The 144,179-nt window shown below is 46.7% G+C and overlaps 1 pseudogene; it reads left to right on the top strand.

Annotated features, from left to right (window-relative positions):
* Window positions 1-96,116: 96,116 nt before the first annotated feature.
* LOC141243390 (uncharacterized) lies at window positions 96,117-138,639 on the top strand (annotated as a pseudogene).
* Window positions 138,640-144,179: the final 5,540 nt, after the last annotated feature.

Below are 144,179 nucleotides of genomic sequence, written 5' to 3'. Positions count from 1 at the left end.
CTTCTTAAGTAGTCTTGCCTTTCATTGGACACACCTGACAAACTAATTAGCACTGGTGTCTGCAATTGCTTACAGTGATATAAAGAGCCCTGACACACATCACCATCAATGAGTTTAACTGACAAACAAACAAATTCTTTCCTAAACACTTTTTGCATAATAATTTGGAACACAGTGTACATGTGCTTTTCCACAAAACACCAGTGGTTCACGTAGTGAATCTTACAGTTCTAACTTGCCAACCGTGGTCTGTATGGAGTTGTTCAATAAAGGGCCCAAAATTAAGATAACATAGATGGGAGAGGTCTCTATGAATAGGAATTCCTAAGTATTTGATACCCTGTGAGGGCCAGGCAAAGGGAAAGTTGGACTGGATGGAATCCTATATGGATTTGGGGAGGGAGACATCGAGGGCCTCAGACTTCGCTGCATTGATTTTAAAATTTGACCATGTAACAAAGTGATCTATTTCAGCCATAACAGCATGGATGGATATATGTGATTGAGTGATATATACTAGGACATCATCAGCAAATAGAGAGCACTTGTACTCGGTGCCTCCCACCTCAATCCACCTAATATTGGGGTTATGGCGAATTGATGAGAGCAGGTGCTCCGTCACTAGGATGTATAAGAGAGGGGACAGAGAACATCCCTGCCTTGTCCCATTGGTGATTGTGAAAGGTGATGAAAATGTTCTGACGCGCCCCCTGGGCCTTGGGACACCCGGAGCCGGACCCTTTTTGGTGGATGCTGGTGGTTGTAGTCTTCGTGGCGGCGATCCGGTTCCGTGGCTCAGGGCGGTCAAACCAGTGGCGGAACTATTTATGTGGTTTTGATGTTTAAATGTCCGACTACGCCACCCGTGGATTGCGGTCAGAGTGAACCGCCGCTACAGGGCAGACCGCTAAGGCTGGTGTTGTGGGTGCAGCAGAGCATAGCATAACTCCCCACGGGAGGAGTATAGCCTCAGGGCAGTGTATGCGGAGGATGGGGGTGATGGTGCAGGGCAGCAGCAGTAACGACACGGAGTCAGTGATGCAGTTCAGGGCCTTTACTCACAGTTCTTATTATCCAGACCACGTCTGCAGGTAACGGCTGCCCACATCGTACTGTGCTCACCAGGTGAGGGGCTCAGACAACTCCCAGATAACTTTGGAGCGCTTCACAGGACCCCCTTTGTGTGTCCTTTGTCTGGCCTTTCTTACCAACACTTCTGTCCGGCTGCCTCGGGCCTCCTCTTGGTAAACTTGGCGCCAGTTTCCCTGACCCTATGTGGTGCCTTCCTAGCGGGTGGAGCAAGGGGCTGCGCCACATAAAATGTCAGAGCCTCCGGTTTCTAGCTGAGGGTCGTTTCCTGCCTCCACTAGTTCGGGGACCGGTCTCCCCCTTTGGCCTGACCCCTCCACGCAGGTGGATTCGGGCGTGCGGTGGCGACTCGCCCGTCCGCACCCCTGGGATCCCTTCATTCCTCGTTCCTGGAGCCTTCTCCGCTCCTCTTCCTTCCTTCTCCCTCTTGCAGGCCTGGGCCTCTGTTACTAGGCCCGCCTCCGGAGCAGAGCTCATGCAGAGCCCCTGCTCCCTGCCACTTCTGCTCAGACTTCTCTGCACTGAACTAAGATGGTGCCCACCTTTTATACTCCCTTCTCAATGCACCCAGGAACTGCTTCCTCCCTGCTCCTGCACTGCAGGGTTCCCCTTCCTCAGTGTTCCCTCCCCCCACTCCAGCCAGGGACAGGGACTGTCGTGCCCATCTCAGGGGCATATTGGTCGCCCTGCCCCACGGCAATGTGGTGTAATGCATGCAGGTGTCGGGTCCTGATCCACACTCCATCCTTATCTGAGAGTGAGATATCACACCTCTGGGTGAGGTGCAATACGTCTGTAGCAACCGAGCCCTCGGTGCTACAGTTCCATTTATCTTCAGCCTAGGTGACGTATTGTGATTCAGGGCCGTGATTTTGGCTATAAAAGGGTCCCCTAGACCCCTACCCCAAGCTTTTTAAGAGAATCATATATGGCGTGCCAGGAGACTCTATGGAATGCTTTCTCAGCATCCAACGAGAGTATCTACTTACAAATTTTTAACTGCATCTAGCCCAGGAAATACTTTGTGCCTAGTAGCAGTGTCTGCTAGTCAGTGGATTATCCCGGCTGTTAAGCAAGCTACACCACCTGTAGTTTGGACACTTAATTTTTTCAAAGGAAATGCTTCGGGACCACGGGATACTTAGTGAAGAGCATCAGGAGGCACCCCAAGGCATAGGGGCTGGGACTGGCACTAGGATGCCTTGCGGTGGACAGCCGAGCTCGATCCTTATAAAAGCTTTTTAACTGCAGCAGCTTTAGTGGACGCTACTGGAGCTGGAATTACGCGGCTGCTGGCATGAGACTTGCCCTCCAATAGATCCTTGTAAATGGATTTAAAGTGTATTCATTCAAATTAGAGGGACAATTTAAATTAAAAAGCTTAGAGCTGCCTCCACCACAGGGGGGCTCTCTCGACCCACCAGCGGACAGGCACCAGTATTGGGAGAGGGGGGCTGGCCGTCAGGGTTCACCGCGGCTCTGGCACAAACCCGGCGACACGGAGGTGGCACGGGCAGGAGCGGACTGGCCGTCTCGGCTTCTCACTTTTTGGATTTTAGAAGGGCATGACATGCCTATATCTGTGTCTCCCCCTCCTTTTACTCCTCCACCTCTTTTCTTTTCGCATGACTATATGTACTTGTCACTTTTCCATGTGTTAGTTGTGTCTTCTGAGCAGTTTGTCAGCTTTTGGACACCTTTGAAGGTGTTTTCTATGTGTTTCTATGTGTTTTTGTTTGCCTGCCATTGGTTTTAACGGTGTTCGAAGGTGTTCGACGAACAGTTCGACGAACAGTTCGGCGAACACACGGGTGTTCGACGAACCGAACCGAGCTCGAACACTACGGGGGTGGCTCAACACTAATTATAAGTATTGGGTCTGTTTTTTTTTAATGCTTTTAAAATAATTGTAAATATTTTCAATCCCCTTTTGTTATAAGGATTTCCCAAAAATTAGCTAATCATAGGTTGTCCTGCATTCGTGACAGTGATTGACTGCGCGGTCACTTGAAAGTTTACATTGGCATCACTACAGGGCCGGTAAAGAAGGACTGTCAGGGACCCCCAGAGTGTGGTAAAATGCGCCAACTAATTCATAATTCATTAAATTCTCACACAATATACTAAGTTAGTGTAAGTCTACAAAAAAGCAACAAAACTTGGTGCTAAAAAAATTGAGCATAACTTTTTGAAAAATGAACCAGGTTATGCCAAATCTTACATATTTTGTGACTTTGTGATCAGTTATCAACACAAATATTTTACTCAAATTACCAGATCGATGGATAAGCATTGGGACTTTTCCCTAAATCTCTCCAAAACATCACCGCTTATAGAAGACCACCCTCATATCCAGATCAGATTTTCTGTGAGAGATGCCCAGATTCACAATATAGTATGCATACTGGCCATCTATGAGAAGTCCACCCCAATGGAAGTCCAGTTATTAAAGGAGATTTTACTGTTTATATAAGGGGCAGACAATGACAGTGAAGGGCCCTTAATCAGGACTTCTGATCTGGGCCCCCCACCCTCCATCAGGCACCACCTACATATATATTTCCATGTATATTTATATTAGGCACACATATAAAATTTGCACATGCTAATACTCTATACACATTTTAACGTATGCATATACATAGTGCACAGAAACATAAAATACGGACATACACATAAGATGCACATACACAGTATAGAGTCCCGGTAGTCCTCATAGTTTTAAGCATGGACCCTGGCAAATTGTAGACGGACTTTTATTGTTCATGGGCTTTAAGGGAGAGAGGCTTCCTTTGTGGAGGACACTCATGAATGCCATTCATTTGCAGTGTACACCGTGTCGTGTCATGGAAAACACTCACCCTAGTTTGGCTTTCTTCTTCTTCAGCTAATAGCAATGAATTTGCCTGTCGATTTTCTTCTCATCAGAAGATGCTTTTGTTTAGATGTTAACTTCCATCTGACTGATAAGAAAAGCTTTGCTGATCTTCTTGTAGACTTCACATTTTTTGTTAAGAAATGATTTTCTTTCTCAGAAATGTCTTGTGACATTTCTCTTCTATGTGGTGCCACTTACCCTTCTCATCAGAGGACGCTTTTGTTTAGGTGTTAACTTCCATAGTCGGCGTGGACGTCTCTGTAAGATGGTTGCACTTCCATCTTTGTTATAGTTTTGCATCACTTTTGCTACAGTATTCTGACTGATCAGTAAAGTTTTGCTGATCTTCTTGTAGACTTCACATTTATTGGAAAGAAATTATTTTCTTTCTCAGGTTTTGTGACATTTCCCTTCTATGTGGTGCCATTGCTGATAGCATGAAATGGGAAGGAGTTTTCTTTATTAAGTAACTTCCTTTTACAGACACCTGTCTGCTGGACATCTGTTTAATGAATAATTACACTTACCTGTGGTTCAGTTCTTGTTAATTAGAATTTTGTTGTCTAAACTTAGCTTTTCTCTTAAGACTGTTACTGGGATGTTCTCATTTTTGAAACATGATCTTGAATGAGTTTGTTAAGAAAATTACTTTTTTGGGGTCTGCAAAATACCAAATCTTGTTTGCATTCAATGGCTCAAATTTGTGAGAGTATTTTGTAGTATGGTATCCCATATAAAATGATGATTCTGAAAGGAAACTACAGGTTTGCTGACAAATCTATTTGGGTGTACTGATTTATGCTAAACACTGTATATATATATATATATATATATATATATATATATATATATATAACCTTATAAGTTTGGTATCACAGTAATCGTACTACTGACTCTGAATCATTTTGTCAGTTTGTTTTTACAACACAATACACACTGTAAAATGAAGGAACCCAAACCTGGCATTTTTTCTTATTTTTCAACACATTATATGATAAAATGAATGGTGTTGTTCAAAACTACAACACTAAGCGTCAGCACACTGTGATTTGCTGATCTGTAAGATGCGTTCTTTGTGCTGTGAAAATACACAGCTGTGATATCTCACCAAATATTCATAGTGGGAAATTAAAATTATGTTTTTCTGCCATGATTAAGGATGGTTTGGATGTATGAAACATGTTGTAGTAGTGCACTCCTGAGAGCTGGTGCAGCAGAGAAAATGTCTTGGACATGAGAGTGGGAGGTCCTCATTATGGAGGATGTTAATCTTAGCTCATTGGAGTGTAGATATGGTAGAGATGCAGGGCTGTGCAGCAGTGTGGAGAGGTTTGTGGATGAGTGTAATGAATGGTACAGGGTGGAGGCACCAGTGTAACTGCTGGACAGAAATATGAGACTGACTGCTGCATTAAGGATAATGAGAAATACATTTAGTGAGAAGAAGAGCAATTAGTGAGTTACAAGTATTTGTGAATTCAAGACAAAAAGGAATCAGAGCAACAGTAACAGATTTTACTTTTTTTTAATTAATAATGGGATGAATAAAATCGTGAACATTATCAATAGACTAAATCAAAGTCAGGAAGATAGCCGAGGTCAGATACCAGGTGATCAGTAAATGACAAGTCAGACGAGCAGTATGAATACCGCGGAGCCCGATGACAGAGGCGTTACTGAAACTTGTCCAGGTTGACCAGTCAGAAGGCCACAGGTAGATGGTGAAGGTCCTTCTATACAGCTCCAGCAGTGATGATGGATCTGCTGGACTTCAGGGCGTTGAATGCTTAGGTATCCCGTCTTTTAGATGGTTTTAGGGCAACAGTGACAGCATGCAAATGCGCGAGCAGCCCTGGATAATCCACGCCGGCAGGATGATAAGATCCGGCCAAGATGGAACCTATGACAAGAGAAATAAATATAATGTAAGTGATGGGACTCCATATTACATGATAATGCTGTGCAGTCACTGTGGCCGGACGGCAGAGGAATATTATCATACAGAGGTCAGGGGTCATTGTCAGCAATCATACATGTGACAATCCCATCACTGACAGATGACATCTACTCCACATGAATTATTCTCACTGACATCACACAACATGGAGTTGATTCTCACACTTACCTCGTCTCTTTTGCCCATTTTTTCCATTTTCTGAGTTTTGTTGCTCCATACTCAGATTTATTGCCGATTTTCTTTCTTCATGAGATGGAAATTCTGATGAAAAATTAAAAAAAATCAGTAACAATATATTCTTATAGGATCTGCTTTGTCATAATATGGATAACATAAGAGACCTATAGTATTGTATAAAACCATGTGGGAATATTTGAGCCTTGAAGTCAACATTCACATTGCTGGTGCTGTAGACATGTACATACCTGGCAATGGGGACGAGGGTGGCAAGATGGTAACAGCATTGTCTGTATTACATACAGGAACAGATACTTTCTGCCTGTTTGAAGAAGAAAAACATGTAAATCTCAAGTAAACTCCGTATAAAAGGGGTTGTCTCACTAGAAGAACACCGACTATAAGGCCTAGTAGGACATATGACTGTCATAGTGGGGAAGGTCTTCTGCTCAAGACTACCTTTTATAGAGAGCTGAGAGGAAAACAACTACCAAGAATGGCCGGCATTTCATACTACATCTCTCCTACAGTGAGGGCAGCACTAAAAGTGCATGACCGGCCACAATTATGGGCTGTTATCTCCAACAATTCCGAAAGCTGAAAGCACAATGACCCATAACCATGGGGCGGTGGATGCTGCATTTGATATTATGGTATTTATGTCCTATATTTGGTGTTGTGCACATATATCAGCCTGGAGCTCCCTGTAATGACCCCATAATCTACTCACATTTCTGAGATGTTTGTGTTGGATTCTGGTGTACACTCTGGAGGGGCCTTGGGATCCTCGTTGTTCACCATCCCGTTAGTGGTGGTAGAGTGCTAAATGTGGATAACAATAAGTTATTAAATATATATGCTTTTTAATTTTATAGATCCTTTTTTTGTACATATTTTGGATTTATCGATCACATACTTACTTTAGAAAGCCTCTCAGAAGATGATGATGCAAATATTCGGAAGATAAAGTTCTCATCGTCCTCACTTGTGCCCTCCTTATCCTCTGAGACCAGATGGTTGTTTTCATCAGAGTGATCTACAAGACATAGGTAAGGAAGGATTGTTAGAGGGTGTCAGTATAACACAGTCGCTATATCTCACTAGGTTACTAGATGATACAACGTAATATACAGAATACATGAAAAAAAACTCCTGTACAAAATTAGGGAAATAGGGATACAGTACGAACCCATGGTCAACATAGCTGAGATCCATGAAACATGGATAACATAGTAGACCAGAAAAACCATGTTGAAATATTTGAGCCTTGAAGTCAACATTCACATTGTTGGTGCTGTAGACATGTACATACCTGGCAATGGGGACGAGGGTGGCAAGATGGTAACAGCATCGTCTGTATTACATACAGGAACAGATTCTTTCTGCCTGTTTGAAGAAGAAAAACATGTAAATCGTAAGTAAACACAGTATAAAATGGGTTGTCTCACTATAAGAACACTGACTATAAGGCCTAATAGGACATATGACTGTCATAGTGGGGAAGGTTTTCTGCTCCAAACTACCTTCCATGGATCAGAACACAACTACAAGAATGTCTGGCAAGTAATACTACAGCTCTCCTACAGAGTAGGCAGTGCTAAAAATGCATGACATGCCACAATTATGTGCTGTTATCTTCTGCATTTTCTGAAGCCAAAAGTACAATGACCGTTAACCATGAAGCGGTGAATGCTGCATTTGATATTCTGTTATTTATGTCCTATATTTGGTGTTGTGTACATAGATCAGCCTGGAGCTCCCAGTAATGACCCTTTATAATCTACTCACATTTCTGAGATGTTTGTGTTGGTTTCTGGTGTATACTCTGGAGGGGCATTGGGATCCTCATTGTTCACCATCCTGGTAGCGATGATACAGAGCTAAATACGGATAAAAATAAGATATAAAATATTTTTTTTATGTACTTTTAGAGTTTTTTTAATTTTTTTTTACATATTTTGGATTTATTAATCAGATACTTACTTTACAAAGCTTTTCAGAAGATGACGTAAAATTTTGGAAGTCAAGGCTCTCATGGTTCTCACTTGTGCCTTCCTCATCCTTTGAGACCAGATGTTTGTTTATATCAGAATGATCTACAAGAAATAGGTAATAAGTCACAACGGTCACATATAAACTTCCTATATTCACAATGTATCGCACAAAAAGCTCCAGCTGAAGCAGCCCAGCTTCAAAGGAAGATACATAAACTAGTAAGTAAAAGAATAAACTTTATTTCCAAATTTTTTTTAAAACCAAAAATTAATTAAGAATAGTTAAAAAACAGAGACCTTCGGGTTCCATCCAACAACATGGTACATATAAAACAGGATACACTGGTTAAGAAACCCCAGACGGTGTCCCCAAAATAGATGCAAAATTAATTGTATAGCATAGCCCTATTAAATCATCTCATGACAGCCAAGAAATAACAAAGTAGATAAACCCAAAATTGGAGGCTAAATTGCTACGCTAGATTACTGCGCTATACTTAGTTACTTATCTCAAACATGAAAAGTGCAAAGTGCTTATATAAGGGAAGTCCCTTTGTTATGAGTTGAGACAGCTAGATGTAAGGCAATAGATGATAAGTGGTAAGAAGGACTCAATGATTTACATATGTACTCACATGAGGAGGGATGGAACCTACCCCGACGACACCGTTTCCCAAAAGTGCTTCTTCCAAGGGGGCGTGTGTGCATGTGCAAAGTGTCTTGTTTAAATCTGGTGGTAATCAGCTGTTTAGAAGGAGTGATTATGGAGTACCGCGGCGCGTGCGCTTACTACTAGGACTTCCGTTTCAAACCAAATTGACTTCCGGGGTATAGCGCTTGACACGCATGCGATGGAACGCATCAGTGTCTATCGCGCATAGCCGGAAGTCAGACGGGTCCATTCGTGCCCACGCGCACTCTCCATATTAAAATCCCCATATAGAGGTAACGTAGTTGGAGGGGGGCATGTCTATCAGGGCATTGCGGCTGTAACTGTTTTGTCTGAACGGGGGACACTAGAGAAGAAAGAAAGGCATGAACAATTAAAAAAAGATAAATAGCTAAAGCGAAGTAATGAAGTGAAACAGTGTCGAGTAAAGACAATATGTATAAAGATCATATATGGATGTTAATATACATGTGAAAACAGTGTTGAGTAAAGACAATATGTGTGAAAATCATAAATGAATGATAATATACAGACAATAATTCAATAATACTACAAAAATAGGAAAATAATAATAATGATAATAAGAAAAGGTGAAGGTGAAAAAAAATTAAATAATAAATAAAACAACAATTAATACAGTGCAAAATATATTACAGAAGGAAAATATTCATAATAAAAATGAGTTGCAAAGTCCAAGATAGATATTATTTCTTAAATTCATGTGTTTTCTTATTCTTTATCTTCCTATTATGAAAAAAACAAAAACCCAGGGCTGGGGAGAGACAACTTCAGACACCGCAGCAAATCTCCAGACATCAAATAGGGGATCCCCACAAGACTGAACCCACATAAAGATTCAGCAATGAGTACTGGAAAGTAAGTACTAAAGTTAAAACCATATAAAAACACAGAAGACATACACAATAAAATGGTACCTCACTAGAGGAAAAAGAGATGGTACGGGCAGTATAGCTTATTATAATGAGGTAATAAGTAATTGATAAATAAATAAAGTGATATAAAAGGGTGGTAGGAAAAACAGCAAGTATAAAAGTAAGAAATATAACTATAAGAAGGCAGAGAAACCAAATTGTTCTTTAGGCCTTGAGGTGAAACAGTACCCAATCTGAACATCCATTTGCTTTCGAGTCTAGCAAGGGCCTGACCCAAATCACCACCCCTACTTCCCATGTCAATCTGGTCGATCCCCTTTATTCTCAACCCTCTGGGATCACTATTGTGGAATATTTTAAAATGTCTGGGGAGAGTTCGTAGACCAGATATGTCATCCATATGAATCGACTTCTCGATGTCCAATATGTGTTCCCGAGTCCTTACCTTAAGCTCACGAGTGGTGAGACCGATGTAGACTTTTTTACACGGACACTCGACATAATAAATGACACCCTTAGAATCACAAGAGAGGGTTTTCCTAATTTCATAAATCCTACTATTGTCATAATTTGAAAATTCAGTACTGTTGGTCATGTTTCTACAGGCCTTACATCTACCACACTTGGTAAAGCCAAATTTTTTTCTCATGGATCCAGTAGCGCATTGATCCCTCTCATAGTAGCTATGTACCAAGGAGTCCTTAAGATTCCTCGATCGCCTAGCCACTGCTATAGGTTTGGGAGGTAAAATTTTCTGCAGAATTGGATCGGTCAGGAGTATGTTCCAGTGTTTCTTCAGGATGGACATAATCTCTGGCCATAGGACATTGTAGTCAGATATAAATCTGACTACTTGCTGGTCATTCTCCCTTCGGCTTTTAGTCCCAAATAGCAGTTGTTCTCTGTTAGAGCTAACTGCTTTTTGATATCCAGTTTTGATATTCCTATGGCTGTATCCGCGATCCTTAAAACGCCTAATGAGATCCTGAGAGTGTTGAAAAAAGGACGCTTTATCGAACATATCCTTCTTATTCTAAGAAATTGTCCTGTGGGTATCCCCCTAATTGTAGAGGGAAGATGGGAGGAAGAACTATGCAGCAAGGAATTGGTAGCGGTCTCTTTTCTGTAAACATCGGTTAAGATGTGACCATCACTAGAAGTCCATATGTGTAAGTCCAGAAAATTGACCTCTCTACCTAGTTGAAATGTAAGTTTAATATTCAGTTCATTCTGATTTAGCCTTCGCATAAATTTATCCAGCTGCGCAGAAGTGCCCTCCCAGATGAACCAGACGTCATCGATGAATCTCATCCACCCCTGTACGAGGTGGATGTCCTCGATGACGTCTCCCTGAAAGAGGCACCTTTCCCATGCTCCTAAAAACAAATTTGCATAAGATGGAGCACACGAAGCCCCCATAGCAGTCCCCTGTTTTTGTAAAAAAATTTGCTTGTTAAAAATTAAAACATTATGCTCAAGGACAAATCTCAAGAGTGTTAAGATCAGGTTAGTAGTAGGTTCATCAATACTGCTTTCTTTCAGAAAAAGTGCTACAGCCCCAAGACCATCCTCATGCCTGATGGAGGAGTATAGAGCCTCCACATCAGATGTAACCATCACTGATTCAGGTTCAATCTGTATTGAATTTAATCTTCTCAAAGCCTCGGTAGTGTCTTTAATAAAAGAGGGAAGATTACGAACCAGCGGCAGTGGATAAAAATCAATGATAGTACAGATATTTTCACAGAGATTCCCATTCCCAGAGATTATTGGTCTCCCAGGGGGGTCAAATTGATCTTTATGCACTTTAGGTAATAGATATAGAGCTGCCAATTTAGGTCGAGTTTTTTTCACTAAGTCAACTAATTTTTTAGGAATGATGTTGGCTTCAAAAGCTCTTTCAAGAATTGTAATCAACTCTGAAATTGGGTCAATGGATTATAGCTCAATCTTTGGTAACATCCCGGGTAGTTGAGAATTTTATGAGCCTGTTTCTCATAAAGGTGGGTGGGCCAAATGACCACATTCCCACCTTTATCAGCTGGCTTAATGACAACATTGGGTAAGTTTTTCAGCTGATCAAGGGCTAATTTTTCATCTCTATCGAGATTCAACCTGTTCCTAGGACTATGTGGAAGTTTTTCAACCTCAGAAGTGACAATCTTAGTAAAGATGTCAACTGCTGAGCAAGTGGATAAGGGGGGAAAAATTTTTGGTTTCTTTAGTAGATGCACAGGAAACCTACCTCTACTACTAAATGTGTTCTCAGCCTCCAGCTCCTCCAGATCCTTAAGAGCCCTCTTTTCCATATCAGTGGGAAAGAGGGAATCCAATTCAGGTTTGAAGTGAAGTTTCTGTAGTAGAATTTTTCTTGAAAACAGGTGTAGGTCCTTCACCACCGTGAATTGGTCTAGATGTGAAGAAGGTGAGAACGTTAAGCCCTTTTCCAGGACCCTAACCTGTGCATCTGAAAGTACAAAATTTGGCTTTACCAAGTGTGGTAGATGTAAGGCCTGTAGAAACATGACCAACAGTACTGAATTTTCAAATTATGACAATAGTAGGATTTATGAAATTAGGAAAACCCTCTCTTGTGATTCTAAGGGTGTCATTTATTATGTCGAGTGTCCGTGTAAAAAAGTCTACATCGGTCTCACCACTCGTGAGCTTAAGGTAAGGACTCGGGAACACATATTGGACATCGAGAAGTCGATTCATATGGATGACATATCTGGTCTACGAACTCTTCCCAGACATTTTAAAATATTCCACAATAGTGATCCCAGAGGGTTGAGAATAAAGGGGATCGACCAGATTGACATGGGAAGTAGGAGTGGTGATTTGGGTCAGGCCCTTGCTAGACTCGAAAGCAAATGGATTTTCAGATTGGGTACTGTTTCAACAATTTGGTTTCTCTGCCTTCTTATAGTTATATTTCTTACTTTTATACTTGCTGTTTTTCCTACCACCCTTTTATATCACTTTATTTATTTATCAATTACTTATTACCTCATTATAACAAGCTATACTGCCCGTACCATCTCTTTTTCCTCTAGTGAGGTACCATTTTATTGTGTATGTCTTCTGTGTTTTTATATGGTTTTAACTTTAGTACTTACTTTCCAGTACTCATTGCTGATTCTTTCTGTGGGTACAGTCTTGGAGTGGATCCCCTATTTGATGTCTGGAGATTTGCTGCGGTGTCTGAAGTTGTCTCTCCCCAGCCCTGGGTTTTTGTTTTTTTCATAATAGGAAGATAAAGAATAAGAAAACACATGAATTTAAGAAATAGTATTTATCTTGGACTTTGCAACTCATTTTTATTATGAATATTTTCCTTCTGTAATATATTTTGCACTGTATTAATTGTTGTTTTACTTATTATTTAATTTTTTTTCACCTTCACCTTTTCTTATTATCATTATTATTATTTTCCTATTTTTGTAGTATTATTGAATTATTGTTGACGCGCCCCCCTGGGCCATATTCTTTAGGGGAATACCCGGAGCCGGATCAGATGGGGGTTGTAGTCTCCGAGTGGCTGTGACCCGGTCCGTGCCCAGGGTGTCAAGCTCAGTGTGTGGCAGTCCTTACTGATGTTACTAAAGTTCTTTATGTCGACTACGCCACCCGTTGAATTGCGGTCACTACGGCCGCCGCTGCAGCAGGGTCCGCTGAGGCTGATGGTGTTGGTGCAGCTTAGGTAGTATAACCCCCAACGGGAGGGGTATAGCCTCAGGGGGTCAGGTGCAGAGGATGGTGGTTGTGGAAGTGCAGGGATGATGGTAATGAGAGTCAGAGTCGGGTTGTGCAGTTCAGGGTTCTTTACTTACTGCAGATGTTCCGGTCACTCCGGCCTTGAGTGACCACCCGAGCCGTGCTGCGTCCACCAGGTCCTGGACTCGGCCAACCCCCAAGTAGTTCTGGAGCGTGGTTCTGAGCTCCCGTTCTGTCCTGTCCTCGTCTCTGGCCTTCCCCACCAGGGATCCACCTATGTCCGGCTCCCTCGGGCCTTCTGTTGGCGAACCCTTGCCTCTGGGTTCCCTGACCCTATGCGTGGTCTGCCTTCTGGGTGGATATGGTGGGTGGCCGTGGCAGATGCTGCCCACGGCCTCCGGTCTCTGGCTGAGGTATGCTGTAGCCCCCACCAGTTTGGGATCCGGTACCCTGTTGCCAACTCTTCACCCTGTGATTGTATTTGGGGTCTCAGAGTTCCTTCTGTCTCCCCCTCTGGGTCTTTCTTGCTCTCCTCTCTCACTCTTGGGCTGGGGCTGCTCTGCTCTTCTGCTCTCTTCAGGTTACACTCTGACAGACTGACTGACCCTGATCTTAGATGGTGCCCACCTTAAATACTCCCTCTATGTGTGAGCTCAGGTGACCAGCACCCAATGAGCTCCTATCTTTACCCAGGCTGCTCCCCCTATCTGCCCCTACACTACTGGGATGGTCCACCCCCCTCCCACTCCAGCCAGGAACAGACTCGGTCGTACCTGCACATTTCTAAGTGGGAGTACCGTTGGTCTGCTCCTCGGAAATGGGATGTGTGTAGTGCATGCAGCTAACTGAGCTCAGTTCCACACTCCATCCTTACCCGGGAGTGGAATATCACACCTCTGGGTTGAGGTGCAATACCCCTGTAGCAGCCGAATCCTCAGGGTGCTACATTCCCCCCTGGTAAATCACAGCACGTCCTCGGGCTGTAAGAGATAAAAACACCAAACATACAATTTTTGCATAAACAACATAATAAAACATCATATAAAACTTTTCATAAAAACTTTCTTGTTTCTGGTACCTCCGGTCACGGTGCAACTTGTGACCGGGTAAAGTGCGACAGTCTCTTGAAGAAAAATCAGTTCTTCTATAAAACCAGTAGGGGGCGCTTTAGGAAGCGCAACTATATACAAAGGGATATGGCCGCTCTCAGTCCTCGGCCAGGTATTAGGAAAGGGATGACCGCTCTCAGTCCTCGGTCAGTGGGGTTAAGGGACACACAGGTTAACAGTTCAGTTCTCTGGTCCCAACGGGGACTATATTAGCAGCAATGGTTCACTGTGCCCCGACGGGCAACTATATACAGCTTCTACTTTGCTGTACTCAACGACGACGTCCTCCTGCTCTTTCTTTGTGATTCACTTTAGCTTCAGACCCGTCCGGGTCCTCTTGCTCCTCCTCACACCGCAGCTCCTCCTCCGTCAGGCGATGCACATTGAGGGCGTAGGGTCCTTTGGCACACTTGTGCCGGGTGAAGGTGACCTCGTCCCCTACATACAGGTCACGTCCTCTGTGTCCCTCCGGTAGGTGGGACTCAACGTCTCTTCTTGTCACGAAGACGTCGCCTGGGGTGCGGTGATCTCGGATGAAGCCCCACCCGTGCTGCATATTAAACTTGATCACAGTCCCGGTGGAAGGGGGACCATGAGCTGCACGGGGACTCCTCCTGGCCCGGCTCTTCTGCTCCGCGCTCTTTATTTGGGCTTGTTGTTCCCGGACCCGCCTCTCTCTCCGCTCCCTCTCAAAGACCTCGAGCTGCTGCCGGCAGCACTCTGCACGCTCCGCTGCGGCTGCCCGAGTCTCCTGAGTGAACCCCATGAGATCTTCTCCGGTGGGGTCCCACTCAAACTGTGCCTCCTCTAGCGGGGGCGAGGTCCTTTTTACGGGCTTTGGAACTGGAATCAGGGGCTCGTCTAGGGGTCTCTCTTTCCGGAGTCGGGGATGGTGAAACTCCGGTGGCCATATAAAGGGCTGCCCATCCGGGCACGTATGTTGGGCGAACAAATCTTCTCCCAGATGCGGCACTCTTGGTTTTATGGGCGCGGTGGTGGTAGCGGCGCCCGGGTTGCCCAGGCCTTGCGGCCAGGCCTGGGGCACCTGGAAAGTGAAGGGCACCGTAAGGACGGCGGCGCCCTGGGCTACTTGGCCCTGCGACCAGGCCGGGGGCTCCGCGGAGGTAGGGGGCGCTGTTGGTATTGCGGCGCCCGGGGGTACTAGGCCTTGCGACAAGGCTGGTGGTACTTCCTGCTTGGTCACGCTCGGGGTCGAGGCGTGTGACGTCACAGGGGTCGCGGCTGCGGCTTCCGGTTGAGGCCTAGTCTGTGGCGGTGACGTTGCGGTTACGGGCACGGCAGGGGGTACTTCGGGCTCTGCGACGGGGAGCTGGGGCAGGTACGCGGTTTCCCGGTTTGGGGTAGAGACGTCCCCTTTACCTGCCTCCTTTCGTTCGGCTCCCTTCTCGGCGCCGTCTCCGGCCTTCAGTCCTCCTGCGCCATCCTCAGAGGCGGTCTGTCTCCTCGTCTCGGGTGGCGTGCTCCGCTGACGAGTCTCGGTCCGCTGGGCCATCTCTCGGCTCCACTCCGCCAACGTCTCTCGCTGCACCCGGGCCATCCTCCGTGCGAGGCCCTCCAGCGCAGTCTGTGCACACTCCCGATCTCAGGGGAGCTGTGCCAGGACCTCCACTAAGCCTAGTGGGGTCGTTGCTTCTAGCAGGCTCCTGACCAACGGGTCGGTGCTGCTCTGCTCTCCTTCCGTTGTCTCCAGCAGGTCTTCTGGAGTGGCGACCGACAACAGGCTCCTGACCACTGGGTCGGTGCTGCCTGGAGTGGCGGCCCGCATCAGGCTCCTGACCACTGGGTCGGTGCTGCCTGGCTCTCCCTCCATCTCCGGGTAGGCTCTTTCTGGACTCTGCTCCAGGCTTCTTGTCTCCGGGTGCGCTCTCTCCAGACTGCTCCAGGCGACACCCATCTTTGCTCTCTTGTTCTCAGTCCTCCCACTTCGAGGGCGGTCCCGGGGCCACTTGGTGATTGTCAGCTCCAGGGGCAGTTCTTTCACGCTGACAGACACCTCTAGCATTACAGTCTCTGTTGGTGGGGGCGGTTTCCACTTTTGGCGCCATTTTCGGTCCTGGCCCACGATGGGAGGCGGCCTCTTACCACCCTCTGGCACGCCCATAATGGCGTCCGCTCTTCCAAGGCGGGAAACCTTTGGAAATGGCGGGAATCGTCTCCCAGTGGCGGGAAACTCTGCAGATGGCGGGAAAAAGCTGTTAATGGCGGACAACCGGCGGGAATCGATCTGTGATGAGGTCCGATGGCGGGGACCCTCCGGAACCGGCAGGAGACTTCTTTTTGAGGTAAACTCGTTCTTTTCTTCAGGCACGCAGTACCCGGTTGTTGTGGGCACGTAATCCTGCCGACTACGCCAAAGTTGACGCGCCCCCTGGGCCATATTCTTTAGGGGAATACCCGGAGCTGGATCAGATGGGGGTTGTAGTCTCCGAGTGGCTGTGACCCGGTCCGTGCCCAGGGTGTCAAGCTCAGTGTGTGGCAGTCCTTACTGATGTTACTAAAGTTCTTTATGTCGACTACGCCACCCGTTGAATTGCGGTCACTACGGCCGCCGCTGCAGCAGGGTCCGCTGAGGCTGATGGTGTTGGTGCAGCTTAGGTAGTATAACCCCCAACGGGAGGGGTATAGCCTCAGGGGGTCAGGTGCAGAGGATGGTGGTTGTGGAAGTGCAGGGATGATGGTAATGAGAGTCAGAGTCGGGTTGTGCAGTTCAGGGTTCTTTACTTACTGCAGATGTTCCGGTCACTCCGGCCTTGAGTGACCACCCGAGCCGTGCTGCGTCCACCAGGTCCTGGACTCGGCCAACCCCCAAGTAGTTCTGGAGCGTGGTTCTGAGCTCCCGTTCTGTCCTGTCCTCGTCTCTGGCCTTCCCCACCAGGGATCCACCTATGTCCGGCTCCCTCGGGCCTTCTGTTGGCGAACCCTTGCCTCTGGGTTCCCTGACCCTATGCGTGGTCTGCCTTCTGGGTGGATATGGTGGGTGGCCGTGGCAGATGCTGCCCACGGCCTCCGGTCTCTGGCTGAGGTATGCTGTAGCCCCCACCAGTTTGGGATCCGGTACCCTGTTGCCAACTCTTCACCCTGTGATTGTATTTGGGGTCTCAGAGTTCCTTCTGTCTCCCCCTCTGGGTCTTTCTTGCTCTCCTCTCTCACTCTTGGGCTGGGGCTGCTCTGCTCTTCTGCTCTCTTCAGGTTACACTCTGACAGACTGACTGACCCTGATCTTAGATGGTGCCCACCTTAAATACTCCCTCTATGTGTGAGCTCAGGTGACCAGCACCCAATGAGCTCCTATCTTTACCCAGGCTGCTCCCCCTATCTGCCCCTACACTACTGGGATGGTCCACCCCCCTCCCACTCCAGCCAGGAACAGACTCGGTCGTACCTGCACATTTCTAAGTGGGAGTACCGTTGGTCTGCTCCTCGGAAATGGGATGTGTGTAGTGCATGCAGCTAACTGAGCTCAGTTCCACACTCCATCCTTACCCGGGAGTGGAATATCACACCTCTGGGTTGAGGTGCAATACCCCTGTAGCAGCCGAATCCTCAGGGTGCTACATTGTCTGTATATTATCATTCATTTATGATTTTCACACATATTGTCTTTACTCAACACTGTTTTCACATGTATATTAACATCCATATATGATCTTTATACATATTGTCTTTACTCGACACTGTTTCACTTCATTACTTCGCTTTAGCTATTTATCTTTTTTTAATTGTTCATGCCTTTCTTTCTTCTCTAGTGTCCCCCGTTCAGACAAAACAGTTACAGCCGCAATGCCCTGATAGACATGCCCCCCTCCAACTACGTTACCTCTATATGGGGATTTTAATATGGAGAGTGCGCGTGCGCACGAATGGACCCGTCTGACTTCCGGCTATGCGCGATAGACACTGATGCGTTCCATCGCATGCGTGTCAAGCGCTATACCCCGGAAGTCAATTTGGTTTGAACGGAAGTCCTAGTAGTAAGCGCACGCGCCGCGGTACTCCATAATCACTCCTTCTAAACAGCTGATTACCACCAGATTTAAACAAGACACTTTGCACATGCACACACGCCCCCTTGGAAGAAGCACTTTTGGGAAACGGCGTCGTCGGGGTAGGTTCCATCCCTCCTCATGTGAGTACATATGTAAATCATTGAGTCCTTCTTGCCACTTATCATCTATTGCCTTACATCTAGCTGTCTCAACTCATAACAAACGGACTTCCCTTATATATGCACTTTGCACTTTTCATGTTTGAGATAAGTAACTAAGTATAGCGCAGTAATCTAGCGTAGCAATTTAGCCTGCAATTTTGGGTTTATCTACCTTGTTATTTCTTGGCTGTCATAAGATGATTTAATAGGGCTATGCTATACAAATAATTTTGCATCCATTTTGGGAACACCGTCTGGGGTTTCTTAACCAGTGTATCCTGTTTTATATGTACCATGTTGTTGGATGGAACCCGAAGGTCTCTGTTTTTTAACTATTCTTAAATAATTTTTGGTTTTAAAAAAAATTTGGAAATAAAGTTTATTCTTTTACTTACTAGTTTATGTATCTTCCTTTGAAGCTGGGCTGCTTCAGCTGGAGCTTTTTGTGCAATACATTGTGAATATAGGAAGTTTATATGTGACCGTTGTGACTTATTACCTATTTCTTGTAGATCATTCTGATATAAACAAACATCTGGTCTCAAAGGATGAGGAAGGCACAAGTGAGAACAATGAGAGCCTTGACTTCCAAAATTTTACATCATCTTCTGAAAAGCTTTGTAAATTAAGTATCTGATTAATAAATCCAAAATATGTAAAAAAAAAATTAAAAAAACTCTAAAAGTACATAAAAAAATATTTTATATCTTATTTTTATCCGTATTTAGCTCTGTATCATCGCTACCAGGATGGTGAACAATGAGGATCCCAATGCCCCTCCAGAGTATACACCAGAAACCAACACAAACATCTCAGAAATGTGAGTAGATTAGAAAGGGTCATTACTTCGTTACTGGGAGTTCCAGGCTGATCTATGTACACAACACCAAATATAGGACATAAATATCAGAATATCAAATGCAGCATTCACCGCTTCATGGTTAACGGTCATTGTACTCTTGGCTTCAGAAAATGCAGAAGATAACAGCCCATAATTGTGGCATGTCATGCATTTTTAGCACTGCCTACTCTGTAGGAGAGCTGTAGTATTACTTGCCAGACATTCTTGGTAGTTGTGTTCTGATCAATGGAAGGTAGTTTGGAGCAGAAAACCTTCCCCACTATGACAGTCATATGTCCTATTAGGCCTTATAGTCAGTGTTCTTATAGTGAGACAACCCATTTTATACTGTGTTTACTTACGATTTACATGTTTTTCTTCTTCAAACAGGCAGAAAGAATCTGTTCCTGTATGTAATACAGACGATGCTGTTACCATCTTGCCACCCTCGTCCCCATTGCCAGGTATGTACATGTCTACAGCACCAACAATGTGAATGTTGACTTCAAGGCTCAAATATTTCCACATGGTTTTTCTGGTCTACTATGTTATCCATGTTTCATGGATCTCAGCTATGTTGACCATGGGTTCGTACTGTATCCCTATTTCCCTAATTTTGTACAGGAGTTTTTTTTCATGTATTCTGTATATTACTTTGTATCATCTAGTAACCTAGTGAGATATAGCGACTGTGTTATACTGACACCCTCTAACAATCCTTCCTTACCTATGTCTTGTAGATCACTCTGATGAAAACAACCATCTGGTCTCAGAGGATAAGGAGGGCACAAGTGAGGACGATGAGAACTTTATCTTCCGAATATTTGCATCATCATCTTCTGAGAGGCTTTCTAAAGTAAGTATGTGATCGATAAATCCAAAATATGTACAAAAAAAGGATCTATAAAATTAAAAAGCATATATATTTAATAACTTATTGTTATCCACATTTAGCACTCTACCACCACTAACGAGATGGTGAACAACGAGGATCCCAAGGCCCCTCCAGAGTGTACACCAGAATCCAACAGAAACATCTCAGAAATGTGAGTAGATTATGGGGTCATTACTGGGAGCTCCAGGCTGATATATGTGCACAACACCAAATATAGGACATAAATACCATAATATCAAATGCAGCATCCACCGCCCCATGGTTATGGGTCATTGTGCTTTCAGCTTTCGGAATTGTTGGAGATAACAGCCCATAATTGTGGCCGGTCATGCACTTTTAGTGCTGCCCTCACTGTAGGAGAGATGTAGTATGAAATGCCGGCCATTCTTGGTAGTTGTTTTCCTCTCAGCTCTCTATAAAAGGTAGTCTTGAGCAGAAGACCTTCCCCACTATGACAGTCATATGTCCTACTAGGCCTTATAGTCGGTGTTCTTCTAGTGAGACAACCCCTTTTATACGGAGTTTACTTGAGATTTACATGTTTTTCTTCTTCAAACAGGCAGAAAGTATCTGTTCCTGTATGTAATACAGACGATGCTGTTACCATCTTGCCACCCTCGTCCCCATTGCCAGGTATGTACATGTCTACAACACCAGCAATGTGAATGTTGACTTCAAGGCTCAAATATTCCCACATGGTTTTATACAATACTATAGGTCTCTTATGTTATCCATATTATGACAAAGCAGATCCTATAAGAATATATTGTTACTGATTTTTTTTTTTAATTTTTCATCAGAATTTCCATCTCATGAAGAAAGAAAATCGGCAATAAATCTGAGTATGGAGCAACAAAACTCAGAAAATGGAAAAAATGGGAAAAAGAGACGAGGTAAGTGTGAGAATCAACTCCATGTTGTGTGATGTCAGTGAGAATAATTCATGTGGAGTAGATGTTATCTGTCAGTGATGGGATTGTCACATGTATGATTGCTGACAATGACCCCTGACCTCTGTATGATAATATTCCTCTGCCGTCCGGCCACAGTGACTGCACAGCATTATCATGTAATATGGAGTATCATCACTTACATTATATTTATTTCTCTTGTCATAGGTTCCATCTTCCGCCGGATCTTATCATCCTGCCGGCGTGGATTATCCAGGCCTGCTCACGCATTTGCATGCTGTCACTGTTGCCCTAAAACCATCTAAAAGACGGGACACCTAAGCATCTAGCGCCCTGAAGTCCAGCAGATCCACCATCACTGCTGGAGCTGTATAGAAGGACCTTCACCATCTACCTGTGGCCTTCTGACTGGTCAACCTGGACAAGTTTCAGTAACGCCTCTGTCATCGGGCTCCGCGGTATTCATACTGCTCGTCTGACTTGTCATTTACTGATCACCTGGTATCTGACCTCGGCTATCTTCCTGACTTTGATTTAGTCTATTGATAATGTTCACGATTTTATTCATCCCATTATTAATTAAAAAAAAGTAAAATCTGTTACTGTTGCTCTGATTCCTTTTTGTCTTGAATTCACAAATACTTGTAACTCACTAATTGATCTTCTTCTCACTAAATGTATTTCTCATTATCCTTAATGCAGCAGTCAGTCTCATATTTCTGTCCAGCAGTTACACTGGTGCCTCCACCCTGTACCAGTCATTACACTCATCCACAAACCTCTCCACACTGCTGCACAGCCCTGCATCTCTACCATATCTACACTCCAATGAGCTAAGATTAACATCCTCCATAATCAGGACCTCCCACTCTCATGTCCAAGACATTTTCTCTGCTGCACCAGTTCTCAGGAGTGCACTACTGCAGGCAATCATGTTCATTCCCACTATCAGAGATTTTAAGTGTGCAGTAGAAACAGATTATTTGTGGCAGGACTATCAAATCACCTCACTATTCTAAGTTTTTCCTACAGCACTCAGTAGCACTTAATATTTGTACATATACAGATAATGGTTGGTGACTGGTTCATGCAGCCTTAATTCCACAAAGATAGAAATAAAAGGTCAACATGTTTCATACATCCAAACCATCCTTAATCATGGCAGAAAAACATAATTTTAAGTTCCCACTATGAATATTTGGTGAGATATCACAGCTGTGTATTTTCACAGCACAAAGAACGCATCTTACAGATCAGCAAATCACAGTGTGCTGACGCTTAGTGTTGTAGTTTTGAACAACACCATTCATTTTATCATATAATGTGTTGAAAAATGAGAAAAAATGGCAGGTTTGGGTTCCTTCATTTTACAGTGTGTATTGTGTTGTAAAAACAAACTGACAAAATGATTCAGAGTCAGTAGTACGATTACTGTGATACCAAACTTATAAGGTTTATATATATATATATATATATATATATATATATATATATATATATATATACAGTGTTTAGCATAAATCAGTACACCCAAGTAGATTTGTCAGCAAACCTGTAGTTTCCTTTCAGAATCATCATTTTATATGGGATACCATACTACAAAATACTCTCGCAAATTTGAGCCATTGAATGCAAACAAGATTTGGTATTTTGCAGACCCCAAAAAAGTAATTTTCTTAACAAACTCATTCAAGATCATGTTTCAAAAATGAGAACATCCCAGTAACAGTCTTAAGAGAAAAGCTAAGTTTAGACAACAAAATTCTAATTAACAAGAACTGAACCACAGGTAAGTGTAATTATTCATTAAACAGATGTCCAGCAGACAGGTGTCTGTAAAAGGAAGTTACTTAATAAAGAAAACTCCTTCCCATTTCATGCTATCAGCAATGGCACCACATAGAAGGGAAATGTCACAAAACCTGAGAAAGAAAATAATTTCTTTGCAATAAATGTGAAGTCTACAAGAAGATCAGCAAAACTTTACTTAACAGTCAGAATACTGTAGCAAAAGTGATGCAAAACTATAACAAAGATGGAAGTGCAACCATCTTACAGAGACGTCCAGGCCGACTATGGAAGTTAACACCTAAACAAAAGCGTCCTCTGATGAGAAGGGTAAGTGGCACCACATAGAAGAGAAATGTCACAAGACATTTCTGAGAAAGAAAATAATTTCTTTACAAAAAATGTGAAGTCTACAAGAAGATCAGCAAAGCTTTTCTTATCAGTCAGATGGAAGATAACATCTAAACAAAAGCATCTTCTGATGAGAAGAAAATCGACAGGCAAATTCATTGCTATTAGCTGAAGAAGTAGAAAGCCAAACTAGGGTGAGTGTTTTCCATGACACGACACGGTGTACACTGCAAATGAATGGCATTCATGAGTGTCCTCCACAAAGGAAGCCTCTCTCCCTTAAAGCCCATGAACAATAAAAGTCCGTCTACAATTTGCCAGGGTCCATGCTTAAAACTATGAGGACTACCGGGACTCTATACTGTGTATGTGCATCTTATGTGTATGTCCGTATTTTATGTTTGTGTGCACTATGTATATGCATACGTTAAAATGTGTATAGAGTATTAGCATGTGCAAATTTTATATGTGTGCCTAATATAAATATACATGGAAATGTATATGTAGGTGGTGCCTGATGGAGGGTGGGGGGCCCAGATCAGAAGTCCTGATTAAGGGCCCTTCACTGTCATTGTCTGCCCCTTATATAAACAGTAAAATCTCCTTTAATAACTGGACTTCCATTGGGGTGGACTTCTCATAGATGGCCAGTAGGCATACTATATTGTGAATCTGGGCATCTCTCACAGAAAATCTGATCTGGATATGAGGGTGGTCTTCTATAAGCGGTGATGTTTTGGAGAGATTTAGGGAAAAGTCCCAATTCTTATCCATCGATCTGGTAATTTGAGTAAAATATTTGTGTTGATAACTGATCACAAAGTCACAAAATATGTAAGATTTGGCATAACCTGGTTCATTTTTCAAAAAGTTATGCTCAATTTTTTTAGCACCAAGTTTTGTTGCTTTTTTGTAGACTTACACTAACTTAGTATATTGTGTGAGAATTAAATGAATTATGATTAGTGTTGAGCCACCCCCGTAGTGTTCGAGTTCGGTTCGGTTCGTCGAACACCCGTGTGTTCGCCGAACTGTTCGTCGAACTGTTCGTCGAACACCTTCGAACACCGTTAAAACCAATGGCAGGCAAACAAAAACACATAGAAACACATAGAAAACACCTTCAAAGGTGTCCAAAAGCTGACAAACTGCTCAGAAGACATAACTAACACATGGAAAAGTGACAAGTACATATAGTCATGCGAAAATAAAAGAGGTGGAGGAGTAAAAGGAGGGGGAGACACAGATATAGGCATGTCATGCCCTTCTAAAATCCAAAAAGTGAGAAGCCGACACGGCCAGTCCGCTTCTGCCCGTGCCACCTCCGTGTCGCCGGGTTTGTGCCAGAGCCGCGGTGAACCCTGACGGCCAGCCCCCCTCTCCCAATACTGGTGCCTGTCCGCTGGTGGGTCGAGCGAGCCCCCCTGTGGTGGAGGCAGCTCTAAGCTTTTTAATTTAAATTGTCTCTCTAATTTGAATGAATACACTTTAAATCCATTTACAAGGATCTATTGGAGGGCAAGTCTCATGCCAGCAGCCGCGGTAATTCCAGCTCCAATAGCGTCCACTAAAGCTGCTGCAGTTAAAAAGCTTTTATAAGGATCGAGCTCGCCTGTCCACCGCAAGGCATCCTACTGCCAGTCCCAGCCCCTATGCCTTGGGGTGCCTCCTGATGCTCTTCACTAAGTATCCCATGGTCCCGAAGCATTTCCTTTGAAAAAATTAAGTGTCTAAACTACAGGTGGTGTAGCTTGCTTAACAGCCGGGATAATCCGCTGACTAGCAGACACTGCTACTAGGCACAAAGTATTTCCTGGGCTAGATGCAGTTAAAAATTTGTAATTAGATACTCTCGTTGGATGCTGAGAAAGCATTCCATAGAGTCTCCTGGCACGCCATATATGATTCTCTTAAAAAGCTTGGGGTAGGGGTCTAGGGGACCCTTTTATAGCCAAAATCACGGCCCTGTATCGCAATACGTCACCTAGGCTGAAGATAAATGGAACTGTAGCACCCTGAGGGCTCGGTTGCTACAGACGTATTGCACCTCACCCAGAGGTGTGATATCTCACTCTCAGGTAAGGATGGAGTGTGGATCAGGACCCGACACCTGCATGCATTACACCACATTGCCGTGGGGCAGGGCGACCAATATGCCCCTGAGATGGGCACGACAGTCCCTGTCCCTGGCTGGAGTGGGGGGAGGGAACACTGAGGAAGGGGAACCCTGTAGTGCAGGAGCAGGGAGGAAGCAGTTCCTGGGTGCATTGAGAAGGGAGTATAAAAGGTGGGCACCATCTTAGTTCAGTGCAGAGAAGTCTGAGCAGAAGTGGCAGGGAGCAGGGGCTCTGCATGAGCTCTGCTCCGGAGGCGGGCCTAGTAACAGAGGCCCAGGCCTGGAAGAGGGAGAAGGAAGGAAGAGGAGCGGAGAAGGCTCCAGGAACGAGGAATGAAGGGATCCCAGGGGTGCGGACGGGCGAGTCGCCACCGCACGCCCGAATCCACCTGCGTGGAGGGGTCAGGCCAAAGGGGGAGACCGGTCCCCGAACTAGTGGAGGCAGGAAACGACCCTCAGCTAGAAACCGGAGGCTCTGACATTTTATGTGGCGCAGCCCCTCGCTACACCCGCTAGGAAGGCACCACATAGGGTCAGGGAAACTGGCGCCAAGTTTACCAAGAGGAGGCCCGAGGCAGCCGGACAGAAGTGTTGGTAAGAAAGGCCAGACAAAGGACACACAAAGGGGGTCCTGTGAAGTGCTCCAAAGTTATCTGGGAGTTGTCTGAGCCCCTCACCTGGTGAGCACAGTACGACGTGGGCAGCCGTTACCTGCAGACGTGGTCTGGATAATAAGAACTGTGAGTAAAGGCCCTGGACTGCATCACTGACTCCGTGTCGTTACTGCTGCTGCCCTGCACCATCACCCCCATCCTCCGCATACACTGCCCTGAGGCTATACTCCTCCCGTGGGGAGTTATGCTACGCTCTGCTGCCCCCACAACACCAGCCTCAGCAGTCTGCCCTGTAGCGGCGGTTCACTCTGACCGCAATCCACGGGTGGCGTAGTCGGACATTTAAACATCAAAACCACATAAATAGTTCCGCCACTGGTTTGACCGCCCTGAGCCACGGAACCGGGTCGCCGCCACGAAGACTACAACCACCAGCATCCACCAAAAAGGGTCCGGCTCCGGGTGTCCCAAGGCCCAGGGGGTGCGTCAGAACATTTTCATCACCTTTCACAATCACCAATGGGACAAGGCAGGGATGTCCTCTGTCCCCTCTCTTATACATCCTAGTGACGGAGCACCTGCTCTCATCAATTCGCCATAACCCCAATATTAGGTGGATTGAGGTGGGAGGCACCGAGTACAAGTGCTCTCTATTTGCTGATGATGTCCTAGTATATATCACTCAATCACATATATCCATCCCTGCTGTTATGGCTGAAATAGATCACTTTGTTACATGGTAAAATTTTAAAATCAATGCAGCGAAGTCTGAGGCCCTTGATGTCTCCCTCCCCAAATCCATATAGGATTCCATCCAGTCCAACTTTCCCTTTGCCTGGCCCTCACAGGGTATCAAATACTTAGGAATTCCTATTCATAGAGACCTCTCCCATCTATGTTATCTTAATTTTGGGCCCTTTATTGAACAATTCCATACAGACCACGGTTGGCAAGTTAGAACTGTAAGATTCACTACGTGAACCACTGGTGTTTTGTGGAAAAGCACATGTACACTGCGTTCCAAATTATTATGCAAAAAGTGTTTAGGAGTGATAAGGGAAGAATTTGTTTGTTTGTCAGTTAAACTCATTGATGGTGATGTGTGTCAGGGCTCTTTATATCACTGTAAGCAATTGCAGACACCTGTGCTAATTAGTTTGGCAGGTGTGTCCAATGAAAGGCAAGACTACTTAAGAAGGCTCTCTCACATTATTAAGCAGCCTACATTTTCTGCCAAAATGGGAAAGAAAAAGGATGTGTCGGCTGCTGAGAAGCAACAAATTGTGGAGTGTTTAGGTCAAGGCATGACTACAATCAACATTGTGCGATGATCAGGATGAAGTGTCTTGGCAATCAAGAAGTATGTAGCTGATTCACAGTACACACGTGTGCGTGCTGATAAGGGCAAATTGAGGACTCTTTCCTACAGGCAATTACGTCAGGTTGAAAGAGCAGCGGCAAAAAAGCCTTGTCATAGCAGCAGACAAGTTTTTGAAGCTGCTTGTGCCTCCAACGTCCCCCGAACAACAAGATGCAGGGTCCTTCAGAGGTTTGCAGCTGTGCATACGCCATCCTGTCGACCTCCTCTATCCACTTCACACAAGCAGAAACGGCTCCAGTGGGCCAAACATTACATGAAGACTGATTTCAAAACTGTTTTGTTTACGGATGAGTGCCGTGCAGCGCTTGATGGTCCAGATGGATGGAGTGGAGGATGGCTGGTTGATGGACACCCCACGCAAACACGGCTACAGCGCCAACAAGGAGGAGGTGGAGTAATGTTTTGGGCTGGAATCATGGGGAGAGAGATTGTCGGCCCCTTTAGGATCCCTGAAGGCGCTAAAGATGAACTCCATAATGTATGTGGATTTTCTCAAACAGCACTTCCTGCCATGGTTCAAGAAGAAGAACCGTGTATTTCACAGCAAGATCATTTTTCTGCATGATAATGCACCATCTCATGCTGCACATAAAACATCTGCATCTCTGGCTGATATGGGCATAAAAGGGGACAAACTTATGGTGTGACCCCCATGCTCCCCTGACCTCTACCCCATTCAGAACCTTTGGAGCATCATTAAAAGGAGTGTCTATGATGGCGGGAGGCAGTTCACATCTAAGCAACAGCTCTGGGAGGGTATTCTGTCCTCATACAAAACAATTGAAGCAGAAACCATCAAAAACCTGACAAATTCAATGGACGAGAGAGTTCAGAAGCTCCTTTCGAACAAGGGGTCCTATGTGAAAATGTAACATCACCTAGAATAAAGTTTTGAGTTGAAAACTGTTTGATTTCAGTTTCTAACAACCTGCTAATGCTTATAATTTCAAAAATGACCATTTTTTTGGTCTTTATTAAAATGAAAAGGTTGATCGAAAAGTTTGGGGGATCTAAGAGTGTGGCAACCCAGTAGTCATGATTACTTCGAATTCTGACAATATGAGGGTCATGCTGCAGGTAGTGCAGCAAGAAGGCACTTATGTGTCTTGCGCATCTCGGAGCCCCAAAATAATTTTCCGGGCTAGATGCAGCTAAAAATTATTTTTAATTTTAAATCTGGTGGAGCTTATTATAGATGGCCTAATAGGATCAGTGCTGCACACTGCTACAAAGCCCAAATTATTTTCCAGTCAAGATACAGATAAACATGATTAGTAATTTGAAAGCTTAAAACGGTTGGTAGGGTGATTTTAACCAATCATCAAGCTTTTACTCTCCCCAGGATGACACAGGGGTAGAAAAGTCGTTTCGGATCCATGATTTGTTCATTTTTATGAACGTGAGTCTGTCTACATTATCAGTGGAGAGCCGCGTGCGCTTATCTGTCAGCACACCACCAGCAGCGCTGAACACACGTTCAGACAGAACGCTGGCTGCGGGGCATGACAAGATCTCCAAGGCGTAAGTGGCTAGCTCCGGACATTTATCCAGATTGGAAGCCCAAAAAGAGCAAGCGTCCAGTGACACAGTCGTGGCTTCAATGTTTACTTGGAGATACTCCTGTACCATCGTCTCTAGGCGTTGACTATGTGTCAGACTTCTTGTCTCCTGTGGCCTTGCAAAGGATGGGCTAAAAAAGTGGTGAAATGATTCCGCAAAATTGATGTTACCAGCAGATACTGTGGTTCTGTTACGGTTTGAGTGCTGAACACTTGACGGTCCCACGGTTGGCAAGTTGGAACTGTGAGATTCACTACGTGCACCACTGGTATTTTATGGAAAAGCACATGTAAGATTCTGCAACAGTCTCTGCTGATACTCCTGCATGCGTGCATCCCTTTCTATGGCAGGAATAATTTCTGCAAATTTACTTTTGTACCGGGGATCTAACAGTGTGGCAACCCAGTAGTCAGGATTATTTCTAATTCTCACAATTCGAGGGTCATGTTGCAGGTAGTGCAGCAAGAAGGCACTCATGTGTGTTGCGCATCCAGGAGCACCAAGTCCCTGTTGTGTTGGTGGCGAGGTAACAATCATGCTTCCTTCCTCTGTCCTCTCCCCCCAACCTCGCACAACAGAAATGTGATCAAGGTCTCCCTCATCTGATGAGTCTTCCATCAGTTCGTCCTCCACTTCTTCCTGGGCTCCTGCACCTTCCTCACTAGTTTGGCTGCTACCATGCGCCCTGGTAAAACCATCTCCCCCACCCTCACATGCCTGCCGCCTTGGTGCTGCCGACCTTCTGGACCTTGCAGATGTTAGCCCTTCCGCATACAACTCCTCCTCCTCTACTTCCTCCACCTCCTCTTGTGCCACCACCTGACTCCGAATTCTGTTTAACATGTGCTCCAGCATGTAAATCACCGGAATAGTCATGCTGATAATGGCATCGTCAGCACTAAACATCTTCGTCGCCATTTCAAAACTGTGCAGAAGGGTGCATAGGTCCCTGATCTGAGACCACTCCTCCAGCGTGATTTGCCCCACCTCTGAATCTCGTTGGCCCAGGCTATACGTCAGAACGTATTGCACCAGGGCTTGTTGGTGCTGCCACAGTCGCTGCAACATGTGCAGAGTTGAATTCCACCGGTTAGGCACATCGCATTTTAGCCGGTGAAGTGGCAGGCCCAACGACTTCTGTAGAGATGTAAGTCGCTGAGCTGCGGGATGCGAACGGCGGAAATGAGCACACAGCGACCGTGCCCTCTGCAGAAGGCCATCTAGTCTGGGATAGTGGGCTAAAAATTGCTGGACAACCAGGTTCAACACGTGAGCCATACAAGGCACGTGTGTGACATTGCCCCGGCGAAGGGCCGCACCCAGGTTTGCAGCATTGTCGCACACGGCCTTCCCTGGTTTCAGGTCCAGTGGAGACAACCATTCATGAAATTGGTTCTCCAGAGCTGACCACAACTCCTCAGCTGTGTGACTCACATTTCCCAGACATTTCAATGTAAAAACCGCCTGATGACGTTGAGCCCTACTGCCAGCATAGTAAGGAGGTGTGCAGGATCCCTTCTGCGCAGTTAGAAAGCTTGTGGCATGACCAGACAGGCTTTGGGTGCAGGTGGAAGACCGAGAGGAGGTTGAGGAGGCAGAAGCAGTGGAGGAACTTTGACATAAAGAGGATTGACGCACAACTCGTGGGGACGGCAAGACTTGGACAGCAGCCCCTTGTCCTGCTGTCACCATAGTTACCCAGTGCCCAGTCAGCGACATGTAACGCCCCTGTCCATGCCTACTCGTCCAAGTGTCTGTGGTGAAATGCACCCTGTCACACACAGAGTTTCTCAAAGAAGCGGTGATGTTGTGTGCGACATGCTGGTGGAGCGCAGGCACACCTTTCTTTGAGAAGTAGTGCCGACTGGGCATCTGGTACTGGGGCACTGCGACGGACATAAGGTCTCGAAAATCCTCTGTGTCCACCAGGCGGAAAGGCAGCATTTCTGTAGCCAAGAGCTTGCAGATGGTGAAATTCAACCTCTTAGCTTTCTCATGGCTAGGAGGAAATGGTCTTTTACTTGTCCACATCTGAGGGACCGAGGGCTGGCTATTGTGCTTAGACGGGGTTGATACGGGTGTCCCCGGCAAACTGCCGGTCTGTGAGGAAGATGCAGGCGGACATGTTAGGTTGCCTTGATCCAAAGGTGGTGCTATCGATGTCGGACAGCGCTCAACACCATCTGGTGTTACCACCTCCAAAGAAAATGATGACCTGCCAATCACGCTGGCTGTTGCGGGTAAAGAGGTGGCAGGTCTGCGCCCCAAAACAGGTGTGACTGCTGTCCCCCCAGTCACAGAGGATGAAGAGGCCGCGGATGCACAAGATATGGCAGACGGTGGTTGGCCCGGCCGGCTAGGCCGCATTGTAGCACACTGAGCTTCCCACTGCAACTTATGCTTCATGTCCATGTGCCGGTTCATGCATGAAGTACTCAAACTATGTATTTTTTGGCCTCTACTTAGCTTTTGCTAACAAATGTTACAGATAACACGAGTTGGGTCATCTTTATCGATCTGAAAAAATGCCCAGGCTATGCAAGGCTTAGCACCCATGCGACCTGAAGAGCCACCACGACTTGTGGTGAGAGGCAGAGTTGTGTTTGAGGATGCAGTTGTTGACGTGCTTCCAGTACTACGTCTCTGTCCAGGAAGGCGCAACCTGACCTCGTCGTCACTAGCATCTTCCTCCACCTCCTCTGCTTACCTCATCTCTTGGCTGACTGTGGGTTGACAGTAAGTGGGATCTCCAACCTCATCATCATCACCCTGTGTGTTATCACACCCGTCGTCCTCAGAGCCAACCTGTTCCTGCCCTGACAAAAAACTAAAGTTGTCGCTCCAATCAGGTATTTGAGTCTTATCATCGTCTTCCTCATTGTCTCCACCAACAGGAGTTACAGTTTGGGAATGAGGGTCTACATTATGGTCAGAACCTTCTGCGTCTGGTCCTGGATCCGACTCATAAAGATTCTTGGCATCAGTGCAGATCATTTCCTCGTCTGGATTCACAGAAGCGCTGGAGTCGACCTCTGATTCCCAGGCTATAGTATGAGTAAACAGCTCTGCAGACTCAACCATCTGTTCTACCTCATACTCAGACGGGCAGCTGGAGATTTGGGAGCTGTGAGGAAGCAAGTGCGATTTGGGTGACACCTTTGAGGACTGGAGTATTTGTGATGTTGAAGTTGATGTGGAGGAGAGCCCACTTAAAGGAGCACTTGATATCCGTTGAAGCACCTGCTGTTTTTGTGCCTCATCTGGAATTTGTAGCGATTGGCGTGGCCGTAAGAAAGGGATCTTATCACATTGTCCGCTAAAAGAAGTAGACATTTTAGTTTGGCTGGAAGATGGTCTTTCTTCTGCAGATGTTACTGTTGCTTTAACACCTACCCCACGGACACAACCTTTTTTCCCCTTCCCAACACGCCTATTCCCCTTTCCACCAGCAGCAGGCCTTTTTCCACTCATTTTGGTGGTTAACTAATTCACAACTCTGGAGTTGTTTGCACAAAAAAACAATGGATGGTAACCGAGCAGAGCTGAGTGGCCAAACTGTGGTATTAGGCCAAAACTATTGGCTGGGTTAGATGCAGAAAAAAATTATATTCAATTTGCAACCTGATGGAGGTCAGTATAGATGGACTAATACAACAAGTCCCACACACAGCTAGAAGCCCAATATTTTTTCAGAGGTAGATGCAGAAAAAAATATATTCAGTTTGCAACCTGATGGAGGTCAGTATAGATGGACTAATACAACAAGTCCCACACACAGCTAGAAGCCCAAATATTTTTTCAGAGGTACTGTAGATGCAGATAAAAATTATTTTTAATTTGCAACCTGATGGAGGTCAGTATAGATGGACTAATAGAGAAAGTCCCACACACTACTAGGAGACCAAATATTTTTTCAGAGCTAGATGCAGAAAAAAATTATATTCAGTTTGCAACTTGATGGAGGTCAGTATAGATGGATTAATAGAACAAGACCCACACACAGCTAGAAGCCCAATATTTTTTCAGAGGTAGATGCAGAAAAAAATATATTCAGTTTGAAACCTGATGGAGGTCAGTATAGATGGACTAACAGAGAAAGTCCCACACACTACTAGAAGGCCAAATATTTTTTCAGAGCTAGATGCAGAAAAAAATTATATTCAGTTTGCAACCTGATGGAGGTCTGTATAGATGGATTAATAGAACAAGACCCACACACAGCTAGAAGCCCAATATTTTTTCAGAGGTAGATGCAGAAAAAAATATATTCAGTTTGCAACCTGATGGAGGTCAGTATAGATGGACTAATACAACAAGTCCCACACACAGCTAGAAGCCCAAATATTTTTTCAGAGGTACTGTAGATGCAGATAAAAATTATTTTTAATTTGCAACCTGATGGAGGTCAGTATAGATGGACTAATAGAATGATGCTATGCCCAAAAGATTTTACTTCACTAGGTGCAGTAAAAAAATTGGTATTCTATACACAGGTGGTATATCTTGAAACACAGATAGGCTACTCCACTGACTAACACACTCTGCAATAGGCCAAAAAGGATTAGCTTTGCTAGATTCAGCCAAATGCTGTGAAAAAAACTTGCACAGCACTGGCACAGACCTGCCTGGCAAAAACTGATAGGAACTGATGTAACCTAGTCCTGAAAAGGACTCCAATTACAATTAGTCTTTACTCCCACAACCTATCTATTTAAGAGCACAGACCTGCCTGATAAAAGTCGTAGGAAATGCTGTAACCTAGTCCTTAAAAGGACTGCAATCACAACTATTCCCTACTCCCAAGCTATCTGTATATTTGTGCAAAAATTGGCTTGAAATTAACAAGGTATAGCGCACACAGCAACAGCGGTGCCGTCTAACACGCAGCTGCAGCAGTGAGAAAATGGTGGCGACGGGGATAATGGCTTGGTCTTATAGGGCAAGGACATGTGACATACACTGCCAATGACACATGCCCTTGCTTGTGTGAAAAAAAGCACTTCGCTCCGTGTGTGCGCTGCTGATAGGCTGACAGATTGCACCTCCCCACTGCAAATGCGGGAAAGAGAAAAAAAAATGGAGATCTTCATTGTTCCAGCAGAGATCCATCCCCTGCCCCTCCCCCAACCCCGCTGTACACTCAAACTGCGTATTAACATTAATTTTCATCATTACTGAGAAAAAATCCAGTTATGATTTTGGTGCACGAACAGTTATCGAACATAACCTCGAACAGCCGAATTTTTCTCAAATTGTTCGTGTTCGCCGAACGGCTCGAACACCGCCCAAAACAGCTCGAATTTGAGATTGGCGAACAGTTCGAGTAGAACAACGCTCATCTCTAATTATGAATTAGTTGGCGCATTTTACCACACTCTGGGGGTCCCTGACAGTCCTTCTTTACTGGCCCTGTAGTGATGCCAATGTAAACTTCCAAGTGACCGCGCAGTCAATCACTGTCACGAATGCAGGACAACCTATGATTAGCTAATTTTTGGGAAATCCTTATAACAAAAGGGGATTGAAAATATTTACAATTATTTTAAAAGCATTAAAAAAAAAAACAGACCCAATACTTATAATTAGTTTGTTGAAAGTAGTCTAATTAAAGGGAGCTGAAAGGATTAGAGATTATGAACCCGATTCACCAGTGTTTTTGCCAGAAAACTGGCATAAAGCTCCTGATAAGTTGCAAAGTTTTGTGACTTTTCCCATTTTCACATAATTTTAACTTCTTTAAAGCCCAAGACGTACTGATACGTATCTGCGCCCTGGGACTTAAGAGCCTGATACGTATTAGTACATCTTTGCGATCGCGCCCGCACACAAGCTGTGCGGGCGTGATCGCCGCCGGGTGTCAACTGATTGTCACAGCTGACACCCGGTGCTATGTGCTGGGAGAGGTCCCGCACATTAACCCCCGCAATGCTGCGATCGAAGTCGTTCGCAGCATTGCGGGGGCAAGGGGAGGTGATCGGGATAGTCACCTCTCCTGCCGGCTTCCAGCAATGTGTGCCGCGGCTTCCCGGATGTTGCCATGATGACCCGATTCACTGAGGGGTTCAGTTTTAAGAATGGTGTCACTTTTGGGTATTTTCAGTCATAAAGACCCCTCAAAGTGACTTCAAATGTGATGCGGTCCCTAATAAAATGGTTTTGTAAATTTTGTTGGAAAAATGAGAAATCGCTGGTCAATTTTAACCCTTATAGCTCCCTAATAAAAATAAATTTGGGTTCCAAAATTGTGCTGATGTAAAGTAGACATATGGGAAATGTTATTTATTAACTTTTTTTGTGTGACATATCTCTCCGAGGGGCATAAAAATTCAAATTTTGAAAATTGCAAACTTTTCAAAATTTTCACCAAATATCTGTTTTTTTCACAAATAAACACAAGTGATATCGAAGAAATTTTACCACAATCATAAAGTACAATATGTCATGAAAAAATATTCTCAGAACCAGGGGGATCCGTTGAAGCGTTCCAGAGTAATTACCTCATAAAGTGACAGTGGTCAGAATTGTAAAAATTGGCCTTCTCATTAACGTGCAAACCACTTTGGGTTGTAAAGGGGTTAAGCACTCTACCTGCATATACAGTCATGGCGGAAAGTGCTGGTGACGCGCCCCCTGGGCCATGTTGTGTAGCGTTGCGCATGCGGGGAATACCCGGAGCCGGATCTGATAGGGGTAGTAGTCCTCGTGGCGACGATCCGGTCCGTGCCCAGGGTGTCAAACAAAGTGGCAGAACTTAGAATAAGATGTTATAGAGTTCGACTACGCCACCCGTAGATTGCGGTCAGTGGGGACCGCCGCTGCACTGCAGACCGCTGAGGCTGATGGTATTTGTGCAGCTGAGTATGGGATGACTCCCCACGGGAGGAGTATTGCCTCAGGGCAGCTAGTGTGGAAAATGATGGGAGTGATGTTGTGAGGGTCCCAGTGCTAGTGGTGCTGGAGCGGCAAGGAATCACAGAGCCGTGTGGTGCAGTTTCCAAAGCTTTACTCACAGTTGTTGCTCCGGTCACTTCGGCCAGCAGTGACCACCCGAGCCGCGCTGCGTCCACCAGGTACGGGACTCGGCCAACTCCCAGGCAAGTCCAGAGCGTGGTTCAGAGCTCCCTTCTCTTCCTCTCTACTGGCCGTCCCCACCAGGGACCCACCTATGTCCGGCTTCCTCGGGCCTTCTGGCGGCGAAACCTCTCCCGGTTTCCCTGACCCTATATGGCGTGCCTTCCTGGTGGATATGGTGAGGGGTCGCGCCAAGACTTGACCACGACCTCCGGTTCCTGGCTAAGGATAATTGGCCTCCACCAGTTTGGGATCCGGTACCCTGCTCTGCCAACCCTTCACCCGTTATCTCGTGGGATCTTAGGGTTCCCTCTTCACTTGCGTCTCTGGGCCTTTCCCTGTGTTCCTGTTCCTTTCTGTTCCTTCTTCTTCTTCCTTCTCTCTCTCTCTGCCTCAGGCCTCCACTTCAGGCCTGGTTCTGGAGCTGGGCCCGGACTGAGCCACAGCTCCCTGTCAGCCCTCTCTGGCTGAGCTCCTCTCTGAACTGAACTAACCGGGACTGCACTGCACACTGTTCTATCATGGTGCCCACCTTATATACTCCCTTCTGACACCCGAGCCCAGGTGACTAGCACCCAATGGGCTCCTACCTATGCCCAGAGTCCCTCCCCTCTCTGCTCCTACACCACTGGGATATTCCTCCCCCCTCCCCACTCCAGCCAGGGACAGACGCTGTCGTACCTGCACATCTATCTGGTGGGAGTACCGTTGATCTGTCCCCCGGAAATGGGGTGTGTGTGGTGCATGCAGCTTACTGAGCCCTGGTCCACACTCCATCCTTACCCGGGAGTGGAATATCACACCTCTGGTTCGAAGTGCAATACCCCTGTAGCAGCCGAGTCCTCGGGGTGCTACACTGGCACCTTTGAAATTGTTTCAGAAAATTACACATGTTTTATTACACGCATGTTTATTTCCTTTGTGTTTATTGGAACAACACAAAAAAACTGAGAAAAAAAAGGCAAATTGGACATAATTTCACACAAAACTCCAAAAATGGGCCGGAATACATATATATATTTTTAATGGGACAACACTGAAGATGCGACACTTTGATACAATGTACAGTAGTCAGTGTACAGCTTGTTTAACTGTAAATTTGGTGTGCCTGCAAAATAACTCAACACACAGCCATTAATATCTAAACCGCTGGCAACAAAAGTGAGTACACCCCTAAGTGTGTTCTCAGCTGATGTTATTTGTTGGTTTTTCTTTGCATCCCGAACAATTTTCTTGGCAGTTGTGGCTGAAATTTTTGTTGGTCTACCTGACTGTGGTTTGGTTTTTACAGAGCATCTGATTTTCCATTTGTTAATCACAGTTTGAACACTGCAGACTGGCATTATCAATTCCTGGGATATCTTTTTGTATCCCTTTCCTGTGTTATACTCTTTTTGCCTCCCTTTCCTGTGTTATACAGTTCAACTACCTTTTCCCGTAGATCCGTTGATAATTCTTTTGCTTTCCCCATCTCAAAATCCAGAAACGTCAGTGGCTGGATCCCAGAAACTCACTCAGCTTTATGCACACACACTGATTACAAGCAAACAGGTCATAGGTGAGGATGTTACCTTTAGTAGCCATTCAAACCCATTTGTGTCAAATTCTGTGCATGTTATCAGGCCAAAATCACCAGGCTATGTGAACTTTTTGATCAGGATTATTTGGATGTTTTTGGTTGTCATTAGTGATGAGCGAGCACTAAAATGCTCGAGTACTCGTTGCTCGGGTCGAGCAAATTGAAATACTCGGGTGCTCAACCCGAGCAATGAGCCCAATATAAGTCTAGGGGAAACTTGAGCATTTTTCAGGTGGCTCCCCATGGCGGTCTGCAGAGGGCCTAAAAATTGCCCAAATCGATGGGAACTGTGCTCAAATGACATGGGAACAGCATGGGGAAGACCCCTGGAAGCATCTCTGACTCCCAGATCACTGCTGTCAACAACGTCGTCAGAGTATTACGCCACTTTTACGGCGTAAGGAACATCCTTTCCAGGGTGATGACTTGTATATAAGGCAAAATAAATAAACAAAAACAAAAATACTCCTACACACCTTGGGCTATGTTCACACGTAGCATTTTTGACACGTTTTTGCACTTTTGCATTGCTTTCAACCAAGACAAATGCATTCACCAGGAAATGTAATTTTAACATTTTACAACCTTATCTGGCCATGTGGTGTGTGACACATCATCAGACACATGCATACAGTGCTGAAAAGACATGGGAACAGCAAGGGGAAGACCTCTGGAAACATCTCTGACTCCCAGGTCACTGCCTAAATGTGTGCCCATCATAAGTGATCCTTGGCACATGCGAAGATGCCTCCCGCCATGCACCTGTCGTTGCAGACTTGCAACAATCACCGTCCACGTCCTTGTCCCACTGCAGTGTTCAGTTGTCCCTACCCCATTCCTTGGAATGCAAGCACAAGAATGCCGGCAGCCACCCACCCACAGGCTGCAATACTATACTGCCAAATTTTTGACAGCTGCTTGCACTTGAAATGTGGCCTTTTAGGCTCGTGGAGGCGGAAGCTTTTCATAACCTCATGCCAGCGGCGTCCGGGTGTTCATACTCGGTCCCCAGCCGCCACTATATTTTCCAGTATCGCCTCCACCTTCCACAAGCACGGGTCCCATAACATTACCCATGCCTTCCCCAGTGCACTTACTGGGAAGGACCGCCTAACCACAAACACGTGGACAGGTGAATGTGGCCAGGGACGGTATGGAGCCAGTCCACAACTTTTTTTGCTAAGAGTTGTATTTAGCTCGGTGAAAGGACTGGCATTGAGGGAAACCGTATCTACCCTGCGTGTCATTTCTCCCAGGAAGTCCTCTAAAGCTGCTTGCACTTGAAATGTGGCCTGAACATTACTGCTGGTACTTTTCTGTGGGAATTTTCTTGCCTCCTACCAGCCTGGAATATTTCCAGCAAACTATGGTATAACACCATGGTATTAGCACTGCCCCCAGTACCAGTAGCGAAGCCATCCTCAATTTCCTTCTCTGGAATTTTATTTGGTAGACTGAGTGGCTGCCCAAATACATTTTCTCACAAAGGAGCTGATGATAGAGTGGCAGTAGGTTCAAGTTTCTCCAGACTGTTAGATATTAGAGTGTGAACGGCAGCACATTGGATCAGTGGTTAGCACTGAAGTCTTGCAGGACTGGGATCCTGGGTTCAAATCCCAGCAAGGACAACATCTGCAAGAAATTTGTATGTTCTCCCCATGTTTGCGTGTGTTTCCTCCTCAGTAAAAATAGAGTGTCCTGGAATCTTCCCACACACTTTTCTTAGCCAGGACTGCTTCTCGGCAGGGTTGGACAGTCCCACCAGAGAATTCTCTGGTGTGCCTTGGCTTCTACCTCAGGAGAGTTCATGATAGCGCTAACTTTGCAGCTGCTATGGGGCTCTTGAGCAGGTGAGAAAGGTTAGCCCTCAGAAACAAATCCTCTGGTGGGCACAATGTTTTTCAATCTGAAACAGCTTCTCAGTGGGAGTTGTATTTCACCACAGCCATATTCTTTAGCTCTGTGAAAGGACTGGCATAGAGGGAAACCGTATCTACCCCGGTTGTCATTTCTCCGTCACCAGGTTCCGCCCATTGTAACACACGACCATGCCTGGCTGTATGTTCAGCGGTGAGAGCCACAGATCAAGCTGCTGTGTTACAGCTTTCAACAACTATGCAGCGCTGGGCGGTTTGTCAATTAAGCATTAAGCATGTTATCTTCAGCACAGCCTGTTGCTGTTTGGCCAAGGCAGTGCTGCAGTGCTGTCAGCTTGTGACTGATGTGGTCATTTCGGAGATGGAGGAGGAGGTGCATGAGCTGAACAATGTGATTACATTGAGGTTAAATTGGTGATGCTGTTTTTTGTACTAAAGAAAGATCCTATTGTTAACCTAATACCCCTTTGAAGAGACATAGTGAAGGGTCTCAGTAAAAAAAATGTTCCCATTATAAAGGAGCGGGTCTTCTATAGTGGTAATGCCCATGCTGTGACTGCAAGGGTGGCCAAAATTTTTGAAAAAAATACTAACAATTTAAAGACACAAAGAGCATGGCCACAGTAACAAGGTACGACATGTTCCCATTAGAAAGGAGAGGGTCTGCTATACAGTTATAGGGTATGCAGTGAATCCAACGGCTGACAAATTTTAGGAAAAACCCCACTAAGAATTTAAGGACACACAGAGCAGGGCCACAGTAACAAGGTACAACATGTTCCCATTAGAAAGTAGAGGGTCTGCTATACAGTTATAGGGTATGCAGTGAATCCAACGGCTGACAAATTTTAATGAAAAACCCCAATAAGAATTTAAAGACACACAGAGCAGGGCCACAGTAACAAGGTACGACATGCTCCCATTAGAAAGGACAGGGTCTGCTATACAGTTATAGGGTATGCAGTGAGTCTAACGGCTGACCAAGTTTAGGAAAAAACCCACTAAGAATTTAAAGACACATAGAGCAGGGCCACAGTAATGACAAATTCCCATTAGAAATGATAGGGTCGGCTATACTGTTATAGGGTATGCAGTGAGTCCAACGGCTGACAGATTTTAGGAAAATCCCCACTAAGAATTTAAAGACACACAGAGCAGGGCCACAGTAACAAGATATGACATGTTCCCATTAGAAAGGAGAGGGTCTGCTATACAGTTATAGGGTATGCAGTGAGTCCAATGGCTGACCAAGTTTAGGAAAAAACCCACTAAGAATTTAAAGACACATAGACCAGGCCACAGTAATGACAAATTCCCATTAGAAAGGAGAGAGTCTCCCATAGTGTTGGACTATGCAGTGACTTCAAGGGCTGCCAAAAATTTGGAGGCACTTCAATGGCCCTTGGAAGAGACGTGGAGGAGCGCATCATAAAATTTTTTTACCATTAGAAAGGAGCGGGCCTCCTATACTTGTAATGCCATGCACTAAGTGTATGGGCTGACAAACATTTACTCCTGGGGGGTATACATGAACATACTGTATAAAAAATTTTTTTTACGGGCATCATAAAAATGTAGCGCCCCGAGGGCTCGGCCGCTACAGGGGTATTGCACCTCTGCCAGAGGTGTGATATTCCACTCCCGGGTAAGGATGGAGTATGGACCAGGGTTCAGTTAGCTGCATACAGCACACTAACCCCATTTCCGAGGGACAGCTCAACGGTGCTCCCATTAGACAGAAATGCAGGCACGACAGACCATGTCCCTGGCTGGAGTGGGGAGGGGGTAGGAATACCCAGTGATGTAGGAGCAGATAGGGATTGGTTCCTGAGCGTAGATAGGAGCCCATTGGTTGCCGGTCACCTGGGCTCATGTTCTAGAGGGAGGTATAAAAGGTGGGCACCATCTTAGAACAGTGTTCAGTCAGAGAGAAGAAGTGACGGAGTGGGGGCCTCGGCAAGGGGCTCTGCTCCATAGGCGGGCCTAGCCTCTGAGGCCCAGCCAGCACAGAGAGAAGAGAAGAAGAGAAGTTCAGTGAGTGGAGTAAGAGAAGGAGTTCAGCCAGAGAGGGCTGACAGGGAGCTGTGGCTCAGTCTGGGCCCAGCTCCACGAGGCAGGCCTAGGGTGAAGGCCAGGAACAGAAAGGAACAAGAACAGAAAGGAACAAGAACAGAAAGGAACAGAAGAGAAAGAGAAAGAGAGAAACAGAAGGGCTCAGGAACAAGACGGCAGAAGGGACCCTAAGAACCCACGAGAATACAGGGTGAAGGGTCAGGCAGATTAAGGGTACCGGATCCCAAGTTGGTGGAGGAGAAACAGCCCTCAGCCAAAGACCGGAGGTCGTGATCATTTATTGGTGCGACACCTCATCAAACCTGCTAGGAAGGCACCATATAGGACAGCGGGGAACGGGAACCACGTTTATCCGCACAAGTCCGCGGCAGCTGGACAAAAGTGGGTCACTGGTGAGGCAGGCCAGAGAAAGGATTGAAGGGGGTCCTGTGCCATGCTCCTGAACTGCCTGGGGTTGACCGAGCCCCTCACCTGGTGGACGCAGCATGGCTTGGGCGGTCATTGCTGACAGAAGTGACCCGGAGTACATGAACTGTGAGTAAAAGACATTGGACTGCAGTAAGTTGTCTGTGTACTCTTTCGCTCCTCCAGCACTAACGGCACTGGGACTCTCTGCACCATCACCCCCACCATCCACTACACTGCCCTGGGGCTGCACTCTTCCCGTGGGGAGTCACAATACCTCAGCTGCATACATCATCAGCCCCAGCGGTCTGCCTTGCAGCGGCGGTTCATAATAACCGCAATCCACGGTTGGCGTAGTCGGACATCACTTAGGACTGCTAAAGGACTATCACTGGTCTGACAACCCTGAGCCACGGAACCGGGTCGCCACTACTACCCCCACCGTCTCCCTATTGCCTGGCTCCGAGTGCCCCACGGCCCAGGGGCGAGTCAAACACCCTTTAAAAAAATTATGTGGGTGTTGCATCATGGACCACGGTCACCCTGGTGATATGGTGGTGGAAGATGAGGAGAAGGAGGAGGACAAGAGCAAATAGCCAAAATCAGGAAGCGTATACCCATGTGTGGGTGTGAAAAGGTGCATGGGAATACACCTCCCAAGAAAAGACACTGGATTTGAGTTTATGTTACGCTGCTATCATTCGGTGGTGTTGAGAAGTCTGGCCCAATCCAGCCCTTGTTCATTTTTATAAGAGTCAGCCTGTCAGCATTTTCAGTTGACAGGAGGATGCGCTTATCAGTTATAATTCCACCAGCGGTACTAAAAACCCGATCTGATAAAACGCTGGCGGCAGGGCAGGCCAGGACCTCCAAGGCATAGAGAGCCAGTTCATTCCACATATCTAGCTTGGATACCCAATATTTATAAGGCACAGAGGAATCACGGAGGACGTTGGTACGGTACAGTAAGGTACTCCCTCAGCATCTTCCCAAACTTTGCACTCCTTGTGAGAGTACCCTGCGCCTCAGGGCCTGTGTGATGGGAGGGTCTGAGAAAACTCTCCCAGAACTTTGACAGTGTTCCCCTGCCTCTGCTGGATTGAAGTTGTGTCTCTCTCGCCTGTACTCCTTGCTTGTCGAACGAAGTGTGCCCTCTGCCTCCAGCGTTTTCAGATGGGAATTTTTTTTATAGTTCCGCAACAAGGGCCTTCTGGTACTGCCTCATTTTTGTACACCTGTCCGCCTCAGTAATAAGAGATATAAAGTTCTCCTTGTAGAGTGGGTCTAGAAGTGTCACCAACCAGTAATGACCTAAAATTTTGAGAATGCGAGGGTCATGGGAAAGGCAGCATAACATAAACTCAGCCATGCGTGCCAGACTACTAACAGGCAAGACTTCCGTGTCCTCACCAAGAGGATGACTGACCATGCTCTCCTCCTCCTCCTCTCTGTCCTCTGGCCATCCACGCTGAACAGACGGTATGACAGCTGTGCAGATAGCACCGTCTATAGTGCATGAAACTAGTTCCTGTCCTTCCTCCTCCTCCTCTTCCTCATTGTCACCCAATCCACGTTGGGATGAGATGAGGCTGGGCTGTGTGTAATCACCCTGTATGGTTAATTGCTCCATCTTATCGTGCTCCGCCTGCAATGCATCATCTTTGATTGTGAGCAGAGAGCGTTTCAGAAGACAGAGAAGCGGGATGGTGAGGCTAATTATGGAGTCATCGCCGCTCACCATCTTGGTGGAGTCCTCAAAGTTTTGGAGGATGGTACATATGTCTGACATCCACGTCCACTACTGAGGTCTTATGTGTGGAGTCTGAACTGAATACCGATAGCCTTTTTGATGCTGGTACTCAACAACTGCCCTCTTCTGCTCACAAATCCTTCCCAACATCTGCAATGTAGAGTTCCAACGTGTGGGGACATCACACACCAGTCTGTGAGCCAGAAGCTGCAAACGCTGCTGAAACACTGCAAGGGCGGCGGAAGCTGTAGCTGACTTTCTAAAATGGGCACACAGGCGGCATACTTTAACAAGCAGATCCCGCAGCTCCGGGTAGGATTTGAGTAACCGCTGAACCACGAGGTTAAGCACATGGGCCAGGCATGGTACGTGTGTGAGCTCGCCTCGCCTCAGAGCCGCCACCAGGTTCCAGCCATTGTCACACACGACCATGCCTGGCTGTAGGTTCAGCGGTTTGAGCCACAGATCTGCCTGCTCTTTCAGAGCTGTCCATAACTCTTCAGCATTGTGTGGTTTTTCACCTAAGCATATTAGCTTCAGCACAGCCTATTGCCGCTTGGCCGAGGCAGTGCTGCAGTGCTTCCAGCTTGTGACTGATGTGGTCATTTCGGAGATGGAGGCTGAGGAGGAGGAGGAGGCTGAGGAGCATGAGGTGCAGGAGCTGTAGACCGTGGGGGCAACCCTGATTGACCTAGGGCCTGCAATCCTTGGCGTCGGGAGGACGTGTTCCGTCCCAAGGTCCGACTGGGTCCCGGCTTCCACTATGTTAACCCAGTGTGCCATCAGCGAGATGTACCGTCCCTGCCCACAAGCACTTGTCCACGTGTCCGTGGTTAGGTGGACTTTACCGGTAACTGTGTTGTTGAGGGCACGGCTAATGTTTTGGGACACGTGCTTGTGTAATGTGGGGACGTCACACTGGGAGAAATAGTGGCGGCTGCGGACAGAGTACCGAGGGACGGCCGCCACCATCAGGTTGCGGAAGGCTTCTGTCTCCACAAGCCTAAAAGGCAACATTTCGAGCCAAGCAGTCGTGAATTGTGAGAATTTAGTAGTGTGGCCTGTGGGACGTTGGCTGCATATTTGCGCTTGCATTCCAAGGACTGGAGTATTAACAACTGAATGCTGCGCTGGGACAAGGACATGTACGTGCTTCCTGATGCTGTTACTTGACAGTGTGCAATGACAGGTGCAGGGCAGGAGGCATCTTTGCATGCACTATGGACAGGGGATTGGCTTGCATGCACAACAGCAGAAGAAGCAATGGTGCCACCTGTAGACACTGTTCCTGGACCCTGGTGTTCGGCCCACAAAGTCGAGTGCTTTGCTGCCATGTGCCTGATCATGCTGGTGGTGGTCAGGCTGGTCGTTTTGCCACCCCTGCTGATGCTGGTCTGGCTCGTGATGCAAATGGCCTTTTTGGAGCTATCGGCAGAGTCTTTAAAAAACAACCAGACTTGGGAAGACCTAACAGTTGTAGTGGCAACTTCCTTCGTGTTGGTGTTACGGGAAACGGTAGCCTGCCTTATGTCTGCGGCCACCACACTGCTTCTTCCTGCCTGTTGGGGTGCTCTGCCTCCCTCCCCCTTTGTGCTGCTGTCCTTGCTCTGCATGTCCTCCTGCCAGGTTGGGTCAGTTACTACATCATCCACCACCTCGTCTCCCACTTCTGCACCCTGGTACTATTCCTGACTTTCTGCCAATTGTGTCTCATCATCGTCCACCTCTTGTGACAGTTTCCCACCGTCGCCTTCGTGTGACCGTGGATGCTCAAATATTTGGGCATCGCTACACGTGATCTCCTCTTGCCCCGCTTCAAGTGGACCGGGCGAGAGGCCCGAATCTATAAATGGAAAAGTGAACAGCTCTTCAGATTGTCCAAGTGTGGGATCAGTTGTCTCTGGGTACTCGGCATGGTGGGAGGAAGGAGGATCAGGGTGAGGAATATGCGGTCCAGACTCACGGCTACTGAGACTTGACCGTGTGGAAGACAGGGTGGTGGTGGTGGTGGCTAAGTGACTGGAAGCATTATCCGCTATCCAACCAACAACCTTTTGACACTGATCTGGGTTCAATAGTGGTGTGCTGCGGTCCCCTAGAAATTGGGACAGGAAGGTCAGGCGAGAAGATGTGGGTGTTTGTTGTGGTACAATTTCGGCTTGCCCACGGCCTTGTCCTCGGCCTCTGCATGTACCATTACCATCACGTCCAGTTCCCCGTCCCTTGCCACGTGCCTTGCCCATTTTAAATGGAGGATAGTATCTTCCACGCTCACTACAAATGACTGAGTTTGAAGCGAAGTTATATGTGATCGGTGTGATGGAGAAAACAGAGTTTTAAATACCTGGCCTGTAGGTAAGTAGTGTGAACAGCAAACTACTGTGAATTGCTTCACTGACACACTGAAAAAATGGAGGCCAGAAATGGCAGTATTTTCTGACAACGTATATGTGATCCGTGTGACGGAGAAAACACAGTTTTAAATAGCTGAATTTCTAGCGCTCTAATATGGAAAGGACCTGGCTGTATTCTGCAGTGCCAACAAGCAAATGGCGCAGAAAAACGGTGTTCTCTGGATTGCTTTATAAGCAAATAATGAGGATTAAGATCCAAAGAAAAGTATTCCTGGCCCCTGAGACCTGGGCCTTTGTATAGAAATATCTAACAGCAGCAGAAGGCAGAATTGGAATGGAGCCTCTTGTGCTATATGCACTGCAGTCTGCTATATACCCTGCCTGCCTGCCTATATACACTGCTTGCCTGATATCTCTGCAGATGGATTAGTCCTCAGAAGAACTGTTTGTTAGGATGGATATGTGTAATGTGCGGTTTTTCTCCCTACACTACCTAATACACAATCAAATCTCTCCCTAACGCAGCAGCAGCTCTCCCTACACTGTCTGATCCGGAGTGACTGTGATGAGCATGGCGGCGCCAGGTCTGATATACACCTGATGATGCTGTGCGGCCAGCCAATCACTGTAATGCCCACAACCAACATGGCTATGGCATTACAGTGCATAGCAGGCAATCCCTGCATGTTCATTGGCTCTGTAAAGAGCGCCAAACATGCAGGGAGGGGACCCGACTTCCCGCCCGACCAACCCGGAAATACTCGGACGTGGGCTATTACACCACGAAAAGGGGGATAGTCAGAAAGAGCATAGAGAGAACGGTAGGCCTACACACTCACCCTGACCAGTGGGGCTCGCCCGAATGCTCTCAGACACCCAGGCCCATTCCTAACCGGTACTGTTGGGTCATTAATAATATCTACAATAAAGACCCTGAACTGTTTGAAGCGGACTCTGAACTCTTACTATTGCGGCCTGCACTATCACCCCCAACATCCACCTACACTGCCCTGAGGCTACACTCTTCCCGTGGGGAGTTATCCTACCCCTGTGCTGCACACCAACACCAGCCTCAGCGGTCTGCCTTGCAGCGGCGGTTATCTCCAACCGCAATCCACGGGTGGCGTAGTCGGACATTCAAAACACTGATAAATAGACTGCCACCATTTGGTCTGACCACCCTGAGCCACGGGATCGGGTTGCCACTACTACCCGCATCAGCACTGTACACTAGAAGGCCCGGTTCCGGGTACCCCACGGCCCAGGGGGCGAGTCAGCTTTGGCGTAGTCGGTAGAATTGTGACCAACCCGCCACAAACGGGTATTGCGTGCCTGGAAAAGACTCTATACATATCTGAGTGAAGTTTCCCGCCATTCGGGGCCATTTCCCGCCAATCGGAGCCGTTTCCCGCCATCGGGCGCCATCTTCGGGATGCCGCGCGGGAAGAAGAGGGGCGTGGACGTCCAAAAACGCGCGAGACCTGAAGCCCCGCCCTACGCTGAGACGCTGCGCAAGGTCCTGTAAGGAGATCCAGCGGATGCCGACGTCATCACCGAGCAACGCAAGGTCCTCGCCCAGAGCATCGCGAGCGGAGCCGCGGCCTACAGAAGAGGATCGCCAGAAGGTAGGACACGGTTTACTAGGGGGGAGGAAGATGTCGGACGCGGAGGGACCCTCTACCACCAGCGTAGCCGCTGCAGCTGTGATGCCGTTTTCCATGCCCTATATTCATAGGCGGATTATAATGAGGGCAATCCGGGCGACCGCCCAGGGCCCCGAGCCTGCAGGGGGCACGCGGCTCCAGGCGGGGTGTCTAATGCCGGATTGCCCTCATTATATGTGCGGGCCGCCGCGGCATATAGCGGTAGCAGTGGCATGAGGGGGGGGCCCGGACCGCTCCCCCAGCAGCGGCCGCCGATACTTCTTCATCGGCTGGGCCAGCACTGCAGCAGTTAACTTCCCTGTGCTAGCCCGGCCGCGTCACTGCTAGGAGACACGGCCCTGTGCGCGGCTGTGTCTCCTATCTGTGACGTCACGCAGTGCGCTCCGGCCTGCAGTGCTGCACCGGAAAAGAGAGAGAGCAGGCAGGAGGAATGGAGCCGGGGGATGGTGAGTTTGTGTGTGTGTGGGCATATGTGTGTGTGGGCAGGTGTGTGTGTGTTTGTGAGCAGGTGTCTGTGTGGGCAGGTGTGTGTGTGTGTGGGCAGGTGTGTGTGTGTATATGTGTGTGTATATGTGTGTGTGTGTGTGTGTGTGTGTGGGCAGGTGTCTGTGTGGGCAGGTGTGTGTGTGTGTGTGGGCAGGTGTGTGTGTGTGTGTGGGCAGATGTGTGTGTGGGCAGGTGTGTGTATATGGGTGTGTGTGTGTTTGTGGGCAGGTGTCTGTGTGAGCAGGTGTGTGTGTGGGCAGGTGTGTGTGTGTGTGTGTGGGCAGGTGTGTGTGGGCAGGTGTGTGTGTGTGTGGGCCGGTGTGTGTGTGTGTGGGCAGGTGTTTGTGTTTGTGTGTGGGCAGGTGTGTATGTGTGTGTGTGTGGGCAGGTATGTGTGTGTGTGTGTGTGTGTGTGTGGGCAGGTGTGTTTGTGTGTGGGCAGGTGTGTGTGTGTGTGTGTGGGCAGGTGTGTATGTGTGGGCAGGTGTGTGTGTGTGGGGGCAGGTGTGTGTGTGTGTCTGTGTGGGCAGGTGTGTGTGTGTGTCTGTGTGGGCAGGTGTGTGTGTGTATATGTGTGTGTGTGTGTGTGTGGGCAGGTTAGAAAGTCTTGCCCTGTTGAACACTACACCTGACTTGAGGCCACCACCTCTTGGTTGTCCAATGCTCTTGCTTCTCTAGGGCTCTTCTCAGATATTCATTATACCAGCTCCCCAGAATACCAAAGTTAGGGTGGGTGACTGCGAGCCCTGGTGGTGGTCATAACTGCGGCCACCCAGGGGCAATACTCCATAACAACAATCCCCTGAGGTGGTGTAGGATGTAAGGACCTATTCACACTACATTCAGCGCTGCATTCAGGTCTTTACACAAGGCTTACAACTGAATCCCTGAAATTCAGGATTGTGCTGTCTGAAATGAGACATCTGAAAGCAGAGCAAATGGAGCCTAAAGATTCAGACTTTAGCCTCGGTTTGCCTTTGTTCAAATCAATGGCTATGTCAAGGCACATCTGAATGCCATTTTTCAGGGATTTAGATAGAAGCCTGGAAAGAGGAGATGAATGCATTGCAAAATTCAGTGTGAATAGACCCTTATATCTGGAGTCTTGATATTGATGCCACAAGCATTTTACTTGTTTTTAACTTAAAAAAAAATACACACACACAAATTATACACACACACACACACACACACACACTATACATACACACACACTATACATACACACACACACACACACACACACTAAACATACACACACACAGATGTGTATGTGGGCAGGTGTGTGTGTGTGGGCAGGTGTGTGTGTGTGTGGGCAGGTGTGTGTGTGTGTGATGTCTGTCTGTGTGTGTGTGTGTGTGTGTGGGCAGATGTCATTGTGTGATGTCTGTTTGTATGTATTTTTGTGTTTCAAATGTGTTTATGCGTGTCTGTATATGTTTGTGTGTGTGTATGACTGCATGCGGCCTCCTGCTGAGTATAGTTGGCGCCGTGCGGCCTCCTGATGTCTCTGGGGGTGCTCCGTGCAGCCTCCCGCTGTGTATAGATGGCTACATGCGGCCCCCAGCTTTTTATAGACGGCGCCGTGTGGCCCCCCGCTGTGTATAGATGGCTACGTGTGCCCCCTGCTGTGTATAGATGGCTACGTGCGGCCCCCCACTGAGCATAGATGTCGCCGTGCGGCCTCCTGCTGTGTATAGATGGCTACGTGTGCCCCCCGCTGTGTATAGATGGCTACGTGCGGCCCCCCGCTGAGTATAGATGTCGCCGTGCGGCCTCCTGCTGTGTATAGATGGCTACGTGCGGTCTCCCGCTGAGTATAGATGGCGCTGTGCGGCCTCCTGCTGTCTCTGGGGGGAGCACCGTGCGGCATCTATACTCAGCAGGAGGCCGCACGTAGCCATCTATACACGTATACTCAGCAGGAGGCCGCACATAGCCATCTATATGTTGCCATCTATACACAGCGGGAGGCCGCACGGCGCCATCTATACACAGAGGGAGGCCACACGGCGCCATCTATACACAGCGGGAGGCCGCATGGCGCCATCTATACACAGCGGGAGTCTCAGTGCTTTGCAAGAGCAGTCAATAAATTCTGCTTGACTAATTCTGAGCACCATAAAGTCTGGTTCGCTTCTATCCTGCTGTCTTCATTTTCAGCTTGCTGAATTCTAACTCATTTACTGTCATTCGAGACGATGCCTTTGCTGGTCTCTTTCACCTTGAATACCTGTAAGTGCTCCACTTAATGTCATATTTTTGATTCTGTTCTTCTTCATCTTTTGGCATGTGCAATTGTATGAGCAAGTATTCATATGAATTTATGACCTACTTAAACCTTTGAGGACCTTAAATTTTATTCAATCAAATTTTTTTCCAGTTTAAAACTATGGGACATATATGTGCCTTGGTCCTCAAAGGGTTTTTAAAGGGGCTGCAAACATAAATACGAAAATAATAATTCAATTAGTGCTTTTTGTGTTCATTTAATTTTTATTTGAAGTCCATTTTTTTTATATACCTTGAAATTAAGCCCTACCCCATGGAATGAAGCCCTACCTACATGACATCTGAGAGCTACATGGATCCCGCTTGTGAGGTGCCTGTCCGTCACTACTATTCAGTTTTAGGGTCCACTCACTAAGCCATATATTCTCTCATGCAAGAGAATAGGGCCAATTATGCTAATGACACTGGGCTCAAACTCTGTCAGAGCTTCAACTGAGTGTGATCCGATTCTCTCGCAGCACAGATATGGAGAAGATGGAGAACTTAATTTCTCCATCTTCTCCATAGTCTCTGTGAGTGTTCATCGAACTGCACTTGGATGACATCCGAGTGCAGTCCAATGTTTTACGTGCACCCATAGACTTGTATGGGTGCACATGGTCCGAATATCGAATGAGATTATTTTCTCATGCCAATAATCGCACTGTCCCATAGTATAACATAGGGCCGAGTCCTATCCGATAAAACATCACATAGCATTCGGCCGTGTTATACAACAGTGTGAGCGAGCCCTTAGAGTCAAGGAATATTTACATGCAGATGATGATATTACTCTCCAAGTGTATATTTTTTTAGGCGAGTTCATAGTAAATGCTTTGCATTTTTGACATGTGATCAACTAAAGAACAAGAAAGATTTAGGACCTCGCCTATAGAGAAATGGAAAATAGTTTGGAGGACTTGCATGTCCTTTTTTATTTATTATGAGAAAATCATAAAAGATCCCGTTTTTTAACCATGCTGTGACTTTCTGCTGAGGGAGAGGGAGAGAGCTGCCCTATTCAGAGTCTGTAATAAGACCTGCTGACAAAAGTGTTGAAGATACAGTCTAATGTGAATTAACAATGAAAAAAAGTTAATTTAACAAATGGCTTGTATTTTTTTTAATACAAACTTTTTTGTCTTTACAGCTCCTTTGAAGGGAATCTGTCATCAGGTTTTTGCCACCTAATCTGAGAGCAGCATAATGTAGGGTTAGAGGCACTGATTCCAGTAATGTGTCACTTACTGGGCTGCTTAGTGTTGTTTTGATAAAATCATTGATTTGTCAGAAGGTAATTATCACTAGATGACTAGTAAGTTCTGTAGGACCCCACCCCCATCACTGATCAGTAGATTTCTGTGTACACTGAGCATGGGAAGAAAGCTGCCAATCAGTGGTGTGGGTGGGGCTATACAGAGCGCAGCATTCAGAGCTCTGCTAGATCTGCAGCAGATAAAACGGTGATTTTCTCAAAATGACAACAAGCAGCTGAAAAAGTGACACATCGCTGGAATCAGGGTATCTGCCCCAATATTGTGCTGCTCTCAGATGAGGCAGCACAATTAATATTATGCCAAATTAAATTCCCGTGAACTATCACATGATCTATCACAGGGGATCATGTGACATGTCACGTGATAAATCAGGTGTGTGGAGGGGGCCCGCGCCTTCTAAACTGCCCGGGGCCCTTGCTACTCTTAATCCACCCCTGCCTATATCCCCGGAGCGGCCTGGCTGCCCCAGTATGCCGGCGAGTCGCATACCTTGGGCGACTTTAAAGAAAGGCTGTAAAGACTGTTCAAAGTTTATCCCCTGACAGAAGAACAGAAAGTAAGCATACTGATAGGGCAGCTAACTGGTGCGGCCCAGCGGGAGGTAAAGTCTTGGACAGCTGAGGAGAAAAGGACTGTAAGGGGGGTTCTGACCCGTCTACGGGACACCTTTCATACCCGTACCTCAGCAGAAATTAAAATGCGGTTCTATGGATGTAAGCAGCGAGCTCAAGATAGCATCCGAGATTCTGCCCTAAATTTACAGGAAGCCTTGGGGGCAATTAAGCAAGCTGACCCTGGCAGCGTGCAGGATACAGATAAACTATTGACTGACCAGTTCATAGAAGGTCTGCTGTCCAGCGCCCACAGAACCCAGCTGCGCCTCATGGCCCTACAGAACCCCGATTTGACTTTTGCACAGTTCAAAGATAGGGCCATCGGGGAGCTCCGAGAACCTGCACCGGGTGGCGCTGTAGCTTCCCGGCGCCCTGCCATCCCTTACCACCAGGGGGCGGCGCCCTATCCTGCAGACCTTGTGGGGGCTGATGCGCAGGCCCTAAATCCATCCCCTCCTGCAAACCTGCACCATCAGGTCCAAGAACTAACAAAGAGTGTTGCTGCATTGACCAGGACCGTACAGTCATTACAGATGGACCCGTCAGGACCAATCAAGCTGGCTTCCAGTCCGGAGGATGTCCCGTGGCGTCGACGCAGGAGGATCCCGTGGTTCAGAGGGAGGCCCGCCGATCATTACACTGAGGATGGACAGCCGATTTGCCGCCGTTGCAGCCAGCCGGGACACGTAACCAGGTACTGTACTTTAAATGGGTCCGACCTGGGGCAAAGGGCCAACCCCCAGGCATAAGGTCATCAGGCCCATCTAATTTGCGTGATAAGTACGTAGGGGGACGCCCGATTTTACCCGTAGTGCAGGACGGTATCCCCATGAGTGCACTGCTGGACACCAGGTCCCAAGTGACTACCATCCCCTATGTACTTTTCACGCAGTACTGGAGTGACACTGATATAACTCGTTATCCAGACGATGACTTGAGCATCATCGCCAGCAATGGTCAACCCGTGCCGCAGGTGGGGTTCAGAGAGATGACCATTAAGATTGGTAAACTTGAACTGCCGGCACAGGGAGTGATCATTGTGGACATTGACCGTCGAGAAAGTCACCCTAAAATAACCTTGGGTACTAATGTGATTGAAAATTGTCTTTCAGAAGCAATTGTAATTTTGCAGCAGGTGGCGATGAACGCGAGCTCCAGCCAACAGAGGGTCCTCCAAAAGGAGATAAGAGCCCTGATGAGATGGCAACAGGTAGAACTGTCTGGTGGTGAGATCGGTAGCGTGAGGATGAGCGACCCGTTCCCCATTGCCATGCCCCCCAAAAGTGAAATGATCTGGTGTCGGACTACAATCGGGTTAAGAGGGAGAGACTACCAAGCCATGGTAGAACCCGTGTACTCAGACAGCAGGCCCACCATTTTGACAGCCCGGGGGGTGGTCGATGTCCGCCATGGAAGGGTGCCCGTCCGGATCTTAAACATTGGGGAAAGGGAAGTACACAAGCTGCCAGACCTGATAGACTTATACAACCATATCCCGGTGAATGCTACAAATTGCACCCCGGCTTACCTGATGAGGGCAAGACCAGGCAAGCTGCCGATAGACCTGGAGATGGGAGTCCTCCCCACCTCCCCAGACGCGGACTGGGATACGGAACGGCGGCTACAGTACAAGAAGGTACAGGAGAGTGTGGAGAGGAGTCTGGCTCAAGCGAGAGAAAAGCAAGAGAGGCTCTTCAACCAACACGCCCCTGCTGGTCCTGGAACCTGGGGAGCAGGTCCTGAAGCGGAAGAGAAGGCTTCACAAGCTAGATGACCAGTGGGAGAGCGACCCGTACACAGTACTGCAGTCCAACCACAACAACCCGAAGGTATGTGTAATTACCAAGGATGGAGGAGAAACCACTAGCACCGTCTCCAGAGACCACCTAAAAAGGTGCCCCAAGCAACTACAGAGTGCAGGAGAAGATCAAGATGACCTTGAACCCGCAGAAGACAAGAAAGAAATGATCAGCACAGTTCTTGGAGAGTTCCCCCGGTCCTGGACTCGGATAAATGATGCAATAGTGGTACCCGTCCTACACTTCCTTCAACCAACCCAGCAGGAACCTACAGGAGAGCAGGAGGAATCAGAAGACGAAGCAGCCCTAGAGGCAGAAGAACCCATGCCAGCAACCCAGGAGAGTCAACCCTCTGCTGACAGTGAGCCTGCCATACCTGCGGTAAGCCAAAGGACCCGCAGATAGCTGCCTGCACTGCCTGTAAACCCAGCTAGTAGCTGTACCCTGAATGCTAGTGGGGAAAGTCAGGTTAGACCACCACCAGACAGTGGGTTACGCAGGTCAACCCGGAGCACTAGGGGGCAAATACCAGCTCGCTGGAAGATCTAAATGCTGTATATTGTAAATGTTTTATGTTTGTTGCCTGGTTGCTAATTATGTTTTTCCAGTCTTTCTAGTTCATGGACTAACAGGTTATGGACGCTGAATAACCGGAACTGTCTTGTAGATAGTTGCACTTGGTGCCCTCTTTCGAAGATGGCCAAGGAAGAAAAATCTATCCGGTGTGGCCTCCTTGTGGCCTCCTTGTGGCCCAAAGTAGAGAGCTCAGCCTTGTCGCCACGCCCAAGGCGAGGAACTTGGGGTTTATGGAAACAGGTCCCCACACCGTGGAAAACTTCACACCTTGTTGGGTGACATGGACACCCGGTCACGGAAGCGCCGTGACCTCAAGGACAAAATATACTTGTATATATGTTATGTTGTCATTTATACCATGTATTTGTGTTTCCTGTTTAGTCCGGAGTACTAAATTTTACTAGGGGAGAATGTGTCACCCCAGGCCTGGATGCCACAAACAATAATCTGTGTCTGAGAGCAGGAGGGAGGTCCCCTGGTTAGGGACAATTAGCATACAGCACCTCCTGTCCCAGGCCAGCAGGGGGAGCTGGCTGCCCCTATAAAAGCTGGAACTGGGGGCAGGGTTAGAGAGAACTGGAAGACCTAGCTCAGGAGTGAGACTAGTCCCAGAGAACGAGGGACAGTTCAGCTGTAGCTGAGGAGTCCGTGAGGCAGAGGAGAAACTGCAAGCCAGGGACAGAGGTGACGAGAGCCAGTCCTGGAAGAGAACCAATCTACCGGGCATTGGGGTCCGGGGCTGTCAGGGTTACAAGCCCAGCAGCAGAGAACCAACCTGCGAGGGATTTCAGGTCCCTTGGCCTAAGAAGCCTGGAGGCTCCGCCACACAGAGGGACCAGTACAGCGAGGAGCAAGCAACAGGTACCCAAGTCCCTAGTCGCATGCCATACAGGCGAGAAGTACACGGCCAGCTCAGGGACGTGGGCTATTACACCACGAAAAGGGGGATAGTCAGAAAGAGCATAGAGAGAACGGTAGGCCTACACACTCACCCTGACCAGTGGGGCTCGCCCGAATGCTCTCAGACACCCAGGCCCATTCCTAACCGGTACTGTTGGGTCATTAATAATATCTACAATAAAGACCCTGAACTGTTTGAAGCGGACTCTGAACTCTTACTATTGCGGCCTGCACTATCACCCCCAACATCCACCTACACTGCCCTGAGGCTACACTCTTCCCGTGGGGAGTTATCCTACACCTGTGCTGCACACCAACACCAGCCTCAGCAGTCTGCCTCGCAGCGGCGGTTATCCCTGACCGCAATCCACGGGTGGCGTAGTCGGACATTCAAAACACTGATAAATAGACTGCCACCATTTGGTCTGACCACCCTGAGCCACGGGATCGGGTTGCCACTACTACCCCCATCAGCACCGTACACTAGAAGGCCCGGTTCCGTGTACCCCACGGCCCAGGGGGCGAGTCATGTGCATCAAATTATACATACACATATGGGGCAGTGGGGCTTCATACTATATACAGCTGCTTCTCACAAAATTAGAATATCATCAAAAGTTAGTTTATTTCAGTTCTTCAATGCAAAAAGTGAAACTCCTATATTATATAGAGTCATTACACACAGAGGGATCTATTATATAGAGTCATTACACCGAGGGATCTATTATATAGAGTCATTACACACAGAGGGATCTATTATATAGAGTCATTACACACAGAGGGATCTATTATATAGAGTCATTACACACAGAGGGATCTATTATATAGAGTCATTACACACAGAGGGATCTATTATATAGAGTCATTACACACAGAGGGATCTATTATATAGAGTCATTACACACAGAGGGATCTATTATATAGAGTCATTACACACAGAGGGATCTATTATATAGAGTCATTACACACAGAGGGATCTTCTATATAGAGTCTTTACACACAGAGGGATCTATTATATAGAGTCATTACACACAGAGCGATCTATTATATAGAGTCATTACACACAGAGGGATCTATTATATAGAGTCATTACACACAGAGGGATCTATTATATAGAGTCATTACACACAGAGGGATCTATTTTAAGTGTTTATTTCTGTTAATGTTGATGATTATGGCTTACAGCCAATGAAAACACAAACGTCATTATCTCAGTAAATTAGAATACTTCATAACAACAGCTTGAAAAATGTTTTTAAAATCCGAAAAGTTGGCCTACTGAAATGTATGTTTAGTAAATGCCCTCAATACTTGTTCGGGCTCCTCGTGCATCAATTACTGCATCACTGCGGCAATGTGGCATGGAGGCGATCAGCCTGTGGCACTGCTGAGGTGTTATGGAAGCCCAGGTGGCTTTGATAGCAGCCTTCAGCTCATCTGTATTGTGGGGTCTGGGGTCTCATCTTCCTCTTGACAATACCCCATAGATTCTCTATAATAGATTCTCTATGGGGTAAAGGTCAGGCGAGTTTGCTGCCAATCAAGCACAGTGATACTGTTGTGTGTAAACCGGGTATTGGTACTTTTGGCAGTGTGGACAGGGGCCAAGTCTTGCTGGAGAATGACATTTCCATCTCCATAAAGCTTGTGGGCAGAGTGAAGCATGAAGTGCTGTAAAATGTCCTGGTAGACGGCTGCGCTGACTTTGGTCTTGATAAAACACAGTGGACCTACACCAGCAGATGACATGGCCCCCCCAAACCATCACTGATTGTGGATACTTCACACTAGACCTCCAGCAGCTTGGATTGTGGCCTCTCCACTCTTCCTCCAGACTCTGGGACCTTGATTTCCAAATGAAATGCAAAATTTACTTTTCATCTGAAAACAACACCTTGGGCCACTGAGCATCAGTCCAGGTCTTTTTCTCTTTGGCCCAGGTAAGACGCTTCTGGCGTTGTCTATTGGTCATGAGGGGCTTGACACAAGCAATGCGACACTTGTAGCCCATGTCCTGGATACGTCTGTGTGTGGTGGCTCTTGAAGCAGTGACTCCAGCAGCAGTCCACTCCTTGTGAATCTCCCCCAAATTTTTGAATGGCCTTTTCTTAGCAATCCTTTCAAGGCTGCGGTTATCCCAGTTGCTTGTGCACCTTTTTCTACCACACTTTTTCCTTCCACGTCCATTAATATGCTCAGATACAGCACTCTGTGAACAGCTGCTTCTTTAGCAATGACCTTTTGTGGCTTACCCTCCTTGAGGAGTGTGTCAGTGACTGCCTTCTGGACATCTGTCAAGTCAGCAGTCTTGCCCATGATTGTGGAGCCTACTGAAACTGACTAAGGGACCTTTTTAAATGCTTAGGAAGCCTTTGCAGGTGTTTCTTGTTAATTCTAATTTACTGAGATAATGACTTTTGTGTTTTCATTGGCTGTAAGCCATGATCATCAACATTAGCAGAAATAAACACTTAAAACAGATCACTCTGTTTGTAATGACTCTGTATAATATATGAGTTTCACTTTTTGGATTTAAGAACTGAAATAAATTCACTTTTTGATGATATTCTAATTTTCTGAGAAGCACCTGTATGTAGCAGTGCGGCAATTATACTATATACAGTCAGGAGTATAAGTACTTGATACACTGACAATTTCGAAAGTTTTTCCACCTACAAAGAATGAAAAGGTCTGTTTTGTTCTACTTAACTGCTGCAACTTGGACCTTTAACAGGATTTATATTTCACCTATGAGAAAGCATACTATGTGTATTTGGCAGATTAACTCAGGCATGTTTATGATAAACTGAATACCTGGATTGGAGTCCTATTTGTATACAGAATATTGACTATTAATGCTGGCAGAGTAAGTCTTGGGCTATATTCACACTAGGTGTTTTTTTCTGCAGCAAAACATAATCTCTTGGCAGGAAAGAAGTAGCGTCAAAAACGCAGGTTTTGGTGTGTTTTTTTGCAGTGGTTCTTGGTGCATTTTTGGTGCGTTTTTCAGGATCCCAAAGTTCAGCTTTGCTTCCACCATAGACACATGAAAACAGGTCACCATTGCAAGACATATGTTCATGAAAAAGTACACATTACAAATGTAACAGGGGGGGTGGGGGGTGAATTGGTCTGGAATGATTTATCTAAGACCCTGGCAGTTCATTGAATTTGTAGGACACTATTTACTTTCACATTATGGTTTGCCATTGAGTTGCTCAGGCATTGTTCATTTTCACACCTCCCTGGGCCACACGTGTTGTTCAATCTCACACCTAGCTCAACCAATGTTTACTTTGTAGGCATCACTAATTTAATTAAACTGTAATAATCCAAGCTGCTATCTCAGGTGACCAAGACAAGATGGTTTAAACTTGGGAAAATCACAAGAATAAATGTGTGTCGCATACTTGCTTTTTTCATTAAAAACGCAGCAAAATGTTCACACTAGGCTTTTTTTCAGCATTTTTTTACACCACCCTTTTTTTTAATGGGTGAAAAACGCTGAAACAAGTGACATACTCTATTGCAAAAAGCCATAGAAAGCACAAAATACTGAGGACAAATAAGCAAGCTTTGTGCATGAGATTTCGGAAATCTCATAGACTTTGTTGGTACTGTAAAACGCAGCTGAAAATTTGCATAAAAAGCCCGCTAAAAAAAGTCTAGTGTGAATATAGCCTTGTATAACAGTTCGCCAATGAGTTAGGATATATGACCACGATGTAGAAATGCTGCGGATTTTTCCTAAGCGTTTCTGCATCTCCCTGGGTTGTCAAGCGCTTTGCCAAGTGATTTTAGCATCACTTGGAAAAGTGCTTGACAACTTGGTCACACTATATAATTCCATGCAACCGACTAAATGGCGTCATGGAAGGTCCTTTTACCAACGCGAGCAGCAGAAGAGCCAGCAGCACCGCCGGGAGCAGACAGGGGCCATCAGAAGGTAAGTATATGTTTATTTTTTATTTTAATTCTATTTTAACTACAGGTACTATGGTACCCGGGTCTGGAGGAGAGTCTCTTCATCTCCAGACCCGGGTACCATCCACACATTGAGTCGCATAATATCTACATGTGTATTTGTAGTCATGCGGATGTTATGCGTTCCAATGCAAGTCAATGGCGGCTAAATCGCAGCGACTCTGCAAAATTAAAGGACGTGCTGCGGATTTTTCTGCAATGATAATCCGCAGCGGAAATCTCCGCGGCATGTGCACAGCACATGCGGATTATCATTGGGGACCATTGCAGACCTATCACCAAGCGTTTTTTAAGTGTTTCCGCGGCTGAAGTTACGCTGCAGAAACGCCTAAAAAACGCATAGTGGGCACACAGCCTTAAAAGTTCTATGGTGAAGAAAAACACGTGAGATAATAAATACTAAATATACAATATTTCCCATAATATGACTGAGGATATCTTTAGGGTGTATTCACTGTTCTTTCTTCTGCAGCAAAAATGCTGTGTTTTACAGTACCATCTTAGTGAATGACATTTCTGAAATCTCATTCACATGCTGGTTTTTTTGCATTTTTTTTAAATCTGCAGCTTGTCAAGTCTTTCAGAGGTTTTGCAGCATTTTTCACCCATGCAAATGAATGGAAAAAAAAACACAAGTAAAAACACCTGAATTTTAAGCAGCGTTTTTCCTGCCACCTTTGATTTTTGAGGTAGAAAAAAAATACTGCCAAAATCCAACTTGTGAACACACCTTTATCCTGGTTGTGTTCTAATTGGATATAAAATAGAACGGCCATGATAACATGGGTAGTTAATTGTATGGTGTTTTCACTTTATATAATACCAGGCCGCATTCTATTTGCGCAGAGCTGCTCCGTGAAGATTCTATCACAAGATTCCGTGATGACATCACAGGTGATGGTGACATCACTGCTCACAGTCGCTATATATACAATGCACATAGGCTCACCCGTGCCTTTCTTGGCTCTATAGTGACTGATAGCACTTGCAGTTTTTCACTATGGCTGGAATTGTTTTGGACATTCCTCAGGTAAAAGCACTATTGTTGATCCTTATGATCAATCGTCCTAACAGTGTGCTTCTACCACCCGATGGCGTCCTCAGCTTCACTCACCGGCTGGTGATGGAGCTAGTAAAGGATTGCCTGACCAAACACCGACAACGTCGTCTAACGTCAGACTATCTGACGGATTTACTTCAGAACATCAGGACATTACTACACCAGGTAAGTGGCGGACACTCTGCACAGAACATCTCAATATTAATAGATAATAATGGAGGGATAGAAGCTTTTTCTTCTAATATATCGTATTTTGCAGACCATAAGACGCACCAAAAATTTTTGGGAGGTAAATAGGAAAAACATTTATTATAATAAAATGGGGGTCTGTCTTATAGTCCTGTCTTATAGTCCGAATTTTCGGTTGCTTACTGAGGGGGGTGGTGGCAGTGGAGCGAGGTCACAGGAGGCAGAGTCGCTGCTGCAGGAAGTTGGCAGTAGGAGTGGGGCACTGCTGCGGGCCCCAAGCTGGGAGGAGCGGGGTGCCCAGAAGGTGCGAGGCTGCGGGCCCTGGGCTTCAAGGAAATGTTAGCGGTAATTCAGGAGGGGAGGCCCTGCTCTGCTTATTGATTTCTCTGCAGTGGGCTTCAAGAAGTAGGCTGCTGGAGATGGCCAATACGCAGATTGAGATCTCAGCTCGTCACTGAGCCGAGATCTAAATCTGCACATGCACTGCCTCCAGCGGCCATTTGCCTGAAGCCCACCGCCAGAAATTCAATGGGCAGAGCGGAGACTCCCCTCCTAAATCACCGCTAACATTTCCTTGAAGCCCAGGGCCCGCAGCCTCGCACCTCCTGGATACCCCGCTCCTCCCAGCTCGGGGCCCGCAGCAGCGCCCCACTTCTACTGCCGGCTTCCTACAGCAGTGACCCTACCTCCTGTGACCTCACTCCACCACAGCCACCCCCCTGGTAAGCTACATTCAGACAATTATTTTTATTAATAATCTGTCTGATATGCTGGGGTGGAGAGTTCCAGAGTAGGGGGGATGCACGGGAGAAATCTTGTATGCGATTGTGGGAAGAGGAGATAAGAGGGGAGTAGAGAAGAAGATCTTGTGAGGATCGGAGGTTGCGTGCAGGTAAGTACCGGGAGACTAGGTCACAGATATATGGAGGAGACAGGTTGTGGGTGGCTTTGCATGCCAAGGTTAGGGTCTTGAACTGGAGTCTCTGGGTAATGTGGAGCCAGTGAAGGGATTGGCGGAGCGAGGGGAGAAGCCAGGGAATAGCGGGGGGACAGGTGGATTAGTCAGACAGCAGAGTTTAGGATAGATTGGAGGGGTGCGAGAGTGTTAGAAGGGAGGTCAAACATTTTTTAAAAAAAGGCATCTTATATTCCAAAAAATACGGTAAAACACAACGAGTCCCCAAATACAGTATGTAGTCATTGTATCTGCAGACAGAGAACCGATGTCACATACAATTTCCGCCTCCATTCTGATCGCTCTCATCTCAAAATTCTCCTTTCCATTTTTCCTTCTTTATAGGCTGAAGAAAGATCTCAGACTGAAGATTTGGCTGTCTTTAAAGAACTGGCCGAAAAGTCCTGTCTATACTAGAACGCTCATTGGAACGCCCGGTAAGGATCAATATTAATAGACGCATCTTAATCCACCGTATCTGAGTAGACTTTCTGAGAAAAGGTCTGAAGATTGCGCGGGATTTGTATCGTTACAATTGGTGCATCTGTAAATGTTGGTTTAGTCCTTCATGATTTATGTATTTGGTGATTTAGTGAAATCTTCCACATATTAATTATATATATTATATCTATCAGGAAACAACAGGAGGCGACGCCAAATATGGGCAAAATGTGACCCCGAAAATCCCTGACCCTAATAGGAGTCAGCCGGAGCTGAACAGCGATCTGATTACAGGTGAGCGATCACCCGACCTTCTACAAGGAATGTCCAGATATTACAGAGGACGGAGGATAATGTTAGATTTACTCTCTACTCTGTGTAATGGGAACCTGGCAGCACATTGTTACATATAGAAGTAGTGGTGTGACGGTATAGGCCATTGTCCCCTAATAATAATTGTTTGTAGAAATCCAATGTGCCAGTCAGGAGAAATGTAAAGTAGACACCATATACAAATCAGAATGGAAGTGCGCTGGGGGCGTGAAAGAAGAAATCCAAGTGCAGTGACACGCCCCCAGTGCACTTCCAGGCTAATTTGCAAATCTCTCCTATGTTTCAGCTCTCTTACCATCACTCGTATGTGCAGCGTGGGTGGGGGCTTCCTCATTCATGTGATGGAGGGTCCATTCTGCAGTGCTATAGCAAGTAACATGAAATAAATTAAATTTAAATTGCATTACTGCTCTAGAAAATGGGAAAAAACTAAAATACTGAGCACATAATTTGGCCAATTCATGAATGCCCAGCAGCCAATGACAAGGCGATCTTTTTGTTGGAATCCTCTCCTAATGTGAATCCTCTCCTAGGCTGAAGCCTACATTTATATGGGTAGGTAGGATCCTGTTGTAATTAAAACCACCCCGGGCTGATGGGTGGAGATAGGTTCCCAGCAAAAAAGGTCGCCTTGCCGTGACTGCTGGGCATGCACCGAGCAAAAGAAGGTCGCCTTGCCGTGGCTGCTAGGCATGCACCCAGCAAAAGAAGGTCGCTTGTCGTGACTGCTGGGCATGCACCCAGCAAAAGAAGGTCGTCTTGCCGTGACTGCTGGGCATGCACCCAGCAAAAAAAAAGGTCACCTTGCCGTGGCTACTTGGCATGCACCCAGAAAAAGAAGGTCGCCTTGCCGTGGCTGCTGGCCATGCATGAATTGGCCAAATTATGCGCTAAGTATCTTCCTTTTATCCTATTTTCTACAGCAGTAATGCAATTCAAATTTAATTTATTTCATGTTTACATGCTATAGCATTACAGAGTGCAACTTTGTTAGTTATGTATTTGGATGGCTACTCTTAGTATGCACCTGTTCACACCCATTTTCTTTTCGGAAGTGATGGTCAGTCTTTTGTTATTTATGAAGGGGTTCCTCCATCATTTACATTACATTTATCTATGGATTCCCCGTATATTCTCATATTTAGAATCCCCATATAACGAGTATTAATCCCATTTACAGACATCTTGTCATTTCTCCGTTATATTGCTGTATTATCTATGTAGGAATAATATCCTCTAATACATTTCATTTCTTCATCATTATTTTAGAAACAACTGAGCTGTCGAATCCTAACAATGGAATTAGTGAGATCCCGGAGATCCAAGAATCCGTAAGTATCATAGAGGGGGGTGCGTGTGTGTCATCAGATCATGGGGTGTGAATGACTCGTCCAGTATTATCCCCCATACAACCATGTGACGTCTCTATTCTAAGTGTAGATGACCCTATGGTGTTAATTACATTTGAATTACAGGGAATCTGTCACCAGGTTTATGCTATTTGGTCTGAGAGAAGCATGATGCAGGGACAGAGACCCTGATTCCATGTGTTGATTACTTTACTCGGTGGAACAGTTGTGATAAAATCACTATTTTTTTCTGCTGCAGAGCTCTGAATGCTGAGTCTTGTATAACCCCGCCCACACCATTGATTGGCAGCTTTCTGTGTACACTGTGCATAGGCAGAAAGCTGCTAATCAGTGGTGGAGGCAGGGGTACAGAGCAATAGGACTACCTGGCTAGACAGATAGTCTTCTAGTGATAATCTACTGATTTTATTGAAACAGCCACACACAGCCTAGTAAGTAACACATCACTGGAATCAGGGTCTCTGCCCCTACATCATGGTGCTTTCAGAATACATAGCAAACACCTGGTGACAGATTACCTGTAAGTCCACCTCTGTGTGATCTCCCACATTATCCAGAATGTTATAGTAATGTATGATGACCGTTGCAGGGCGGCTCCAGGATTTCGTGGGCCCTGGGCGAAAGAGTCTCAGTGGTCTCTTTAACACATACCACGATTCATGATGCACAGATACCGCAGATAAATATATATATAAATATATATATATATATATATATATATATATATATATATATATATATATATATATATAGTACAAGCCCGAAGATTTCACTTCTTACATTACATGAGCGATATCTATTGTAAATTCCACAATAACTCAGAAAGCGGCGAATTCTCACAGCTCACAGTGCAGACCGGACAGTAATGTCCTCCACACAGTATAATGGCAGCACATAGTCCTCTATACCGTATTATGAGCTCCATATATTGCTCCATATAGAATAATGGACCCCATAAAATGCTCAACGCAGGCTGTGCCCCCATATAATGCCCCATGCAGGCTGTGACCCCACACATAATGCCCCATGCAGGTTGTGCCCCCCACATAATGCCCCATGCAGGCTTTGACCCCCCACATAATGCTCCATGCAGGCTGTGACCCCCACATAATGCCCCATGCAGGCTTTGACCCCCCACATAATGCCACATGCAGGCTGTGCCCCCCCCCCACATAATGCCCCATGCAGGATGTCCCCCTCCCATATAATGGCCCATGCAGGATGTCACCCCCCATATAATTCCCCATGCAGAATGTCCCTCCCACATAATGCCCCATGCAGGCTGTGCCCCCCACATAATGCCCCATGCAGGCTGTGCCCCCCCACATAATGGCCCATGCAGGATGTCACCCCCCATATAATTCTCAATGCAGGATGTCCCCTCCACATAATGCCCCATGCAGGATGTTCCACCCCACATAATGCCCCATGCAGGATGTCCCCCACATATAATGTCCCATGCAGGATATCCCCCCACATAATGCCCCATGCAGGATGTCACCCCCCATATAATTCCCCATGCAGGATGTCCCCCCCACATAATGCTCCATGCAGGATGTCCCACCCCACATAATGGCCCATACAGGATGTCACCCCCCATATAATGCCCCATGCAGGATGTCACCCCCCCATATAATGCCCCATGCAGGATGTCCCCCCAACACATACTGCCCCATGTAGGATGTCACCTCTCACCCCATATATTGCCCCATGCAGGATGTCACCTCTCACCCCATATAATGCCCCATGCAGGATGTCACTTCTCCCCCCATATAATACCCCATACAGGATGTCACTCCCCCCATATAATGCCCCATGCAGGATGTCACCCCCCATATAATGCCCCATGCAGAATGTCACCTCTCACTCCATATAAAGCCCTATGCTGGATGTCACTTCCCCCCCCATATAATGACCCATGCAGGATGTCACTTCTCCCCCTCATATAATACCCCATGCAGGATGTCACCCCCCTATATAATGCCCCATGCAGGATGTCCCCCCCATATAATGCCTCATGTAGGATGTCACCTCTCACCCCATATAATGCCCCATGCAGGATGTCACTCCCCCCCATATAATGCCCCATGCAGGATGTCACTTCCCCCCCCCCATATAATACCCCACGCAGGATGTCCCTACCCCCCCCATATAATGCCCCATGCAGGATGTCACTTCTCCCCCCATATAATGCCCCATACCTCCATACATAAAAAAAAAAAACAAATGCTCACCTCACTACTCACCAGCTGTGGAGAGGTAAGTATTGTGCCGGCCGTGGTCCTGGGCAAGCATTGGGGGGGGAGCAAGGCCCACTAGCTGGCGCTGGCACCACTCTCCTCTGCTCACCGGTCCCATAGCGTGCCAGGGTGCCCGACAACAAGTGGGCCCCTCGCCTACTCAGGGCCCCGGCACTTGCCTGGGTGTGCTGGGTGCTAGCGCCAGGTCTGCCCAGCGTCCGGTTTGTATCCTCCCAACATCATATCAGTGTAAATCATCTGGGACATAATATGGGGGGAGAAGTTTTTGCATCTGTAACTTTTTTCCTGCATCTTCAATAAATCAGTATTATTTCTTATTCTTTTATAGAGCGTGATGGATTCATTGGTTCCGGTGAGAAAGCCGCATATGAGCGACTATGAAACTTCCAAACTCATCAGCAGTGGAAATTTTGGGTGAGATTTCTGTTGCCATAATCCACATTTCTCAGGGTTCCCTATGACAATGCTTCTGCCCCTGCACTCTGCCATTCAGTGTTATCATAGGGAAATTATATGATCTGTAGCAAATCAAACTGTAAGGAAAGCGATTTAAATAATATAATTACATATAATATAATATATAATAATATAATATTATTACATTCGCCTGTGCTAGACCCTCATCTGTTCTTATGCTGCCTCCTCCACCTGAGCTTTTCTGCTCTCCACTCTGATCTTTGTTTTGATGGGGGGGCTCCATTATGAAGCTGATCAGAGAAGTTGGCTACACATGGTCACATGAAGGGTGACACCATACTGACGTCAATGACATCTACACCCTGCACCATGACTATGTGGGCCCAATCACTGGCCTCAGCAGCAGAAGAGAGCCCTGGAGCACATTCATTTTGGACCAATTTTATTTGCACTAAATTGTATTTGGTCAGTTATAGCGAATCTGCCCAAAGAGAATTTCAATAGATTCTCGTATCTATAATGTGACCTGGGTGATGGCTCCGGCAGAAGTGGCATTGTGGAGACCTCCCATAGGTGATCTATGTAGTGCTATTTTATGTATTTCTAGATGTGGATTTATAGTGGCGGCCAGACTTCTAGTATTAAACATATGCAAATTGTCTCTTCAGAGAGGAAGCAAACTAGAACTCCACCTATAGGAAGTAGCAATCCTAAAAGTCAATATCGACCCTTTAACAAGCCTTGTCACATGACTTAGGATAATAGCCAAAACCAAAATCTCAATTTGCAGGAACTGTGTTCTGGGGTACTGCCCCTCTTCAGTGCAAAGTGTGAGATATGGTTTGACTGGGTGAGAGGTGTCTGACCGGTATCCAAGGGGTTGACGTTTCTCCTTGCGGACATGAGGAGACTTTTAAGCCGCAATGCTCCTCTGGGAAATAGGATTGCTACTTCCTATAGGTGGCACTAGGGTGCTAGTTCTCTTCCTCTCTGAAAAGAGACAATTTGCATATTTCCCAGAAGAGCATTGCAGCTTAAAAGTCTCCTCACCTTGACATGCTTAACATGGCTTTTTCCGCAAGGAGAAACGTTACCGCTTGGATCCCGGTCAGATGCCTCTCACCCAGCCAAACCATATCTCACACTTTGCACTGATGAGTGCTTGTACCCCAAAACATAGTGTTCGAAAATGAGATTTTGGTTATGGCTATTATTCCATGTCATGTGATAAGGCTCGTTAAAGGGTCGATATTGACTTTTAGGATTACTACTTCCTATAAGGGGCACTAGAGTTCTAGTTCTCTTCTTCTCTGAAGATACAATTTGCATATTTCCCAGAGGATTATTGAGGCTTAAAAGTCTCCTCACCTTGACAAGCTTAACATGTCACTCTCCGCAAGGAGAAATGTTACCCCTTGGATACCAGTATTAAACATATAATGATTTCTATAGATGGATTATTAATAAGGATTTATTATAACCGATGGATTCTCCTTCTCTCCAGGGCCGTCTACTTAGTGCATCATAAAGACTCACACCAGACCTTTGCTATGAAGAAAATGGCTAAGCGGAACCTAAATACTGCACAGAGATTGGAATGGGCCTTTCTGGAGAGGGACATCTTAACATTTGCTGATTGTCCCTTTGTGGTCTCCATGCTCTGCTCCTTTCCAACTAGATCTCACCTGTGCATGGTCATGGAGTATGTAGGAGGTAAGACACATCTATTGTATTATATTCAGCCCATGTCTGCTTTCATCTTATCACTGCTCATATCATTAGGACATTGTTAGTTACTTCCCCACAGAGCATTTACTATAGGTTATCTATTACCAAGATGCTCGTAAATTCATTGATCTTGGTGCAGGGGTGCTATGGGGCTCATCAGTCGGAGGGGGTCTGTCGACGCTCAGCAGTGGGCAGCATCCCTCCACCTGTCATCACAATTTCAGCGGTATTTGCTTCTTCAAGGAGGTGGGGCTGGTGGGGGCAAAAATACTGAGTAGGTGGCTAGTAGGGGCCAAAATACTGAAAGGGGGCCGTATGACTAGATATGGGGGGACTGTGAATGCTGAGTGGAGGTCATCATATTAAGTGGGGTGCTGTGGGGGTCCTCACTCTATATGGAGGCCCCCATTCTGTGTGGGGACATCATACTGAGTGGGGAGTTATGCGGACCATTATATTGTGTGAGGGACTGTGGGAACCATTATCCTGAGTGCGAGGGTTGCTGTGGGTGCCATCACACCGAATAGGGGGTTGTGGCTGGCCTCCTTCTAAGTGGTGGCCTCCTTAGGAGGATTCACTGTGGGGATACCATACTCATTGAGTGTGGGTGTGGGCATTTTTGGGAGCATCATACTCTAAAATGGCCATAAAAGTTGTATTGCTGGTGAGAACACCAAGCTGCTTCAACAGGGATATAAATATATTTATTTTTTATTTTTTAGGGTGGGGGGCAATTACAACTTTTGATATGGGGTCTTGTGATTTCTATGTACGCCACTATCTGTGTGATCTCCCCAGGATGTTTCCGCTCACTGCTCATTATACATCATGGTTATCTGCTCGTGGTATATCATGGTTATCTTCTGTATAAACCCCTCACCGGTCATATTTCCTTTCTTCTATAGGTGGAGACTGTGGGACCCTTCTAAGCACCAGGGGTCCTTTCTCTGTCCCCATGGCCCGCTTGTACTTTGCAGAGGCGGTACTTGCCGTGGAATACCTGCATAGTTACGGTGTGGTGCACAGAGACCTGAAGCCGGATAAGTAAGTGCCCCCGTAGTATAATAAAGTGGGGAAAGTTGTCATTTATTATCATTCAGTCTGTGAGGCTAAAACCATCTTCTCTTTTGCAGCCTCCTGATTACATCTACTGGACATATTAAAGTTACCGATTTTGGGATTTCAAAACTTGGTCTAATGATACCGAAAACCAACACCTACAAGGAATTAGCAGTGGACATCTCCAGAGAGTTCCAGGACCGTGAGGTCAGCATCACCTACAAGAACTTAGCTTGTTATTTGCATATCTCATCACACTATTGTCTCTTCTCTACGTTCTTCCTTTCTAGAGAACTTTTCCACTAATATTTTATCTTCTGCATTGTGTTTTAACGATGATATCTTGTCGTAATAATTGTTTCATCGATTCTCATCTCTATGTTCTGTTGGTTTCCAGTTCTGTGGCACCCCATGTTACATAGCCCCAGAGATCATCCTGAAAGAAGGCTATGGAAGACCTGTTGACTGGTGGTCATTGGGGATCATCCTGTATAAATTCCTGCTGGGATGTGTACCATTTGATGCTGATTCCCTCACTGAGCTTTATAAAAGGGTTGTCATTGGTGAGTAGAATAATCCGATCATTGCGTTGATTGGTTACATTTGTTTAGTTATTTCCTTTGCTTTATGTTACAGTCCAGTAAAGAGGTTTTATTTTCTGTAATTTTCTATGTAACAGGAGAACTAATTTGGAATTGTGATCGCGCTCCACCCCTGGATGCTCAGAATCTCATCACTGAGCTGCTCAGAAGAAATCCTGTGCGTAGACTTGGGACAGGTAACAGATATACTAGTATTAATATTCCCTTATTAGACCAAGGACATATCGCTCATGTCCATGAAGATCAGCATTTCTCTATCAGCTCATCTACTGTATTTCTAGTTCTCCACACTAAGACTTTCAGTTTATTTCCTTCATGTCGGCTCAGTTTTGTCATTAGTTCAGATTACGATAAACTGTTCAGATATGGAGCCATCCCTGACTATGTCCGCATCACTTTTGTTTTTCTTTTTCTAGGAGGAGCATTTGAGATCAAGGTTCATCCATTCCTGAGTGACTTGGACTTTGACAACATTCTGAGCCAGGAGCTGGAGTATGTTCCTCAGCTTGTTTCAGACGCAGACACCAGCTTATTTATCAGTAAGTAGAAGGAGACGTCATCTAGACTAAGCGACTGTTTGTCTCATCTTCCCTAATATGTGATCATCTGTTCCCATTAATATTAGTGATAAATAGTGACTGTGCTATACTGACAACCTCTACTAATACTTCATTACCTATTTCTTGTAGATCATTCTGATATAAACAAACATCTGGTCTCAAAGGATGAGGAAGGCACAAGTGAGAACAATGAGAGCCTTGACTTCCAAAATTTTACGTCATCTTCTGAAAAGCTTTGTAAAGTAAGTATGTGATTAATAAATCCAAAATATGTAAAAAAAACTCTAAAAGTACATAAAAAAAATATTTTATATCTTATTTTTATCCGTATTTAGCTCTGTACCATCGCTACCAGGATGGTGAACAATGAGGATCCCAATGCCCCTCCAGAGTATACACAAGAAACCAACACAAACATCTCAGAAATGTGAGTAGATTAGAAAGGGTCATTACTGGGAGTTCCAGGCTGATCTATGTACACAACACCAAATATAGGACATAAATAACAGAATATCAAATGCAGCATTCACCGCTTCATGGTTAACGGTCATTGTACTTTTGGCTTCAGAAAATGCAGAAGATAACAGCCCATAATTGTGGCATGTAATGCATTTTTAGCACTGCCTACTCTGTAGGAGAGCTGTAGTATTACTTGCCAGACATTCTTGGTAGTTGTGTTCTGATCCATGGAAGGTAGTTTGGAGCAGAAAACCTTCCCCACTATGACAGTCATATGTCCTATTAGGCCTTATAGTCAGTGTTCTTATAGTGAGACAACCCCTTTTATACGGAGTTTACTTGAGATTTACATGTTTTTCTTCTTCAAACAGGCAGAAAGAATCTGTTCCTGTATGTAATACAGACGATGCTGTTACCATCTTGCCACCCTCGTCCCCATTGCCAGGTATGTACATGTCTACAGCACCAACAATGTGAATGTTGACTTCAAGGCTCAAATATTTCCACATGGTTTTTCTAGTCTACTATGTTATCCATGTTTCATGGATCTCAGCTATGTTGACCATGGGTTCGTACTGTATCCCTATTTCCCTAATTTTGTACAGGAGTTTTTTTTCATGTATTCTGTATATTACGTTGCATCATCTAGTAACCTAGTGAGATATAGCGACTGTGTTATACTGACACCCTCTAACAATCCTTCCTTACCTATGTCTTGTAGATCACTCTGATGAAGACAACTATCTGATCTCAGAGGATAAGGAGGACACAAGTGAGGACGATGAGAACTTTATCTTCCGAATATTTGCATCATCATCTTCTGAGAGGCTTTCTAAAGTAAGTATGTGATCGATAAATCCAAAATATGTACAAAAAAGGATCTATAAAATTAAAAAGTATGTATATTTAATAACTTATTGTTATCCACATTTAGCACTCTACCACCACTAACGGGATGGTGAACAACGAGGATCCCAAGGCCCCTCCAGAGTGTACACCAGAATCCAACACAAACATCTCAGAAATGTGAGTAGATTATGGGGTCATTACTGGGAGCTCCAGGCTGATATATGTGCACAACATCAAATATAGGACATAAATACCATAATATCAAATGCAGCATCCACCGCCCCATGGTTATGGGTCATTGTGCTTTCAGCTTTCGGAATTGTTGGAGATAACAGCCCATAATTGTGGCCGGTCATGCACTTTTAGTGCTGCCCTCACTGTAGGAGAGATGTAGTATGAAATGCCGGCCATTCTTGGTAGTTGTTTTCCTCTCAGCTCTCTATAAAAGGTAGTCTTGAGCAGAAGACCTTCCCCACTATGACAGTCATATGTCCTACTAGTCCTTATAGTCGGTGTTCTTCTAGTGAGACAACCCCTTTTATATGGAGTTTACTTGAGATTTACATGTTTTTCTTCTTCAAACAGGCAGAAAGTATCTGTTCCTGTATGTAATACAGACGATGCTGTTACCATCTTGCCACCCTCGTCCCCATTGCCAGGTATGTACATGTCTACAGCACCAGCAATGTGAATGTTGACTTCAAGGCTCAAATATTCCCACATGGTTTTTATACAATACTATAGGTCTCTTATGTTATCCATATTATGACAAAGCAGATCCTATAAGAATATATTGTTACTGATTTTTTTTTAAAATTTTTCATCAGAATTTCCATCTCATGAAGAAAGAAAATCGGCAATAAATCTGAGTATGGAGCAACAAAACTCAGAAAATGGAAAAAATGGGAAAAAGAGACGAGGTAAGTGTGAGAATCAACTCCATGTTGTGTGATGTCAGTGAGAATAATTCATGTGGAGTAGATGTCATCTGTCAGTGATGGGATTGTCACATGTATGATTGCTGACAATGACCCCTGACCTCTGTATGATAATGTTCCTCTGCCGTCCGGCCACAGTGACTGCACAGCATTATCATGTAATATGGAGTCCCATCACTTACATTATATTTATTTCTCTTCTCATAGGTTCCATCTTCCGCCGGATCTTATCATCCTGCCGGCGTGGATTATCCAGGGCTGCTCGCGCATTTGCATGCTGTCACTGTTGCCCTAAAACCATCTAAAAGACGGGACACCTAAGCATCCAGCGCCCTGAAGTCCAGCAGATCCACCATCACTGCTGGAGCTGTATAGAAGGACCTTCACCATCTACCTGTGGCCTTCTGACTGGTCAACCTGGACAAGTTTCAGTAACGCCTCTGTCATCGGGCTCCGCGGTATTCATACTGCTCGTCTGTCTTGTCATTTACTGATCACCTGGTATCTGACCTCGGCTATCTTCCTGACTTTGATTTAGTCTATTGATAATGTTCACGATTTTATTCATCCCATTATTAATTAAAAAAAAGTAAAATCTGTTACTGTTGCTCTGATTCCTTTTTGTCTTGAATTCACAAATACTTGTAACTCACTAATTGCTCTTCTTCTCACTAAATGTATTTCTCATTATCCTTAATGCAGCAGTCAGTCTCATATTTCTGTCCAGCAGTTACACTGGTGCCTCCACCCTGTACCAGTCATTGCACTCATCCACAAACCTCTCCACACTGCTGCACAGTCCTGCATCTCTACCATATCTACACTCCAATGAGCTAAGATTAACATCCTCCATAATCAGGACCTCCCACTCTCATGTCCAAGACATTTTCTCTGCTGCACCAGCTCTCAGGAGTGCACTACTGCAGGCAATCAGGTTCATTCCCACTATCAGAGATTTTAAGTGTGCAGTAGAAACAGATTATTTGTGGCAGGACTATCAAATCACCTCACTATTCTAAGTTTTTCCTACAGCACTCAGTAGCACTTAATATTTGTACATATACAGATAATGGTTGGTGACAGATTCATGCAGCCTTAATTCCACAAAGATAGAAATAAAAGGTCAACATGTTTCACACATCCAAACCATCCTTAATCATGGCAGAAAAACATAATTTTAAGTTCCCACTATGAATATTTGGTGAGATATCACAGCTGTGTATTTTCACAGCACAAAGAACGAATCTTACAGATCAGCAAATCACAGTGTGCTGACGCTTAGTGTTGTAGTTTTGAACAACACCATTCATTTTATCATATAATGTGTTGAAAAATGAGAAAAAATGCCAGGTTTGGCTTCCTTCATTTTACAGTGTGTATTGTGTTGTAAAAACAAACTGACAAAATGATTCAGAGTCAGTAGTACGATTACTGTGATACCAAACTTATAAGTTTATATATATATATATATATATATATGTATATGTGACACCCCAGGGGTCTGGTTGCCACAGTGATAGAGATATTACGTCTGAGAGCAGGTGGGAGGTCTCTTGGTCAGGGATCCTATGCATGCCACACCTCCTGCCCAGTCCTGGGAGGGGAAGAACTTCCCCTATATAAACCTAGGGCTGAGGCAGGGTTAGTGAGTAGAGAAGAAGTAGAGACAGAGAAGCAGATATAGGAAAAGAACATCAGGAGCTCTGTGGGAGCAGTGCTACAAGGAGTCAGGGGCTGGCAGCTGCAGAGCTCGCCCTGACTGAGAAGTTATCACCGGACCCGGAGTCCGAGGCTGTGGGGACTAACTCCTATCCAGCAGCAGAAACCGACCGGCAGGGGATTGCAGGTCCTCTGGCCCAGAAACCCGAAGGCACGGTCACACGCGTGGGACCAGCACCGCCGTCGTGGAGCGGAAGCTACTAGAAGGCCCCGAGTCACCGGCCATACGGGTGAGCACCACACGGTACACTCAGGGACGTGGGCTACTTATACCCGCCTCTAGCAAGGTAGCCAGAAGAGTACAGTCAGTTTGGGAGGCCTACAACTCCGCCTGGCCAGGGAAGATCCCATCTGCTCAAGGACTGACCAGGCCCCGATCGCTAGCCAGTACTCCGGGAGGGTCTATCTTTATCACCAGTAAAGACCCTGAACTACACCGCATCGTCTCTGAGTGATTCCTGATACCCCCATCATCCACGTCGGCTGCCCTGAGGCCATACCCCTCCCGTTGGGGGTGATACTACCACGCTGCACAATCCTACCACCGGCCTCAGCGGTCTGCCCTGCAGCGGCAGCTCCTTCGCTGCATTCAACGGGTGGCGTAGTCGTCCAACATCTACCGCTGATACAGCGCCACTTAGTCTGACTCCCTGGGCACGGACCGGGTCACCGCCACGAGACTACAACCCTCAACAGATCCGGCTCCGGGTAAGCTCCTGCATGCGCAACGCTGTGCGACACAGGCCCAGGGGTGCGTCATATATATATATATATATATATATATATATATATATATATATATACAGTGTTTAGCATAAATCAGTACACCCAAATAGATTTGTCAGCAAACCTGTAGTTTCCTTTCAGAATCATCATTTTATATGGGATACCATACTACAAAATACTCTCGCAAATTTGAGCCATTGAATGCAAACAAGATTTGGTATTTTGCAGACCCCAAAAAAGTAATTTTCTTAACAAACTCATTCAAGATCATGTTTCAAAAATGAGAACATCCCAGTAACAGTCTTAAGAGAAAAGCTAAGTTTAGACAACAAAATTCTAATTAACAAGAACTGAACCACAGGTAAGTGTAATTATTCATTAAACAGATGTCCAGCAGACAGGTGTCTGTAAAAGGAAGTTACTTAATAAAGAAAACTCCTTCCCATTTCATGCTATCAGCAATGGCACCACATAGAAGGGAAATGTCACAAAACCTGAGAAAGAAAATAATTTCTTTGCAATAAATGTGAAGTCTACAAGAAGATCAGCAAAACTTTACTTATCAGTCAGAATACTGTAGCAAAAGTGATGCAAAACTATAACAAAGATGGAACTGCAACCATCTTACAGAGACGTCCAGGCCGACTATGGAAGTTAACACCTAAACAAAAGCGTCCTCTGATGAGAAGGGTAAGTGGCACCACATAGAAGAGAAATGTCACAAGACATTTCTGAGAAAGAAAATAATTTCTTTACAAAAAATGTGAAGTCTACAAGAAGATCAGCAAAGCTTTTCTTATCAGTCAGATGGAAGTTAACATCTAAACAAAAGCATCTTCTGATGAGAAGAAAATCGACAGGCAAATTCATTGCTATTAGCTGAAGAAGTAGAAAGCCAAACTAGGGTGAGTGTTTTCCATGACACGACACGGTGTACACTGCAAATGAATGGCATTCATGAGTGTCCTCCACAAAGGAAGCCTCTCTCCCTTAAAGCCCATGAACAATAAAAGTCTGTCTACAATTTGCCAGGGTCCATGCTTAAAACTATGAGGACTACCAGGACTCTATACTGTGTATGTGCATCTTATGTGTATGTCCGTATTTTATGTTTGTGTGCACTATGTATATGCATACGTTAAAATGTGTATAGAGTATTAGCATGTGCAAATTTTATATGTGTGCCTAATATAAATATACATGGAAATGTATATGTAGGTGGTGCCTGATGGAGGGTGGGGGGCCCAGATCAGAAGTCCTGATTAAGGGCCCTTCACTGTCATTGTCTGCCCCTTATATAAACAGTAAAATCTCCTTTAATAACTGGACTTCCATTGGGGTGGACTTCTCATAGATGGCCAGTATGCATACTATATTGTGAATCTGGGCATCTCTCACAGAAAATCTGATCTGGATATGAGGGTGGTCTTCTATAAGCGGTGATGTTTTGGAGAGATTTAGGGAAAAGTCCCAATGCTTATCCATCGATCTGGTAATTTGAGTAAAATATTTGTGTTGATAACTGATCACAAAGTCACAAAATATGTAAGATTTGGCATAACCTGGCTCATTTTTCAAAAAGTTATGCTCAATTTTTTTAGCACCAAGTTTTGTTGCTTTTTTGTAGACTTACACTAACTTAGTATATTGTGTGAGAATTAAATGAATTATGAATTAGTTGGCGCATTTTACCACACTCTGGGGGTCCCTGACAGTCCTTCTTTACCGGCCCTGTAGTGATGCCAATGTAAACTTCCAAGTGACGGCGCAGTCAATCACTGTCACGAATGCAGGACAACCTATCATTAGCTAATTTTTGGGAAATCCTTATAACAAAAGGGGATTGAAAATATTTACAATTATTTTAAAAGCATTAAAAAAAAAACAGACCCAATACTTATAATTAGTTTGTTGAAAGTAGTCTAATTAAAGGGAGCTGAAAGGATTAGAGATTATGAACCCGATTCACCAGTGTTTTGCCAGAAAACTGGCATAAAGCTCTTGAAAAGTTGCAAAGTTTTGTGACTTTTCCCATTTTCACATAATTTTAACTTCTTTAAAGCCCAAGACGTACTGATACGTATCTGCGCCCTGGGACTTAAGAGCCTGATACGTATTAGTACATCTTTGCGATCGCGCACACAGGCTGTGCGGGCGTGATCGCCACCGGGTGTCAACTGATTGTCACAGCTGACACCCGGTGCTATGTGCTGGGAGAGGTCCCGCACATTAACCCCCGCAATGCTGCGATCGAAGTCGTTCACAGCATTGCGGGGGCAAGGGGAGGTGATCGGGATAGTCACCTCTCCTGCCGGCGTCCAGCAATGTGTGCCGCGGCTTCCCGGATGTTGCCATGATGACCTGATTCACTGAGGGGTGCAGTTTTAAGAATGGTGTCACTTTTGGGTATTTTCAGTCATAAAGACCCCTCAAAGTGACTTCAAATGTGATGTGGTCCCTAATAAAATGGTTTTGTAAATTTTGTTGGAAAAATGAGAAATCGCTGGTCAATTTTAACCCTTATAGCTCCCTAATAAAAATAAATTTGGGTTCCAAAATTGTGCTGATGTAAAGTAGACATATGGGAAATGTTATTTATTAACTTTTTTTGTGTGACATATCTCTCCGATTTAGGGGCATAAAAATTCAAATTTTGAAAATTGCAAAATTTTCAAAATTTTCGCCAAATATCTGTTTTTTTCACAAATAAACACAAGTGATATCGAAGAAATGTTAGCACAATCATAAAGTACAATATGTTATGAAAAAATATTCTCAGAACCAGGGGGATCCGTTGAAGCGTTCCAGAGTAATTACCTCATAAAGTGACAGTGGTCAGAATTGTAAAAATTGGCCTTCTCATTAACGTGCAAACCACTTTGGGTTGTAAAGGGGTTAAGGACTCTACCTGCATATACAGTCATGGCGGAAAGTGCTGGCACCCTTGAAATTGTTTCAGAAAATTACACATGTTTTATTACAGGCATTTTTATTTCCTTTGTGTTTATTGGAACAACACAAAAAAACTGAGAAAAAAAAGGCAAATTGGACATAATTTCACACAAAACTCCAAAAATGGGCCGGAATACATATATATATTTTTGATGGGACAACACTGAAGATGCGACACTTTGATACAATGTACAGTAGTCAGTGTACAGCTTGTTTAACTGTAAATTTGGTGTGCCTGCAAAATAACTCAACACACAGCCATTAATGTCTAAACCGCTGGCAACAAAAGTGAGTACACCCCTAAGTGTGTTCTCAGCTGATGTTATTTGTTGGGTTTTCTTTGCATCCCAAACAATTTTCTTGGCAATTGTGGCTGAAATTTTTGTTGGTCTACCTGACTGTGGTTTGGTTTTTACAGAGCATCTGATTTTCCATTTGTTAATCACAGTTTGAACACTGCAGACTGGCATTATCAATTCCTGGGATATCTTTTTGTATCCCTTTCCTGTGTTATACTCTTTTTGCCTCCCTTTCCTATGTTATACAGTTCAACTACCTTTTCCCGTAGATCCGTTGATAATTCTTTTGCTTTCTCCATCTCAAAATCCAGAAACGTCAGTGGCTGGATCCCAGAAACTCACTCAGCTTTATGCACACACACTGATTACAAGCAAACAGGTCATAGGTGAGGATGTTACCTTTAGTAGCCATTCAAACCCATTTGTGTCAAATTCTGTGCATGTTATCAGGCCAAAATCACCAGGGTATGTGAACTTTTTGATCAGGATTATTTGGATGTTTTTGGTTGTCATTAGTGATGAGCGAGCACTAAAATGCTCGAGTACTCGTTGCTCGTGTCGAGCAAATTGAAATACTCGGGTGCTCAACCCGAGCAATGAGCCCAATATAAGTCTAGGGGAAACGAGCATTTTTCAGGTGGCTCCCCACGGCGGTCTGCAGAGGGCCTAAAAATTGCCCAAATCGATGGGAACTGTGCTCAAATAACATGGGAACAGCATGGGGAAGACCCCTGGAAGCATCTCTGACTCCCAGATCACTGCTGTCAACAACGTCGTCAGAGTATTACGCCACTTTTACAGCATAAGGAACATCCTTTCCAGGGTGATGACTTGTATATAAGGCAAAATAAATAAACAAAAACAAAAATACTCCTACACACCTTGGGCTATGTTCACACGTAGCATTTTTGACACGTTTTTGCACTTTTGCATTGCTTTCAACCTAGACAAATGCATTCACCAGGAAATGTCGTTTCAACATTTTACAACCTTATCTGGCCATGTGGTGTGTGACACATCATCAGACACATGCATACAATGCTGAAAAGACATGGGAACAGCAAGGGGAAGACCTCTGGAAACATCTCTGACTCCCAGGTCACTGCCTAAATGTGTGCCCATCATAAGTGATCCTTGGCACATGCGAAGATGCCTCCCGCCATGCACCTGTCGTTGCAGACTTGCAACAATCACCGTCCACGTCCTTGTCCCACTGCAGTGTTCAGTTGTCCTTACCCCATTCCTTGGAATGCAAGCACAAGAATGCCGGCAGCCACCCACCCACAGGCTGCAATACTATACTGCCAAATTTTTGACAGCTGCTTGCACTTAAAATGTGGCCTTTTAGGCTCGTGGAGGCGGAAGCTTTTCATAACCTCATGCCGGCGGCGGCCGGGTGTCCATACTCGGTCCCCAGCCGCCACTATATTTCCCGGTATCGCCTCCGCCTTCCACAAGCACGGGTCCCATAACATTACCCGTGCCCTCCCCAGTGCACTTACTGGGAAGGACCGCCTAACCACAAACACGTGGACAGGTGAATGTGGCCAGGGATGGTACGGAGCCAGTCCACAACTTTTTTTGCTAAGAGTTGTATTTAGCTCGGTGAAAGGACTGGCATAGAGGGAAACCGTATCTACCCTGCGTGTCATTTCTCCCAGAAAATCCTGTAATTGAGCTTGTTGCAGAAGCAATGGCAGCCCATCCAACATCAACTCGCACTTGTCAATGGTGCTTTGACACACACACATCTTTCTTTGCGCATTTAATTTCTTTAATACAGAGTTGGAAAATGGCCTGATCCGTAATGCGTTTTGAGAAATAACATGCATAAGCATGGCCGATCCGCATTAAAAAAGCAGCCATAGAGTGTCCAGGAACCTTCCCCCACACTTTTCTTAGCCAGGGCTGCTTTTCGGCAGGGTTGGACGGGCCCACCAGAGAACCGGAGACTCCTCCGGCGGGCCCTGGCTTTTCCTTCAGGAGAGTTCATAGTGCCGAGTTGAGGCCATGATGAAGATAGAGGCCATCATCTGCTTAGTTTTCTGTTACTTGGAATGCAATTGCAAGTATGCAGCCAGCCACCCACCCACCCACAGGCCGCAACACTAAACTGACAGATTTCTGGGTAGCTCTTTACACTTGAAATATGGCCTTTTAAGCTTGTGGAGGTAGAAGCTTTTCACAACCTCATGCAGGCTGCGGCCGGGTGTCCATACTGGGTCCCCAGCTGCCAGTATTTTTCCCGGCATCGCCTTCGCCTTCCACAAGCACGGGTCCCACAACATTACCCATGCCCTACCCAGTGCACTTACTAAGAAGGACTGCCTAACCACAAACACGTGGACTGGTGAATGTGGCCAGGGACGGTACGGAGCCAGTCCACAACTTTTTTTGATAAGAGTTGTATTTAGCTCAGTGAAAGGACTGGCATAGAGGGAAACCGTATCTACCCTGCGTGTCATTTCTCCCAGGAAGTCCTCTAAAGCTGCTTGCACTTGAAATGTGGCCTGAACATTACTGCTGGTACTTTTCTGTGGGAATTTTCTTGCCTCCTACCAGCCTGGAATATTTCCAGCAAACTATGGTACAACACTATGGTATTAACACTGCCCCCAGTACCAGTAGCGAAGCCATCCTCAATTTCCTTCTCTGGAATTTTCTTTGGTAGACTGAGTGGCTGCCCAAATACATTTTCTCACAAAGGAGCTGATGATAGAGTGGCAGTAGGTTCAAGTTTCTCCAGCCTGTTAGACATTAGAGGGTGAACGGCAGGACATTGGATCAGTGGTTAGCACTGAAGTCTTGCAGCACTGGGATCCTGGGTTCAAATCCCAGCAAGGACAACATCTGCAAGAAATTTGTATGTTCTCCCCATGTTTGCATGTGTTTCCTCCTCAGTAAAAATAGTGTCCTGGAATCTTCCCACACACTTTTCTTAGCCAGGACTGCTTCTCGGCAGGGTTGGACAGTCCCACCAGAGAATTCTCTGGTGTGCCTTGGCTTCTACCTCAGGAGAGTTCATGATAGCGCTAACTTTGCAGCTGCTATGGGGCTCTTGAGCGGGTGAGAAAGGTTAGCTCTCAGAAACAAATCCTCTGGTGGGCACAATGTTTTTCAATCTGAAACAGCTTCTCAGTGGGAGTTGTATTTCACCACAGCCATATTCTTTAGTTCTGTGAAAGGACTGGCATAGACGGAAACCTTATCTACCCCGGTTGTCATTTCTCCGTCACCAGGTTCCGCCCATTGTAACACACGACCATGCCTGGCTGTATGTTCAGCGGTGAGAGCCACAGATCAAGCTGCTGTGTTACAGCTTTCAACAACTATGCAGCGCTGGGCGGTTTGTCAATTAAGCATTAAGCATGTTATCTTCAGCACAGCCTGTTGCTGTTTGGCCAAGGCAGTGCTGCAGTGCTGTCAGCTTGTGACTGATGTGGTCATTTCGGAGATGGAGGAGGAGGTGCATGAGCTGAACAATGTGATTACATTGAGGTTAAATTGGTGATGCTGTTTTTTATACTAAAGAAAGATCCTATTGTTATGTTTTTTTATGTTATTTTTTATGACAAATGCATTCACCGGGAAATGTCATTTTAAATTTTACAACCTCATCTGGCAATGTGGTGTCATCAGACACATCCTGTTTTATTTATGATGGAGGGACTCTGAAAGTCATAAAGCCTATTTTTATAGGGACATCAGACGGCCCTTACTTTTCTTAAAAGGCCAGAAGTCGGCCCTAGCTATTGTTAGAGAGCCATCAGAGGGCTATGCTTTGTTGTTCCCATTATTAACAAGTGGGTCTCCTATACTGTTATTGCGCATCCAGTGACTGCAAGGGTTGTCAAAAATTTGGACGCAACCTAATACCCCTTTGAAGAGACATAGAGGAGGGTCTCAGTAAAAAAAATGTTCCCATTATAAAGGAGCGGGTCTTCTATAGTGTTTATGCCCATGCTGTGACTGCAAGGGTGGCCAAAATTTTTGAAAAAAAACACTTAACAATTTAAAGACACAAAGAGCAGGGCCACAGTAACAAGGTACGACATGCTCCCATTTGAAAGGACAGGGTCTGCTATACAGTTATAGGGTATGCAGTGAGTCCAACAGCTGACCAATTTTAGGAAAAACCCCACTAAGAATTTAAAGACATAAAGAGCAGGGCCACAGTAACGACAAATTCCCATTAGAAATGATAGGGTCGGCTATACTGTTTTAGGGTATGCAGTGAGTCCAACGGCTGACAGATTTTAGGAAAAACCCCACTAAGAATTTAAGGACACACAGAGCAGGGCCACAGTAACAAGGTACGACATGTTCCCATTAGAAAGGAGAGGGTCTGCTATACAGTTATAGGGTATGCAGTGAGTCCAACGGCTGACCAAGTTTAGGAAAAAACCCACTAAGAATTTAAAGACACATAGACCAGGCCACAGTAATGACAAATTCCCATTAGAAAGGAGAGAGTCTCCCATAGTGTTGGACTATGCAGTGACTGCAAGGGCTGCCAAAAATTTGGAGGCACTTCAATGGCCCTTGGAAGAGACGTGGAGGAGCGCATCATAAAAAATTTTACCATTAGAAAGGAGCGGGCCTCCTATACTTGTAATGCCATGCACTAAGTGTATGGGCTGACAAACATTTACTCCTGGGGGGTATACATGAACATACTGTATAAAAATTTTTTTTTTACGGGCATCATAAAAATGTAGCACCCCGAGGGCTCGGCCGCTACAGGGGTATTGCACCTCTGCCAGAGGTGTGATATTCCACTCCCGGGTAAGGATGGAGTATGGACCAGGGTTCAGTTAGCACACTCACCCCATTTCTGAGGGACAGCTCAACGGTGCTCCCATTAGACAGAAATGCAGGCACAACAGACCATGTCCCTGGCTGGAGTGGGGAGGGGGTAGGAATACCCAGTGATGTAGGAGCAGATAGGGGTTGGTTCCTGAGCGTAGATAGGAGCCCATTGGTTGCTGGTCACCTGGGCTCATGTTCTAGAGTGAGGTATAAAAGGTGGGCACCATCTTAGAACAATGTTCAGTCAGAGAGAAGAAGTGACGGAGTGGGGGCCTCTGCAAGGGGCTCTTCTCCGTAGGCGGTCCTAGCCTCTGAGGCCCAGCCAGCACAGAGAGAAGAGAAGAAGAGAAGTTCAGTGAGTGGAGTAAGAGAAGGAGTTCAGCCAGAGAGGGCTGACAGGGAGCTGTGGCTCAGTCTGGGCCCAGCTCCACGAGGCAGGCCTAGGGTGAAGGCCAGGAACAGAAAGGAACAAGAACAGAAAGGAACAGAAGAGAAAGAGAAAGAGAGAAACAGAAGGGCTCAGGAACAAGACGGCAGAAGGGACCCTAAGAACCCACGAGAATACAGGGTGAAGGGTCAGGCAGATTAAGGATACCGGATCCCAAGTTGGTGGAGGAGAAACAGCCCTCAGCCAAAGACCGGAGGTCGTGATCATTTATTGGTGCGACACCTCATCAAACCTGCTAGGAAGGCACCATATAGGACAGCGGGGAACGGGAACCACGTTTACCCGCACAAGTCCGCGGCAGCTGGAAAAAAGTGGGTCACTGGTGAGGCAGGCCAGAGAAAGGATTGAAGGGGTCCTGTGCCATGCTCCTGAACTGCCTGGGGTTTACCGAGCCCCTCACCTGGTGGACGCAGCACGGCTCGGGCGGTCATTGCTGACAGAAGTGACCCGGAGTACATGAACTGTGAGTAAAAGACATTGGACTGCAGTACGTTGTCTGTGTACTCTTTCGCTCCTCCAGCACTAACGGCACTGGGACTCTCTGCACCATCACCCCCACCATCCACTACACTGCCCTGGGGCTGCACTCTTCCCGTGGGGAGTCACACTACCTCAGCTGCATACATCATCAGCCCCAGCGGTCTGCCTTGCAGCGGCGGTTCATAATAACCGCAATCCACGGGTGGCGTAGTCGGACATCACTTAGGACTGCTAAAGGACTACCACTGGTCTGACCACCCTGAGCCATGGAACCGAGTCGCCACTACTACCCCCACCGTCTCCCTATTGCCCGGCTCCGAGTGCCCCACGGCCCAGGGGCGAGTCAAACACCCTTTAAAAAAATTATGTGGGTGTTGCAACATGGACCACGGTCACCCTGGTGATATGGTGGTGGAGGATGAGGAGAAGGAGGAGGACAAGAGCAAATAGCCAAAATCAGGAAGCGTATACCCATGTTTGGGTGTGAAAAGGTGCATGGGAATACACGCTGGCGGCAGGGCAGGGCAGGACATCCAAGGCATAGAGAGCCAGTTCATTCCACATATCTAGCTTGGATACCCAATATTTATAAGGCACAGAGGAATCACGGAGGACGTTGGTACGGTACGGCAAGGTACTCCCTCAGCATCTTCCCAAACTTTGCACTCCTTGTGAGTCAGAGCCTGTGCGATGGGAGGGTCTGAGAAAACTCTCCCAGAACTTTGACAGTGTTCCCCTGCCTCTGCTGGATTGAAGTAGTGTCTCTCTCGCCTGTACTCCTTGGTTGTCGAACGAAGTGTGCCCTCTGCCTCCAGCGTTTTCAGATGGGAATTTTTTTAATAGTTCTGCAACAAGGGCCTTCTGGTACTGTCTCATTTTTGTACACCTGTCCGCCTCAGGAATAAGAGATATAAAGTTCTCCTTGTAGAGTGGGTCTAGAAGTGTCACCAACCAGTAATGACCTAAAATTTTGAGAATGCGAGGGTCATGGGAAAGGCAGCATAACATAAACTCAGCCATGCGTGCCAGACTACTAACAGGCAAGACTTCCGTGTCCTCACCAAGAGGATGACTGACCATGCTCTCCTCCTCCTCCTCTCTGTCCTCTGGCCATCCACGCTGAACAGACGGTATGACAGCTGTGCAGATAGCACCGTCTATAGTGCATGAAACTAGTTCCTGTCCCTTCTCCTCCTCCTCTTCCTCATTGTCACCCAATCCACGTTGGGATGAGATGAGGCTTGGCTGTGTGTAATCACCCTGTATGGTTAATTGCTCCATCTTATCGTGCTCCGCCTGCAATGCATCATCTTTGATTGTGAGCAGACAGCGTTTCAGAAGACAGAGAAGCGGGATGGTGACGCTAATTATGGCGTCATTGCCGCTCACCATCTTGGTGGAGTCCTCAAAGTTTTGGAGGATGGTACATATGTCTGACATCCACGTCCACTACTGAGGTCTTATGTGTGGAGTCTGAACTGAATACCGATAGCCTTTTTGATGCTGGTACTCAACAACTGCCCTCTTCTGCTCACAAATCCTTCCCAACATCTGCAATGTAGAGTTCCAACGTGTGGGGACATCACACAACACTCTGTAAGCCAGAAGCTGCAAACGCTGCTGAAACACTGCAAGGGCGGCGGAAGCTGTAGCTGACTTTCTAAAATGGGCACACAGGCGGCATACTTTAACAAGCAGATCCGGCTGCTCCGGGTAGGATTTGAGTAACCACTGAACCACGAGGTTAAGCACATGGGCCAGACATGGTACGTGTGTGAGCTTGCCTCGCCTCAGAGCCGCCACCAGGTTCCGGCCATTGTCACACACGACCATGCCTGGCTGTAGGTTCAGCGGTTTGAGCCACAGATCTGCCTGCTCTTTCAGAGCTGTCCATAACTCTTCAGCATTGTGTGTTTTTTCACCTAAGCATATTAGCTTCAGCACAGCCTGTTGTCACTTGGCCGAGGCAGTGCTGCAGTGCTTCCAGCTTGTGACTGATGTGGTCATTTCGGAGATGGAGGCTGAGGAGGAGGAGGAGGCTGAGGAGCATGAGGTTCAGGAGCTGTAGACCGTGGGGGCAACCCTGATTGACCTAGGGCCTGCAATCCTTGGCGTCGGGAGGACGTGTTCCGTCCCAAGGTCCGACTGGGTCCCGGCTTCCACTATGTTAACCCAGTGTGCTATCAGCGAGATGTACCGTCCCTGCCCACAAGCACTTGTCCATGTGTCCGTGGTTAGGTGGATTTTACCGGTAACTGCGTTGTTGAGGGCACGGCTAATATTTTGGGACACGTGCTTGTGTAATGTGGGGACGGCACACTGGGAGAAATAGTGGCGGCTGGGGACAGAGTACCGAGGGACGGCCGCCGCCATCAGGTTGCGGAATGCTTCTGTCTCCACAAGCCTAAAAGGCAACATTTCGAGCCAAGCAGTCGTGAATTGTGAGAATTTAGTAGTGTGACCTGTGGGACGTTGGCTGCATATTTGCGCTTGCATTCCAAGGACTGGAGTATGAACAACTGAACGCTGCGCTGGGACAAGGACATGGACGTGCTTCCTGATGCTGCTACTTGAGAGTGTGCAATGACAGGTGCAGGGCAGGAGGCATCTTTGCATGCATTATGGACAGGGGATTGACTTGCATGCACAACAGCAGAAGAAGCAATGGTGCCACCTGTAGACACTGTTCCTGGACCCTGGTGTTCGGCCCACAAAGTCGAGTATTTTGCTGCCATGTGCCTGATCATGCTGGTGGTGGTCAGGCTGGTCGTTTTGCCACCCCTGCTGATGCTGGTCTGGCTCGTGATGCAAATGGCCTTTTTGGAGTTATTGGCAGAGTCTTTAAAAAACAACCAGACTCGGGAAGACCTAACAGTTGTAGTGGCAACTTCCTTCGTGTTGGTGTTACGGGAAACGGTAGCCTGCCTTCTGTCTGCGGCCACCACACTGCTTCTTCCTGCCTGTTGGGGTGCTCTGCCTCCCTCCCCCTGTGTGCTGCTGTCCTTGCTCTGCATGTCCTCCTGCCAGGTTGGGTCAGTTACTATATCATCCACCACCTCGTCTCCCACTTCTGCACCCTGGTACTATTCCTGACTTTCTGCCAATTGTGTCTCATCATCGTCCACCTCTTGTGACAGTTTCCCACCGTCGCCTTCGTGTGACCGTGGCTGCTCAAATATTTGGGCATCGCTACACGTGATCTCCTCTTGCCCCGCTTCAAGTGGACCGGGCGAGAGGCCCGAATCTATAAATGGAAAAGTGAACAGCTCTTCAGATTGTCCAAGTGTGGGATCAGTTGTCTCTGGGTACTCGGCATGGTGGGAGGAAGGAGGATCAGGGTGAGGAATATGAGGTCCAGACTCATGGCTACTGAGACTTGACCGTGTGGAAGACAGGGTGGTGGTGGTGGTGGCTAAGTGACTGGAAGCATTATCCGCTATCCAACCAACAACCTTTTGACACTGATCTGGGTTCAATAGTGGTGTGCTGCGGTCCCCTAGAAATTGGGACAGGAAGGTCAGGCGAGAAGATGTGGGTGTTTGTTGTGGCACAATTTCGGCTTGCCCACGTCCTTGTCCTCGGCCTCTGCATGTACCATTACCATCACGTCCAGTTCCCCGTCCCTTGCCACGTGCCTTGCCCATTTTAAATGGAGGATAGTATCTTCCACGCTCACTACAAATGACTGAGTTTGAAGCGAAGTTATATGTGATCGGTGTGATGGAGAAAACAGAGTTTTAAATACCTGGCCTGTAGGTAAGTAGTGTGAACAGCAAACTGCTGTGAATTGCTTCACTGACACACTGAAAAAATGGAGGCCAGAAATGGCAGTATTTTCTGACAACGTATATGTGATCCGTGTGACGGAGAAAACACAGTTTTAAATAGCTGGATTTCTAGCGCTCTAATATGGAAAGGACCTGGCTGTATTCTGCAGTGCCAACAAGCAAATGGCGCCGAAAAACGGTGTTCTCTGGATTGCTTTATAAGCAAATAATGAGGATTAAGATCCAAAGAAAAGTATTCCTGGCCCCTGAGACCTGGGCCTTTGTATAGAAATATCTAACAGCAGCAGAAGGCAGAATTGGAATGGAGCCTCTTGTGCTATATGCACTGCAGTCTGCTATATACCCTGCCTGCCTGCCTATATACACTGCCTGCCTGATATCTCTGCAGATGGATTAATCCTCAGAAGAACTGTTTGTTAGGATGGATATGTGTAATGTGCTGTTTTTCTCCCTACACTACCTAATGCACGATCAAATCTCTCCCTAACGCAGCAGCAGCTCTCCCTACACTGTCTGATCCGGAGTGACTGTGATGAGCATGGCGGCGCCAGGTCAGATATAGACCTGATGATGCTGTGCGGCCAGCCAATCACTGTAATGCCCACAACCAACATGGCTATGGCATTACAGTGCATGGCAGGCAATCCCTGCATGTTCATTGGCTCTGTAAAGAGCGCCAAACATGCAGGGAGGGGACCCGACTTCCCGCCCGACCAACCCGGAAATACTCGGTGAGCGCAGAGCATCTCGAGCAGTGAGATACTCGGGCAAGCACCGAGCAGTAGCGAGCATGCTCGCTCATCACTAGTTGTCATTAAGATTTAAAAAGAGAAAACACAGAAATGTGACAGTAAATGGCTTCACCCAACCAATAACCATGAGTGGAGAAAAAGTGTTTTTGTTATCATTCATTTTCTCTGAAACAAGGCCAAGAAAGGAAAAATTCTGCCGGGGTATGTAAATTTTTGAGAACTGTATATGCGCCAGCCCCAGTGTCTCCTATTCTATATACTCTAGCCCCAGTGTCTCCTATTCTATATACTCCAGCTTCTTCTGTGATGTATATGCTCTAGCCCCAATGTATCCTGTGATGAATATACGCCAGCCCCAGTGTCTCCTATTCTATATACTCCAGCTCCAGTGTCTTCTGTGACGTAGCTAATATAGCCCTAATGTCTCTTATGCAGAGGCGTCGCATGATAAAGCAGTGAGACACAAGCTCCCTGCCCTATCACTATCTCTTTCATATGCCACAGATCGCCATAGGCCTGTGGTTAACGAGATGTCAGCATACTCACGCAGGTGGCTCGGTGACATCATTACATCGCTCTGCTCTGTTGTCCCGCCATGGAAGAGGAGACAGAGGCCGTGATGTAGGGAATCAGGATTAAGTGAGAATAAACTTTATTTTTTTAAATGATCGGGCAGTGGAGCCATCCTACTATATATCTGGAGTAGTGGGTCCATCATACTACATATGGAGTAGTGGGGCCATTATACTATAAGTATGTGGGGCAGTGGGAACATCATAGTATATACAGGTGCATCTCACTAAATTAGAATATCTTCAAAAAGTTAATTTATTCCAGTTCTTCAATACTGTTTCAGTATGCTCCACAATCATGAGGAAGACTGCTGACTTGACAGATGTCCAGAAGGCAGTCATTGACACACTCCACAAGGTCCTAGAGTTCCAATTTTCATTTGGAAATCAAGGTCCCAGAGTCTGGAGGAAGAGTGGAGAGTCCACAATCCAAGCTGCTTGAGGTCTAGTGTGAAGGCTCCACAATCAGTGATGGTTTGGGGGGCCATGTCATCTGCTGGTGTAGGTCCACTGTGTTTTATCAAGACCAAAGTCAGCACAGCCGGCTACCAGGACATTTTACAGCACTTCATGCTTCCCTCTGCCGACAAGCTTTTTGGAGATGGAAATGTCATTCTCCAGCAGGACTTGGCCCCTGTCCACACGGCCAAAAGTACCAATACCTGGTTTACACATAACAGTATCACTGTGCTTGATTGGCAGCAAACTCGCCTGACCTTAACCCCATAGAGAATCTATTATAGAGAATCTATGGGGTATTGTCAAGAGAAAGATGAGAGACACCAGACCCAACAATGCAGATGAGCTGAAAGACAGCTTTTGTATTGAAGAACTGAAATAAATTAACTTTTTGATGATATTCTAATTTAGTGAGATGCACCTGTATATGGAGCAGTGGGACCATCATGCTATATATATGGAGGAGTGGGGGCATCCTACTAAATATAGAGCAGTGTGTGTGTGTCACCCCAGGCCTGGATGCCACAAACAATAATCTGTTTCTGAAAGCAGGAGGGAGGTCCCCTGGTTAGGGACAATTAGCGTACAGCACCTCCTGTCCCAGGCCAGCAGGGGGAGCTGGCTGCCCCTATAAAAGCTGGAACTGGGGGCAGGGTTAGAGAAAACTGGACGACCTAGCTCAGGAGTGAGACTAGTCCCAGAGAAGGAGGGACAGTTCAGCTGTAGCTGAGGAGTCCGTGAGGCAGAGGAGAAACTGCAAGCCAGGGACAGAGGCGACGAGAGCCGGTCCTGGCAGAGAACCAATCTACCGGACATTGGGGTCCGAGGCTGTCAGGGTTACAAGCCCAGCAGCAGAGAACCAACCTGCGAGGGATTTCAGGTCCCTTGGCCTAAGAAGCCTGGAGGCTCCGCCACACAGAGGGACCAGTACATCGAGGAGCAAGCAACAGGTACCCAAGGCCTGAGTCGCAAGCCATACAGGAGAGAAGTACACGGCCAGTTCAGGGACGTGGGCTATTACACCACGAAAAGGGGGATAGTCAGAAAGAGCATAGAGAGAACGGTAGGCCTACACACTCACCCTGACCAGTGGGGCTCGCCCGAATGCTCTCAGACACCCAGGTCCATTCCTAACCGGTACTGTTGGGTCATTAATAATATCTATAATAAAGACCCTGAACTGTTTGAAGCGGACTCTGAACTCTTACTATTGCGACCTGCACTATCACCCCAAACATCCACCTACACTGCCCTGAGGCTACACTCTTCCCGTGGGGAGTTATCCTACCCCTGTGCTGCACACCAACACCAGCCTCAGCAGTCTGCCTTGCAGCGGCGGTTATCTCCAACCGTAATCCACGGGTGGCGCAGTCGGACATTCAAAACACTGATAAATAGACTGCCACCATTTAGTCTGACCACCCTGAGCCACGGGATCGGGTTGCCACTACTACCCCCATCAGCACCGTACACTAGAAGGCCCGGTTCCGGGTACCCCATGGCCCAGGGGGCGAGTCAGCTTTGGCATAGTCGGCAGAATTGTGACCAACCCGCCACAAACGGGTATTGCGTGCCTGGAAAAGACTCTATACATATCTGAGTGAAGTTTCCCGCCATTCGGGGCCATTTCCCGCCAATCGGAGCCGTTTCCCGCCATCGGGCGCCATCTTCGGGACGCCGCGCGGGAAGAAGAGGGGCGTGGATGTCCAAAAACGCGCGAGACCTGAAGCCCCGCCCTACGCTGAGACGCTGCGCAAGGTCCTGGAAGGAGATCCAGCGGATGCCGACGTCATCACCGAGCAACGCAAGGTCCTCGCCCAGAGCATCGCGAGCGGAGCCGCGGCCTACAGAAGAGGATCGCCAGAAGGTAGGCCACGGTTAACTAGGGGGGAGGAAGATGTCGGACGCGGAGGGACCCTCTACCACCAGCGTAGCCGCTGCAGCTGTGATGCCGTTTTCCATGCCCTATATTCATAGGCGGATTATAATGAGGGCAATCCGGGCGACCGCCCAGGGCCCCGAGCCTGCAGGGGGCCCGCGGCTCCAGGCGGGGTGTCTAATGCCGGATTGCCCTCATTATATGTGCGGGCCGCCGCGGCACATAGCGGTAGCAGTGGCGGGAGGGGGGGGCCCGGACTGCTCCCCTAGCAGCGGCCGCCGCTACTTCTTCATCGGCCGGGCCAGCACTGCAGCAGTTAACTTCCCTGTGCTGGCCCGGCCGCGTCACTGCTAGGAGACACGGCCCTGTGCGCGGTTGTGTCTCCTATCTGTGACGTCACGCAGTGCGCCCCGGCCTGCAGTGCTGCACCGGAAAAGAGAGAGAGCAGGCAGGAGGAATTGAGCCGGGGGATGGTGAGTGTGTGTGTGTGTGGGCAGATGTGTGTGTGGGCAGGTGTGTGTGTGTTTGTGGGCAGGTGTCTGTGGGGGAAGGTGTCTGTGTGGGCAGGTGTGTGTGTGTGTATATATGTGTGTGTGTATATGTGTGTGTGTGTGTGTGTGGCGGGGGGGGGGGGTGCAGAAATTCAATGAACAACTCAGGTAGCTAACAACTTTTATCTTGTATTTCTCTGCAGGATGTTTTGCTGATCTAACCATGGCCTCTTCATCTCGCAGAAGACAGTGCTCAAATGATCCAAATATTTTTTGTTACATCTGTGGAAACTTTACTGTGAAGACTCAGAGGCGCAACATTACTGACTTTGTTAAGAGGGTGTATTTTGGGAACTTCAAAGTAAAACTTGGAGACCAAGACAAGCATTGGGCTCCTCACAAAGTGTGTAAAACCTGTATTGAGAGCTTGAGATCATGGTCTCAAGGAAAGAATGCTAAACTTCAGTTTGGAGTTCCTATGGTTTGGAGAGAACCAAGCAATCATTTAGAAGACTGCTATTTCTGCCTTGTTGATGTAAAAGGTTTCAATAAGAAAAACAAGCAATATTTGCAATACCCAAGTATGTCTTCAGCTATTCGACCAGTTGCCCATAGTGAAGACATACTTGTTCCAAAATTTACTGCGCTTCCAGAAAACGTTGACACAGATCGATCCTCACATTGTTATACTGATGAAGAAGACAGGCCAGATATTTTTCAGCCATGTGATGAAGATTGTGACAAACCAATTCTGTTTACTCAGTCTGCTTTGAATGATCTGGTTAGAGATCTTTATCTACCAAAAGAGTCTGCTGAACTATTGGCTTCAAGACTACAGGAGAATCGAATGTTGAAACCTGGTACAAGTGTCTCATTTTATCGCAACAGGGAAGCAGAACTGCGGAAGTCCTTCCATTCAGATGGCCAGCTTGTCTATTGTACTGATGTTGAAGGGCTACTTCTCTTTATGGGACTTCCAGCATATGATTCAAGGGATTGGAGGCTTTTTATTGATAGTTCCAAAAGAAGTTTAAAATGTGTTCTGTTACACAATGGAAATAAGTACGGCTCTGTACCAATAGGTCATTCTGTAAAACGTAAAGAAGAATATAAAAACATCAAGATTATTCTAGAAAGGTTACAATATAATGTTCATGGGTGGTTAATTTGTGTTGATTTGGAAATGGTTAACTTTCTTTTGGGTCTGCAAGGAGGGTACACAAAACACCCTTGTTTTTTTGTGCTACTGGGACAGTAGAGCTACAGCAGAGCATTGGGTGAAAACTGAATGGCCTCAGCGACAGAGTTTGGCATCTGGCAATAAGCATGTCATCCATGATCCTCTAGTGGATAGGAAGAACATTGTCTTTCCTCCCTTGCACATAAAACTTGGATTGATGAAGCAGTTTGTCAAAGCTCTCAATCACAGTGGAGAATGCTTTAACTATATACGTTCAAGTTTTCCTGGTCTTAGTGAAGAGAAGAATAAGGCTGGAATATTTGATGGACCTCAAATAAGAACACTTATGAGAGACCCAAATTTTATCACATCAATGAATGAGACAGAAGAAAGAGCTTGGAACGCATTTTGTAATGTGGTGCAGAATTTTCTAGGGAATAAGAAAGCAGACAACTATGAAGAGATTGTGGAAGAGCTACTAATGAGTCTGCGAAATCTTGGATGTAGAATGAGTATCAAGATTCACTATTTACACAGCCATTTGGACTTTTTTCCAGAGAAGCTTGGGGATGTGAGCGAGGAACAAGGTGAGCGTTTTCAACAGGACATTAAAACAATGGAAGAACGGTATCAAGGCCGGTGGGACTCACATATGATGGCTGACTATTGCTGGAGCTTGATGAGAGACAACCCAGAAGCTGTACATCACAGATCAGCCAAGATAGAAAGTTCAAATAACTGCCATTTGCCATTCATCTGTGTGCCATATATATGTGTTTTTATATTTTGTAGCTTCATTCTGTAAGTATATTTGATTTGCTGTACATAGACTTTGTAATCTTTGTTATTCCTTGATTAAAAATATACAAAATGTAGTACCAAAAATCACGTGTTTTTATCAAAAAACATTCAATAGGAGTAATTTTCATCAAAAATTGAAAATATCTCGAAATCCTGATGTGATAGCCAAAAACGGAGTTCGTATTCGTAATCAGCAGCCAAAATTGACTTAAAATAGGTTTTAAAACCTTTTGCCAGAAAAATTGCGTTGACCAGTGAATCAGTTATTTTTTTTATTACATTTTTTAAAGGGAAATTACAATAAAATGTCCCCAATCCCTTTTTCCCTTCTCCCAATCCATAATGCTGGGGTAAGATTATCTCTACAAAGACCCCTGTACAGGAATATTAGGGCTCCAGCGACATCACATCTATTATACAGAGAATAGCGCTATCTCCATAGCTCTGTACACAAGGACATAGAGATCAGACAAGGTCCTCATATTCAGGCAGCTTCTATTTTACTCCAACCCTCTTTATAAGAACAAGATCAGAGTCTCATTATACCGAGCAGAGAAGCTCCAGGGACAAAGACCCCGTCTGCTCCTAACACGCTGGGGGGTCCGGAGTATCCAGCCACGGGGCCCGGATTCTCTCATTTGTGGCCCCAGCGTTTCTTGTAGAATAAATCCCTTTCTCATCCAGTCCTGTAGTAATGACTTTGTTATCAGGTTTTGTAGGAGGGTTCGTCTGACTCCATCTTATGTTATCAATATCTGTGCGAGAAACAAGAGACGTCCGAGCGCAGTTTTACCGAGTGTCCAGTGTCAGTTCTTCTACATCTGATAAAGAGCCGCGGTGTCTCCCACCGAACCTAGGAGTATACAGCTGTATACAGCGTACACACACGGCACTGTACACACACGGCTCCGTACACACACGGCTCCGCTCCATACATACCCGGCTCTGTACACACACGGCTCTGTACACACACAGCTCCGCTCCGTACACACACGGCTCCGCTCCGTACACCTCGTACACACACGACTCCATATACACACGGCTCAGCACACACGCGGCTCCGCTCCGTACACCTCGTACACACACGGCTCTGCTCCGTACGCCTCGTACACACACGGCTCTGCTCCGTACGCCTCGTAAACACACGCGGCTCTGCTCCGTACGCCTCGTAAACACACGCGGCTCCGCTCCGTACGCCTCGTACACGCGCGGCTCAGCTCCGTACACCTCGTACACACGCGGCTCAGCTCCGTACACCTCGTACACACGCGGCTCCGCTCCGTACACCTCGTACACACGCGGCTCCGCTCCGTACACCTCGTACACACGCGGCTCTGCTCCGTACACCTGGTACACACACGGCTCAGCTCCGTACACCTCGTACACACGCGGCTCTGCTCCGTACACCTGGTACACACGCGGCTCCGCTCCGTACACCTCGTACACACGCGGCTCTGCTCCGTACACCTGGTACACACACGGCTCTGCTCCGTACACCTGGTACACACACGGCTCAGCTCCGTACACCTCGTACACACGCGGCTCCGCTCCGTACACCTCGTACACACACGGCTCTGCTCCATACGCCTCGTACACACACGGCTCTGCTACATCCACACTGTAAACCCCTCCTGACCCCACACATAAACTTCAGCTCATCCAGCACCATGACAACCAGCACAGCAGAGTCCTGCATCCACTGAGGCCCCTGATCATGTGACCCCTGACTCCTCCCCTCCTGTGACCTCATCACAGCTCCTGTGCGCACAGAGCAGCCATATATGTGGTGGCGGCTCTGCAGGTGGAGGTATGTGGAGACCCCATTACTGGGCGCAGGGGGCATTAACCCCTTCAGCACGGAGACTCTTTTGGGGTCTTGTGTTGCCCCTTTATAAGAATCATAAGGTTTTTGTTCTGTTTCCTGTAATAGATACATACGACCCAACTATGGAGACAGGAAGGGAGGAAACGTATTGTTCTCACAGTACAGGACCCCTTTACTGCCCCACAATGTAATGCCCCTTATGCAGGATGTATGATGCCACCACACAGTGTAATGCCCCTATTATGCCCCTTATGCAGGATGTATGATGCCCCCACAGTGTAATGCCCCTTATGAAGGATGTATGATGCCCCCACACAGTGTAATGCCCCCATTATGCCCCTTATGCAAGATGTATGATGCCCCCACACAGTGTAATGCCCCTTATGAAGGATGTATGATGCCCCCACACAGTGTAATGCCTCCATTATGCCCCTTATGAAGGATGTATGATGCCCCCACACAGTGTAATGCCTCCATTATGCCCCTTATGCAGGATGTATGATGCCCCCACACAGTGTAATGCCCCCATTATGCCCCTTATGCAGGATAGAGCCTAGAGAAAATGGAGTAGGACACCCAAACAATCAGAAACAAGGAAAAACATTTCAATTTAAAAACACTTTTATTAGATAGAAAAATTAAAAGAGTTTCCTTTTCAATATATATATGTGACACTAATAGAAAGAGGTCATACAGGGTAAGAGAAACACACATAGCAGTTACGGCAACTCGTTTGTGGGTCCCCCGGGAGAATAATGCAAAAAAACAGTGTCAAAGGGTACAAGATAGCATAGTGTGTATGCAATGTATGCCATTATAGGGCGTAAGTAAGAGTTCAGAGTCAAAAAACAGGAGAAAAATGGCCACCACTCAGATAAGAGAAATAATGGCCAGGATACAGAGACAATGCATAGTATAGGACTCACCCATGGGGACTAGGGTAACCACGTGGCCGTACTGCAGCCCCGACGCGCGTTTCGTGTGGCTTCCTCGGGGGGCTGTGGTTGTGGATGGGGTGGGCACCTTTAAATATACCTCAGGATGCAGCGCTGATTAGTGCAGCGCATGTGGAGCGACAACATCCCCCCATACCGCGTCACGTCCGGCCAATTTCCCGGGGAAGCGCGGGCAGCGACATACTAAAATGACGTCACCGCCCACACCTCCCACGTACGGAAGCCCGAAGGGACGCGGCCAAGGGAGGGCGGCGCTGCACATGCGCGGCTCAGCCGCCGCCATGGCGGGTGAGGGCAAAGAAAAGGGCAAAAAACATACATTGTTGCGAGTTGGATGTGGGACAAGATATGGACACGGTGAGTGTCCCATTCATGCCTAAACAGCACAATAATATCACCATAAGTATGCATCAGTGTGAATAAAACAGGGAGCATATTTGCCCATACATAGCGCAGCAGTGGTTATCACATTTACACAGAACGACAGGGACAGGCAAGTTTAAATGTATAGTGTAGTATATATTGCCAAATTGAAGGCATGTGGAGAGTCCAGTAGTTGCACAGTTGTCACCATTCACGGGAATCGTGTCATCAAGAGCCGGGGTGCATGATAAGTAACAATAAATTGGCTCCTAAAAATTATTTGTAACGATGAATATTCATAAGCACTATAGGTGCCCATCCCACATTCGTCCGAAACTCATCCTAAATAGTGCGGAGGTATAGATGGTGGTGCCTAAATATGAAGAAATGATAAAGAGAACAGAAAAATAAATAAAAAAATAGAAACATATATAATACTAAAATGAAAATCCACATTTAAAAACGAAGGAGAGGAGAACTCACAAGAATGAAGAGAAACTGTTGTATTCATTGAGACCGCCAGGGGTCACCGTATCCAAAATCGCAATCCAGCGGCACTCCAACTGCGCCAAGATGCGTTTGTAATCGCCTCCCCTAGTACCCAAATGTACCATATCGATACCAATAAACTTAAGGAGGGAGGGGTCGCAGTTATGGCGCAGTCTGAAGTGCCGCGGGACAGTCTTAAGTGTTGACACATCCAACACATCCTTTGCGGCCACCACATCCCTAACGTGTTCCCTAACACGAACCCGGAATTCACGAGACGTGAGTCCCACATAGTTCAAATTACATGGACAAGTGGCCATATAAATAACGTGTGTAGAACTGCAAGAGATGTGATGGGTGATTTTAAATTCCCTGCCATGATTGGTGGAAAAAGATTTAGCCCTAGTGATATTACGACAGGCCATGCATGATCCACAAGGATAACATCCCCATCGCGATTTAGTTATCCCAAATGGGGTTGGCGTAGGGACCACATAGTGGCTCCTGACTAGTGAGTCCTTCAAACTTTTTCCTCTTCTGGCTGTCATTAAAGGTCTGTCAGGTAGGATCCTGCCAAGCACCGGTTCCGTTTTGAGGATGGACCAGTGCTTCTCAAGGATCCCCCGAATGGTCTGCCAGTGGCTGTTATACATTGATATAAATCTTAATGGAGGATCTCTTTCATACGATCTACCAACACTAGTCAAGAGGAGATCACGTGGGGTCCCCTTATCACGTCTGTAGCCTCTCTTAATGCTCCGTGCACTGTAGCCCCGTTCCTGAAATCTTTGGCGCAGGTCCCGAGACTGAGACTCAAACGCCATATCGGTAGAACAAATGCGTTTGGTTCTAAGATACTGTCCAACAGGAATGGCCCGAATAGTAGCCGGTGTATGGGCTGATGTTGCATGCAAAAGTGCATTGACCGATGTTTTCTTACGAAACACGTCGGTCTGAAGTAGGCCATCCTGCTGGACAGTAATACCGATATCCAAAAAGTCTATGTGGGTAGAGTTCCATGTATACGTAAGTCTGATGTTCATTTGATTAATATTAAGAAAAGTAATGAAGTTGTGAAGCTCAGCCTCGGAACCCTGCCAAATAATAAAAATGTCGTCTATGTATCTATACCAGCACTGCGCATGGGAGGCGGCGCACGCGCCATCGCCGAGAACCTCCCTCTCTCAAAAACCGAGAAAGGGGTTGGCATAAGATGGCGCACATGCCGCACCCATCGCAGTGCCACGTTTCTGAAGAAAAAAACGGTCTTTAAATGTGAAAAAGTTGTGGGTAAGTATGAATTCCAGTAGTTCGAGGACCAGTGCACGAAGTGAGGCATCCAGACTGCTAGTCTCAAGAAAAAAACTTACTGCACGCAATCCATCTGTGTGGCCAATGCTGGTATATAATGATTCAACGTCAACAGCCACCAGCAGACTACCCGGATCAAGATATACACCATCAATTTTACCGAGGACATCTCCAGTGTCCCTGACATAGGAGGGCAACGTCTCCACAAGTGGATGTAAATAATGCTCAATAAATTTACAGATAGGGTCACATAGCCCTCCAATGCCAGAGACAATGGGACGTCCCGGTGGGTCCAAGAGATTTTTATGAACCTTAGGGAGTAGGTAGAACGTGGGAACTATTGGGTGTTTGGTACAAAGGCCATCAAAAACTTTTTTAGGGATAATGCCCTGTTCATATGCCCGCTCCAAAATGTCGAGAAGGTCGGCACTGAAGGATATCATGGGATTATTAGGTAAAGTATCATAGGACGCACGGTCCCTAAGGAGTTTGAAGGCCTCCTTTTCATACTTCACAACCGGCCAGATCACAACATTTCCCCCCTTGTCCGCAGGTTTAAAAACTACATCTTTAAAAGATTGTAGTTCTTTCAAAGCTTCTTTCTGTTGGATTGTAAGGTTGTGGTGTTTGGGTCCACCCGATAGGGCCCTAAGGTCCCTACTAACCAATTTATTAAATATCTCCACCTGTGGGCAGAGGGAGAAGGGGGGAAATGTGGTAGATCTGGCCAGAATAGAACACGGGAAAGTACCTGTGTTAACGGAGTTGCCCTCTCCCTCTAGCTCTTCCAGAGCCGATAGAGCCTCTCTCTCCAGGGTCGTGTCAGGATTCATATCAAACGTTGGTTTCATGTGTAATCTACGTAGAATTACTTTTCTAAGGAAAAGCTGTAAGTCCTTCAACACTGTGAAGAAATTATAACCGTTAGTCGGAACAAAAGTCAATCCCAAAGAGAGTACTTCAATCTGGCAGTCAGAAAGAGTGTGTGTGGACAAATTAATTACCTCTAATTTATTTGGTTTTGATTTTTTCTCCAGAGAGTGGGGGGGTGTCAATTTACGTTTTGAGTAGGTTTTACCCCTTAATTGTCCATGCTGTTTGTCATTCACAAATTTAGTGCCACCGACATTGGATTGATTACTTGTGGAGGTCCCTTCATCCATAGAGGATAATGATGACACTGAGTTCCACCGATTCTCCCATGTTTGTCTATTGGGGCCCTTGTGTCCTCTCCACTTGTAGACCCGTTTGGAATTAAAATCAGAGAGATCCCTCTGATATTTTTTGGTTTTGGTAGCCACTATTTCCTTTTCCCACTTCACAAAATCAGAATCCAAATCAGTATTGAATTTATTCCATCCCTCAGGGGTCAATTTAGTAGATATCAAATTTTGGAGACGATCAATCTCTGTCTCAATAATTTGTAAAGAAGACTCATTAGATTTGATCAAAAGCTCCATAAAGCCCTTGGAGCATACCGAGGACAGTTTTTCCCATTGGGTCTTTAGTGCATCATCATCAAAGTTATGTGCTGGAAAAACCTGGATCCGTAGACCCCTGGGGATCAGTCCCCTAATGATGTAGCGCTCAAGAAACGCTTTGTTCCACCAAAGGCGGATTTTTTTGTTATACAGGGTTCTCAATTCATCAAGTAAGTCCTCATTCTCCCTCGTATTTAAAACCACGGTGGTTTCCTCCCCGAAGACCTTATTAAGTTGCGTGAGCCACGTCTGCTCACGTATTTTGTGATCCATCTGTTCAGATCCACACGCTGTGAAAAGACACAGTATCAGCAAATGACAAAAAATCCTGAGGTATATTTAAAGGTGCCCACCCCATCCACAACCACAGCCCCCCGAGGAAGCCACGCGAAACGTGCGTCGGGGCTGCAGTACGGCCACGTGGTTACCCTAGTCCCCATGGGTGAGTCCTATACTATGCATTGTCTCTGTATCCTGGCCATTATTTCTCTTATCTGAGTGGTGGCCATTTTTCTCCTGTTTTTTGACTCTGAACTCTTACTTACGCCCTATAATGGTATACATTGCATACACACTATGCTATCTTGTACCCTTTGACGGGTTTTTTTTGCATTATTCTCCCGGGGGACCCACAAGCAAGTTGCCGTAACTGCTATGTGTGTTTCTCTTACCCTGTATGACCTCTTTCTATTAGTGTCACATATATATATTGAAAAGGAAACTCTTTTAATTTTTCTATCTAATAAAAGTGTTTTTAAATTGAAATAAGTTTTTCCTTGTTTCTGATTGTTTGGGTGTCCTACTCCATTTTCTCTAGGCTCTATGTTCGATTAAGGAGTACCCTGTTTATTGTACTATGCATCATGGTGTTTGATCCAATTTTTTGCCCTTATGCAGGATGTATGATGCCCCCACAGTGTAATGCCCCCATTATGCCCCTTATACAGGATGTATGATGCCCCCATTATGCCCCTTATGCAGGATGTATGATGCTCCCACACAGTGTAATGCCCCCATTATGCCCCTCATGTAGGATGTATGATCCCCCACACAGTGTAATGCCCCCATTATGCTTCTTATGTATTATGTATGATGCCCCCATTATGCCCCTCACAATGTGATGCCCCCATTATGCCCCTTATGCAGTATGTATGATTCCCCCCCACACAGTGTAATGCCACCATTATGCCCCTCACACAGTGTGATGCCTCCATTATGCCCCTTATACAGTACTAGATGGTGGCCCGATTCTAATGCATCGGGTATTCTAGAATAGGTATGCGGCCGACCGGGCGCAGTCAGCAGAGCTGTGTTTAAATTTTGAGCCAAAATCGCTGATTGGTCGAGGCCGGCAACCGTGACCAATCAACAAAACGGTGTTAAAATTTGGCGCCTATATCGCTGATTGGTCGAGGCCGGCGGCCGCGACTAATCAGGAGAGCGGGATTTAAATTTGGCGCCAATAATGCTGATTGGTCGCGGCCAGTAAACGTGACCAATGAGCAGAGCGGTATTTAAATTTGGCGCCAATTATGGTGATTGGTCTCGGCCGAGACCAATTAGCACAGCGGTGTTTAAATTTGGCACTAATAATGCTGATTATTCGAGACCGGTAACCGCGACCAATCAGCAGAGCGGTGTTTAAATTTGGCGCCAATTTCGCTGCTTGGTCGCAGCCGGCCACCGCGACCAATCATCGAAGCGGTGTTTAAATTTGGCACCAATATGGCTGATTGGTCACGGCCGGTGGTTGCGACCAATCAGCAGAGCGGTGTTTAAATTTTGCGCCAATACTGCTGATTGGTCGAGGACGCCGGCCGAGATCAATCAGCAGAGCGTTGCTTAAATTTGGCGCCAAAATCGCTGATTGGTCGAGGCCGCCGACCGCGACCAATCAGCAATTTTGGCGCAAAATTTAAACAACGCTCTGCTGATTGATCGCGTCCGTCAGCCGCGACTAATCCGCGATTTTGGGGCCAAATTTAAACTCCGCTCTGCATCGCTCTGCTGATTGGTCGAGGCCGGCGGCCGCGACCAATCAGCAGAGCGGGGTTTAAATTGGGCGCCAATAATGCTGATGGGTCGCGGCCGGCGACCGCGACCAATCAGCAGAGCGTTGTTTAAATTTGGCACAAAAAACGCAGATTGGTCACGGCCGGTGGTTGTGACCGATCAGCAGAGTGAGGTTTAAATTTAGCACCAATACTGCTGATTGATCTCGGCCAGCGACCGCGATCGATCAGCAGAGCGGTGTTTAAATTTGGCGCCAAAATCGCTGATTGGTCGCAGCTGGAGTCCGCGACCGATCAGCAGAGCGTTGTTTAAATTTGGGGCCAATCTCGCTGATTGGACGCGTCTGGCGTCCGCGACCAATCAGCAGAGCGTTGTTTACATTTTGCACCAATACTGCTGATTGATCTCGGCCAGCGACCGCAATCAATCAGCAGAGCGGTGTTTAAATTTGGCGCCAAAATCGCTGATTGGTCACAGCTGGAGTCCACGACCAATCAGCAGAGCGTTGTTTAAATTTGGCACCAATCTCGCTAATTGGTCGCGGATGGTGTCCGCGACCAATCAGCAGAGCGTTGTTTAAATTTTGCGCCAAGCTCGCAGCAGCAGTGTTTAAATGTGGCGGTAAGATCGGTGATTGGTCGCGGCCGCTATTTAAATGTAGCGCCCAAATCGGTGATTGGTCGCGGGCAGCGGCCGCGACCAATCAGCAGAGCGGTGTTTAACTTTAGCGCCAAGATCCCTGATTGGTCGCGCTCTCCGCACGCGACCAATCCGCGAATCGTATTGGTGAGGAGCAGGGAGCGGAATCGTATTAGTGAGGACCGGGGAGCGCCGCTGCCTGTGCGGGTACTTCCGCTGCGAGAACCCGGGACATGAGCGGGCGCTCGGAGCAGAAGTATCCCGACCCGCAGCGCCGCTCCCCGGTACTCTCTTCACACCCTAGCTGCTGATGTCCCCACAGTATCCTCATGGTGTTACAAAGGTCCGGACATTTGTTTTAAAAATCGGTGATTGGTCGCTGGCGCTACCCGCGACCAATCACCGATTTGGGCGCCAAATTTAAATATCGGCCGCGACCAATCAGCACAGCGGTGTTTAAATGTGGAGCCAAGATCGGTGATTGGTCGCGGCCGATATTTAAATTTAGCGCCCAAATCGGTGATTGGTCGCGGGCCAAGACAGCGACCAATCACCGATTTGTGCGGCAGATTTAAATAGCGGCCGCGACCAATTGGATGTCAGCGCCGCTCCCCGGTCCTCCCTTCACACCCTAGCCGCCTGGATGTCAGCGGCGCTGCCTGTGCGGATACTTCCACTCCGAGAACCCGGGACATGAGCGAGCGCTCGGAGCAGAAGTATCCCGACCCGCAGCGCCGCTCCCCGGTCCTCCCTTCACGCCCTAGCCGCTGATGTCCCCACAGTATCCGCATGGTGTTACAAAGGTCCGGACATTTGTGTTAAAAATCGCTGATTGGTCGCAGGCGCTGCCCGCGACCAATCACCGATTTGGGCGCTAAATTTAAATATCGGCCGCGACCAATCGCTGATCTTGGCTCCACATTTAAACACCGCTGTGCTGATTGGTCGCCGACGCTGTGCGCGACCAATCACCGATTTTGGCGGCACATTTAAATAGCGTCTGCGACCAATCATTACAGCGGTGTTTAAATCTGGAGCCAAGATCGGTGATTGGTCGCGGCCGATATTTAAATTTGGCGCCCAAATCGGTGATTGGTCGCGGGCAGCGCCCGCGACCAATCACCAATTTTTAACACAAATGTCCGGACCTTTGTAACACCATGCGGATACTGTGGGGACATCAGCGGCTAGGGTGTGAAGGGAGGACCGGGGAGCGGCGCTGCGGGTCGGGATACTTCTGCTCCGAGCGCCCGCTCATGCCCCGGGTTCTCGGAGCGGAAGTATCCGCACGGGCAGCTGCGCTGACATCCATGCGGCTAGGGTGTGAAGGGAGGATCGGGGAGCGGCGCTGACATCCAATTGGTCGCGGCCGCTATTTAAATCTGCCGCACAAATCGGTGATTGGTCGCTGTCTTGGCCCGCGACCAATCACCGATTTGGGCGCTAAATTTAAATATCGGCCGCGACCAATCACCGATCTTGGCTTCACATTTAAACACCGCTGTGCTGATTGGTCGCGGCCGATATTTAAATTTGGCGCCCAAATCGGTGATTGGTCGCGGCCGATATTTAAAGTTAAGCACCCCTGTGCTGATTGGTCGCCGACGCTGCCCGCGACCAATCACCGATCTTGGCTCCACATTTAAACACCGCTATGCTGATTGGTTGCGGCCGATATTTAAATTTAGCGCCCAAATCGGTGATTGGTCGCGGGCCAAGACAGCGACCAATCACCGATTTGTGCGGCAGATTTAAATAGCGGCCGCGACCAATTGGATGTCAGCGCCGCTCCCCGGTCCTCCCTTCACACCCTAGCCGCCTGGATGTCAGCGGCGCTGCCTGTGCGGATACTTCCACTCCGAGAACCCGGGACATGAGCGAGCGCTCGGAGCAGAAGTATCCCGACCCGCAGCGCCGCTCCCCGGTCCTCCCTTCACGCCCTAGCCGCTGATGTCCCCACAGTATCCGCATGGTGTTACAAAGGTCCGGACATTTGTGTTAAAAATCGCTGATTGGTCGCAGGCGCTGCCCGCGACCAATCACCGATTTGGGCGCTAAATTTAAATATCGGCCGCGACCAATCGCTGATCTTGGCTCCACATTTAAACACCGCTGTGCTGATTGGTCGCCGACGCTGTGCGCGACCAATCACCGATTTTGGCGGCACATTTAAATAGCGTCTGCGACCAGTCATTACAGCGGTGTTTAAATCTGGAGCCAAGATCGGTGATTGGTCGCGGCCGATATTTAAATTTGGCGCCCAAATCGGTGATAGGTCGCGGCCGATATTTAAAGTTAAGCACCCCTGTGCTGATTGGTCGCCGACGCTGCCCGCGACCAATCACCGATCTTGGCTCCACATTTAAAAACCGCTATGCTGATTGGTTGCGGCCGATATTTAAATTTGGCGCCCAAATCGGTGATTGGTCACGGGCAGCGTCGGCGACCAATCTGCACAGCGGTGCTTAACTCAGTGATTGGTCGGGTCCGAAGACCGCGACCAATCATCGAATCGTCTTGGTGAGGACCGGGGAGCGGCGCTGCCTGTGCGGCTACTTACGCTGCAAGAACCCGGGACATAGCGGGCGCTCGCAGCAGAAGTATCCTGACCCGCAGCGGCGGGTCAGCGGCGCCGGCGGTCCTTCTGCTGCTACCGGCCGGGAGATGAGCGCCTCGCGGCGCTCATCTCCCGGCTGCATCTCCGTCCCGCAGATGGGTCCAGCGGTCGGGTTCCTTCTGCTGTTGCTGGCCGGGAGATGAGCTCCTCGCGCCGGTCATCTCCCGGCTGCATCGCCGCTCAGCTCCGTCCCGCAGATGAGCCGCTAACGGCCGCCATCTTTTTTCAGAAATCCCGCGGCGCTGATTGGCCGCTGGCGGACCAATGAGCGACGCGGGATTTCCTGGACAGACAGACAGACGGGATAAGACAATTATATAGTAGATGTATGATGCACCCACACAGTGTAATGCCCCCATTATGGCCCTTATGCAATATCTATGATGCCCCCACACAGTGTAATGCCCCCATTATGCCCTTTATGCAGTATGTATGATGTCCCCACACAGAGTAATGTTCCTATAGTACCACCTTCCCCCCACACACACAGTATAATGTTCCCATAATATCGCCTGAGGTCCTGCAGTTGGAATAAGTCCTGAGGTCCTGCACGTGGAATGATTCCTCTGGGATTGGTTTTCCCTTTGCCTGCTCCCCTACATGTAAACCCTCAAGCATGTATGCATGCATGTAGGGGAGCAGGCCTTACCAGATATCGAGGCTTTGTACAGTAATATACCGCATGAGGATGGTATCAGAGGAGTAAGACATTTCTTGAAATCGAGATCAATAGAGTGTAGCAGACATAATGACTTCATGGAGGATCTTTTAAAATTCACTCTTGTTCATAACTTCTTTCTTTTTGACAGGAAGTTATTCACTAGCTCAGGGGTACTCCGATGGGGAGCCCCTGTGCCCCCTCATATGCTAACCTAGTTTTGAGCTGGTGGGAGAAAACCACAATATTCTGGGATGATCATAAGTGGTGGCAACCATATATTGGGGTATGGTATAGATATATTCACGACATTTTTATCATCTGGTCAGGGACGAGTGAACAATTTCTTGAATTTGTCAAGGAACTCAATGTCAATAGCGATGGCCTTAGAGGTACATCAGAGGTTAATTATAACCAGTTGCTTTTCCTGGATGTACTAATCAAGAAAGAACTGGATGGGACCCTAGGGACATTCATCTACCATAAACCGACAAGCACTAATGGTCTATGGAAGTGGGATAGCCACCGCTCCACCCCCCTAAAAAAAGGAATACCCAAGGGCCAATTTTTACAGTTGAGAAGGCACTGTACTAATGTCACAGATATTAATATACAGGCAATAGACATGAACACCAAATTCAAGGAAAAAGGTACCCACAGTACATTTTGGATTTCACACAATTGTTTGCAGAAAATTGGGAGAGACAGACACTCCTCCATACCTAACCAAGAGACCAAGAAAAATTTAGGATAACACAATTAATAGGAAGTTGTGACAATCAGAGTGACCATATCTTTAACCCCTTAACAACATTAGACGTACTAATACGCATCTGTGCCCTGGGACTTAAGAGCCAGACCCCTATTAGTACGTCATCGCGATCACGCGCGCACACAGGCTGTGCGGGCGCGATCACCGCTGGGTGTCAGCTGACACCCGGTACTATGTGCAGGGAGCGGTCCCGCACCGCTCCCAGCACATTAACCCCCGCAATGCTGCGATCGAAGTCAATCGCAGCATTGCGGTGGCAAGGGGAGGTGATCGCAGATACTCACCTCCTCTTCCGGCCTCCAGCTCTGTCTGCCGTGGCTTCCAGGATGTTGCCATGACGACCCGATGACAACATCCGGGTCACCAGACAACAGGAAGATTGTTTGGACATGCGCAGTGCATCTCCAAACTATCTTCTCCCTGTCCAGCGCTGACAGCCTGCATAGCACAGGGATGGTGCTGCATTCCTGTGCCATGCAGGCGATCAGAATAAAAAAAGTGAAAGTCCCAGAGTGGGACAAAGTAATAAAGTATAAAAACTATCAGAAAGTGAAAAAAAAAATTAAAAAAAAATTGTAAAAATATATAAAAAAAAAATCCACCAAAAATAAAAATAGAATGTACCCATCAATAAATGTTATTATAAAAATAAAAAAAACAATAAAAGTACACATATTTGGTATTGCCGCGTCCGGAACAACCTGACCTATAAAACTTTCCCACTAGTTAACCCCTTCAGTGAACAAGGGAAAAAAATAAAATAAAAATGAAGCAAAAAACAATGCTTTATCATCATACCGCCAAACAAAAAATGGAATAACACGTAATCAAAAAGACGAATATAAATAAAAATGGTACCGCTGAAAACGTCATCTCGTCCCGCAAAAAAACAAGCCACCATACAGCTCCATCAGCCGAAAAATAAAAAAGTTATAGCTCTCAGAATAAAGCTATGCTAAAAAATATTTTTTTCTATAAAATTGCTTTTATTATGTAAAACTGCAAAACATAGAAAAACGATATAAATGTGGTACAGCTGTAAACGTACTGACCCAAAGAATAAAGCTGCCTTATCAATTTTACCACACGCGGAACAGAATAAAAAAAAAAACAATTCCTGAATTGTTGGTTTTTGTTTGTTCTGCCTCCCAAAAATCGGAATAGAAAGCGATCAAAAAATGTCACGTGCCTGAAAATGGCACCAATAACAACGTCAACTCATCCCGCAAAAAACAAGCCGTCACATGACTGTCTGCCAAAATCTGGGAAAAATTATAGCTCTCAAAATATGGCGATGCAAAAACTAGATTTTACAAAAAATGCGTCTTTTAGTGTGTGACAGCTGTCAGTCATAAAAACTCCATATGATTCTGGTATCACTGTAATCGCACGGACCCGAAGAATAAAGTCGTCTAATCACTTATACCGCATGAAGAACGGCGTAAAAAATAAACTCTCGGGTTAGGGTTGGGCTAGGGTTAGGGCTGGGTTTGGGGTTAGGGTTGTGATGGGGTTGGGATTTTTTTCAAAAGTAAGAAAAAAAGATGACGATATGGCGACTAGTGTTGAGCTCAAGTGCTCGCTACTTGAGTTTGCATCGGGTGCTCGGGTATGCATTGAGTATCGTGGGTATTTGAGTGACATGCTCGAGTCTCCGCCCCATATGCTTCGCGGCCAAAAAAACTTCGTGGGGATTGCCTGCCATGCACGAGCGATCCCCGCATGTTTTTTTTGGGTGTCTAATAACATTGAAACATGCGGGGCAGGGACTCGAGCATGTCACTCGAGCACACACAGTACATGGTGCATACCTGAGTACCCGATGCAAACTCAAGTAGCGAGCACTTGCGCTCAAGACTAATGACAACTTATTCAATATGATGACCTAATGTTATCAAATTCTGTGTCGTACCTCTGGGTTCAAAATGTTCACTATACACCTTAACAAAATCCTTGAGGGGTATAGTTTCCAAAATGGGGTCACTTGGGGGGGAGCTCCACTGTTTAGTCACATCAGGGGCTCTCCAAACGCGACATGGTGTCCGCTAACAAATTGAATGGAAAATCGGCTCAAATTGTTAGCGGACACCATGTTGCGTTTGGAGAGCCCCTGTGTGCCCAAACATTGGAGCTCCCCCACAAGTGACCCCATTTTGGAAACTAGACCCCCCAAGGCACCTATCTAGATGCATAGTGAGCACTTGGAACCCCCAGGTGCTTCACAAATTAATTCGTAAAAATGAAAAAGTGAAAAAAAAACACTTTTTCATTTTTACGAATCAATTTGTAAAGCACCTGGGGGTTCCAAGTGCTCACTATGCATCTAGATAGGTGCCTTTGGGGGTCTAGTTTCCAAAATGGGGTCACTTGTGGGGGAGCTCCAATGTTTAGGCACATCAGGGGCTCTCCAAACGCAACATGGCGTCCGCTAATTATTCAAGCAAATTTTACAATCAAAAAGTCAAATGGCGCTCCTTCCCTTCCGAGCCCTGCCGAGCGCCCAAACAGTGTTTTTTCCCCACATATGGGGTATCTGCGTGCCCAGGGAAAATTGCACAACAAATTTTGGGGTCCATTTTTTCTTGTTACCCCTGTGAAAATAAAAAAAATTGGGTCTAAAGTAACATTTTTGTGAAAAAAGTTAAATGTTCATTTTTTTCTTCCACATTCCAAAAATTCCTGTGAAGCACCTGAAGGGTTAATAAAGTTCTTGAATGTGGTTTTGGGCACCTTGAGGGGTGCAGTTTTTAGAATGGTGTCACTTTTGGGTATTTTCTGTCATAAAGACCTCTCAAAGTGACCTCAAATGTGATGTGGTCCCTAAAATAAATGGTTTTGTAAATTTTGTTGGAAAAATGAGAAATCGCTGGTCAACTTTTAACCCTTTTAGCTCCCTAAGAAAAAAAAATTTTGGTTCCAAAATTGTGCTGATGTAAAGTAGACATGTGGGAAATGTTATTTATTAACTCTTTTGCGTGACATATCTCTCTGATTTAAGGGCATAAAAATTCAAAGTTTGAAAATTGCAAAATTTTCAAAATTTTTGCCAAATTTCCGTTTTTTTCACAAATAAACGCAAGTGATATCGAAGAAATTTTTCCACAATCATGAAGTACAATATGTCACGAAAAAACAATCTCAGAATCAGGGGGATCCGTTGAAGCGTTCCAAAGTAATTACCGCATAAAGTGACAGTGGTCAGAATTGTAAAAATTGGCCTGGTCATTAACGTGCAAACCACCCTCGGGGGTTAAGTGGTTAATATCCTCAGAAAACACTGCTATATACTTGTGGTCGACCCGGACCTGAGGGTGCTGTGGGATGTACTGTCAAAACAACTTTCAGAAAGGGTCGTTTAATTAGGGACCGTTTAGTGCATAGTTTCTATAAAAAAAAACTCCACCGAAGGGGACTTGGCTAGATAGAACAGTTTGCGGTTTCTTTAGATGTGGAGAACGTTGTACATATAATTGGATGAGACCATGTAAATCTTTCTCGAGCTCCTCCACGGGTAAAACCTTTTTTCAGAGGGATTATTCCAACTGTAAAACGTCAGGACTTATATATATGGCCACATGCACTTGCCCCCTAGATTATGTATGCAGGACCAAGAGGGAGTCTAGGAGGAGGGTGGGGGAGGGGGAATTTGGGTGATATACACCATGGTCGGGACACTCCATTAGTGAGACATATGAACAGTGTACATCGATGTGAAACCGGAGACATCTTATGTATCATTGAGATGGTTAAACCTAATGTGAGAGGAGGTGATCACAATAGATGTATCCTCAAAAAGGAAAGTGAATTTTTAGATGTTATTCACTAGCCACTCAATGAGCAAATTCTCTATGCCTGTTTTGTATGAATACAGCCCCATTCCGGATTACATTTTTGGATTTTATAGTCTACCCATTGCTACTCCGTTCCCTGTGAATGGGGTTCACATATTGTTGTACTTCATCGAGATATTTGAGCTTTTATATAAGAATTATTTCTTATCAGTTATATCACACACATATACTATTTAGTAACTAACAAGTGTGGTGTTCCTTGTGTATCTCTAATTATACAATAGGGATCAAATTTGACCATTTAGGAATATACTGTGGTCCATCATCCCTATTTTATGTAGTGATATTGTAGATCTACATGCTTATTGCATGATGGGAGGATGAGCTATTCTTGTTTTTAGTCTCCTATCATGCTGATCTCAGAGACGGGACTTTTCTATATTGCTGGAACGCAATCCAAATTCATTATGCACTCCAGCATGGAACTCATGCACAGTCATACATAGGAGACCGTAATGCTCTCCAGCATAGAATACACACATCCAGGCATGCGCAATCGCTGACAATGACCCTAGATGCGCTCTGGCATGGAGTGCATAACTACGGCCATGCGCAGTGTTAGACGTCAGGCGTTTGCTGGATCTGAAATTGGGTCAGAATCATCAGTGGATTCTGTGGTCTCCCATTCTGGTCCAGCCAGGGCAGATGCTGCTCAGCATCGCCATCAGTCCCAACGCCTAGCTAGTGCACGAGATGTACAAGCTGTCTCTCGGGTCTTTGTTCCTAGTAGTGTTAAGAATAGGTTGCGGAGGGGAACATGGCTGCTACAGCCTAAGTCCAGGGTGCACTGCACTGAGCATGCCCGTGACATGGCGGACTGTGATTGGTGGTTGGATGTCAGGTGATCCGGTGACCTGGCACCGCCTGATTGGTCGCGGGTGACGTCATCAGTAGTGCGACCAATAATACGACTGTGGGCAGGGCTTAGTCTTTAAATAGCCCGACCACAAACATGGTGCGCTCTGATCATTCCATTTAGGTTGTGCTCTTGTGTGGACGCTTGTCTGTTTGGGCTCCACGTGCTCCCTAGCTGCTCTCTCCGTGACCTTCCGATGCCAGAGTTCGCTCGGCTGATTAGCACAGGTCGCTTAGGCAGGCTTAGCTGTGTTTAGGGAGGTAGTTCCCGTTTGGCATTCTGGCTCCGGCAAGGGGGTTGCTATACACCCCGAGCAGACTGCGGGGTCCGTATCCCTGGCACTGCCTGCTAGCCACTTGGAGAGTTAATCCGCAGGCTGGTCACACACCGGCTGGGAGCACGTACACTCCGGCGTGAGTCACACACACCTCCTAGCGCCTGCTGCGTAGCCTCTGTGCAGTCAACAGAGCTACGGCTACGTTATTTGTCGCACATCTATCGTGCAGTTAACGGAGATAGTGCGAATCCCTTTTCCCGTCCCGGTGTGTAGTAACACTGGAGGGATTTATACTTTAGTTGGTTGTTTTACATTCTTACCCGGTAGGTGTTCGGCTGCAGTCTTCTAGGCTGCATCGCGGACCCCGGGTTCGGTTGCTTTCCATTTTAATAAAGTTGTTGCAACCGTCCCCTTAACATGCAGTCCCAGGTACGAGTGGCACGGAGGCAATCAGTTTATCTGGCGTTTCAGTGTAAAGTGCGTCACTTCCGGACATGAACACTAGGGGATGGACATTATCAGACCTCTAGCGCATGAGAAGTAGCGCAGCCACAATACATTATTATAGACATACTCCATTCTATATATCCTATGACAATTCACCTCTAGGAATGGGAATGGGTCTCCTAGTGTAACGGGTCCGGGAGGCGGACTGTAACGGGTCCGGGAGGCGGAACCTCTGAGCTACTATACAAGGGGGCGGCCCTTGTAAGGGAGCGGGTGGCAGTCTCTGGGTGAACGGACAGGGAGTTACGGCAAGTGATCAGGGCAGTCTCTGGGTAAGGGGTAGGTACGACCTGTGATGGCAGAGCCTCCGGGTAGGCTCGCAGGCAGGTGGTAGATGTGTGCTCCCAGGTGAGCAAGCGAGAGTCTCTGGAATAGCAGGTGGTCACGGCACGTGACGGCGGAACCTCCGGGCTGGCAGGCAGGTAGGTAACGGAGAAGCGCTCCCAGGTGAGCGGGCAAGAGTCTCTGGAATAGCTGATGGTCACCGCACGTGACAACGGGACCTCCGGGCTGGCAAGCAGGCAGGTAACGGAGATGCGCTCCCAGGTGAGCGGGCAAGAGTCTGGAGTAGCTGGTGGTCACAGCACGTGACAACGGAGCCTCCGGGCTGGCAAGCAGGCAGATAACGGAGAAGCGCTCCCAGGTGAGCGGGCAAGCTGGTCCATAGACAGACTGACCGGAGTAGTAAGGCAGACCGTCGGACCTCAGGCAAGCAGGCAGGTAGCTGATATGCGCTCCCAGGTGAGTGGGCAGGCTGGTCCTTTAGACAGACTGACAGGAGTAGTAAGGCAGACCGTCGGACCTCAGACTGGCAGACAGGTAACAAGTATTCAGGCAGGAATCAGGCAGGTAACTGGCAGGTACTGGCAGGTAAACTGGCAGGTAACTGGCAACGGGACCTGAGGGCTGAAGCACAGGTGAGACACAGGTGCAAACAACATTGCTCGGGCACCTCCATTTTGGAGGAGGTGCCTTATATATGATGAAGTCCTCCGGCCATTGGCCGGGGACTCTTTAGGGCGGCGCGCGCGGCCCCTTTAAGAGGAGGGGAGCGCGCGCGCCCTAAGCACAGGGGCCGGGAAGGAGCGCGCGCTGAGAGCAGAGCAGGAGGAGGACGCCGGGACGGAGCGCGCGCTGACAGCAGAGCGGGGGGAGGAAGCCGGGCACGGAGCAGAGCGGTGAGAGGAGCAGCGTCCCTGCCTAGCAGAGGGCAGGGACGCCGGCACTACAGTACCCCCCCCTTTAGGCCCCCCCTTTTTTAGGCCAGACAGAAATTTAGCTAGGATGAGAGGGGAATGGATGTTCTCCCGGGGCTCCCACGTTCTCTCCTCAGGACCAAACCCCTTCCAATCTACCAGGAAAAAGGTCTTTCCTCTTACCCTTTTGGTGGCAAGAATGTTCTCTACCTCAAACTCGTCCTCAGCAGAAACCGGAGCAGGAGGCGTACCTGTAGACTTGGAAAAAGAGTTAAGTACCACAGGTTTGAGGAGAGACACATGGAAGGAGTTAGGGATCCGTAAGTTGGCCGGGAGTTTCAATTTATAGGCCACCGGGTTGATCTGACTGATGACCTCCAGTGGGCCGATGAACCGAGGCCCTAACTTATAGGAAGGGATCTTGAGCCGGACATATTTGGACGAGAGCCAGACTTTATCCCCAGGGCGGAATTGAGGAGGGTCCAGACGTTTTTTGTCAGCGTGTCTTTTCATACGCTCGGATGACAGAAGGAGTGCGGACCGGGTACTCTCCCATATGGAGGAAAATTTGTTAACAAGAGATTCCGCAGCCGGATTGTCCGCCGAGGTGGAGACGGGAAACGGGATCCGAGGATGCTGACCGTAGACTACAAAAAACGGGGATTTGGAGGAAGACTCGCTCTCGTGATTGTTGTACGAGAATTCGGCCCATGGCAGGAGATCCACCCAGTCAGAATGGTGGGCATTAACGAAGTGCCGAAGGTAACTGGTCAGGTTCTGATTGATCCGCTCCACTTGACCATTAGACTGTGGGTGGTAAGCGGAGGAGAAGTCCAGGGTGACGTCCAGCAATTTACAAGTGGCTCTCCAGAAACGGGAAGTGAACTGTACCCCACGATCCGACACGATGTGACGGGGCAGGCCATGAAGACGGAAGATGTGGCGGATAAAGTCTTTAGCCAGCTCGGGTGCAGACGGAAGACCTGGTAGTGGAATGAAGTGAGCCATCTTGGAGAAGCGGTCAGCGACCACCCAAATGACCGTACAACCGGCAGAGACGGGCAGATCAGTAATGAAGTCCATCGCTATATGCTGCCAGGGGGCAGCAGGTACTGGCAGAGGTAGGAGGCGGCCGGCCGGCAGGTGTCTCGGAACTTTGTTGCGGGCGCAGGACACACAGGCAGAAACAAAGTCTATTACATCCTTGTGCAGGTTAGGCCACCAGTAGTGCCGGGTAATAAGCTGGAGGGTCTTTTTCTGACCGGCGTGGCCAGCTAGTTTAGACGAATGACCCCAGTGTAGAATCTTCTCCCGATCAGGTACTGGTACGAACGTCTTACCAGGAGGAAGACGATTTAGACTCACGGGAGCCACCTGCATTACTCTGGCGGGATCGATGATATGTTTCGGATCCTCCTCGAGATCAGACACCAGAAAGGATCGAGACAAGGCATCCGCCTTGACGTTTTTGTCAGCTGGGCGAAAATGAAGGACAAAATCAAAACGAGCAATAAACAAGGACCACCGGGCTTGGCGCGGGTTAAGTCTCTGGGCATGCTGGAGGTAAGCCAAGTTCTTGTGGTCAGTGTAAATTATTACCGGGTGAAGAGCCCCCTCGAGCAGGTAACGCCACTCCTCCAATGCCAGTTTGATGGCCAATAACTCTCGGTCTCCTATGGAATAGTTGCGCTCAGAGGAGGAGAAGAGTTTAGAGAAGAAGCCACAAGTTACCATCCTCCCGGAAGATGATTTTTGAGTAAGTACCGCTCCGGCTCCAGAGGAGGAGGCGTCAACTTCCAGGAAGAACTGCTTGTTGCCATCTGGGCGATGCAGCACCGGGGCGGAAGAGAAGGCCTGTTTAAGGGAAAGAAAGGCCTCCTCTGCTTCGGGTGGCCACTCTTTGGGATTAGTAGCTTTACGGGTGAGCGCAGAAATTGGGGCCGTCCGGGAAGAGAAGTGTGGTATGAAGAGGCGGTAGTAGTTGGCGAAGCCCAGGAAACGCTGAATGGCCTTCAACCCCTCCGGTCGGGGCCATTTCTCGATGGCAGACAGTTTCTCAGGATCCATTTGAAGGCCGGTCTGAGAGATAATGTAGCCCAGAAACGGAAGCGAGGTCTGCTCAAAGAGGCACTTCTCAAATTTAGCGTAGAGATGGTTCTGCCTTAGCCTGAGCAGGACCTGACGAACGTCCCTCCGGTGAGTCTGGAGATCCGGAGAGAAGACCAAGATGTCGTCCAGGTACACCACTACGCAGGAGTAGAGAAGGTCCCGGAAGATGTCATTGACCAACTCTTGAAAGACGGCAGGAGCGTTACAGAGACCAAAGGGCATTACCAGGTATTCATAGTGGCCGTCCCGGGTGTTGAATGCCGTCTTCCATTCATCCCCCTGACGAATACGAACCAGGTTGTACGCCCCACGAAGGTCCAGTTTGGTGAAGATCCTAGCCCCCCTCAGACGATCAAATAATTCTGGAATGAGCGGAAGGGGGTACTTATTCTTCACCGTGATCAGGTTTAGGCCTCTATAGTCTATACAGGGACGGAGAGAGCCGTCCTTCTTTTTGACGAAAAAGAAGCCTGCTCCCGCCGGGGAGGTAGATTTCCGGATGAATCCTCTGGCCAGATTCTCCTCAATATATTCGGACATTGACCGGGTCTCAGCAGCGGATAAAGGATAGATACGCCCACGGGGAGGAGTAGTACCGGGTAGCAGATCGATGGGACAGTCGTATGGTCTATGTGGTGGTAATGTCTCTGCCTCCTTTTTATTAAAGACATCTGCATAAGACCAATAAGGAATCGGAAGTCCAGGTAGATTAGCTGGGGTAGGAGAGGGACGGACGGGATGGACGGGAACCAGGCAGGTTTTATGACAGTCTTGTCCCCAGCGAAGGACCTCTCCGGTTTGCCAGTCTAGCACGGGTGCATGTCTCTGGAGCCAGGGCAGACCTAGCAAGAGGGCGTGAGAGAGTCCAGGCAGAACATGAAAGGAGATACTTTCAGAATGCAGCATTCCCACCTGCAGGGTAATGGATTCGGTGATGAGTTGAATGGGGCGAGGTAAGAGGCCCCCATCCACGGCAGCGACAGACAAGGGTACAGCCAGAGGTTTGGTGGGGATGCGGTATTTCTCAACCAGGGACTGTGAAATAAGGTTCCCGGCTGCTCCAGAGTCAAGTTGGGCTAGTTCGAAATAACGGTTCTCCCCGTAGATGATCGAAACTGACAACAGCAGGGATGGAGAGGATTTATTCTTGTCTAGGTGGACCTCTCTGAGCGAACCTAGACACAGGCGTTTCCCGACCTCTCCGGGCAGGCACGGATCCGGTGCTCCTTACTGCCACAGTAGAAGCAGCTCCCCTCGGCACGGCGTGAGTCCTGACGGGTTTTGACCATCTTGGTCTGGTCGACCTGCATAGGCTCAGGAGAGTGTACCTGGGGAGAGATGGAGGGAATGACGGGTTTCTGGAAAGTAGGAGCTAAACGTGGAATCCTTCTCTCACGGGTGACCTCTTTGGCACGCTCCTGAAACCGTAGGTCAATTCGGGTGGCAAGAGTTATTAAGTCATCGAGAGTGGTAGGAATGTCCCGACCGGCAAGTTCATCTTTAATACGGCCGGACAGACCCTCCCAGAAGACGGAAACCAGAGCGTCGTTATCCCAGGCCAGCTCCGAGGCAAGGGTACGGAACCGTATGGCATATTGGCCCACGGTGAGACTCCCCTGACGGAGGCGTAGCAACGATGATGCAGATGAGGTCTTCCGTCCGGGTTCGTCGAAGACTTTCCGGAAAGCCGTGAGAAAAGCAGGCAAGTTGGACACCAGGGGGTCTCCTCTCTCCCATAGAGGATTCAGCCAGGCCAGGGCCTCCCCGGTGAGATGGGACATGATGAAGGCAATTTTGGCCCGGTCGGAGTTAAACTGGTAGGACAAAAGTTCAAAATGCAGGGTGCACTGATTCAAGAAGCCCCGAGCCTGGACGGGGTCGCCTCCGAAGCGAGGAGGTGCAGAAAGCCGGGGTCCGGGGTAGGATACCATAGTATTAGTGAGCAGCGGAGCCGCCGGATTGCAAGATATGGCACTGGCGGAGGTTGTTGGTGGATCAGACAGAGTGTTCAGGCGAGTATTAACATTCCGCAGGTGACCCAGGATGGCCTCCTGTTGGGACCTCTGACGGGACAGTTCAAGACCGAGGTCCGAGAGCGAGGGAGCTTGGGTGCCACCGGGTTCCATGGCCCGAGCAAACTGTAACGGGTCCGGGAGTCGGACTGTAACGGGTCCGGGAGGCGGAACCTCTGAGCTACTATACAAGGGGGCGGCCCTTGTAAGGGAGCGGGTGGCAGTCTCTGGGTGAACGGACAGGGAGTTACGGCAAGTGATCAGGGCAGTCTCTGGGTAAGGGGTAGGTACGACCTGTGATGGCAGAGCCTCCGGGTAGGCTCGCAGGCAGGTGGTAGATGTGTGCTCCCAGGTGAGCAAGCGAGAGTCTCTGGAATAGCAGGTGGTCACGGCACGTGACGGCGGAACCTCCGGGCTGGCAGGCAGGTAGGTAACGGAGAAGCGCTCCCAGGTGAGCGGGCAAGAGTCTCTGGAATAGCTGATGGTCACCGCACGTGACAACGGGACCTCCGGGCTGGCAAGCAGGCAGGTAACGGAGATGCGCTCCCAGGTGAGCGGGCAAGAGTCTGGAGTAGCTGGTGGTCACAGCACGTGACAACGGAGCCTCCGGGCTGGCAAGCAGGCAGATAACGGAGAAGCGCTCCCAGGTGAGCGGGCAAGCTGGTCCATAGACAGACTGACCGGAGTAGTAAGGCAGACCGTCGGACCTCAGGCAAGCAGGCAGGTAGCTGATATGCGCTCCCAGGTGAGCGGGCAGGCTGGTCCTTTAGACAGACTGACAGGAGTAGTAAGGCAGACCGTCGGACCTCAGACTGGCAGACAGGTAACAAGTATTCAGGCAGGAATCAGGCAGGTAACTGGCAGGTACTGGCAGGTAAACTGGCAGGTAACTGGCAACGGGACCTGAGGGCTGAAGCACAGGTGAGACACAGGTGCAAACAACATTGCTCGGGCACCTCCATTTTGGAGGAGGTGCCTTATATATGATGAAGTCCTCCGGCCATTGGCCGGGGACTCTTTAGGGCGGCGCGCGCGGCCCCTTTAAGAGGAGGGGAGCGCGCGCGCGCGCGCCCTAAGCACAGGGGCCGGGAAGGAGCGCGCGCTGAGAGCAGAGCAGGAGGAGGACGCCGGGACGGAGCGCGCGCTGACAGCAGAGCGGGGGGAGGAAGCCGGGCACGGAGCAGAGCGGTGAGAGGAGCAGCGTCCCTGCCTAGCAGAGGGCAGGGACGCCGGCACTACACCTAGTCTGGGGAGGGGTTTTGGATGAAGTGGGATATTTATACATGGACATATGGCTATTAGGCACACTATGCTGAACATCATGAATTATCATCCCTGTATCAAGCCTCCTGATGAAACTAGTGGGGAAATGCACTGAGGTGGATTATTGAAGCATTCTCTGGTGAGTACCATACCCTTTCCATTTATATATAGCTTGAGACATATCTGATCCTATTTAATGTATCAGTGTATTTTTTATATATATCAGGGTTAACTAGGGCTTCTGAGGGACAGCCACCAGTGAGCAGAGGTGCCATTGTCGTTCCTTAGAGTGCCAACCTCCGTGGCTAGGCAGTATCAGCTTTGTTTAGGTACAGGATAGGGTAAGGTAGTGACTGTATCAATTATTCAGCAGCATCATTGCTTACATCTGTTTATATAGATCCACAACAGTATCTCGGACCTCCCTCTCCTTCCCCATCATCACAGTTTCAGCGAGATCCACATTCCCGTGACGGTGATACCATTGGATAGAATAGTGAATCAGGAGTTGAAAGCTCCCTGATCCACCATTCAGCCTGCGCCTGTGAGTCTGAGACTCCGTGCATTGCAGGCACAAAGACGTCACTACGTCACGGCTGTAGTGTGGAGACTCAGTTTGACCAAGGTTTCTGACCTTAATTAGCCGTTGTGTTTTTGCTGCCAAGAGATTCAGAAATGTTGCCGACATTTCTGCACCAAATACTCAATGTGCACACATACCTTAGGGTTATGGCTTGTTCACTATCATCATAAGGAAAGACCAGGTGATGCAAATTTCCCAGATTTATAAAAAGCCAGCCTCCTCTAACCTTGTGCCCAAAAAAACGCAGCCATGGGTTCTTCTAAGCAGCTGCCGAGCACTCTGAAAATGAAAATGGTGGAGGCCACAAAGCAGGAGAAGACCATAAGAAGATAGCAAAGCTTTTTCAATTTTCCCTTTGTTACAGGGCTTTATTCCGTATATTAATCATTAATGCCAGCCTTGACTATCAATAACCAATATCCGGCTAATACCTCACATGTTACGTACTCTGATTCACATGCTATAAACTATACTGAACGGCGACTAACTGAGATGAAACCGCGTACCAATGAAAGATATTTATTACACACAAGTCTTCAGTTATTATACTACTAATTACCGCACTAACACAGTACACAATAATAATATATAATTAGCCCCACAATAACCTAATTATACTTCCCACCCACTTACCTAAAAACATACATACATTAATAAGAGTCCACCGCCCATCACTAACTATTCCTACAGAGAACAAGGGGTTAATAGCAGCGATATTTAACAGAGTCCAGGTACTGTGAGGCTGAAGATCCTGCTTGAGGGTGACCACAGTTGCTTGATGGTAGGAGAGTGGGTGCTGCAGCCTGAAGGAACGCTGGGGTCATGTGGGGTGAAGAGAGGCAGAAGATCAGGTCAGAAGGTTAGCAGCAGAGTGTGACAGGCTGCCCGCTGCAGCACACAGGGGGACATGGAGAGAGAAGGAGGGGGCCATGGATGAAGGGGCTGCTGCAGAGTACAGTGCAGGACGGGAGCAGGGCTGAGGCTGGAGAGCAGAGGAGATGAAGGGACTGCGGGCAGAGGATGACACAGAGGAGGAGGGGTGGGCCATGGATGAAGCGGTTGCTGCGGAGTACAGTGCAGGACGGGAGCAGGGCTGAGGCTGGAGAGCACAGGAGATGAAGGGACTGCGGGCAGAGGATGACACAGAGAGGAGGAGGAGGCCATGGATGAAGGGGCTGCTGCGGAGTACAGTGCAGGACGGGAGCAGGGCTGAGGCTGGAGAGCAGAGGAGATGAAGGGACTGCGGGCAGAGGATGACACAGAGAGGAGGAGGGGGCCATGGATGAAGGGGCTTCTGCGGAGTACAGTGCAGGACGGGAGCAGGGCTGAGGCTGGAGAGCAGAGGAGATGAAGGGACTGCGGGCAAAGGATGACACAGAGAGGAGGAGGGGGCCATGGATGAAGGGGCTGCTGCGGAGTACAGTGCAGGACGGGAGCAGGGCTGAGGCTGGAGAGCAGAGGAGATGAAGGGACTGCAGGCAGAGGATGACACAGAGAGGAGGAGGGGGCCATGGATGAAGGGGCTGCTGCGGAGTACAGTGCAGGACGGGAGCAGAGCTGAGGCTGGAGAGCAGAGGAGATGAAGGGACTGCAGGCAGAGGATGACACAGAGAGGAGGAGGGGGCCATGGATGAAGGGGCTGCTGCGGAGTACAGTGCAGGACGGGAGCAGAGCTGAGGCTGGAGAGCAGAGGAGATGAAGGGACTGCAGGCAGAGGATGACACAGAGAGGAGGAGGGGGCCATGGATGAAGGGGCTGCTGCGGAGTACAGTGCAGGACGGGAGCAGGGCTGAGGCTGGAGAGCAGAGGAGATGAAGGGACTGCAGGCAGAGGATGACACAGAGAGGAGGAGGGGGCCATGGATGAAGGGGCTGCTGCGGAGTACAGTGCAGGACGGGAGCAGAGCTGAGGCTGGAGAGCAGAGGAGATGAAGGGACTGCGGGCAGAGGATGACACAGAGAGGAGGAGGCGGCCATGGATGAAGGGGCTGCTGCGGAGTACAGTGCAGGACGGGAGCAGGGCTGAGGCTGGAGAGCAGAGGAGATGAAGCGACTGCAGGCAAAGGATGACACAGAGAGGAGGAGGGGGCCATGGATGAAGGGGCTGCTGCGGAGTACAGTGCAGGACGGGAGCAGAGCTGAGGCTGGAGAGCAGAGGAGATGAAGGGACTGCGGGCAGAGGATGACACAGAGAGGAGGAGGCGGCCATGGATGAAGGGGCTGCTGCGGAGTACAGTGCAGGACGGGAGCAGGGCTGAGGCTGGAGAGCAGAGGAGATGAAGGGACTGCGGGCAGAGGATGACACAGAGAGGAGGAGGAGGCCATGGATGAAGGGGCTGCTGCGGAGTACAGTGCAGGACGGGAGCAGGGCTGAGGCTGGAGAGCAGAGGAGATGAAGGGACAGCGGGCAGAGGATGACACAGAGAGGAGGAGGGGGCCATGGATGAAGGGGCTGCTGCGGAGTACAGTGCAGGACGGGAGCAGGGCTGAGGCTGGAGAGCAGAGGAGATGAAGGGACTGCGGGCAAAGGATGACACGTGGAGCTAGAGAGGAGGGGAACAGCGGCAGGTCAGGTGGAGGCAGGCAGGGAAGTAGAAGAGTAGAGCGTGCAAGCACTGCCATTTTGCGATGACCTCCGCCCTCCTCCTGCTATGCATGCTGGACGCGAGTGCCAGCATGGCGTTATGATGACATTGAATACACAGACATCCCTGTATGCACCTGTGCGCACCCTGCGGCAGGGCTCTTTGAAGTGCGGGGCGCCCACACTGATATGATTATATCAGTGCTGGCGTCTGGACCCCTGCAGGCAGCGGCTATTGCCAGGACAAGGATCTCTTTGATCCTTTTATCCTAGCAGTGTGACTCTCTACTGACATGGTAATTAACCATGTCAGCCTATAGTCACAGGCAATAGATGGACATCTGTCCATCTTCTTTTGACATGCCCAGACTTTTCTTGTCCTGGGCATATCTGAACAGTGGGGGGATTATTATAAAGGGGGCCAACTATGTATGTGTGGAGGCACAATTATATTTATGTGCATGTGGACATATATAAGTGTGGGGACACATGGGGACATAGGCACATAAGGCAATACACTGTGTGCCAAATTATTAGGCAAATGAGTATTTTGATCACATGATATTTTTTATACATGTTGTCCTACTCCAAGCTGCATGGGCTTGAGAGCCAACTACCAATTAAGTAAATCTGGTGATGTGCATCTCTGTAATGAGGAGGGGGTGCTGACTAATGACATCAACACCCTATATGAGGTGTGCTTAATTATTAGGCAACTTCCTTTCCTTTGGCAAAATGGGTCAGAAGAGAGATTTGACGGGCTCTGAAAAGTCCAAAATTGTGAGATGTCTTGCAGAGGGATGCAGCAGTCTTGAAATTTCCAAACTTTTGAAGCGTGATAACCGAACAATCATGGGTTTCATGGCAAATAGCCAACAGGGTCGCAAGAAGCGTGTTGGCCAAAAAAGGCGCAAAATAACTGCCCATGAATTGAGGAAAATCAAGCGTGAAGCTGCCAAGATGCCATTCGCCACCAGTTTTGCCATATTTCAGAGCTGCAACGTGTGCGATACTCAGGGACATGGCCACGGTAAGGAAGGCTGAAAAACGACCACTTTTGAACAAGAAACATAAGATAAAATGTCAAGAATGGGCAAAGAAATATCTTGACTGATCTTTCAAAGGTTTTATGGACTGATGAAATGAGAGTGACTCTGGATGGGCCAGAGGCTGGATCAGTAAAGGGCAAAGAACTCCACTCCGACTCAGACACCAGAAAGGTGTAGGTGGGGTACTGGTATGGGCTGGTATCATCAAAGATGAACTTGCGGGACCTTTTCGGGTTGAGGATGGAGTGAAGCTCAACTCCCAGACCTACTGCCAGTTTCTGGAAGACAACTTCTTCAAGCAGTGGTACAGGAAGAAGTCGGTATCGTTCAAGAAAAACATGATTTTCATGCAGGACAATGCTCCATCACATGCATCCAACTACTCCACGACGTGGCTGGCCAGTAAAGGTCTAAAAGAAGAAAAAATAATGACATGGCCCCCTTGTTCACCTGATCTGAACCCCATAGAGAACCTGTGGTCCATCATAAAATGTGAGATCTACAGGGAGGGAAAACAGTACACCTCTCGGAACAGTGTCTGGGAGGCTGTGGTGGCTGCTGCATGCAATGTTGATCGAAAACAGATCAAGCAACTGACAGAATCTATGGATGGAAGGCTGTTGAGTGTCATCATAAAGAAAGGTGGCTATACTGATCACTATTTTTTTGTTTTTGCATGTCAGAAATGTTTATTTCTAAATTTTGTGCACTGATATTGGTTTTCCTGGTGAAAATAAACAAGTGAGGTGGGATTATATTTGGTTTTTATTAAGTTTCCTAATAATTCTGCACAGTAATAGTTACTTGCACAAACAGATATCCTCCTAAGAGAGCAAAATCTAAAAAAAAAAACACTCCAACTTCCAAAAATATTAAGCTTGGATATTTATGAGTCTTTTGGGTTGATTGAGAACATAGTTGTTGATCAATAATAAAAATAATCCTCTAAAATACAACTTGCCTAATAATTCGGCACACAGTGTATATGCACATGCATATACAGGTACTTCTCACTAAATTAGAATATCAAAAAGTTACTTTATTTCAGTTCTTCAATACAAAAAGTGAAACTCATATTATATAGCGTCATTACAAACAGAGTGATCTATTTCAAATGTTTATTTCAGTTAAGGTTGATTATGGCTTACAGCCAATGAAAACACACAAGTCATTATCTCAGTAAATTAGAATATTTTATAACACCAGCTTGAAAAATTATTTTAAAATCTGAATTGTTGGCCTACTGAAATGTATGTTCAGTAAATGCACTCAATACTTGGTCGGGGCTCCTTTTGCATCAATGCGGCGTGGCATGGAGGCGATCAACTGTGACACTGCTGAGGTGTTATGGAAGCCCAAGTTGCTTTGATAGCAGCCTTCAGCTCATCTGCATTGTTGCGTCTGGGGTCTTTCATCTTCTTCTTGACAATACCCCATAGATTCTCTATAGGGTTAAGGTCAGAAGAGTTTGCTGACCAATCAAGCCCAGTGATACTGTTGTTTGTGAACCAGGTATTGGTACTTTTGGCAGTGTGGACAGTTACCAAATCCTGCTGGAGAATGAAATTTCGATCTCCAAAAAGCTTGTCAGCGGAGGGAAGCTTGAACTGCTCTAAAATTTCCTGGTAGACGGCTGCGCTGACTTTGGTCTTGATAAAACACAGTGGACCTTCGCCAGCAGATGACATGGCTCCCCAAACCATCACTAATTGTGGAAACTTCACACTAGACCTCAAGCAGCTTGGATTGTGACCTCTCCATTCTTCCTCCAGACTCTGGGACCTTGATTTCCAACACCTTGAAACACTGAGCAAAAGTCCAGGTCTTTTTCTCCTTGGCCCAGGTAAGACGCTTCTGGCGTTGTCTGTTGGTCATGAGTGGCTTGACACAAGGAATGCGACACTTGTAGCCCATGTCCTGGATACGTTTGTGTGTGGTGGCTCTTGAAACAATGACTCCAGCAGCAGTCCACTCCTTGGGAATCTCCCCCACATTTTTGAATGGCCTTTTCTCAACAATCCTTTCAAAGTTGTGGTTATCCCGGTTGCTTGTGCACCTTTTTCTACCACACTTTTTCCTTCCACTCAACTTTCCATTAATATGCTTGGATACAGCACTCTGTGAACAGCCAGCTTCTTTAGCAATGGCCTTTTGTGGCTTAGCCTCCTTGTGTGGTGTGTCAATGACTGCCTTCTGGACATCTGTCAAGTCAGAAGTTTTCCCCATGATTGTGGAGCCTACTGAAACAGACTAAGGGACCTTTTTAAATGCTTAGGAAGCCTTTGCAGATGTTTTTTTGTTAATTATTCTAATTTTCTGAGATAATGACTTTTTTTGTGTTTTCATTGGCTTTAAGCCATAATCATCAACATTAACAGAACTAAACAATTGAAATAGATCACCCTGTTTGTAATGACTCTATATAATGAGTTTCCTTTTTTTTTATTGAAGAACTGAAATAAATTGACTTTTTGATGATATTCTAGTGAGATGCACCTGTGTGTATATATATGAATTCGCATACATGGTAGTATGAAAAAACATACAGTACAGACCAAAAGTTTGGACACACCTTCTCATTTAAATATTTTTCTGTATTTTCATGACTATGAAAATTGTACATTCACACTGAAGGCATCAAAACTATGAATTAACACATGTGGAATTATATACTTAACAAAAAAGTGTGAAACAACTGAAAATATGTCTTATATTCTAGGTTCTTCAAAGTAGCCACCTTTTGCTTTCATGACTGCTTTGCACACTCTTGGCATTCTCTTGATGATCTTCAAGAGGTAGTCACCGGAAATGGTTTTCACTTCACAGGTGTGCACTGTCAGGTTTAATAAGTGGGATTTCTTGCCTTATAAATGGGGTTGGGACCATCATTTGTGTTGTGCAGAAGTCTGGTGGATACACAGCTGATAGTCCTACTGAATAGACTGTTAGAATTTGTATTATGGCAAGAAAAAAGCAGCTAAGTAAAGAAAAACGATTGGCCATCATTACTTTAAGAAATGAAGGTCAGTCAGTGTGAAAAATTGGGCAAACTTTGAAAGTGTCCCCAAGTGCAGTTGCAAAAACCATCAAGCGCTACAAAGAAACTGGCTCACATGAGGACCGCCCCAGGAAAGGAAGACCAAGAGTCACCTCTGCTTCTGAGGATAAGTTTATCCGAGTCACCAGCCTCAGAAATCGCAGGTTAACAGCAGCTCAGGTTAGAGACCAGGTCAATGCCACACAGAGTTCTAGCAGCAGACACACCTCTTCAACAACTGTTAAGAGGAGACTTTGTGCAGCAGGCCTTCATGGTAAAATAGCTGCTAGGAAACCACTGCTAAGGACAGGCAACAAGCAGAAGAGACTTGTTTGGGCTAAAGAACACAAGGAATGGACATTAGACCAGTGGAAATCTGTGCTTTGGTCTGATGAGTTCAAATTTGAGATCTTTGGTTCCAACCACCGTGTGTTTGTGCGATGCAGAAAAGGTGAATGGATGGACTCTACATGCCTGGTTCCCACCGTGAGGCATGGAGGAGGAGGTGTGATGGTGTGGGGGTGCTTTGCTGGTGACACTGTTGGAGATTTATTCAAAATTGAAGGAATACTGAACCAGCATGGCTACCACAGCATCTTGCAGCGGCATGCTCTTCCATCCGGTTTGCGTTTAGTTGGACCATCATTCATTTTTCAACAGACAATGACCCCAAACACACCTCCAGGCTGTGTTAGGGCTATTTGACCAAGAAAGAGAGTGATGGGGTGCTACGCCAGATGACCTGGCCTCCACAGTCACCAGACCTGAACCCAATCGAGATGGATTGGGGTGAGCTGGACCGCAGAGTGAAGGCAACAGGGCAAACAAGTGCTAAGCACATCTGGGCACTCCTTCAAGATTGTTGGAAGACCATTTCTGGTGACTACCTCTTGAAGCTCATCAAGAGAATGCCAAGAGGGTGCAAAGCAGTCATCAAAGCAAAGGGTGGCTACTTTGAACAACCTAGAATATAAGACATATTTTCAGTTGTTTCACACTTTTTTGTTAAGTATATAATTCCACATGTGTTAATTCATAGTTTTGATGCCTTCAGTGTGAATGTACAATTTTCATAGCATAGTCATGAAAATACGGAAAATCTTTAAATGAGAAGGTGTGTCCAAACTTTTGGTCTACTAATATATATATATATATATATATATATATATATATATATATATATATATATATATGTGTGCATACATATTTTAGGACACTTATCTTTACACTCTTTCCTCAGTTCGAAATGTAATTAAGAAATGGCAGTTAACAGCAACAGCAAGGAAGACCAAGCTAAATTTCAGTGAGAGCTGCTCGTAGGATTGCTGGAGAGGCAAATCAGAAACCCCCCTTGACTGCAAAAGACCTTCAGAAAGATATAGAAGATTCTTTAGTTGTTGCACATTTTTCAACTGTTCAGAGACACCTGCTCAAATATGGCCTTCATGAAAGAGTCATCAGAAGAAAACCTCTCCTGAGTCCTCACCATAAAATTCTGTGTCAGAAGTATGCAAAACAACATCTAAATAAGCCTGATGCATTTTGGAAACATGTTCTGTGGACTGATGAGGTTAAAATAAAACTCTTTGGCCACAATGATCAAAGGTATGTATGGAGAAAAAAAGGGTACAGAATTTCAAGAAAAGAACACCTTGCCAACCATTAAGCCTGGAGGTGGATCAATCATGCTTTAGGGTTGTGTTGCAGCTAATGGCATGGGATTATTTCATGTGTAGAGAGAAGAATGGATTCAATGAAGTTTCAACAAATTCTTAATGCAATAACACCATCTGTAAAAAAAGCTGATGTTGAAAAGAGGATGGCTTCTTCAAATGGATAATGGATTCTAAACACATTTCAAAATCCACAATAGACAACCTCAAAGGCACAAGATGAAGGTTTTACAATGGCCCTTGCAGTCCTCTGATCTGAACATAATTAAAAATCTGTGGCTAGACGTCAAAATAGCAGTGCGTGCAAGACGACCCAGGAATCTCACAAAACTGGAAGAATTTTCCAAGGAAGAATGGATGAAAATCCCTCAAACAAGAATTTAAAACCTCTTGTCTGGTTACAAAGAGCGTTTACAAGCTGTGATACTTGCAAAAGGTGGTGCTACTAGGTACTAACCAATCAGGGTGTCCAAACTTTTGCATCGGCCCATTTTCCGTTTTGTAATTTTGACCATGGATGTTTCAACCTTTACATGCCACTGTGAGTAAAGGGAATTAAGGAAGGATTCCTTATCTTAGACAAACAAGGGCTGTAACGACACATCTCAACCTGTATGGTCCTCACAGGGATGATGGACCTTCCCATAATGGCTTGCTATACTGTTGTAGCTTTTAACAAAAGTTATGTAACGCCACATGTAACCATAAAGTTCTTGACTGCATAATTCAGGAGAAACATTCATAAAGTGTTGTGCCTGTTATCTGATATATATACTTGTCATCAAGTTCTTGTTAAGTAAAGTAAAGTTTATTTTTGGACTTTGGTCTCCTTCATTTATCTCCATACCATCTGGACTGGGCCTGCCAAGTACAGTGGCAGCATACGGTCTTCAGAGTCGGGAAATATGACTCCACCAAATTAAAGTCTGTGTTGCAATGCGGCATTGGTGGATGGAACAAGACATGATGTCTCAGATGTGCTCGATTGGATTCAGGTCTGGGGAATGGACAGGCCATTCCAAAGCATCAATGCCTTCATCATGCAGGAACTGCTGACACACTCCAGCCACATGAGGTCTGGCATTGTCCTGCATTAGGAGGAATCCAGGGCCAACCGCACCAGCATATGGTCTCACAAGGGGTCTGAGGATCTCATCTCGGTAACTAATGGCAGTCAGGCTACCTCTGGCGAGCACATAGAAGGCTATGTGGCCCTACAAGGAAATGCTTCCCCACACCATTATTGACTCACTGCCAAACCGGTCATGCTGGAGAACGTTCTCCACAGCATCTCCAGACTCTGTCACGTCTGTCACATGTGTGCAGTGTGAACCTGCTCTCATCCGTGAAGAACACAAGACGTCAATGTGGAATCTGCCAATCTTGGTGTTCTCTGGCAAATGCCAATGACCCTTTACCATGTTGTACTATAAGCACAACACCTACTTGTGGACTTCAAGCCTTCATACCACCCTCATGGAATCTGTTTCTGACAGTTTGAGCTGACAAATGTTAGTGGCCTGTTGAAGGTCATTTTGCAGGGATCTTGCACTGCTCCTCCTGTTCCTCCTTGCACAAAGGAGGAGGTAGCGGTCCTGATGCTGGGTTGTTGCCCTCCTACGGCCCCCTCCACATCTCCTCGTGTACTGACCTGTCTCCTGGTACAGTATATGCTCCATGCTTTGGACACTGTGCTGACACACAGTTACCCTTCTTGCCACAGCTCTCATTAATGTGCCATCCTGGATGAGCTGCACTACATGAGCAACTTCTGTGGGTTGTAGACACCGCCTCATGCTACTGTACCTCTAGGGGTGAGAGCAATGATAAAATGCAAAAGTGACCAAAACAGCCAAAAAGGATGAGAACAGAGAAATGTTTTGCAGAACCACTCCTTTATTGGGGGTATCTTGCTAATTGCCTATCATTTCTACCAGTTGTCTGTTCCATTTACACAACAGCAGGAGAAATTGATTCACAATCAGTGTTGCTTCATAACTGGACAGGTTGATTTCACAGAAGTGTGATTGACTTGGAGTTACATTGTGATGTTTAAGTGTTCCCTTTACATTTTTGAGTAGTGTACTTAACAGCCCCATACATGAGATAAGTGTTGGCTGAACGGTCATTTGGCAGATGGCTATTTTTCCCGACTCCCCCATACACACAAATATTCCAGCTTTCTTGGGGTCTGTATGAGAGAGTCACCTCCAGACTCCTCTAGCGGAGGATTATCTACAGGAAAAACAAACAATTAGCCTCCAAAATTGAGGATGCCAGATCCTTCTCTGCCCTGACATCATCTGTCGCGAGGCCCCCAAATACATTATATAGTCAGCCAACCCCCAATTCATTACATGCAACTTTAGTCTAATGTATATGGGGGCTTTAAAATGTAACTCATTTGACGCTGCCTCTGTCCCGGCCTAATAGACTTTCGTACATTGCAGGTTAAGACACCATTATTAGGTATTTAAGTATCATAGTAACTAGGCAGCCTTATACTATCGAGTACTTGGGGGAGGAGGGGCATTCAGCTGAACTCTGTCACACCTTCCGAGATGCCATGTTTGCTTTTGACAGCAGCAAGTGGTTAAACTGCCAGGGTTGGTGTAGCAGCCGTACCTGTGCCATCCCTGCGGTGAACATCTATGTTCTGCTGCTCAAAGGATTTAATTATTTTAAAACAAATGTTTAATGTGTTAGAAAATAACAAAATTTGTCTTATGCTGTTTGCTTGTTTTTTCTTTTTATAAAAATTGTTGGTGCCAATTTTCTTTTGAAAAATTTTAATTTCTGCTTTTTTTCTGGTGTTTTTCTTGTAATATAGGAAAGCCTAAGGCCAGAAATAAACCCCATAAAAAACTGTACATGGAGACTTTGGTATCAAATAATTTCTGTCCGCAATATTTGTGTAAACAAAAAAGGTTTTCTAAATACATCAAACTTCTGTGTGTGAATCAGACATGAGATCTAACGTGATAGAAGATTACAGTCTGGGGAAGACGGGAAACATTCATATAGACGGCCGGTGGAGATGTAGTCAGTGATGGACTGTGGCTAAATATGTTTCTAGAGCCGTAGTAGAAGATGAAGATGTCGTCCTCATCGTGAAGTAGTTATTTCTCATGTCACGTGTAATGAATATCTCCTGCAGTATTGCTAATGCCGATTGCAGTGTCGGTAAATGAGACGAGAATTAGCAATAAGGTAGAGGAGTCTATGAGAAACGTATTCAGCTGCAGACTCCAAGGAAGAAACTGCTTGTTGTCTGTGGCCTAAAATATATAGGTTTTATTACTAGATGTAAAGAAGAAAACTAAATACTGTAAAATAATAAATCTCCTCATATTTTTCTCTAATTATCTCCAGTAATTGTATTATTACACAGGATTTTTATGATGTTACATCTACTTATCTTCTTCCCATTCAGGTCTCTACAATATTCGATCCGTTCAGTGACAATCTTCTATATAAGAGAGTTTTCCTGATTTACCCATCAAAACTGGATATGGACAAGGACAAGATGGCAGAGAAAATATTACACCTTACCCTAGAGATCCTCTTTCATCTTACTGGAGAGGTGAGAGATTCTGATGACGTCACATTACATCATTCTTATCTATAGGAATAACAGATGGACAGAACTGGAGAGGTGAGGACTCTGGAAATGTCTGTACTGAGATTTATTAAGGTGTTTCTCCATTATCAGGATTACACAGTAGTGAAGAAGACTTCTAGTGAGCGCTGTCAGGACCCTGTGTCTGAGGGATGGGGAAGACCCCTGAGCCCAATCAGAGGGCCTTCACCTCACCTCCTGATACATGAGGACATCAATGACCAGAAGATCCTAGAACTCACCTTCAAGATGATTGAGCTGCTGACTGGAGAGGTGACACTGCTGGGAATGCTGGGACATTATACAGTAAAGCTATGAAGGGATCGCAATGGTGACATTATCATTGTATGTGTCAGGTTCCTATAAGGTGTCAGGATGTCGCTGTCTATTTCTCCATGGAGGAGTGGGAGTATTTAGAAGGACACAAAGATGTCATGATGGAGGTTCCCCAGCCCCTCACATCACCAGGTAATAGACAGGACTAAATACACACGACCTATAATTATCTGTATGTAAAGAATGAATTCAGTCCCTGTATGTGTTTTCTCCAGTTCTATCCAGTAAGAGGACAACACCAGAGAGATGTCCCCGTCCTCTTCTTCCACAGGACTGTAAACAAGAAGATCCCAATGTTCCTCAGGATCATCAGGTAGATGGAGAGAAGATATCATGAGATCTTCTCTATGATGTGTAGACGGCTGTGAAGGTCTTGTGCTCAGCAGGGCTGTGGTGTCTGAGTCGGAGCCCATTTTGGTGCAGTCAGAGTGGTATAAAATGGACCGACTCCCGACTCCTAAAATATATAATAAATTGGGTACAGTAGTTCAATGCAGTTTGTGGGGAATATTTTTTCATAAGAATTTGGGAAAGTTATGAAATGTCCTATAAATGTCTGTCCTATTCCTGATCTAAGGGTCTAGACATTTAGCTGAGATTAATCTGTGCTACTGTAAATTTATCCCTTAAACGTGAGCCGTGTATGAGGGAGTCGTGGAGTCGGTGTCATGGAAATTGAGGAGTCGGAGGTTTGGCTTACCGACTCCACAGCCCTGGTGCTCAGTCTTGTTTTATCCACCAGTATTATATGTTTTATACTTGTGTAATGAGAACGGTGGAGATGGCAGGATTAGAGCTGATCATAGATGGGACTTCTCCATCTGTCTGTGACTTTTACAATATTTGTTTCAGGGTGAAGATCTGACCCATATTAATACTACAGAGACCTATGTGAGGGGTGATGAGCGGTGTAAAGTGGAGATTCCTACATATGACTACCCAGGTGAGTAGTAACCACTAAATGCAGAGAAGTCACAGATTCTTCTCAGTCACCGGCTGTGGCTGCTTTATCGGTGGTGTAGTCCGGCCGTATCACAATCGTGTGGTCACCATTCTTCCTCTAGACCACAACATTCTCCCCTACACAAAACTGTTAACCCCTTTCTGACGTTGTAAGTAATAATAAGTTTCTGTGCTCTGGACCTTATGGACCAGGTACGTATTATTACTACATGGCGATCGCACCTGCACACAGGCTGTGCGGGCGCAATCGCCACCCGGGTCAGCTGATTCTGACATCTGACACCTGGCACGCAGTGCCCGCACCGCTCCCGGCAGCACTTAGTGAGTGCGCAGAGGGACAGCAGCGGGGTCCAGATCGTTGCCATGGTGACCCAATGTCGTCATGATAACATCTGGGTCACCAGCCCCAGCAAGTTAAGTTTGATCATGCGCAGTGCATGATCAAAGTAACTTGTGTCTGCAGAGCTGACAGTTTAAAAGTTATAGCAGTGATCCTGCTCTGCTATACCTTATAACTGCGATCAGCCTGTTGTAAAAATATATTAAAAAATATATATTTTTACAAGATATATTAAAAATAATATATGGAAAAAAAAAACAACAATAAAAGCACACATATTTGGTATTGCCGCGTCAGTAACGACCTGCTTTATCATCATATTGCCAAACAAAAAGTGGAATAAAACGCGATAAAGATGAATGTAAATAAAATTGGTACCGCTGAAAACGTCATCTTGTCCAGCAAAAAAGAAGCCGCCATACGACTCCATCAGCTGGAAAATAAAAAAGTTACAGCTCTCAGAATAAAACGATGCAAAAAAAAAATAGTTTTTATTGTCTAACAGCGCCAAAACCTAAAAAAACAATATAAATGTAGTACGGCTGTAATTGTACTGACCCGAATAATAAAGCGGCCTTATACATTTTTCCACACGTGGAACGGCATATAAAGAACCCAAAAAAAACTATTCCTGAATTGTTGTTTTTTGTTTATTCTGCTTCCCAAAATTCGGAATAGAAAGCGATAAAAAAAAGTCACATGCCCAAAATTAGTACCAATAAAAACATCAACTTGTCCCGCAAAAAACAAGCCGTCACATGACTCTGTCGGCTGAAATATGGAAAAATTATAGCTATCAAAATATGGCGATGCAAAAACTTTCTGAATGTCCTCATATGGTCCCTACAAGACAAGGTCCAGTCTTTCTGGCCAAACTTCACTTTTATGATCGACAACATTAAATGTGCAGTGAGGCCAAGTGTGAATTTCTGTCCAATAACAACAGAGTTTCCCTTTATCCTGACTTTTCTATTTCTTCTAAAACCAACTAACTTCAAACAGGATTGCGATAAACTACATAAAAACATTACACCTGAGCCATGATATATCTCTAAGCTGTGCGTGGCTCATGGCTGTAATATACATTTATTCACGCCTGCAGGAGATGTGTTGGCTCCAGCCCTGGTTTCATGGATTCACTCCACGTCATAAATTCCATTATGTTTTCAATCCTAAAGAATTCAGATTACTGCACAATCTCTCCTGAAATGGGGGCGCTAATACTTTCTCTACTCTTCTGGTCAGTACTCATAGTGGCTCTAATGGTCCATCATAAATGAGTGCCACTCCGATTTAATATTGGAGTTCTCCCCTTATACTTATATTGTTGTTGAGGATGTAACATAGAATAAAAAATGTCTTTTTTTATAGGTTTATTCTGTATGACAGTTTGATTGTGGTGGGATCGGCGTGACTCACTTATGTGACTCTGTAACTTCCTGGTAGTCTTTAAAAAAAGGTCTCCATTACGTCTTCCCAATGCCCGAGGTCTAAATTTAAGACGCCTCAGCTCTGCAGTATTATAAAAAGTTCTCTTTGAACGTCTAATATTTCTTCTTGAAACTCATCTGACAGAAAATATTGGCCCTTACGATAGTTTAGATTGCCAAGAGCCACCGAGCCCCATACTCCAATTACCCCAGAGAGGTTTCACCACTAGTTACTCACTATTTACTGATGGAGACTGTTGAGTTTGATCATTTCAGTAGATGTGTTATTGTCTATAGTCACAGTTTTTGACTACAGTAGTTAGTGACCAAATTTCTCTGATTTAACCCCTTCCTGCAGCCAGTTTTGTGTTCCTCTCTGGGCCCATTTTTCAAATCTGACATGTGTCACTTTATATGGTGATAACTCTGGAATTCTTCTCAAACGATAATAGGAAACAAATGGACCTTACAAATTATTTTCCTTGAATCCTACAATACCCTATGTACGGCTGAACACTACTATCTTGGCACATGGCAGGTTAAGAAGGGAAGGAGCGACATTTAGCTATTTGAATATAGATCTTGCTGAAATAGTTTGCAGACACAATGTATCGTGGTCACCTGGCAGCTCAAAAGATGGCCACCACAAACAGGCTTGGTGCCATCTACTTCATTTTCCAGATCTCACGAATTGTCTTGTTTATCACCGTTTAACCCCTCTTCATGGATCTGGACTTACACAGAGACCCCAAGGCTTGGGCCACGGTGTTACCTGGTGTTCTGTGGTGTGAGATGGGAAGAAGAATAGTCAGGTAGTTGGGTCAGAACCAGGAGGGCAGAGAAAATACTAAATCAGAAGACACAAGAGTAGTCAGTAAACGGGCCGAGGTCACAAGAGGAAACAAATACACAATCCGGGAGCTGAGCACAGAGGACTGAACCAGAGGAGAACAAGGCTGTATCTGGCAGCTTCCGGCAATATGCTTCCAGCTTTAGTAGGGTGTGGTGCTTTCCAATTAGCTGAAGCAGGGAGCAGATTACTTCAGCTGGACAGCACACACACCCATACTGCCAGACTGGATGGTACTACTGGTCCCAGGCACTCTAATCTTACTGGCTGGACAAAGCCTGTACCTTTAACTCCATATTTGGGAGGCAGAATGAACAAACAGTTGAACACCACGCTCCACTGCTTCATCCTATGAGGTTTTCTATTAGATGGTCATTGTCCTGGTGAATAAGTGAATTTTTTTTATATAACTTGCCTTTTTACAGACAATTTAAGTAGAAATGTTCAAAAATATAAAATTCAAGGATTTTTTATTAAAAAATAATAATTGGTTTTATTCTTGGCAGATGTCTGTACCAGGAGATCAGAGGGACAGCTGACATCTTCAATTTTCAAATCAGTTAATTTTCAGATTCCACAGGATACAATTAAAATGAATGACATTTCTCCAGATTTACCATCATCCCTTCACAGCAAAGATCTGTCATCTGATCCTTTGAAACAGGTCCTGTCTTCTGATTCATTACCGACTACTAAGGAAATTCAAAGTCACAAAATAAGCATTAAAAAACTAACTGTTCCTAATGCAAAGAAGCCATTTTCACATTCAGAATATAGAAATAGTTTTCCTCTCAGAAAGTCTTTTCTTAAACATCAAAAAATTCACACAGCGAAGAATAGATTTTCTTGCTCCAAGTGTGGGAGATGTTTTAATCAGAAAACAAGTCTTGTTAGGCACCAGAGAACTCACACAGGAGAGAAGCCATTTTCCTGTTCAGAATGTGGGAAATGCTTTACAGAGAAATCAAATCTTATCGCACATCAGAGAACTCACACAGGGGAGAAGCCTTTTCCATGTTCAGAATGTGGGAAATGTTTTACAGAGAAATCAACTCTTATCAAACATCAGAGAACTCACACAGGAGAGAAGCCATTTTCATGTTCAGAATGTGGGAAATGTTTTGTACATAAATCAAATCTTTTCAAACATCAGAGAACTCACACAGGGGAGAAGCCTTTTCCATGTTTAGAATGTGGGAAATATTTTGCAGTGAAATCTACTCTTATCAAACATCAGAGAACTCACACAGGGGAGAAGCCTTTTCCATGTTCAAAATGTGGGAAATGTTTTACAGAGAAATCTACTCTTATCAAACATCAGAGAACTCATACAGGGGAGAAGCCTTTTCCATGTTCAAAATGTGGGAAATGTTTTACAAAGAAATCTACTCTTATCAAACATCAGAGAACTCACACAGGGGAGAAGCCTTTTCCATGTTCAGAATGTGGAAAATGTTTTAACAAGAAATCTAGTTTTCTTACGCACCAGAGAACCCACACAGGGGAGAAGCCTTTTTCATGTTCAGATTGTGGGAAACGTTTTGTACAGAAATCATGTCTTAATATACATCAGAGAACTCACACCGGGGACAAGCCTTTTCCATGTTCAGAATGTGGAAAATGTTTTACACAGAAATCAACTCTTATCAACCATCAGAGAACTCACACAGGAGAGAAGCCATTTTCATGTTCAGAATGTAGGAAATATTTTACAGCGAAATCAAATCTTATCAAACATCGCAAAACTCACACAGGGGAGAAGCCTTTTTCATGTTCAGAATGTGGGAAATGTTTTACAGAGAAATCAACTCTTAGCAAACATCTAAGAACTCACACAGGGGAGAAGCCTTTTCCATGTTCAGAATATGGAAAATGTTTTAACTAGAAATCTGATTTTGATAAGCACCAGAGAATTCACACAGGGGAGAAGCCTTTTTCATGTTCAAAATGTGAGAAATGTTTTAACCAGAAAGCGCATTTTGATAACCACCGGAGAACCCACACTGGGGAGAATGCCGCAACTACACCCAACTAGTCTCTGTACAGACAAGAAAGGCCCTAGCTGCTCAACTAAAAACGCCACCACAGACCTAACTAACTAATAAGCCATTGAGAAGTTTCTCATACCTCCTGAGGAACCAGAGGGGAGGCCGCAACACACAAAACTCTGAGTGAGAAACAAAAACACATTCATATAGGGCAAAGAAGGCAAGCTAACCAAAAATAAAAGGAACAAGTATAATCTCCCAGAAACCAAACATTGTTAGAATGAAAATGTACTAGGAGGGAAAGCAAACTGACCGGGAGGATAGTTTCACCTTTGTGGTGAAACTTATAAAATTCATCCTCACCAACTGGAAATATAAACCTGTACATTTATAAAGACCACGGACAAGATAAAGATTCCCAACTCACATCAGGACCACAAGATCCCAGGTACTTTCAGCTGCATCACAACTAATGTAATGTACTTAATTATATGTACCAAATGTCCAACTGGGGGTCTGTATGTAGGGGAGACAGGGCAAAAACTTAAAACAAGGATGAATTCTCATCGCCACACAAAAAAAGAATAGATCTACTTGTGGCCACACATTTTTACGGCCACAACTGCTTATCCCTTTCCGAAGTTCTGCTTCACGTCACTTGTCTTATCTATTGCATTATTCCTGTGCCCTGTTGTGCATAAATATGTGACTCTTCAGATTTTGTGTTATACTATGTCTGATGATGAGACCTGAGTAGTCTCGAAAGCTTACTGACTAATGGCTAACTGAAAAGATGGTATCAACCACTGAGGACTTTCAAATTTTAATATTTTTCTCAATACAGAAATTTTAAGATCTCTCCACAGGTGTTCAATGGGATTTAGACCCAGACTCATTGCTGGGCAGAACTCTCCAGCACTTTGTTTCCATCCATTTTCTGGGTGCTTCTTGAAGTATGTTTGGGGTCATTGTCTTGCTGGATGACCCATGACCTAGGACGCAAACCCAGCTTTCTGACACTAGGCACTACATTGTGCCCCAAAATCTTTTGCTAATCTTCAGATTTCATGTTGCCTTGCACACAGTCAGAGGCAGCTAAACAACCTCAAAACACCTTTGAACCTCCACCATATTTGACTGTATGGGCTGTAAATTTATTGATTATGCTCCCCCCCTTGACAAAGGAACATGCGGATCTCTGAAGATGGACCTTGAAATTGTTGATATTTTTCAACAATTTTGGTTCAAGTCCTCATACAGTTCTCTTCTCCTTTTTCTGTTTTCTCCATGCTTAGAGTGGCACACATATGCACATAATGCAAAGATTGAATCAACTTCTCCCTTTTTTATTTGGTTTTAGTTGTGATTTTCATATTGCCCACACCTGTTACTTGCCACAATTGTGTTTGAACAAGCTTCACATGCTTGAAACAAAGTTGTTTACCCACAATTTTGGCAAGGTGTCAACAATTTTGTCCGACCTATTTTATGTGGTTTTAGTGTGAAATTATGTTCAATTTGCCTTTTTTTTCTCTGTTTTCTTGTGCTGTTTCAATAAACGCAAATAAACGTGTATAACAAAACGTGTAATTGCAGTAATTTTCTGGGAGAATTACTTCATTTTCTGGAACAATTTCAAGGGATCCAACACTTTTGACCATGACTTGTGTAACGGGTCTGGGAGGTGGAACCTCTGAGCTACTATACAAAGGGGCAGTCCTTGTAAGGAAGCGGGTGGCTCCCAGGGAAGGCGGGCAGGTAGTCACGGCAAGTGACAGGAACAGTCTCTGGGAAGAAGGGCAGGAGGTAACGGCAAGTGACAGGGACAGTCTCTAGACAGGCGGGTGGTCACGGCAAGTGACAGCAGGGGAAGAGCCTCTAGACAGGCAGGTGGTCACGGCAAGTGACAGCAGGGTAAGAGTCACTAGACAGGCAGGTGGTCACGGCAAGTGACGGCAGAGCCTCCAGGTAGGCTAGCAGGTGGGAAGCAGGTGAGTGCTCCCAGGTGAGCGGGTAAGAGTCTCACGGCTGGCTGGCAGGTGGTCACGGCAAGTGACGGCAGAACCTCCAGGTAGGCTAGCTGGCGGGTAGCAGATGAGCGCTCCCAGGTGAGCGGGGAAGAGTCTCTCGGCTGGCTGGCAGGAGGTCTCAGGCAGGTATCAGGCAGGTATCAAGCAGGTATCTGGCAGGTATCAGGCAGGTGCTTCCTGAACCGCAGGCGGACTGGTCCATAGACAGACTGGCGGATGCTGGTAGACAGACTGGCGGACCGCAGGGAATGCAAGCAGGTAGACAGAGCTGGAAAACAGACTGGCAACGGAACCTGAGGGCTGAAGCAGAGGTGAAAGGCTTTTTAACAACTTTGCTCGGGCAACTCCATTTTGGAGGAGGTGCCTTATATATGGGAGCTCCACTGGCAATTGGCCGGGGACTCCTTAGGACGGCGCGCGCGGCCCCTTTAAGAGAGGGGGAGCGCGCGCGCCCTAAGCACAGTGGCCAGGAAGCAGCGAGCGCTGCCAGCAGCGCGGGAGGAGGACGCCGAGGACGGAGCAGGGAGGTGAGGGGAACGGAGTCTCTGCCTAGCAGGAGGCAGGGACGCCGACGCTACAGTACCCCCCCCTTTAGGCCCCCCCTTTTTTAGGCCAGAGAGAAATTTATCAAGGATGAGCGGGGCATGGATGTTCTCCCGGGGCTCCCACGTTCTCTCCTCAGGACCAAACCCCTTCCAATCCACTAGAAAAAAGGTCTTTCCTCTTACCCTTTTGGTGGCCAGAATGCTCTCTACCTCAAACTCGTCCTCAGCGGAAACTGGAGCAGGAGGCGTACCTGTAGACTTGGAAAAAGAGTTAAGTACCACAGGTTTTAGGAGAGACACCTAGAAGGAGTTAGGGATCCACAAGTTGGCCGGGAGTTTCAATCTATAGGCCACCGGGTTGATTTGTTTGATAACTTCCAGTGGGCCGATGAACCGAGGTCCTAGCTTGTAGGAAGGAATCTTGAGCCGGACATATTTGGACGAGAGCCAGACTTTATCTCCAGGACAGAATTGGGGTGGATCCAGACGTCTTTTGTCAGCCTGTTTCTTCATCCGCTCGGAGGAATGAAGATGTGCGGATCTGGTACTTTCCCAAATGGAGGAGAATTCACTAACAAGAGATTCCGCGGACGGATTATCCACCTAGGCGGAGACGGGAAACGGTATCCTAGGATGTTGACCGTAGACAATAAAAAACGGGGATTTGGAGGAAGACTCGCTCTCGTGATTATTATAGGAAAATTCGGCCCACGGTAAAAGATCCACCCAGTCGGAATGGTGGGCATTAACAAAGTGCCGGAGGTAACTGGTTAAAATTTGGTTAATCCGCTCTACTTGACCATTGAACTGTGGGTGATAAGCAGAGGAGAAGTCCAAGGTGACCCCCAGCAGTTTACACATGGCTCTCCAGAAGCGAGAGGTGAACTGAACTCCTCGGTCGGATACGATGTGGAGAGGGAGACCATGGAGACGGAAAATATGATGGATAAAGTCTTTAGCCAACTCAGGCAGACGGAAGACCCGGCAGGGGAATGAAGTGAGCCATCTTAGAGAAGCGGTCAGCGACCACCCAAATGACCGTACAACCAGCAGAGACGGGGAGATCCGTTATAAAGTCCATGGCTATATGCTGCCACGGGGCAGCAGGTATCGGAAGAGACAGAAGGCGGCCGGCTGGCAGATGTCTAGGAACCTTGTTGCGGGCGCAGGACGCACAGGCTAAGACAAAGTTTATTACGTCCTTGTGCAGGGTAGGCCACCAGTAATGCCGGCTAATAAGCAGGAGGGTCTTTTTCTGGCCAGCATGGCCAGCTAGCTTAGACGAAAGTCCCCAGTGTAGGACCCTCTCACGATCAGGTACTGCTACGAATGTGTTACCGGGTGGTTGACGATTTAGGTCCACGGGAGCCACCTGCATTACCTTGGCGGGGTCGATGATGTGCTTTGGCTCCTCCTCTAGATCGGAGAACAAAAAGGATCGGGACAAGGCATCAGCTTTGATATTTTTGTCTGCTGGGCGAAAATGAAGAATGAAATCAAAGCGGGCGAAGAGCAAGGACCACCGGGCTTGGCGCGGGTTAAGTCTTTGGGCACTCTGGAGATAAGCCAAGTTTTTGTGATCCGTGTAGATTATTACCAGGTGAAGAGCCCCCTCGAGCAGGTAACGCCACTCTTCCAGTGCCAACTTAATGGCTAACAATTCTCGGTCTCCTATAGAATAATTGCGCTCAGATGAGGAGAAGAAGTTTGGAGAAGAAGCCGCAGGTTGCCATTCTTCCGGAAGATGACTTTTGGGTGAGCACCGCTCCGGCTCCGGAGGAGGAAGCGTCTACTTCTAAGAAGAATTGTTTGTTGCTGTCTGGACGGTGCAGCACAGGAGCGGAAGAGAAAGCCTGTTTCAAAGACAGGAAGGCCTCCTCTGCCTCGGGCAGTCATTCTTTGGGATTAGCACCCTTACGGGTGAGCGCAGAGATAGGGGCAGTCCGGGAAGAGAAGTGCGGAATGAAGAGGAGGTAGTAGTTGGCGAAGCCCAGGAACCGCTGGATTGCCTTTAACCCCTCCTGTCGGGGCCACTTCTGGATGGCAGAAAGTTTCTCAGGATCCATTTGTAGACCGGTCTGAGAGATGATGTAGCCCAGAAATGGAAGCGAGGTCTGTTCAAAGAGGCACTTCTCAAATTTTGCGTAGAGGTGGTTCTGCCTGAGCCTGAGCAGGACCTGACGAACGTCCCTCCGGTGTGTGGGGAGATCCGGAGAGAAGACCAAGATGTCGTCCAGGTATACCACCATGCATGAGTAGAGAAGGTTACGGAAGATATCATTGACCAACTCTTGAAAGACGGCGGGAGCATTTCAGAGACCGAAGGGCATTACGAGGTATTCATAGTGGCCGTCCCGGGTGTTAAATGCCGTCTTCCATTCATCCCCCTGAGGGATACGAACCAGGTTATAGGCCCCACGGAGATCCAGCTTGGTGAAGATTCTAGCACCCATCAGACGATCAAATAATTCAGGAATGAGAGGAAGGGGGTATTTATTCTTCACCGTGATCTGGTTAAGGCCTCTATAGTCTATGCAGGGACGGAGTGAGCCGTCCTTCTTTTTAACGAAGAAGAAGCCTGCTCCCGCCAGGGAAGTAGATTTCCGGATAAATCCCCGGGCCAGGTTTTCCTCGATATATTCAGACATGGATCGGGTCTCAGCAGCGGACAAAGGGTAGATACGCCCTCGGGGCGGAGTAGCGCCAGGTACCAAGTCGATAGGGCAATCGTATGGTCTATGAGGAGGTAATGTCTCTGCTTCCTTTTTATTAAAGACATCAGCATAAGACCAATAGGGTACCGGCAGGCCGGGTAGATTGGCTGGGAGAGGAGAAGGACGGGCAGGACGAACGGGAACTAAACAAGTCTTATGGCAGTCCTGTCCCCAGCGAAGGACTTCTCCAGTCTGCCAATCAAGCACGGGTGCATGTCTCTGGAGCCAAGGTAGGCCAAGCAAAAGGGCATGAGAGAGTCCAGGTAGAACATGGAAGAAGATGCTCTCACAGTGCAGCATTCCCACCTGCAGAGTTATGGGTTCGGTGATAAGTTGGATGGGATGCGGTAAGAGACCCCCATCCACGAAGGTGACAGATAAGGGTTCAGCCAGAGGTTTAGTGGGAATGCGGAATTCCTCTACCAGGGACTGAGAAATTAGATTTCCGGCAGCTCCAGAGTCAAGTTGAGCTAGTTCAAATTAACGGTTCTCCCCGCAGATGATGGAGACCGACAGCATCAGAGATGGAGAGGGTTTATTCTTGTCTAGGACGACCTCTCTGAGCGATCCTAGACACAGGCGTTTCCCAACCTCTCCGGGCAGGAACGGATCCGGTGCTCCTTACTGCCACAGTAGAAGCAGCTCCCCTCGGCACGGCGTGACTCTTGACGGGTTTTGACCAACTTGGTCTGGTCGACCTGCATAGGCTCGGGTGAGTGCGCCTGGGGAGTAACAGAGGAAGTGACGGGATTCCGGAAGGTAGGAGCAAGGCGAGGAAACCTCCTCTCACGGGTGACCTCCTTGGTACACTCCTGGAACCGGATGTCAATCTGGGTGGCAAGTGTTATTAGGTCGTTGAGAGTGGTAGGAATGTCCCGA

This window comes from Phyllobates terribilis, unplaced genomic scaffold, assembly GCF_046119375.1.
Source record: "Phyllobates terribilis strain yellow unplaced genomic scaffold, ASM4611937v1 Scaffold_1230__1_contigs__length_350227, whole genome shotgun sequence".
NCBI lineage: Eukaryota > Metazoa > Chordata > Amphibia > Anura > Dendrobatidae > Phyllobates > Phyllobates terribilis.
The sequence above is the reverse complement of the archived record's forward strand: the minus strand, read 5'-3'. Positions and strand labels throughout refer to the sequence as shown.